At 48.3% G+C, this 144,179-nt stretch overlaps 1 protein-coding gene across 4 annotated transcripts; it reads left to right on the top strand.

The window, feature by feature from the left end:
* The first annotated feature begins 37,501 nt into the window (after positions 1-37,501).
* On the top strand, positions 37,502-113,292 carry SLC45A1 (solute carrier family 45 member 1). Of its 4 annotated transcripts, XM_088455742.1 has the most exons (10): positions 37,502-37,606; positions 82,805-82,874; positions 85,607-86,020; positions 89,674-89,766; positions 93,968-94,192; positions 96,667-97,400; positions 105,168-105,321; positions 107,547-107,723; positions 111,085-111,290; positions 112,899-113,292. In XM_088455742.1, exons 3-10 carry the CDS (start codon positions 85,627-85,629, stop codon positions 113,163-113,165), a joined length of 2,250 nt encoding a protein of 749 aa, XP_088311868.1. In that variant the 5' UTR covers positions 37,502-37,606; positions 82,805-82,874; positions 85,607-85,626; the 3' UTR covers positions 113,166-113,292. The 4 variants fall into 4 exon arrangements, with proteins under 4 accessions (XP_088311868.1, XP_088311870.1, XP_088311867.1 ...); XM_088455744.1 differs by lacking the exon at positions 82,805-82,874; XM_088455741.1 differs by lacking the exon at positions 37,502-37,606 and having other exon boundaries at positions 82,733-82,874.
* Positions 113,293-144,179: the final 30,887 nt, after the last annotated feature.

Genomic DNA, 144,179 nt, shown 5'->3' with positions numbered 1-144,179 from the left:
GTCTCCTCAGCCACCCTCCCTGCATCATCTCCCCCACTGTGTCTCCTCTGCCACCCTCCCTGCATCATCTCCCCTGCTGTGTTCCCCCTGCCACTCTCCCTGCATCATCTCCCCCGCTGTGTCTCCTTTGCCACCCTCCTTGCATCATCTCCTGCACTGTGTCTCCTCTGCCACCCTCCCTGCATCAACTCCTGCACTGTGTCTCCTCTGCCACCCTCCCTGCATCAACTCCTGCACTGTCTCCTCTGCCACCCTCCCTGCATCAACTCCCCCACTGTGTCTCCTCTGCCACCCTCCCTGCATCATCTCCCCCACTGTGTCTCCTCTGCCACCCTCCCTGCATCATCTCCCCTGCTGTGTTCCCCCTGCCACTCTCCCTGCATCATCTCCCCCGCTGTGTCTCCTCTGCCACCCTCCCTGCATCATCTCCTGCACTGTGTCTCCTCTGCCACCCTCCCTGCATCATCTCCTGCACTGTGTCTCCTCTTCCACCCTCCCTGCATCAACTCCTGCACTGTGTCTCCTCTGCCACCCTCCCTGCATCATCTCCCCCACTGTGTCTCCTCTGCCACCCTCCCTGCATCATCTCCCCTGCTGTGTTCCCCCTGCCACCCTCCCTGCATCATCTCCCCCGCTGTGTCTCCTCTGCCACCCTCCCTGCATCAACTCCTGCACTGTGTCTCCTCTGCCACCCTCCCTGCATCAACTCCTGCACTGTCTCCTCTGCCACCCTCCCTGCATCAACTCCTGCACTGTCTCCTCTGCCACCCTCCCTGCATCAACTCCTGCACTGTCTCCTCTGCCACCCTCCCTGCATTATCTCCCCCACTGTATCTCCTCTGCCACCCTCCCTGCATCATCTCCCCCAATGTGTCTCCTCTGCCACCCTCCCTGCATCAACTCCTGCACTGTCTCCTCTGCCACCCTCCCTGCATCAACTCCTGCACTGTCTCCTCTACCACCCTCCCTGCATCATCTCCCCCGCTGTGTCTCCCCTGCCACCCTCCCTGCATCATCTCCTGCACTGTGTCTCCTCTGCCACCCTCCCTGCATCATCTCCTGCACTGTGTCTCCTCTGCCACCCTCCCTGCATCATCTCCCCCGCTGTGTCTCCTCTCCCTCCCTGCATCATCTCCTCCACTGTGTCTCCTCTGCCACCCTCCCTGCATTATCTCCCCCACTGTGTCTCTTATTCCTCACTCCCTGCATTATCTCCCCCGCTGTGTCTCCTCTCCCTCCCTGCATCATTTCCCCCACTGTGTGTCTCTTATTCCTCACTCCCTGCATTATCTCCCCCGCTGTGTCTCCTCTCCCTCCATGCATCATTTCCCCCACTGTGTCTCTTTTCCCTTCCTCCTTGTGTCATCATTATCACGAAAAGTGCAAGAATCCCTTACTGAGCACGTGTGCACCTATGCCGTTCACAATTGCGTACGGTATTGCTAACACTTAAGAAGGGTTTTGCGATCCCTCGGTCTTTCAGTGTGGAGACTGGGAGGTGATGAAAAGTGATTACAAAAACCACTAACAATCGGAGATGTACCCAAACCATTGGGTTTTCGTTCATCTCTGAGTCAGGCCCAGATTTCCTTTGAACATTCCATGATCTTCGTGATGAAGCTATTGCTTTGAAGTACACTAAACAACTGCAAGTCTTCTCACAGAGAGCTATAATTAGACATCCGATAGCTTCAGCAGTTATTTAGCTGTATTTTAGTAATCAGTACTTCTCTGTCTTTACTTTTATTTGAGAAAACGTTTCTGAGTGGGATTTTTTTTCATTTGTCATTAGAGTATTTTGTGCACTTGTTGTAAGAATTCCCAAAATTTATTCATTTGATTCCATAACACAAGCAAAAGAAAAACATGCTGATATGTTTCACAGCCAATGTACGTACACAGAGCTACAGTAATAGTGTGTAGTGACCTCAGCTATTTCAAAAAGACACCAACTGAAGACAAACAGTTCTCTGCATGCACTCGGCCCTCAGCACCTCATCACCTGCCCGAGCTATTCCCTCTAGTCAGCTCAAACCCAAGATTCCTTAGAATAATCCACTTTATCCTGTAATAATAAGGCAGTGCCCTATAAACCTATATGGGAGCAGATGTCGCGTTGAACAGACGCCTGTTTGCAGAATGTATCTTGCGTATTTTCACACTGCGCATCCCCAGAACTGAGCGGATGCGAGTACAGGTAATGAGAGGCAGTACGCGTTTCACTGGTATTTATATGTGCGACTGGAGGCGTTCAACTGGGCTGTAATGGGGTGTTGTCACCAAGGCAAAGTTCAATGAGGTTGAGTTCACAGAACTGCGGCCTATGGACAAACGTAAATGCGCCTGTTTCAATGCGTATACAAGTAGTGTAAGCGCGCACTGATGACCATAGCACACATAGGGCACGCAATCCGCACGCAATGCTGATGGTCACGTAGTTCAGCAACTATTTGCAACTGCGCATGTGCAAACATTTCTAATACCCCTACGAGGCTGCGCTACACAGAGTCTATGCACAACGGTGCTGCTGCGAACGATTCATTCGTTATCGGATATGGGGCGTAAATGTGACGGGCGCTCCTGGGCGGTGACTGGGAGGTGGCTGCTAGTGCACGCACATATGGTCAGATCAGTAGGAGTATTAAGGGAGTGTGGCCGGAGTGTCAGTGCAGGCGGCTTTGTCCACGGACGCAGAGCTGCGAGCATAGGAGGTCATGGGCAGGCAGAGAGGCCGCACATGTCATGGGGCTGGCTGCAATTTTCCATGGTGCGAAAGATGGTGGCTTCTAAGGACGCACCAATCAGCATGGCAGCATGCATGGACCCTAAATGTGGGCGTCTCTGTCCTTTTGTACAGTTTGTAGTCTATTTGCATAAACTCGCAGACGGACGACCACCAAGAGGCTGCGTGCGCTTTTGCGTGTGACTCAAAATCAGGCCCCAAGCGTACGTATAGGGAGTTGGCGGCTGCCTATCTCTTCTTCCTCCCTCTCTGCATCATCTCCCCCACTGTGTCTCCTCTGCCACCCTCTCTGCATCATCTCCTGCACTGTGTCTCCTCTGCCACCCTCCCTGCATCAACTCCTGCACTGTGTCTCCTCTGCCACCCTCCTTGCATCATCTCCTGCACTGTGTCTACTCTGCCACCCTCCCTGCATCATCTCCTGCACTGTGTCTCCTCTGCCACCCTCCCTGCATCAACTCCGGCACTGTGTCTCCTCTGCCACCCTCCCTGCATCAACTCCTGCACTCTCTCCTCTGCCACCCTCCTTGCATCATCTCCTGCACTGTGTCTCCTCTGCCACCCTCCCTGCATCAACTCCTGCACTGTCTCCTCTGCCACCCTCCTTGCATCATCTCCTGCACTGTCTCCTCTGCCACCCTCCCTGCATCAACTCCTGCACTGTCTCCTCTGCCACCCTCCCTGCATCAACTCCTGCACTGTCTCCTCTGCCACCCTCCTTGCATCATCTCCCCCACTGTGTCTCCTCTGCCACCCTCCCTGCATCATCTCCCCCACTGTATCTCCTCTGCCACCCTCCCTGCATCATCTCCCCCACTGTGTCTCCTCTGCCACCCTCCCTGCATCATCTCCCCCGCTGTGTCTCCTGCCACCCTCCCTGCATCATCTCCCCCACTGTCTCTCCTCTGCCACCCCCCCTGCATCATCTCCCGCACTGTCTCCTCTGCCACCCTCCCTGCATCATCTCCTGCACTGTGTCTCCTCTGCCACCCTCCTTGCATCATCTCCCCCACTGTGTCTCCTCTGCCACCCTCCCTGCATCATCTCCCCCACTGTGTCTACTCTGCAACCCTCCCTGCATCATCTCCTGCACTGTGTCTCCTCTGCCACCCTCCCTGCATCAACTCCCGCACTGTGTCTCCTCTGCCACCCTCCTTGCATCATCTCCCCCACTGTGTCTCCTCTGCCACCCTCCCTGCATGAACTCCTGCACTGTGTCTCCTCTGCCACCCTCCTTGCATCATCTCCCCCTCTGTGTCTCCTCTGCCACCCTCCCTGCATCATCTCCTGCACTGTGTCTCCTCTGCCACCCTCCCTGCATCATCTCCTGCACTGTGTCTCCTCTGCCACCCTCCCTGCATCATCTCCTGCACTGTGTCTCCTCTGCCACCCTCCCTGCATCATCTCCTGCACTGTGTCTCCTCTGCCACCCTCCCTACATCATCTCCTGCACGGTGTCTCCTCTGCCACCCTCCCTGCATCATCTCCTGCACTGTGTCTCCTCTGCCACCCTCCTTGCATCATCTCCTGCACTGTGTCTCCTCTGCCACCCTCCCTGCATCAACTCCTGCACTGTGTCTCCTCTGCCACCCTCCCTGCATCATGTCCTGCAATGTGTCTACACTGCCACCCTCCTTGCATCATCTCCTGCACTGTGTCTCCTCTGCCACCCTCCCTGCATCAACTCCTGCACTGTCTCCTCTGCCACCCTCCTTGCATCATCTCCCCCACTGTGTCTCCTCTACCACCCTCCCTGCATCATCTCCCCCACTGTATCTCCTCTGCCACCCTTCCTGCATCATCTCCCCCGCTGTGTCTCCTGCCACCCTCCCTGCATCATCTCCCCCACTGTGTCTCCTCTGCCACCCTCCCTGCATCATCTCCCGCACTGTGTCTCCTCTGCCACCCTCCTTGCATCATCTCCCCCACTGTGTCTCCTCTGCCACCCTCCCTGCATCATCTCCTGCACTGTGTCTCCTCTGCCACCCTACCTGCATCAACTCCCCCACTGTGTCTCCTCTGCCACCCTCCCTGCATCATCTCCTGCACTGTCTCCTCTGCCACCCTCCTTGCATCATCTCCCCCACTGTGTCTCCTCTGCCACCCTCCCTGCATCAACTCCTGCACTGTGTCTCCTCTGCCACCCTCCTTGCTTCATCTCCCCCACTGTCTCCTCTGCCACCCTCCCTGCATCATCTCCTGCACTGTGTCTCCTCTGCCACCCTCCCTGCATCATCTCCTGCACTGTGTCTCCTCTGCCACCCTCCCTGCATCATCTCCTGCACTGTGTCTCCTCTGCCACCCTCCCTGCATCATCTCCTGCACTGTGTCTCCTCTGCCACCCTCCCTGCATCATCTCCTGCACTGTCTCCTCTGCCACCCTCCCTGCATCATCTCTTGCACTGTGTCTCCTCTGCCACCCTCCTTGCATCATCTCCCCCACTGTGTCTCCTCTGCCACTCTCCCTGCATCATCTCCCCCACTGTGTCTCCTCTGCCACTCTCCCTGCATCATCTCCCCCACTGTGTCTACTCTGCCACCCTCCCTGCATCATCTCCTGCACTGTGTCACCTCTGCCACCCTCCCTGCATCAACTCCCGCACTGTGTCTCCTCTGCCACCCTCCCTGCATCACCTCCCGCACTGTGTCTCCTCTGCCACCCTCCCTGCATCAATTCCCGCGCTGTCTCCTCTACCACCCTCCTTGCATCATCTCCCACACTGTGTCTCCTCTGCCACCCTCCCTGCATCATCTCCCCCGCTGTGTCTCCTCTGCCACCCTCCCTGCATCATCTCCTGCACTGTGTCTCCTCTGCCACCCTCCCTGCATCATCTCCCCCGCTGTGTCTCCTCTGCCACCCTCCCTGCATCATCTCCTGCACTGTGTCTCCTCTGCCACCCTCCCTGCATCTACTCCTGCACTGTGTCTCCTCTGCCACCCTCCTTACATCATCTCCCCCACTGTGTCTCCTCTGCCACCCTCCCTGCATCAACTCCCGCGCTGTCTCCTCTGCCACCCTCCTTGCATCATCTCCCCCACTGTGTCTCCTCTGCCACCCTCCCTGCATCATCTCCCCCACTGTGTCTACTCTGCCACCCTCCCTGCATCAACTCCTGCACTGTGTCTCCTCTGCCACCCTCCTTGCATCATCTCCCCCACTGTGTCTCCTCTGCCACCCTCCCTGCATCAACTCCCGCGCTGTCTCCTCTGCCACCCTCCTTGCATCATCTCCCCCACTGTGTCTCCTCTGCCACCCTCCCTGCATCATCTCCCCCACTGTGTCTACTCTGCCACCCTCCCTGCATCATCTCCTGCACTGTGTCTCCTCTGCCACCCTCCCTGCATCATCTCCTGCACTGTGTCTCCTCTGCCACCCTCCTTGCATCATCTCCTGCACTGTCTCCCCTGCCACCCTCCCTGCATCATCTCCTGCACTGTGTCTCCTCTCCCTCCCTGCATCATCTCCTGCACTGTGACTCCTCTCCCTCCCTGCATCAACTCCTGCACTGTCTCCTCTGCCACCCTCCTTGCATCATCTCCCCCACTGTGTCTCCTCTGCCACCCTCCCTGCATCATCTCCCCCACTGTATCTCCTCTGCCACCCTCCCTGCATCATCTCCCCCACTGTGTCTCCTCTGCCCCCCTCCCTGCATCATCTCCCCCGCTGTGTCTCCTGCCACCCTCCCTGCATCATCTCCCCCACTGTGTCTACTCTGCAACCCTCCCTGCATCATCTCCTGCACTGTGTCTCCTCTGCCACCCTCCCTGCATCAACTCCCGCACTGTGTCTCCTCTGCCACCCTCCTTGCATCATCTCCCCCACTGTGTCTCCTCTGCCACCCTCCCTGCATCAACTCCTGCACTGTGTCACCTCTGCCACCCTCCTTGCATCATCTCCCCCTCTGTGTCTCCTCTGCCACCCTCCCTGCATCATCTCCTGCACTGTGTCTCCTCTGCCACCCTCCCTGCATCATCTCCTTCACTGTGTCTCCTCTGCCACCCTCCCTGCATCATCTCCTGCACTGTGTCTCCTCTGCCACCCTCCCTGCATCATCTCCTGCACTGTGTCTCCTCTTCCACCCTCCCTGCATCAACTCCTGCACTGTGTCTCCTCTGCCACCCTCCCTGCATCATCTCCCCCACTGTGTCTCCTCTGCCACCCTCCCTGCATCATCTCCCCTGCTGTGTTCCCCCTGCCACCCTCCCTGCATCATCTCCCCCGCTGTGTCTCCTCTGCCACCCTCCCTGCATCAACTCCTGCACTGTGTCTCCTCTGCCACCCTCCCTGCATCAACTCCTGCACTGTCTCCTCTGCCACCCTCCCTGCATCAACTCCTGCACTGTCTCCTCTGCCACCCTCCCTGCATCAACTCCTGCACTGTCTCCTCTGCCACCCTCCCTGCATTATCTCCCCCACTGTATCTCCTCTGCCACCCTCCCTGCATCATCTCCCCCAATGTGTCTCCTCTGCCACCCTCCCTGCATCAACTCCTGCACTGTCTCCTCTGCCACCCTCCCTGCATCAACTCCTGCACTGTCTCCTCTACCACCCTCCCTGCATCATCTCCCCCGCTGTGTCTCCCCTGCCACCCTCCCTGCATCATCTCCTGCACTGTGTCTCCTCTGCCACCCTCCCTGCATCATCTCCTGCACTGTGTCTCCTCTGCCACCCTCCCTGCATCATCTCCCCCGCTGTGTCTCCTCTCCCTCCCTGCATCATCTCCTCCACTGTGTCTCCTCTGCCACCCTCCCTGCATTATCTCCCCCACTGTGTCTCTTATTCCTCACTCCCTGCATTATCTCCCCCGCTGTGTCTCCTCTCCCTCCCTGCATCATTTCCCCCACTGTGTGTCTCTTATTCCTCACTCCCTGCATTATCTCCCCCGCTGTGTCTCCTCTCCCTCCATGCATCATTTCCCCCACTGTGTCTCTTTTCCCTTCCTCCTTGTGTCATCATTATCACGAAAAGTGCAAGAATCCCTTACTGAGCACGTGTGCACCTATGCCGTTCACAATTGCGTACGGTATTGCTAACACTTAAGAAGGGTTTTGCGATCCCTCGGTCTTTCAGTGTGGAGACTGGGAGGTGATGAAAAGTGATTACAAAAACCACTAACAATCGGAGATGTACCCAAACCATTGGGTTTTCGTTCATCTCTGAGTCAGGCCCAGATTTCCTTTGAACATTCCATGATCTTCGTGATGAAGCTATTGCTTTGAAGTACACTAAACAACTGCAAGTCTTCTCACAGAGAGCTATAATTAGACATCCGATAGCTTCAGCAGTTATTTAGCTGTATTTTAGTAATCAGTACTTCTCTGTCTTTACTTTTATTTGAGAAAACGTTTCTGAGTGGGATTTTTTTTCATTTGTCATTAGAGTATTTTGTGCACTTGTTGTAAGAATTCCCAAAATTTATTCATTTGATTCCATAACACAAGCAAAAGAAAAACATGCTGATATGTTTCACAGCCAATGTACGTACACAGAGCTACAGTAATAGTGTGTAGTGACCTCAGCTATTTCAAAAAGACACCAACTGAAGACAAACAGTTCTCTGCATGCACTCGGCCCTCAGCACCTCATCACCTGCCCGAGCTATTCCCTCTAGTCAGCTCAAACCCAAGATTCCTTAGAATAATCCACTTTATCCTGTAATAATAAGGCAGTGCCCTATAAACCTATATGGGAGCAGATGTCGCGTTGAACAGACGCCTGTTTGCAGAATGTATCTTGCGTATTTTCACACTGCGCATCCCCAGAACTGAGCGGATGCGAGTACAGGTAATGAGAGGCAGTACGCGTTTCACTGGTATTTATATGTGCGACTGGAGGCGTTCAACTGGGCTGTAATGGGGTGTTGTCACCAAGGCAAAGTTCAATGAGGTTGAGTTCACAGAACTGCGGCCTATGGACAAACGTAAATGCGCCTGTTTCAATGCGTATACAAGTAGTGTAAGCGCGCACTGATGACCATAGCACACATAGGGCACGCAATCCGCACGCAATGCTGATGGTCACGTAGTTCAGCAACTATTTGCAACTGCGCATGTGCAAACATTTCTAATACCCCTACGAGGCTGCGCTACACAGAGTCTATGCACAACGGTGCTGCTGCGAACGATTCATTCGTTATCGGATATGGGGCGTAAATGTGACGGGCGCTCCTGGGCGGTGACTGGGAGGTGGCTGCTAGTGCACGCACATATGGTCAGATCAGTAGGAGTATTAAGGGAGTGTGGCCGGAGTGTCAGTGCAGGCGGCTTTGTCCACGGACGCAGAGCTGCGAGCATAGGAGGTCATGGGCAGGCAGAGAGGCCGCACATGTCATGGGGCTGGCTGCAATTTTCCATGGTGCGAAAGATGGTGGCTTCTAAGGACGCACCAATCAGCATGGCAGCATGCATGGACCCTAAATGTGGGCGTCTCTGTCCTTTTGTACAGTTTGTAGTCTATTTGCATAAACTCGCAGACGGACGACCACCAAGAGGCTGCGTGCGCTTTTGCGTGTGACTCAAAATCAGGCCCCAAGCGTACGTATAGGGAGTTGGCGGCTGCCTATCTCTTCTTCCTCCCTCTCTGCATCATCTCCCCCACTGTGTCTCCTCTGCCACCCTCTCTGCATCATCTCCTGCACTGTGTCTCCTCTGCCACCCTCCCTGCATCAACTCCTGCACTGTGTCTCCTCTGCCACCCTCCTTGCATCATCTCCTGCACTGTGTCTACTCTGCCACCCTCCCTGCATCATCTCCTGCACTGTGTCTCCTCTGCCACCCTCCCTGCATCAACTCCGGCACTGTGTCTCCTCTGCCACCCTCCCTGCATCAACTCCTGCACTCTCTCCTCTGCCACCCTCCTTGCATCATCTCCTGCACTGTGTCTCCTCTGCCACCCTCCCTGCATCAACTCCTGCACTGTCTCCTCTGCCACCCTCCTTGCATCATCTCCTGCACTGTCTCCTCTGCCACCCTCCCTGCATCAACTCCTGCACTGTCTCCTCTGCCACCCTCCCTGCATCAACTCCTGCACTGTCTCCTCTGCCACCCTCCTTGCATCATCTCCCCCACTGTGTCTCCTCTGCCACCCTCCCTGCATCATCTCCCCCACTGTATCTCCTCTGCCACCCTCCCTGCATCATCTCCCCCACTGTGTCTCCTCTGCCACCCTCCCTGCATCATCTCCCCCGCTGTGTCTCCTGCCACCCTCCCTGCATCATCTCCCCCACTGTGTCTCCTCTGCCACCCCCCCTGCATCATCTCCCGCACTGTCTCCTCTGCCACCCTCCCTGCATCATCTCCTGCACTGTGTCTCCTCTGCCACCCTCCTTGCATCATCTCCCCCACTGTGTCTCCTCTGCCACCCTCCCTGCATCATCTCCCCCACTGTGTCTACTCTGCAACCCTCCCTGCATCATCTCCTGCACTGTGTCTCCTCTGCCACCCTCCCTGCATCAACTCCCGCACTGTGTCTCCTCTGCCACCCTCCTTGCATCATCTCCCCCACTGTGTCTCCTCTGCCACCCTCCCTGCATGAACTCCTGCACTGTGTCTCCTCTGCCACCCTCCTTGCATCATCTCCCCCTCTGTGTCTCCTCTGCCACCCTCCCTGCATCATCTCCTGCACTGTGTCTCCTCTGCCACCCTCCCTGCATCATCTCCTGCACTGTGTCTCCTCTGCCACCCTCCCTGCATCATCTCCTGCACTGTGTCTCCTCTGCCACCCTCCCTGCATCATCTCCTGCACTGTGTCTCCTCTGCCACCCTCCCTACATCATCTCCTGCACGGTGTCTCCTCTGCCACCCTCCCTGCATCATCTCCTGCACTGTGTCTCCTCTGCCACCCTCCTTGCATCATCTCCTGCACTGTGTCTCCTCTGCCACCCTCCCTGCATCAACTCCTGCACTGTGTCTCCTCTGCCACCCTCCCTGCATCATGTCCTGCAATGTGTCTACACTGCCACCCTCCTTGCATCATCTCCTGCACTGTGTCTCCTCTGCCACCCTCCCTGCATCAACTCCTGCACTGTCTCCTCTGCCACCCTCCTTGCATCATCTCCCCCACTGTGTCTCCTCTACCACCCTCCCTGCATCATCTCCCCCACTGTATCTCCTCTGCCACCCTTCCTGCATCATCTCCCCCGCTGTGTCTCCTGCCACCCTCCCTGCATCATCTCCCCCACTGTGTCTCCTCTGCCACCCTCCCTGCATCATCTCCCGCACTGTGTCTCCTCTGCCACCCTCCTTGCATCATCTCCCCCACTGTGTCTCCTCTGCCACCCTCCCTGCATCATCTCCTGCACTGTGTCTCCTCTGCCACCCTACCTGCATCAACTCCCCCACTGTGTCTCCTCTGCCACCCTCCCTGCATCATCTCCTGCACTGTCTCCTCTGCCACCCTCCTTGCATCATCTCCCCCACTGTGTCTCCTCTGCCACCCTCCCTGCATCAACTCCTGCACTGTGTCTCCTCTGCCACCCTCCTTGCTTCATCTCCCCCACTGTCTCCTCTGCCACCCTCCCTGCATCATCTCCTGCACTGTGTCTCCTCTGCCACCCTCCCTGCATCATCTCCTGCACTGTGTCTCCTCTGCCACCCTCCCTGCATCATCTCCTGCACTGTGTCTCCTCTGCCACCCTCCCTGCATCATCTCCTGCACTGTGTCTCCTCTGCCACCCTCCCTGCATCATCTCCTGCACTGTCTCCTCTGCCACCCTCCCTGCATCATCTCTTGCACTGTGTCTCCTCTGCCACCCTCCTTGCATCATCTCCCCCACTGTGTCTCCTCTGCCACTCTCCCTGCATCATCTCCCCCACTGTGTCTCCTCTGCCACTCTCCCTGCATCATCTCCCCCACTGTGTCTACTCTGCCACCCTCCCTGCATCATCTCCTGCACTGTGTCACCTCTGCCACCCTCCCTGCATCAACTCCCGCACTGTGTCTCCTCTGCCACCCTCCCTGCATCACCTCCCGCACTGTGTCTCCTCTGCCACCCTCCCTGCATCAATTCCCGCGCTGTCTCCTCTACCACCCTCCTTGCATCATCTCCCACACTGTGTCTCCTCTGCCACCCTCCCTGCATCATCTCCCCCGCTGTGTCTCCTCTGCCACCCTCCCTGCATCATCTCCTGCACTGTGTCTCCTCTGCCACCCTCCCTGCATCATCTCCCCCGCTGTGTCTCCTCTGCCACCCTCCCTGCATCATCTCCTGCACTGTGTCTCCTCTGCCACCCTCCCTGCATCTACTCCTGCACTGTGTCTCCTCTGCCACCCTCCTTACATCATCTCCCCCACTGTGTCTCCTCTGCCACCCTCCCTGCATCAACTCCCGCGCTGTCTCCTCTGCCACCCTCCTTGCATCATCTCCCCCACTGTGTCTCCTCTGCCACCCTCCCTGCATCATCTCCCCCACTGTGTCTACTCTGCCACCCTCCCTGCATCAACTCCTGCACTGTGTCTCCTCTGCCACCCTCCTTGCATCATCTCCCCCACTGTGTCTCCTCTGCCACCCTCCCTGCATCAACTCCCGCGCTGTCTCCTCTGCCACCCTCCTTGCATCATCTCCCCCACTGTGTCTCCTCTGCCACCCTCCCTGCATCATCTCCCCCACTGTGTCTACTCTGCCACCCTCCCTGCATCATCTCCTGCACTGTGTCTCCTCTGCCACCCTCCCTGCATCATCTCCTGCACTGTGTCTCCTCTGCCACCCTCCTTGCATCATCTCCTGCACTGTCTCCCCTGCCACCCTCCCTGCATCATCTCCTGCACTGTGTCTCCTCTCCCTCCCTGCATCATCTCCTGCACTGTGACTCCTCTCCCTCCCTGCATCAACTCCTGCACTGTCTCCTCTGCCACCCTCCTTGCATCATCTCCCCCACTGTGTCTCCTCTGCCACCCTCCCTGCATCATCTCCCCCACTGTATCTCCTCTGCCACCCTCCCTGCATCATCTCCCCCACTGTGTCTCCTCTGCCCCCCTCCCTGCATCATCTCCCCCGCTGTGTCTCCTGCCACCCTCCCTGCATCATCTCCCCCACTGTGTCTACTCTGCAACCCTCCCTGCATCATCTCCTGCACTGTGTCTCCTCTGCCACCCTCCCTGCATCAACTCCCGCACTGTGTCTCCTCTGCCACCCTCCTTGCATCATCTCCCCCACTGTGTCTCCTCTGCCACCCTCCCTGCATCAACTCCTGCACTGTGTCACCTCTGCCACCCTCCTTGCATCATCTCCCCCTCTGTGTCTCCTCTGCCACCCTCCCTGCATCATCTCCTGCACTGTGTCTCCTCTGCCACCCTCCCTGCATCATCTCCTTCACTGTGTCTCCTCTGCCACCCTCCCTGCATCATCTCCTGCACTGTGTCTCCTCTGCCACCCTCCCTGCATCATCTCCTGCACTGTGTCTCCTCTGCCACCCTCCCTACATCATCTCCTGCACAGTGTCTCCTCTGCCACCCTCCCTGCATCATCTCCTGCACTGTGTCTCCTCTGCCACCCTCCTTGCATCATCTCCTGCACTGTGTCTCCTCTGCCACCCTCCCTGCATCAACTCCTGCACTGTGTCTCCTCTGCCACCCTCCCTGCATCATCTCCTGCAATGTGTCTACACTGCCACCCTCCTTGCATCATCTCCTGCACTGTGTCTCCTCTGCCACCCTCCCTGCATCAACTCCTGCACTGTGTCTCCTCTGCCACCCTCCCTACATCATCTCCTGCACGGTGTCTCCTCTGCCACCCTCCCTGCATCATCTCCTGCACTGTGTCTCCTCTGCCACCCTCCTTGCATCATCTCCTGCACTGTGTCTCCTCTGCCACCCTCCCTGCATCAACTCCTGCACTGTGTCTCCTCTGCCACCCTCCCTGCATCATCTCCCCCACTGTGTCTCCTCTACCACCCTCCCTGCATCATCTCCCCCACTGTATCTCCTCTGCCACCCTCCCTGCATCATCTCCCCCGCTGTGTCTCCTGCCACCCTCCCTGCATCATCTCCCCCACTGTGTCTCCTCTGCCACCCTCCCTGCATCATCTCCTGCACTGTCTCCTCTGCCACCCTCCCTGCATCATCTCCCGCACTGTGTCTCCTCTGCCACCCTCCTTGCATCATCTCCCCCACTGTGTCTCCTCTGCCACCCTCCCTGCATCATCTCCTGCACTGTGTCTCCTCTGCCGCCCTACCTGCATCAACTCCCCCACTGTGTCTCCTCTGCCACCCTCCCTGCATCATCTCCTGCACTGTCTCCTCTGCCACCCTCCTTGCATCATCTCCCCCACTGTGTCTCCTCTGCCACCCTCCCTGCATCAACTCCTGCACTGTGTCTCCTCTGCCACCCTCCTTGCATCATCTCCCCCACTGTCTCCTCTGCCACCCTCCCTGCATCATCTCCTGCACTGTGTCTCCTCTGCCACCCTCCCTGCATCATCTCCTGCACTGTGTCTCCTCTGCCACCCTCCCTGCATCATCTCCTGCACTGTGTCTCCTCTGCCACCCTCCCTGCATCATCTCCTGCACTGTGTCTCCTCTGCCACCCTCCCTGCATCATCTCCTGCACTGTCTCCTCTGCCACCCTCCCTGCATCATCTCTTGCACTGTGTCTCCTCTGCCACCCTCCTTGCATCATCTCCCCCACTGTGTCTCCTCTGCCACTCTCCCTGCATCATCTCCCCCACTGTGTCTCCTCTGCCACTCTCCCTGCATCATCTCCCCCACTGTGTCTACTCTGCCACCCTCCCTGCATCATCTCCTGCACTGTGTCTCCTCTGCCACCCTCCCTGCATCACCTCCCGCACTGTGTCTCCTCTGCCACCCTCCCTGCATCAACTCCCGCGCTGTCTCCTCTACCACCCTCCTTGCATCATCTCCCACACTGTGTCTCCTCTGCCACCCTCCCTGCATCATCTCCCCCGCTGTGTCTCCTCTGCCACCCTCCCTGCATCATCTCCTGCACTGTGTCTCCTCTGCCACCCTCCCTGCATCAACTCCTGCACTGTGTCTCCTCTGCCACCCTCCTTGCATCATCTCCCCCACTGTGTCTCCTCTGCCACCCTCCCTGCATCAACTCCCGCGCTGTCTCCTCTGCCACCCTCCTTGCATCATCTCCCCCACTGTGTCTCCTCTGCCACCCTCCCTGCATCATCTCCCCCACTGTGTCTACTCTGCCACCCTCCCTGCATCAACTCCTGCACTGTGTCTCCTCTGCCACCCTCCTTGCATCATCTCCCCCACTGTGTCTCCTCTGCCACCCTCCCTGCATCAACTCCCGCGCTGTCTCCTCTGCCACCCTCCTTGCATCATCTCCCCCACTGTGTCTCCTCTGCCACCCTCCCTGCATCATCTCCCCCACTGTGTCTACTCTGCCACCCTCCCTGCATCATCTCCTGCACTGTGTCTCCTCTGCCACCCTCCCTGCATCATCTCCTGCACTGTCTCCTCTGCCACCCTCCTTGCATCATCTCCTGCACTGTCTCCCCTGCCACCCTCCCTGCATCATCTCCTGCACTGTGTCTCCTCTCCCTCCCTGCATCATCTCCTGCACTGTGACTCCTCTCCCTCCCTGCATCAACTCCTGCACTGTCTCCTCTGCCACCCTCCCTGCATCATCTCCTGCACTTTGTCTCCTCTGCCACCCTCCCTGCATTATCTCCCCCGCTGTGTCTCCTCTCCCTCCCTGCATCATTTCCCCCACTGTGTCTCTTATTCCTCACTCCCTGCATTATCTCCCCCGCTGTGTCTCCTCTCCCTCCCTGCATCATTTCCCCCACTGTGTGTCTCTTATTCCTCACTCCCTGCATTATCTCCCCCGCTGTGTCTCCTCTCCCTCCATGCATCATTTCCCCCACTGTGTCTCTTTTCCCTTCCTCCTTGTGTCATCATTATCACGAAAAGTGCAAGAATCCCTTACTGAGCACGTGTGCACCTATGCCGTTCACAATTGTGTACGGTATTGCTAACACTTGAGAAGGGTTTTGCGATCCCTGGGTCTTTCAGTGTGGAGACTGGGAGGTTATGAAAAGTGATTACAAAAACCCCTAACAATCGGAGATGTACCCAAACCATTGGGTTTTCGTTCATCTCTGAGTCAGGCCCAGATTTCCTTTGAACATTCCATGATCTTCGTGATGAAGCTCTTGCTTTGAAGTACACTAAACAACTGCAAGTCTTCTCACAGAGAGCTAGAATTAGACATCCGATAGCTTCAGTATTTATTTAGCTGTATTTTAGTAATCAGTACTTCTCTATCTTTACTTTTATTTGAGAAAAAGTTTCTGAGTGGGATTTTTTTTCTTTTGTCATTAGAGTATTTTGTGCACTTGTGGTAAGAATTCCCAAAATGTATTCATTTGATTCCATAACACAAGCAAAAGAAAAACATGCTGATATGTTTCACAGCCAATGTACGTACACAGAGCTACAGTAATAGTGTGTAGTGACCTCAGCTATTTCAAAAAGACACCAACTGAAGACAAACAGTTCTCTGCATGCACTCGGCCCTCAGCACCTCATCACCTGCCCGAGCTATTCCCTCTAGTCAGCTCAAACCCAAGATTCCTTAGAATAATCCACTTTATCCTGTAATAATAAGGCAGTGCCCTATAAACCTATATGGGAGCAGATGTCGCGTTGAACAGACGCCTGTTAGCAGAATGTATCTTGTGTATTTTCACACTGCACATGCCCAGAACTGAGCGGATGCGAGTACAGGTAATGAGAGGCAGTACGCGTTTCACTGGTATTTATATGTGCGACTGGAGGCGTTCAACTGGGCTGTAATGGGGTGTTGTCACTATGGCAGAGTTCAATGAGGTTGAGTTCACAGAACTGCGGCCTATGGACAAACGTAAATGCGCCTGTTTCCATGCGTATACAAGTAGTGTAAGCGTGCACTGATGACCATAGCACACATAGGGCACGCAATCCGCACGCAATGCTGATGGTCACGTAGTTCAGCGACTATTTGCAACTGCGCATGTGCAAACATTTCTAATACCCCTACGAGGCTGCGCTACACAGAGTCTATGCACAAAGGTGCTGCTGCGAACGATTCATTCGGTATCGGATATGGGGCGTAAATGTGACGGGCGCTCCTGGGCGGTGACTGGGAGGTGGCTGCTAGTGCACGCACATATGGTCCGATCAGTAGGAGTATTATGGGAGCGTGGCAGGAGTGTCAGTGAAGGCGGCTTTGTCCACAGACGCAGAGCTGCGAGCATAGGAGGTCATGGGCAGGCAGAGAGGCCGCACATGTCATGGGGCTGGCTGCAATTTTCCATGGTGCGAAAGATGGTGGCTTCTAAGGACGCACCAATCAGCATGGCAGCATACATGTACGCTAAATGTGGGCGTCTCGGTTCTATTGTCCAGTTTGTAGTCCAATTGCATAAACTCGCAGACGGACGACCACCAATAGGCTGCGTGCGCTTTTGCGTCTGACTCAAAATCAGGCCCCAAGCGTACGTATAGGGAGTTAGCGGCTGTAACTCTGCCTATGGGCGTTGTGACAAGATCAGGGTAATTGTGCCATCTCCTGTGGTAAATGTTTGCACTTGTCATGCAGCAGCTATGGAGTAGGTACACCAGGCCTGGATGTTGACATAAGTATCTACCAGTGCTTTAGTCCTGGGTAATGGCAAGGGGGCGTGACCTAATGTTAGCGGCGTGACCACGCCCATCTTCCAAAAAAAACCAAAAAAACTATTATCTGTTGTGGCTTGTAGGACCGCTGTGCGCTCCACAGGGTGGCGCCGTTTTGCCCCTCAGCCATAGACAGATCCGGGGAGGGAGATCAGTGCGATCACTGGGGGTCATTCAGACCCACTCACGAGCGGCAGTCTGCTCGCAAGTGGGTCGATGGCCCCCACTGCGCATGCGCACGACGGAGGGGTCTCGCACCAAAGGGGGCGTGCTGTCGATGTTGATTGACAGCACGCCCCCTTTGGTGGGCGTTCCGGGGGCGTGCCTGCCAGACGGAGAATGCCTACCGTCTGAAGCCGGCCCCACTGACAACACTGGTGATGTCAGTGGGAGTGATTTTGGCTCTGATAGAGCCAAAATCACTCCTGGCCTTGCGGTTGAGAAACCCGACCACAGGGTTTCTCTCGCAAGTCCGATGGTCGCGATGGTCAAGACCATCGCGACCATCTTGTTGGACGCTCGTATATGTTGTGGGTGGTGACCCACAGCTATACGAGCGTCCAGGAGGACGCTCCATTTTAATGGAGGTGGGCCCTGATTCAGAGCGAGCGCTCTGGTCAGAGCGTCCGGCTCTGAATCAGGGCCACTGTCTCTCCTCTTATGTGGTGCAGGCAGAGGAGACTCCTGCTGCACCCAGCACCAGCAGCAGACCTCCCTGTACTCACTGCAGCCCAGCACACAAGAATGTGTGCTCGGCATTGCTGCCGCTGACAGGAAGGCGGAGGGTTTGCAGCAGACCATGACCCCTCCACCAAGTAAATCCTGACCTGTCCAGCTCTAACTAAACAAAATAATTCCCTGTATAAGGGGTATATTTACTGAAGTGCAGGTTTTTAGAAGTGGAGATGTTGCCCATAGCAACCAATCAGATTCTAGCTATTATCTTCTAGAAGGTGCTATATAAATGTTAAGTTGAATCTGATTGGTTGCTATGGGTAACAATATAGGGATCTATTTACTAAGTCTTGGATAGAGATAAAGTGATAGGAGCTGATTGGCTGGTACCTTATCTTCAAACTGCCATGTTACAGGCTGTGTTTGAAAAATGACAGGAGCTGGTTGGTTGGTACTTTATCTCTGTTCTCCATCCAAGGCTTAGTAAACAGACCCCTTAGAGTGGAAGGACCTAGCGTCCCTCTCACAAAAATCACAAGTCTTTTGCACAGCACTTACATTCAGTAATCACAGTGTCTCTCAGCAGGCCACTGACCTGTTCCCCAGGCAATGCAAGACTGAGACACCGGTTATCAGCCTCTCACAGCTGGTCTGGCAATCAAGGCTGCTAATCAGCTTCTGTCTACCAGAAAGGAGCTAAATAAATCTCCCCTTGGCAACCATTCCAGGTGTTCTGCCACAGAGTATATCATACTTGCCTACTCTCCTGGGAGGTTCCCGATTTTCCGGGTAACCCCCCGCACCCCCGGATTAGTAGGCAGATCTCCTGCATCCCGCCCACTTCCTAGTGAAGTGGCCAGGATGGGGAGAAATGAAATTTGCGGGTCCTTAGGGAGCGGGCGAGGCTAAGTGATGTGAATCGCCTCATTGGGGGGGTTTCCTGTAAAGGGAATGGGGCCTAATGCCAGCTATAGTCTGGCCCCGCCCCCTGAAGCAGAGAGAAAATGGTCCTCTTCGGCTGCTTCCAGAAAGGAGTGAAGGAAAGTCGGTAAGTATGGTGTATATACGCATTTATTTCTAAGCACATAAGGTCAATTTGCGTTTAACTCTGCCTCCAGCCCATAGTATGGAAAGCAACATATTTTCTTCCTTAGTAGACTGATGAATATTGGTGCCATTCATCTTATAATACAATCTGGATATCCCCCTTAAAGAATTACGTTACAGGTACTGTGCCTTATATTTCTCTTCTTAATCTCATTCTCGCCATTTGCTGGCGTATGGTCTTTCCTCTATTTAAATAAAAAATAAAATACAAAAAAAAAGGAAAACCGTCCTATGTAACAGGAGCTTACTGAGATTCTCATTAGAAACAGAGCTTGCCTAATGGTTCATGTGCCAGGGTTAGTACGGAAAGCCAATGCCCATGGGGGCCAAGGCATATGCTGAGATCTTTAATGTGGCCCCTGGGGAGAACTGTAACAGAGAATCCATAAATCTGTAGCTGCTCTGCTGGGTTCCATGTTTTCACATTTGTACCAAACTGCGAGTAAACTGTTGACATAGTTACAAAAAAATCTAATGTATAAAACAGAGTAAAGTATTACACAGGGGGAGCATGGAGACACAAAGTCCAAGCAGACTAAAGTGTAAGTTGTGAGAGCCGTAGTATAGGACATTCAAGGCCTGATTCAGAGGGGACGATATTCGCACGCAATGCCGATATTGGTGCAGCTGGCCGATGTTGGAAGTACTGCGAATGCTTCCGAATCACACAGGTCATCATTCAGCTTGGATCGCAGGTCTGCAAACGCACGCACCCGCACGTTGTGACAATACGCAATCGCAGCACTATACCAAGACGACCAGCAGCTTATAAAGGGGGTGGGCACTTCCCATTACATACATCCGCAAGTCAGCGAAAACATCGGTAACATCGGACCCATACGCAGAGTTGTGGTTGAGCTTGACATGACTCACAAACTGCGACGCTTCCTGTCGCCATGCAGAGCGCTGGCTGTAACGCTGTTCAAACGCACAGGCACGCCTGAGTTCCTTCGACCACACCCCCGAATGGCACTTGCTGTCAATCATTTCTCGGTACCACTGTGTATCCGCTGCATTCGCGATCGCAGCGTCTGGTTCGCGCACGGTCACCGCAGTGCATGCACAGAACACAAACATCGACCGGGTGCATGTGAACAGTGCATACGTCCCAGTGGTTATATTATTTGTGGGCATTCCTAGGGAGGTAATAGGGGAATGTTTAGGTAGACATGGGAGTGCCGGTGACAGCAACTCTGTCTAAAGACGCAATAGTGCCGACACAAGACACCATGTTCAGATGGAGAAGTCGCACCTGTTGGCGCAAGCTTTGATGGTTCAACCAGTGGTGTAGCAATGTTTTGCGTCAACACACCATGACTGATTAGCGCCGCTGCAAGCGGGGGTCTCAGTACCGAACAGAATCGATTGCCACATTAACAGAAAGACGCACACTCGGCTGCGGTAAAAGACGACGAACCCGTCTGCGTCCACCTCTGAATGAGGCCCACAGAGGCCACGTGTCCCTTTATGGATACAAACCATTACTAAGTCCCTAATGAAAGATAAAAAGGGACACAGATAAGGCGTGAGTTCCTGTGAGCCACCTCTGCCATCATTTGCGTTGTGTGACCTGCACGATGCCAACTGTCAGTGAACTTACTAACAATATAACATACGTTCAAATTTTGTCAGGACAAATATATTTATGGTACATTCCTCAATAGGCCTCGGTTCCAATTTATGGTTTCCTGCTTACCTTACAGCCCCCATCTCTCCCACTGTCCCCATACACTAGTATGTGGACCTAACATCATCAAGCTCCGAAAATATAACCTTTCACAGCCTGACTGCGGGAGCATTCGCCATCTTCAAATGAGTTTGCCCCAGCACCTCCCACTTTTTCCCCATTCGAAGTAGTCCTGGGTAGCGCCCCTGTCCGGCTCCTACCGTCAGTGCTTTGTGCGCCTGTGCGGAGCCCAGATCACGCATCCACACTAGCTCTGCCGAGACAGAACAAAAGGAGCAGTGAAGGGGATCGCAGAGATGGCTGATTTTCAGATCCGCTGTCTCCGCACTAACGCAATGTTAAATTGCTTCGGTGAATATGTATCTGCTGCTGCTACTCGCGGCTAGTTGGAGACTTCATTATCGGGGCTGCCCAGCCCCCAATAATTAAATGGTGAATTGGACTCCTCTGAGTGCATTAGAGTCACCTGAAAGCAAAGAGTAATTTTAAAAATGGCTAAATTGCAGGGAAAATGCAGAGAACAAGAAAAAATATATGCTAAAAATATTCAATCCAAAATCGACTTTGACGCGGAATAGACCCCAAAGGATCTGAAAATAAATTTTTAATTAATTTTATCTGTTATGTGGCCTAAGCCACACGTATGTTTACAGATTAATATCTCAATGACATCACTTCTGGGTAGGGATGGCCATCGACCATCGATGATTTGTAATAACTGATGGTCTGTGGCCGATGTCAAATGTTTTTCCCAACGATGGGGGAATACCAGATGGTTTCCATCCATTGATGGAAGAACATAACCAAATAGTTTTTTTTTGTTTTTTTCAAGGTGCCGGGATACGAAGAATAGCTCCATCCCCGACACCCACGAAGCCACGCCCCCCCGGTTTTGATTGGTCCACTGGCCAATCAGTCATAGAACAGGGATGACCATCGGGTGGTGAGGCAATCGCTGGTCATTCATTGCATAATTGGTTACCATACCGATGGACACTTTCTATTTTGCCATTGTTGGTAACCATACCAATGGCCATCCCTACTTCTGGCGTCAAGTTCTGGTCCTTTCTGTGCTCTGCTTCTTGCTATATTTAGGCGTGACCTTGGGCCTGATTCAGAGCCGCTCGTAAGCAGCCGCTTGTTCGTTATGACCGATGTTCGCTCATCTGCGCATGCGCACGGATTGTAATACGGATGCGCGAACCAGTCAGTGCGGCCGAAAATCGTTTGTTCGCTATATAGCGAATGCCTGCTACTTTGAGTGACAGGAGGAGGCGTATGTGGGTGGTCACAGGGGAAGGAGCATGAAAACGGGGAGTGGAATTAAGAACGCAGGCGTGCTTAAAGGTCAAAACGGGCGTTTTATGGGTGTGCATAATTAAAACAGCAGCGTCATTGACCACGTCACCTGGTTGTTTTATACTCAGAACTGCTCGCAATATAGTGGTAGGAAAAAACAACCACAAGAATAGCGAGCAGTTCATACGCTGATCGATGTACTCGATTAATCTAATAAATAGCGGACATGACGTAGGATGCGAGCGCAAGTTTTGTTCGCTCGTTCAGACTTAGAGGCGTGAACAGACCGCAAAGAGCGAACGGTTAATTTGAATAGCCACCCCTTTTTTTTGAATGAACGACCGCAAATAGCGAGCGGCTCTGAATGAGGTCCCTTGTTTCTTGAAACAAAACGGTTTCATGTTTGTTTAACTTAAATGACTTTGCTGCCATCTAGTGATCAAGATAAAGATTGCATGGAGAGACGTGAATTATGTGGCATAAAAAATATATTTTGCTTGCAAATATAATGCTGTACTATTTTACACATATAGGGACCTATTCATCAATACTTAATGTTCCGTTACACATGCTGAAATGCTAGTTTCTATGTATTCGTTATTAGAGTTCCGAGAGAACTGCCTAATATTCCTCAAACTTCGAAAACGTAAAGTTTTCGGAGTTTGCTTGCGAATTCAAAATGCCATCTTCAGGTGGCGATGATTCTCATAGCCCCACTCTTTCTTATGGGAATGAGGTCTGGGGTTGCGAAGAGGGATCCCAGCAGTGGGGGAGAGGTGCTTTGGGCCTGCGTTCACTTGAATAGGTTAAGCTACATAGCAGTCTGTGCACAGAGCACACAGTGACATTGGTGTGAGTGGTGGATGAATAGCATAGGCTACATAGCAGTCTATGCACAGGGCACACAGTGACATTGGTGTGAGTGGTGGATGAATAGCATAGGCTACATAGCAGTCTGTGCACAGGGCACACAGTGACATTGGTGTGAGTGGTGGGTGAATAGGACAGTCTACATAGCAGTCTGTGCACAGAGCACACAGTGACATTGGTGTGAGAGGTGGGTGAATAGGATAGGCTACATAGCAGTCTGTGCACAGGGCACACAGTGACATTGGTGTGAGTGGTGGGTGAATAGGACAGGTGACATAGCAGTCTGTGCACAGGGCACACAGTGACATTGGTGTGAGTGGTGGGTGAATAGGACAGTCTACATAGCAGTCTGTGCACAGAGCACACAGTGACATTGGTGTGAGAGGTGGGTGAATAGGATAGGCTACATAGCAGTCTGTGCGCACACAGTGACATTGGTGTGAGTGGTGGGTGAATAGGATAGGCTACATAGCAGTCTGTGCACAGGGCACACAGTGACATTGGTGTGAGTGGTGGGTGAATAGGATAAGCTACATAGCGGTCTGTGCACAGGGCACACAGTGACATTGGTGTGAGTGGTGGGTGAATAGGATAAGCTACATAGCGGTCTGTGCACAGGGCACACAGTGACATTGGTGTGAGTGGTGGGTGAATAGGATAAGCTACATAGCGGTCTGTGCACAGGGCACACAGTGACATTGGTGTGAGAGGTGGGTGAATAGGATAGGCTACATAGCGGTCTGTGCACAGGGCACACAGTGACATTGGTGTGAGTGGTGGGTGAATAGGACAGGCTACATAGCGGTCTGTGCACAGGGCACACAGTGACATTGGTGTGAGTGGTGGGTGAATAGGATAGGCTACATAGCAGTCTGTGCACAGGGCACACAGTGACATTGGTGTGAGTGGTGGGTGAATAGGACAGGCTACATAGCAGTCTATGCACAGGGCACACAGTGACATTGGTGTGAGTGGTGGATGAATAGCATAGGCTACATAGCAGTCTGTGCACAGGGCACACAGTGACATTGGTGTGAGTGGTGGGTGAATAGGACAGTCTACATAGCAGTCTGTGCACAGAGCACACAGTGACATTGGTGTGAGAGGTGGGTGAATAGGATAGGCTACATAGCAGTCTGTGCACAGGGCACACAGTGACATTGGTGTGAGTGGTGGGTGAATAGGACAGGCTACATAGCAGTCTGTGCACAGGGCACACAGTGACATTGGTGTGAGTGGTGGGTGAATAGGACAGGCTACATAGCAGTCTGTGCACAGGGCACACAGTGACATTGGTGTGAGTGGTGGGTGAATAGGACAAGCTACATAGCAGTCTGTGCACAGGGCACACAGTGACATTGGTGTGAGTGGTGGGTGAATAGGACAGGCTACATAGCAGTCTGTACACAGGGCACACAGTGACATTGGTGTGAGTGGTAGGTGAATAGGATAGGCTACATAACAGTCTGTGCACAGGGCACACAGTGACATTGGTGTGAGTGGTGGGTGAATAGGATAGGCTACATAGCGGTCTGTGCACAGGGCACACAGTGACATTGGTGTGAGTGGTGGGTGAATAGGACAGGCTACATAGCAGTCTGTACACAGGGCACACAGTGACATTAGTGTGAGAGGTGGGTGTAGGAGATGCTGCCACCAGTTTGTATAGCGCTGCTGCTCACGTGGGCCACTCCCGCAACAGGGCCCCTATGCAAAGCAATACAAAAAGAACACCTCAAATAAAAAAATGTTGGCAGAACCGATTTCAACGTGGAGGAAGCCACGGGCAACAGCTAATTTTTTAATAAAATGTTCACATGCTCTGTATGTGGACTTTCCTCTCTAGCATTCATCTCACTATTGATCTCACTATGTGAATGGCCTAATTCCTAGGAGGTGCAGCAGGAGACTTGAAGACGGGCTATAGATTTGTTTCCTGTGAGCACTCAGGAGTGATCTCAGGTACAGGGGGCATGGCCAAATCCAGGAAGGTGTGGTCACTCCCACTATAAAAAGAGTAAATTAAATACTATGCTCGCTGTTAAGGGGGCGCTTCATGGTCCCCCCCTCAGACACTGACCTCAAACCTCACTCTGGGGTCCCACCCGTGCAGCACATAAATGTGGGATGTACCACTGTGCAGATAGGACAGAGGGGTGGCTAGGTCACACTTGCACTGTACGATGCTGCGGGTGTCGGTCATCTGTGTGTGCCTGCTGGGGATGATGGCGCATGCCCGTGTAATTCTCAGCATGGTTAGGCAGGGTTGTATGCTGCGTCTCCCCCTCTCCAGATGGTACAGTTCGATTGCTGAGGATCTGGTGCGGTGCTGTGCTGTGCAGGCTGGCCCTGCGGGATATCTGCGCCCTGCCATCGGGGACATCAGGGCCCGGCAGCCAGGTGGTGGGTCACAGGTGCACTTCGATGTGCCGCGCACTGCAAAGAGGGACAATGTCCCCCTCAGCAACTGACCCGCACTGCTGCAGGGCCCCTCCAACAAGCTCATAAATAGAAACCCAGACCTCACCCTCTGTGTGGCTGACTGGAAATAATTTTATCACACAAAAATCTGGTTCTTAGGACCCGCTAGCTGCATGTTTTTCACTTATCCAAGAAAAAATATGCATATTAATTATAGACCTACTAACTCTAGAGCATCTATATATGGTATTAGCTATTTTACCGGTGATTCTGTGATTGGGTGCAGAGTGCATTACACATGGCCCCCTCCATACTTGCATCTGGTAATGCCATCTTTTCTACAATGTCTCCTGAAAGATGGCGCCAGTACAGGACCTAGCAAAGGTACCGTGCCTTTTCTGCGCATTCACCATCTTTCCGAGTACATAACTGGTAAAAGCACCACTGGAGAGATGTATGGGACACGTTCAGCATTGTGGTGGGTTCCCACTGCACATGTGTCCCTATCTCCCTTAAAATGCCCCTGCTCAGGGCTAGTGCTGCAGATCTAGTGTCGGGTGCATTAGACAATATTACCTTATGGTGACGAGATGCATCAAACTTTTATCAGTTACATATGTGTTGGTTTTTACATTGCGACAATGTTAGTAGTAAATCACATTAACCTATTTGTACACAATATAATAATGTACTAAAGTGTCATGTACATAAAAAGAATAATGTCTGGACAGTGTTATTAAGTGAAAGTCGCATTTACCATATAAACTACAATTAAATACCAACACAAATACAAAATAAAAATGCAAATGAGTTTAGTAGAAATCAGAAGAAGACATCAATCAAAGACAACAATACTATGGACTGTAGCTGAGAGACTAAGGGCCTGATTCAGAGCCGCTCGCTAGATGCGATCGCTCGCACGATGTGTATACAAATTGTGTAGGAAGTGCTATCGCACAGCAATGCTTTAGCCCGCCCAGTATTTCTTAGAGAGCAAATACATAGTAGATGCAGACACCCACCAGCCTGTTTTAAGATGCCCACTTGTGCACGTCATGTCCAGGAAGTGTATGCAACCAGTGGTACATCGGATGCTATCGCAGCGCTTGAGGTTGACCATACCCTGCCGCAAGCACTGCGAGCACATCAGTGTAAAAACAAGCCAGGTGACGTCTACTATGATGCTGTCTTATAATTATGCACACCTCTAAAACGCCATTGAGATGCTCAGGCACGCCTGCGTTTGCACCTCCACTCCCCCGTCTTTAATGCCCAACCCCTGTTACCACCTGCAAACGGCTTCCCCTGTCACTCACTCTGCTGGGCTGTCTATGCGCAGCGAGCGAATGCATTGTGAACTTTCACTAAGGTATGCGCACTCGCACTGCGATGCATGCGCACAATGCATAGACACTGCACACCATCGGCAGCAGCGAGAGTATGCGTCTTAGCGAGCGGGTCTGAATCAGGCCCTAAGTCACTGCAAAACAATCAAGAGCAAGTGGATTTTCTGCAGAAAGGTGAAAGCAGATGGGACCTTTCCAAAAAAAAACACAGTATTGATACTGAAGGAGCGCTAGTGTGAGCTGAGACTTCTAAAATGAAAGCAGCTGTATAGAGAGGTTAGTCAGACCTCTATAATAAACACACAAAAATACATAAATCACAGCGCTATTCTGACATTTTCACAATATGTAATTTAATAACATGTAAACATGTACCAATAAAATCAATGTAACCACAATTAAAAAAGCATCATCCAATCCACCATATAGAAATGTTACATGGGTGCTTATAGGTTGAATAAAGTTCCAAGAGTTTTTTCCTCAATTGTTTAGAATAAGTCCAGACAAGAATAATTACCAAGTCCAATGTCCAACTTGAATAAGGGGTCCCAATTAGCAGTGCTGGCAGGCCTCCGCAAAAGATCCGGTTATCAAAGGTCTTTGATAAAGCTGTGGTTCTAACACAGCGAAACGCGTCAGGTCTGGTTGTGTTTCCTCTCCACCGCCCTTTATGCCAAGGGAGTGCTATTTATATGGTTTATTGATCCACCATTGGAATTATACCAGCTCATCGCCATACCTGTGTCCAGGGGACCGGATCTTTTGCGGAGGCCTGCCAGCACTGCTAATTGGGACCCCTTATTCAAGTTGGACATTGGACTTGGTAATTATTCTTGTCTGGGCTTATTCTAAACAATTGAGGAAAAAACTCTTGGAACTTTATTCAACCTATAAGCACCCATGGAACATTTCTATATGGTGGATTGGATGATGCTTTTTTAATTGTGGTTACATTGATTTTATTGGTACATGTTTACATGTTATTAAATTACATATTGTGAAAATGTCAGAATAGCGCTGTGATTTATGTATTTTTGTGGGACCTTTACAAAGCTCGTCTTGTCTCCAGAAATTTGGTGTTGACTTTGGTTAAACTTATGCTGGGTACACACTAGACGATGTGTGTACCCAGTTACGGCAGATATATTGAGCGGTCTGTACACACTACACAATCTGGTGTACGACCACCCGATATGTTGTTCCCCTGCTGCATCCAGAAGCATGGTGTAGTTCGCCAGATCTTGAGATCTGACTGTACTGCAGGCAGATCTGAAGATACGATGAACGACACACGGGAGCACCCAATAGTGCATACACAGTACTACACACTAGATGATGTAGACGATTTGACTTTCCGACTCGCCCAAAAATGACAAATCATTCAATATATCGTCAAGTGTGTACCCAGCTTTACTCTCCTGTAGCAATACTGTACAATACTCTACATTTGGTCATTGCTATGTACAATATGCTGTTATACCAATTAGACATTGACTCAACTTTCTTGAATGGAGAATTAACAGAAGAGATATACATGGAACCTCCAGAGCATAACTGCAAGACATACTTGCCTACTATTGAAAAAGCATTTCAGGGAGATTGTGCAAGCAGCACCAATGAGCGCGGCTGTAAGGTGGGCGTGTCCTGCTACATCTGAAGGGCGTGCCATAAAAATCACTTTATTCATATGTAAATGAGCCCCAAAGCAGTTAGTAATAGTAGTCTTATTTTGATATATCCAGTCAGTCACAGGCATTAACTGCACTCTGAAAGGGCACTCACTGACAGCCATCCATTTATTGGCTGTCAGTGAGTGCTCTTTCAAAGTGCAGTTAATAATGCCTGTGACACTCAGCACCAAGCCCCCATCATGTACTGTATGTGTATATATATATATATATATATATATATATATGACACCGTTCTGTTTGACTTACATTTTAGTGAGGCCACCGTGTGGGGGGAGAAAAGGCCACCACACACCATTCACTGATGCCCGACACCTGCGCTGCTGTCCCAAACAGTGCAGCGCTGCTGTTACCAGGCTCCGTTCCCCCCGATGCTGCCGCGCCCTGCTGACTAGCATAGATACCCACAACCCCACAGTGGCCGTCATGACGTCATGAGGTCCCCTCAGCAGGCCCCACCCCCGACATTGAGGAATCGCACATGCGCAGTCCCATTGCTTCTGAAAAACGGGGGTTTAAGTAAAGTTTGCGGGGGAGCGGGAGGCTTCATTGAAAACCAGGAGCCTCCCGCTAAAATCGGGAGTGTAGGCATCTCTGCTGCAAGAACATGTTCCAAGACGGAGAAGTTTTTTTTTAAAGAAAGTATTGTATGGTCTAAAGCAGCGTGGTCGTTGTTGGTACATCAAACTAGACTCTGTACTACAAGAAATGGACTTTGTGCATTCAAGGATTGATTATTGTCTCTACCACAAATACATAGAAGAGAAACTCTTTGTTATTGACGGTATGTGGATGATTAGTTACTAGCAGGCCAAGAACAGCACACCACAGATGTTAAGCAGCTCAAGATAAAGGATCTAGGTCCTGCACACTACTTGCTAGCACTGAAAATCACCCAATATTTAGGGAATAGTGTAAAACAAAAAGAAAGACAGGAAAAATAAAAAGAAGAGCAGAAACAACACAGTAATGTAGACATCGACAGCATTTTAGACTGCAAAATCCGCATATTTACATCTGTCGGGTTTCAACTTCATTTGAAACCTGACAACGATGTCAGTCGGATTTTGCACTTCTAAACACCCTCGATTTTGAACTTTCAGTTGCAAATCATGGGCAAATAGAAGTTTAAACATCATGGCAAACCCGTCCAAAAAAGAAGCACTGCACAGATCACTAAGATCTGTGATTAAAAGTAATTAAATAGCTAAAAGTTGAAAAAGAAAAGTGCTGGGTCCCCCTTAAATCCATAACCAGTCCCGGAACTTTCAGTCTGGGCTGGTACAGAAAAATCAGCTAATAGTCAGGCCGCTCTTAGCCAATCAGCGGGCGCTGTCATAGAAAACGACTGCCGATTGGCTAAAGCGATCCTACTCTTGGTAATCATGGCTAAAGTGCAGGTCCTGTTCTTCACATGCACAGACCCGTATGTACACCATCGGGTTTAAGTACATATCTGAGTCTGGCCCTCAAGCAGGTCTATTGTCTGGTCCAGTGACGGCTCCAGGGGTGGGGCTGCAGCGCAGTCCAAAATTCATATAAGGGAGCCCCACCTCAGGAGCCTCAACTGGTCTGGTCAATTTTTAAGTCGATTGTTGGTCGATTTTTAGTTGATTTCTAAACCGACCATTAGTAAATCTCCAGTTTCTATTGTTGGTCCGATGTTCTAAACTGTTGTGGTCAATTTGACATTGATTTTGACTTTAGTAAGTCTCTGTTTTGCAAAATTGCTGGAAAGTTAACCAAAAATATACCTTTGGTAAATTTACCCCCTGGTTCCTTGGATCGCTGGGATTCCTGTAGCGCCTAGTACACTGTGGTGTCTACTGTTACTTGATGCCTCCCTGTGCTGCACTGTGTTAAACATATGTCTTGTGCCTCTCTGTGCTGTATAGTGCTAACATACACCTCCTGGAGGTTCGTGCCTCAGTGTTCTGCATCATTCTAAACTCCTGGTGCCTCGTGACTCCCTGTGCTGCATCATGCTTAACACACACATACCCTGCTACCTCATGCCTCAAAACACTATCATCCATCATATACATAACACTCGGGACAGTCTGTGCCTTACTGAGTGTTACCCACTAGATATCTATATCTACTGGTGCCTCATGCCTCATCACACTAACTTCTAGACCTTATGTGCCACCCGGTACTGCATTGTATCCCTCCTCGCTCCCAGTTCTCAAGCCATCTCTCTTCCCTGCTGGTTACGTCTGGTGCCCATCCAGAAAGCAAAGCCTAAACTTCCTAGCTGGGATCCCTGGCGAAGACCTGTGCCAGTTAGCGTTTGCTCCTCTTGGGCAACAGTGCTAAACCAGGCCTGACCGAATCGGATCTAAAACATCCCTGTGTGTTATGATTTAGACGTCATATACCGGGGCATACCTGTGACGTCATATGCAGGGGCATGCCAGTGACGTCGTATTCCGGAGCATGCATGTGACACGATATATCCTGGGGCATACCTGTGACGTCATATACCGGAGCATGCCTGTGACATCATATACCGGGGCATGCCTGTGACGTCATATACCGGGGCATGCCTGTGACGTTATATACCGGGGCATACCTGTGACATCATATGCCGGGGCATGCCTGTGACATCATATGCCGGGGCATACCTGTGACGTCATATGCAGGGGCATGCCAGTGACGTCGTATTCCGGAGCATGCCTGTGACACGATATATCCCGGGGCATACCTGTGACGTAATATACCGGAGCATGCCTGTGACATCATATACCGGGGCATGCCTGTGACGTCATATACCGGGGCATGCCTGTGACACGATATATCCCGGGGCATACCTGTGACGTCATATACCGGAGCATGCCTGTGACGTCATATACCGAAGCATGCCTGTGCCGTCATATTCCAGAGCATGCCTGTGACGTCATATTCCAGAGCATGCCTGTGACGTCATATTCCAGAGCATGCCTGTGACGTCATATTCCAGAGCATGCCTGTGACGTCATATGCCGGATCACCTCAGTCTGCCCGCTACTCTGCCCCATCCTACCCCCCACTCTCTAATGCTCTGTATGATTTCACAAACATGCAGAACCCCCATCTATTGATTCCTAATAGTCGCTATTTAGCGCTGCAAGCCGCTTAAGAAAGAATTGCTTTCCAGTCCAATCGTGTGGTTCCAAAGCACAAAAAGTTATTTATGTAGAGAAAAAGTAACACGATGAAAGATTTAACAATTAGAGTAAAAAGCAATCAATAATAGTACAAGCCGATACATACGCATGCGCACTGGTCCCAGTATACAGTCATCAATCCAGAAGTCTGTGATCATCAAAGAGGATGTCTGTACGCTGGAGTCGGGTCACAGCTTATATACCTTACAGAGTTCGACATTAACAAAGGAACTAGCTGACAGGTTTCCATTGGTTCTTGCTTCTGGATAATCTGGTCATTGGTTGATTTATACGGTGTCATCAGGGGTATATCTTAAGGGGGGTATCCATAAGGCGATTTTAACAAGCGATTGCGCGATAACGATGTTGTTATCGTGCAATCGCTTATAAATCGCGCATGCATCGGTCATGTTTTGATTGGAAGCGATGCGCGTGCCCGCTGGTCGCTTCCAACACCCAACATCGCCCGTACATGCTGGTCAACCTTACTATCTCGTCAGGTTCAGCATGTGCGGGGATGGAGGGATGTGCCGAGACTGAACGAGTGAACGTTCAGTCTAGGCACATCACTAGATATACAAACGAGAGCACGACTGGAATGTCGTAATTGTGCTCTCGTTTGTATATCTATTAGTGGATACCCGCCTTTAGTCCTCAAACGGTCACTTTGTGTAGTTTCCCGCCGAACAACTGGTTAATACTAGCTGCAACACTGCATACTGATAATAACATTCTATGCCATAACTCCCTATCATTCATAACTAGCGGACGCAAGATGCGACTCCTTTGCCGATAGGAACTGGAGTCTGCAAATAAACAGGGATTTAGTATGATACCAAACATGACATGTCCACTATGTCCTAAACCCTAGATCTCGTTTAAGTACATATTACATCATAATTATTAGTTAATACCTTTAATAACTCTGGTTAGTAACTATTGTGAATAGGAACCATTTTATACATACGCATTTGCATATGTGCGTCTGTGCATTGAATAGGAAATGTTCCCATGTATGTATGTGAATACGCATGTGAGCGTCTATGTGTACGCATGTGGATACACATATGAGCGTCTATGTGTACGCATATAAGTTTATGTGTGTGTGTTATGTGCGTCAGTGTATGTGTGTGGTGGATTCGCATTTCTGCACATCAGATTGCGCAGACGCAAAGTAGCGTCGTGGTTTACGCGACATCAGAATATAGACGACCAGATTGTCAGATAATAATTGTAAGCGATCATATTCAATTATTTGACTCACAGAGGACCTGATTCAGAGCTGGACGCTCTGAAAGAGCACTCGCTCTGAATCAGGGCTTTTTTTTTTCTTTTGTGCGGCCTCCTGGCCGCTCGCTTAGCTGTGGGTCACCACCCACAGCTATTGTGAGCGGCCAGGTGATGGTTGCAATGGTCTTGACCATCGGGGCTTGCGACGAGACCCTTGTGGTAGGGTCTCGTTCTCGCAAGCCCCAGTGAGCTTTCGGCTCTATTAGAGCCGGAAGCTCACCCACTGACATCACTCATGATGTCAGTGGGGCCGCCCCCAACGGCAGGCGTTCCTTCGGAACGCCTCCGTTTGGCCAGCCACCCCCACTGCCCGCCTCCAAAACGGGGCAAGCTGTCAATCAAAATCGACAGCTGCTCCGCTTTGGTGTGAGGCCCATAGCGACGGAGCACCCGTCGCTAGCCGGGTCTCGCGCATGCGCACTTCGGACCCGGCGTGCGCATGCGCAGTGAACAAACATCGACCCACTTGCGAGCGCATTGCGCTTGCGAGCGGGTCTGAATCAGGCCCAGAGTCCACAGTTGTGATCAGCAAATACTCAGTACTGTATTCCAACCAGTGCAATTGGGAATTCAACCCTAATGTGCATATTAAAACAACAGATAAATAGTATCCTTCCTTTTAGTACCAGGATGCAATGGCTTAGAGCAGTGGTCCCAGTATACAGTATAAGAGAGCAGAGGGCCCATGTGCAGACTCAGGGCCTGATTCAGAGCCGGACGCTCTGACCAGAGCGCTCGCTCTGAATCAGGGCCCTCCTACCTTAAAATGGAGCGGCCTCCTGGTGGCTCGTATAGCTGTGGGTGACCACCCACAGCTATAGCGAGCGGCCATGATGATGGTCGTGATGGTCAAGACCATCGCGACCATCGGGCTTGCGACGAGACCCTGCGGTAGGGTCTCGCTGCCGCAAGCCCTGGAGTGATTTTGGCTCTATCAGAGCCAAAATCACTCCCACTGACATCACTACTGATGTCAGTGGGGCCGGACTCAGACGGTAGGCGTTCCCATGGGAACGCCTCCGTCTGGCAGCCACGCCCCCGGCATGCTCACCAAAGGGGGTGTGCTGTCACTCACCATCGACAGCACGCCCCCTTTGGTGCGAGACCCGGACTTGGCTGTCGCTCTCCGGATCTCGCGCATGCGCACGACGGAGCTTCCTCCGTCGTGCGCATGCGCATTAGGGCACCATCGACCCGCTTGCAAGCGTCCTACGCTCGCGAGCGGGTCTGTATCAGGCCCTCAGTGCGGGCCCCCTCCTCTCTGGCAGTGCAATAGATTCTGGCTTGGTACCATAATCCTCTGCGCATGCGCAGGTCTCCGGGAAAATGGTGCCTGCGCCTTATTCTCAGGGACATCTCTACTGCGCATGCACAAGTCGCCCGGAAAATGGTCGCCACATGACGCTGCAGAGAAGCACTCCAGAGGCTGCGGAGAAGAAAGTATAGCAATGCAGGCTGTGCAGTGTGAGCTCTCTTAGGGGCCTGTGTGCAGTGGTGTAACCAGGGGGGTGCATGTGGGGCACCTTGGCCTGGGTGCCACGGCAGAGGAGGCGCCGGCAATGTCCAGCTCTGGGATCAAGTGTTGATCCCAGCGCTGGAAGTTCTGCAGTCCGGTGAGATGTGTTCTCAGCAGCAGGAGAGAATTTGGCACCAGCTGCGAGCTCGGCGCAGCTCGCGCACGGCGGTCATTTGAATTTGGCGTTGGTCACAAGCCAACCAAGGCTTGCGGACAGACAGCCAATAGAAAGCTGCTGCGGTGAGCCAATCGGACTCACCACATCATGGCTGGTTCCGCTCATGGCATCTGATGTCAGACGCCATTGGGCAGAGAAGTGAGTTCGGTGGTAGCAGGTGGAGGAGACAGACGTCGCGTGAAGAGCTCCGGCAGTCTTGGTAGAGGCCAGAAAACGCCAAGCTCAAAACAGGAGCTCCGGCGGTGGTGCCGCTGGCCTGGGTGGGCCAGCAGCAGAAGACTGTGGCTGAGGACAGGTAAACATTTAATTCCTACCTGGACCACCAGGTTGTCGGGTACCACACCGCCTAGTTACGCCACTGCCTGTGTACAGCACACAGCCTACACCCATTTCTAGATGTGCCATTGACTCAGAACCTGTTTAATCTATATAATAAGTGAGATAGCGTGTCTGTCTGTTTGTCCTTTATACACAGCCAGAGTTTTGGACCCAGCTCCACCAAATTTAGCATGGTGGTGTAGTTTGACCAGGATTAAGTTTTTGCCTACGTTTGAACTTCAGCAGGGCCAAACACTGTCACACAATCCCTAAAAATGGGGATACTCTAAAATTACACAGGTTCCTTGGGCTGGTTCAATTGGAAATTGGCAGTCTGCCAAAAACCTGTGTGAAAGCTTTAAAAGTATCCTTTTAATCTTAGTCTGAGCAAGTGTCAAACTTTATGACTCATGCAAGTATATATTAAATCCAAAAGGTCGACGTAATCAAAATGACAACATTGAAATGATCGACAAAAAAATGATCGACACATTTTTTTTATTATTATTTTTTTTCTAGCCCTAAACTTCACCCTAACCTTCCACCTTGGTGCCTATCCCTAACCCACCCTCCTGGTGCCTAACCCTATATGTTGGGATAAGTGCCTAAACCTAATTGTTCCTCGTAGTGCCTAACCTAGGGGGTAATTGCCTAACTCTAACCGTCCCTTCTACAGCCCAACCCGAACCCTCGAGTAAGTGCCTAACTCTAGCCCTAAAAAATAAAACCATGTTGACCATTTTTGTGTAAACCTTTCCAATGTCTACCTTTTGTACCTGTCGATCTTCATGCATGTCGACCTTGTGTCTGTTGACCTTTTGTTCCTGTTGACCTTTTGTACCTGTCTACCTACTGCCTGTCTACCAGTTGGTGTCTTCCTAGACACTGTCGACCTTTTTATTGTAGATCTATTGATTGGAACCCGTCATGGGCACATAGGCCGACTCTCATGCTCATTTGATACATGCGGACATAGGGCCTGATTCAGCTTAGGACGGAATTGCAAAGCTGCACGCAAGCAATTATGGTAATGCAGCAAGAGACATCACGCCTCCTGCACGCATTACTTATCCCAGCTGCGTTATACATCGCAGCATCGGATAATCTGCGTGAACATCTGCCGGCTAAGTGACCCATGGGGTCATGCAAGCCGGCCGCCCCCAATGAGAGGAGAGGCCAGGAAATCTCCGTCAGCTGACTGGAGATTCTGTGCGCCCCCCCCCAGAAATGGGAAACAGGACGTCGCCGCCCCCTCCCACCCAGAAATGGCAGCAGACTGTCAATCGCTGACAGTCTGCTGCCCAACTGCGTGCGATCACGCAGGACCAATACTGCACATGCGCAGTACGGATTGGGCGCTTGCGCAGATTATAGACGAGACCTCTTGTCTCTGACAGATCTTCTGCAGGAAAGGCCCGATACCAATGGTGATAGCTGTGGATGGAAAGACAGTGGGCAGTGCAGAAGGACAGATAATTGGCATAGAAGGGCGGATACTCGCTAAAGTAGTGTGCAGACTGCCGCTATTGAAGGGAAAAGCGGACGCGGATGGGTCCAACTCCGTATTAGGCTCTAGGCCAGGATTTTGTTCCCATTGACCAAATCCTAAGGATGTGACCAAATTTGAATCTTGCTGAAAACCTTCCTTCAACCAAACTCCTGGATCCCTAATGATTTTATATGAAAGTTCTAAGACCATAGTAATACTGAAAATAGACAATTACATATAAAAAAAATAATATTTCTAACTGTTCTCAATTTTAAAGAACATAAAATGTTATATTTATCCACCTGTACTAGATTGTGTGCATTGTCATTTCTCCAATATTGGACCTGATTCAGCAAGGAACGCAGTTTCTAATACGCACGCAATCGGCCAATGCGTATGCACCGCAGTGCACATGCACAAACCGGCCACTGCGATGGGGACTGCGCTCGCAGTGACTACGCAGACCCATCGCAGAGTAATTGACAGGAAGTGCCGTTTGTGGGGGGGGAGGGGGGCCAAATGCAGGCGTGCCAGTGTGTTCGGACGCCGTTGCAGGGGTGTGCATAAATTACCCACTGCGATGCCCTACGCAGCCTGATGCCTCATAGCATGTGATGAAGTTGCCAATTTCTGAGTAAGGTCAGAGCTTGCACAAGTGTGAGTGAGGCTGCGATGGTACTCGATTGTTACCGATGGTTTCACAGTCCTGATAAACATTATGGATCTGTGCTAAGTAAGTGAGCGACCTTATGTCGTGCTGCGGCGGCACAGCGATCGCAATGGATTAGCATACTATCGCAGATGAACTGCATGCGTAATGGCTATTGCAATCGCAGTTGTGTTCCGTAGTGAATCAGGCCCATTGTTATATATGCCACTGGTTATGGTGACTTGGATGTTATCTGCTTTGCATTAAACCTGCTCTATTTCCAGGCTGATTGCTGCACTGTCCTGCACCAGCCAGAAGTCCTCCCCCGTGCAAGGTGCGCAGAACAATAGGAGAGAGCAGGAGACAGGCATCCGACTGGAGAGAGGAGCAGCGGCTGATGTCAGAGCACACACACCTCCCCCCACCTCCACACAGCCAGAAGGAAAAGACTCCTTGGGTACAGGGAGGGAGGATGCAGCAGAGACAGCCCGGGGAACCCTGTCCCTCCTCATCCATGCTGCAATCCAGGCTCCGAAAAGAATGTCTTTAACATTACAGGTAACCACCAGCTGACAATATATGACAGCTGTCTGCCAGCCTTGGCATTTTATTATTTCTATATTTCATTTTCTACCCATGTATTCTGATATTTCCAGTCGCTGTCATTCCAGAATTTGGTGGGTGGGTTCCTTTTGTTCTACTTTGTTTTATATACATATATATATATATATATATATATATATATATATATATATATATATATATATATAATGGTTATTTTACTTGTGCTGCATTGCCGTAAAATAAAACAATGAAATAAATAACAATATGATCATTTCATTGGACAGTGAGAGAAGATCTGGGCAGAGACTCCAGCTGATACTATGCATGGTGAGACAGTGAGAGAGGATCTGGGTAGAGGTTCCAGCTAGTACTCTGCATGGTTACACTGTGATACATGTGTTCCCCTTATGTTGCACTACTAGAGCATCAGGGCTGCTGGCCAGCTCTGCCTGACACATATATCGGATTGTATCGTATACTTCACCAGGAAACCATTTAGAACCTTGTGCCTTTATGACAGTGTATCCATTTTATTATCAATGATTGATTTCGTCTTGTTCTGTTGTTGATATAAGATATTGTATCTATTGCCTGTGTACTTTCTCTGATTTATATTAAAAGGGGGGGGGGCGGGTGTAATTTTTATAGTTTATATTAATGCATATCCCAATATTACTTGTTTATTTTTTGTTCCGATTTTAATCTTAGAATGACTAATAATTAAGCCCCCCCCCCATTCAGCCTAGTACCAGTATTGTAAAGGGGGTCTTCTGGTATACACTCTATATTAAATGTGCTGCTTATATGTTTAGCAGATAGATTACTGCAGTATTTGTATTAGAGAAGATGAGCATTTTTTACACCGAAATTGAAGTACTGGCAAGGCCCCTAATCTATTCCCCGAATCCCCAAAGTGTATTCCCCACTTTAACTTACAAAATGGTTATTCACACACAGCTTACATTTCATTTTCAACGTTCACATGAAATATTTTCTGTAAGGAGCTGTTAGTTTTCCTAATAATTATCCCCGGCAGAGAAGCTAAGTCAGTGTACCCGTGAGGTAGCGCAGAGTCTGGCCTATCCTCATGGCTGTGTGCTGACTCAGCTTGTGGCCAACAGTCGTTCTATCTCCCATGTTAGTATTCCAGCTTTGATGCAATGTGTCCTATTCAGCTTCCATTTGTAGTAATTAGCGCATCCTGTCAGTAGGTTTCGCACAGGTACTGTATATAGAAATATACTTTGTCTTGTGTTAAAAAAAACAAAAGCACTTGAACACTTCAAAAATATAATAAACTAGCAAAAGTGACCCGGTTGTTGCCCGTGGCATAAAAGTTTGGATGTGGGTTTAGACATGTACATGAGAGTGGGAATGAGGTTAGGTAATTATAGATGTGTCCTCATGCATCTAGCCTCAATATGCCAGCCAGCGCGACTTGTATGGCAACCCGTGCAACTCTGCTAGCGTCGGACGTCTTTTTTGCGTCTAATTTTTGCCGCTGCATCATACTACTTTGTATGGTGATTGTCAGTCACACACACATATACAAGTGTCGCATATCAAATTAATCTGCAGTCTCCTGGTGCGTCCAAGTCACATCCAGACACTAATGATATGTTAGTGTCTGGATGAAGAGCAGTGTTTTGGGGTTAGGAGGGATGTATATGTGTGTAAGGGTGTAAATCCATCCAGTGTGTGAATACTTTATTCAGTGTGGTTAAATGATGTTCATAGTAAATATACTGAGCCCATTCTCACCTCCCAACATACACTGATTCTGTCCCCAGCTCCCATCTTGTATTGCTCCCGTATCCATCTCCCAACATGCACCTATACTATTCCCGGCTCTCATCATGCACTTATCTCATTCCCAGCTCTCAACATGCACTTATCCCATTCCCAGCTCTCAACATGCACTTATCCCATTCCCAGCTCTCATCATGCACTTATCTCATTCCCAGCTCTCAACATGCACTTATCCCATTCCCAGCTCTCATCATGCACTTATCTCATTCCCAGCTCTCAACATGCACTTATCCCATTCCCAGCTCTCAACATGCACTTATCCCATTCCCAGCTCTCATAATGCACTTATCCCATTCCCAGCTCTCATAATGCACTTTTCTCATTCCCAGCTCTCAACATGCACTTATCCCATTCCCAGCTCTCATAATGCACTTATCTCATTCCCAGCTCTCAACATGCACTTATCCCATTCCCAGCTCTCAACATGCACTTATCCCATTCCCAGCTCTCATAATGCACTTATCTCATTCCCAGCTCTCAACATGCACTTATCCCATTCCCAGCTCTCAACATGCACTTATCCCATTCCCAGCTCTCAACATGCACTTATCCCATTCCCAGCTCTCAACATGCACTTATCCCATTCCCAGCTCTCATCATGCACTTATCTCATTCCCAGCTCTCAACATGCACTTATCCCATTCCCAGCTCTCATCATGCACTTATCTCATTCCCAGCTCTCAACATGCACTTATCCCATTCCCAGCTCTCAACATGCACTTATCCCATTCCCAGCTCTCATAATGCACTTATCCCATTCCCAGCTCTCATAATGCACTTTTCTCATTCCCAGCTCTCAACATGCACTTATCCCATTCCCAGCTCTCATAATGCACTTATCTCATTCCCAGCTCTCAACATGCACTTATCCCATTCCCAGCTCTCAACATGCACTTATCCCATTCCCAGCTCTCATAATGCACTTATCTCATTCCCAGCTCTCAACATGCACTTATCCCATTCCCAGCTCTCAACATGCACTTATCCCATTCCCAGCTCTCAACATGCACTTATCCCATTCCCAGCTCTCAACATGCACTTATCCCATTCCCAGCTCTCAACATGCACTTATCCCATTCCCAGCTCTCAACATGCACTTACAGTATCTTATTCCCAGTTCCCAACATGCACTAAGCCTATTCCCAGTACCCAACATGCACTTATCCTATTCCCGACTCCCAACATGCACTAATCCTATTCCCAATTCCCAACATGCACTTATCCCATTCCCGGCTCCCAACATACACTGATCCGATTCCCAGCTCCCATTTTGTATTGCTCCCATATCCAGCTCCCAACATCCCCTTATCCCATGCCCAGCTCCCAACATGCACTTATCACATTCCCAGCTTTCATCATGCACTTATTCTATGCCCAGTTCCCAACAGCTCCCATTCCCAGCTCCCAACATGCAGTTATTCTATTCCCAGTTCGCAACAGCTCCCATTTCCAGCTCCCAACATGCACTTATTCTATTCCCAGTTCCAAACAGCTTCCATTACCAGCTCCCACCATGCCCTGATCCATTCCCAGCTCCCAATATGCACTTATCCCATTCCCAGCTCCCAACATGCACTTATCACATTCCCAGCTCCCAACATGCACTTACTGGATCCGATTCCCAACTCCCAACATGTACTTACAGTATCCGATTCCCAGCTCCCAACATGTACTTACAGTATCCGATTCCCAGCTTCCAACATGCATTTACAGTATCTTATTCCCAGCTCCCAACATGCACTTATAGTATCTGATTCCCAACTCCCAACATGCACTTACAGTATCCGATTCTCAGCTCCCAACATGTACTTACAGTATCTGATTCCCAGCTCCCAACATGTACTTACAGTATCCTATTCCCAGCTCCCAACATGTACTTACAGTATCTGATTCCCAACTCCCAACATGTACTTACAGTATCTTATTCCCAGCTCCCAACATGTACTTACAGTATCTTACAGTATCTTCTTCCCAACTCCCAACATGTACTTACAGTATCTGATTCCCAACTCCCAACATGCACTTACAATATCCGATTCCCAACTCCCAACATGTACTTACAGTATCTGATTCCCAGCTCCCAACATGCACTTACAGTATCTTACAGTATCTTCTTCCCAACTCCCAACATGTACTTACAGTATCTTACAGTATCTTCTTCCCAACTCCCAACATGTACTTACAGTATCTGATTCCCAGCTCCCAACATGCACTTACAGTATCCGATTCCCAACTCCCAACATGTACTTACAGTATCCGATTCCCAGCTCCCAACATGCACTTACTGTATCTTATTCCCAGCTTCCAACATACACAGGGCCTGATTCAGACCCGCTCATGTGTCGATGTTGCCCAAGTGCGCATGCGCATGACGGAGGCGGCTCCGTCGTGCGCATGCGCGAGACCCGAATAACGACAACAAAGCCGTCGTTATGGGTCTCGCACCAAAGGGGATGTGCTGTCAATGGTGATTGACAGCACGCCCCCTTTGGTGGGCGTGGCTGCCCAGACTGAGGCGTTCCCATGGGAACGCCTACCGGCTGGAGCCGGCCCCACTGACATCAATAGTGATAGAGCCAAAAGCACTCCAGGGCTTGCGGCAGACGAGACCCTACCACAAGGGTCTCGTCGCAAAGCCCGATGGTCGCGATGGTCTTGATCAACGCGACCATCATTTTGGCCGCTCGCTATAGCTGTGGGTGGTAAGAGGGACGGCCCTGATTCAGAGCGAGCGCTCTGTCAGAGCGTCCGGCTCTGAATCAGGGCCACAGTTCCAAATAGCTCCGATTACCAGCTCCCATTATGCACTGATCCGTTTCCCAGCTTCCATCATACACTTTTCCCATTTCAGGCTTTCAACCTGCACTTATCCTATTCCCAGCTCCCAACATGTACTTACATTATCCTATTCCCAGATCCCAACATGTGCTTATCCTATTCCCAGCTCCCAACATACACTGATCCTGTCCCCAGCTTCCATCTTGTATTGCTCCCGTATCCATCTCTCAACATGCACCTATGCTATTCCCAGCTCCAATGTGCACTGATCCGATTCCCAGCTCCCATCATGCACTTATCCCATTCCCAGCTCTCATCATGCACTTATCCCATTCACAGCTCCCAACATGCACTTTTTCTATTCCCAGTTCCCAACAGCTCCCATTACCAGCTTCCACCATGCACTGATCCGTTTCCCAGCTCCCATCATACACTTTTCCCATTCCCAGCTCCCAACATGCACTTTTCCCATTTCAAGCTTTCAGCATGCACTTATCCTATTCCCAGCTCCGAACGTGAACTGATCCGATTCCCACCTCCCATAATGCACTTTTCCCATTTCAAGCTTTCAGCGTCCACTTATCTTATTCCCAGCTCCCAACATGTACTTACAGTATCCTATTCCCAGCTCCCAACATGCACTTACAGTATCTTATTCCCAGCTCCCAACATGCACTGAGCCAATTTCCAGCTCCCAACATACGCTGATCCTGTCCCCAGATCCCATCTTTTATTGCTCCCATATCCATCTCTCAACATGCACCTATACTATTCCCGGCTCCCAACATGCACTTATCTCATTCCCAGCTCTCAACTTGCACTTATCCCATTCCCAGCTCCCAACATGCACTTACAGTATCCTATTCCCAGCTCCCAACATGCACTTATCCCATTCCCAGCTCCCAGCATGCACTTATCCAATTCCCAGCTCCCAACATTATCCCATTCCCAGCTCCCAAAATACACTGATCCGATTCCCAGCTCCCATTTTGTATTGCTCCCATATCAAGCTCCTAACATGCACTTATCTTATGCCCAGCTCTCAACATGCACTTATTCTTTTCCCAGTTCCCAACAGTAACCTATTACCAGCTCCCACCATGCACTTATCCTATTCCCAGCTCCCAACATGCACTAAGCCTATTCCCAGCTCCCAACATGCACTTACAGTATCCTATTCCCAGCTCCTAACATGCACTGAGCCAATTTCCAGCTCCCAACATACACTGATCCTGTCCCCAGTCCATCTTTTATTGCTCCCATATCCATCTCTCAGCATGCACCTATACTATTCCCGGCTCCCAACATGCACTTATCCCATTCCCAGCTCTCAACATGCACTTATCCCATTCCCAGCTCCCACCATGCACTTATCCTATTCCCAGCTTCCAACATGCACTTCCAGTATCTTATCCCCAGCTCCCAACATGCACTTCCAGTATCTTATCCCCAGCTCCCAACATGCACTTCCAGTATCTTATTCCCAGCTCCCAACATGCACTTATCCCATTCCCAGCTCCCAACATGCACTTCCAGTATCTTATCCCCAGCTCCCAACATGCACTTCCAGTATCTTATTCCCAGCTCCCAACATGCACTTCCAGTATCTTATTCCCAGCTCCCAACATGCACTTATCCCATTCCCAGATCCCAACATGCACTTATCCCATTCCCAGCTCCCAACATGCACTTCCAGTATCTTATCCCCAGCTCCCAACATGCACTTCCAGTATCTTATTCCCAGCTCCCAACATGCACTTCCAGTATCTTATTCCCAGCTCCCAACATGCACTTATCCCATTCCTAGCTCCCAACATGCACTTATCCCATTCCCAGCTCCCAAAATGCACTTGCAGTATCTTATTCCCAGCTCCCAACATGTACTTACAGTATCCTATTCCCAGCTCCCAATATGCACTTACAGTATCTGATTCCCAGCTCCCAACATGTACTTACAGTATCTTATTCCCAGCTCCCAACATACACTGATCCTGTCCCCAGATCCCATCTTGTATTGCTCCCGTATCCATCTCTTAACATGCACCTATACTATTCCCGGCTCCCAACATGCACTTATCCCATTCCCAGCTCTCAACATGCACTTATCTTATTCCCGGCTCCCAGCATACACTGATCTGATTCCCGGCTCCCATTTTGTATTGCTCCCATATCAAGCTCCCAACATGCACTTATCCCATGCCCAGCTCTCAATATGCACTTATTCTATTTCTAGTTACCAACAGTAACCTATTACCAGCTCCCACCATGCACTGATCCAATTCCCAGCTCATGCACTGATCCAATTCCCAGCTCATGCACTTTTCCCATTTCAAGCTTTCAGCATACACTTATCCCATTCCCAGCTCCCAACATGCACTTACAGTATCCTATTCCCAGCTCCCAACATGCACTTACAGTATCTTATTCCCAGCTCCCAACATGCACTGAGCCAATTTCCAGCTCCCAACATACACTGATCCTGTCCCCAGATCCCATCTTTTATTGCTCCCATATCCATCTCTCAACATGCACCTATACTATTCCCGGCTCCCAACATGCACTTATAGTATTCCCAGCTCCCAACATGCACTTACAGTATCCTATTCCCAGCTCCCAACATGCACTTATCCCATTCCCAGCTCCCAACATGCACTTATTCTATTCCCAATTCCCAACAGTAACCTATTACCAGCTCCCATCATGCACTGATCCAATTCCCAGCTCCCATCATGCCCTTTTCCCATTTCAAGCTTTTAGCGTGCACTTATCTTATTTCCAGCTCCCAACATGTACTTACAGTATCCTACTCCCAGTTCCCAACATACACTGATCCAGTCCCCAGCTCCCATCTTTTATTGCTCCCACATCCATCTCTCAACATGCACCTATACTATTCCCGGCTCCCAACATGCACTTATCCCATTCCCAGCTCTCAACATGCACTTGTCTTATTCCTGGCTCCCAGCATGCACTTATCCTATTCTCAGCTCCCAACATTATCCCATTCCCAGCTCCCAGCATACACTGATCCGATTCCCAGCTCCCATTTTGTATTGTTTCCATATCAAGCTCCCAACATGCACTTATCCCATGCCCAGCTCTCAACATACACTTATTCTATTCCCAGTTACCAACAGTAACCTATTACCAGCTCCCACCATGCACTGATCCAATTCCCAACTCATGCACTTTTCCCATTTCAAGCTTTCAGCATACACTTATCCTATTCCCAGCTCCCAACATGCACTTACAGTATGTTATTCCCAACTCCCAACATGCACTGAGCCAATTTCCAGCTCCCAACATACACTGATCCTGTCCCCAGATCCCATCTTTTATTGCTCCCATATCCATCTCTCAACATGCACCTATACTATTCCCGGCTCCCAACATGCACTTATCTCATTCCCAACTCTCAACATGCACTTATCCCATTCCCAGCCCCCTGCATGCACTTATCCTATTCCCTGCTCCCAGCATGCACTTATCCTATTCTCAGCTCCCAACATTATCCCATTCCCAGCTCCCAAAATACACTGATCCGATTCCCAGCTCCCATTTTGTATTGCTCCCATATCAAGCTCCCAACATGCACTTATCTTATGCCCAGCTCTCAACATGCATTTATTCTATTCCCAGTTCCCAACAGTAACCTATTAGCAGCTCCCACCATGCACTAAGCCTATTCCCAGCTCCCAACATGCATTTACAGTATCCTATTCCCAGCTCCCAACATGCACTGAGCCAATTTTCAGCTCCCAACATACACTGATCCTGTCCCCAGATCCCATCTTTTATTGCTCCCATATCCATATCTCAGCATGCACCTATACTATTCCCGGCTCCCAACATGCACTTATCTCATTCCCAACTCTCAACATGCACTTATCCTATTCCCAGCTCCCAACATGCACTAAGCCTATTCCCAGCTCTCAACATGCACTTATCCCATTCCCAGCTCCCAACATGCACTTCCAGTATCTTATTCCCAGCTCCCAACATGCACTTATCCCATTCCCAGCTCCCAACATGCACTTCCAGTATCTTATTCCCAGCTCCCAACATGTACTTACAGTATGCTATTCCCAGCTCCCAACATGCACTTCCAGTATCTTATTCCCAGCTCCCAACATGCACTTATCCCATTCCCAGCTCCCAACATGCACTTCCAGTATCTTATTCCCAGCTCCCAACATGTACTTACAGTATCTTATTCCCAGCTCCCAAAATGCACTGAGCCAGTTTCCAGCACCCAACATACACTGATCCTGTCCCCAGATCGCATCTTTCTACTTCAGGGTCCATAGGGGTCCACAGGGTGACCTTGGGGGTATAGCTGGATCCTGGATCCTCGGGCACCACGGAGTTAAAGCTTTTAGCTGCTCCCAGGATGCACTTGGGTCCAACCTCCCCTATACCCCGCCCCCGAGCCACAGGCACCTCAGTTTAAGATGGTGCCCGGCCGGAGTCGGGTCACCCTGCGGGGGGGGGGCTGCAGGAGCAGCCCCCTAAAGCTTTTTATTTAACTAGGTTAAATTTATTTTTACATTAGTTTTTTTCTCCAGAGCGGCAGCGCTGGGCTGTCTGTAAGACGCCCACGCTGCCGCTCCTTCTCCCTGCTGGCGCCGCGACGCCAGCACTGAACTGGGGATCGCGGCAGGGGAAGCCAGAGTCTGTACTAGCCGGACTCTGGCTTCCCCCGGGACTGCTGCCGGAAGACGCCGGGGAGATCAGGTAAGCCGCGCACCGCTGATTAGCGGCGGTGCGCGGGTAATGCCTTTCATATGCAGTCCCATGCCCCCGGTCTAGGGGACAGACCGGGGGCGCTAGCGGTGGCGGCGGGCCCCCCCTCCATCGGAGGCATACCCCGCCAGACCACTAGACCACCAGGGTAATTAAGCGGCAAGCGGGATGCCGCAACCTTGGGGGTTAAATATGCTAGCCAGGGGAGGAAGCCTTCCCTGTCAGCGGCTCCTCCCCTCAGCTCAGCGCGCCTTTCAGCTCGGAGTCTGGCGTCGCTGAGCTGCAGCTACTCGGGCCACTCCTCCTCTGAGGTCTCCAGCGGCCATTTTCTTACTGGCAGCGCAGATACTCTCAGGGAGCACGCGGACCGGTCCCCCTGTGTACCTCTCCCCCGACAAGGACAGTGTACACAGCGCTATAGCCCTCCCAGACACTGAATCTGGGAGGTTGATTGTAGTGGAAAGGTGCAGTGAGTATATCTTCCTGCATGGTATGTGACTTTTGCTAGTGCTGCCTGTCTGTGTCTTTTTTCTACTTACTGTCAGCCTGTACCTATCCCTTTCCTTCTCCTACAAGCCCTACAGGTGTGCGGGGGAAGGGTGTTTCTACTGACCTCACCTATATAGATCACGTATTTGTGAGGTCCGTCACATACAGTTGTGTGCTACACGGTGCCATATTGTGGGCTGTTGTTCAGCACACTGGTGAGTGCGCACGTTTTCTTCCTAAGTCATGTCTGAGGAGGAGATTGAGCACTCCGGGGCTCCAGCATTGTTCTCCTGCAGGCGCTGTTCTGCAGGAGTGGATAGGGAGGATTTGTCACAGGACGGCCTGTGCGGACGGTGCCAGGCGGTCCCTGGTACGTCTAAACCTCCCATTTCGCAGGAGCCACCATGGGCGATGTTTTCCCAGGTGCTGGTGTCCATCGCGGACCGTCTGTCGGTCCCGACTGCCGCCCCTACTAGGGCGTTGCCCCAGCCTGCCATCCCCCATTCCCCGGGTGTCCCACAATTATTGCAGACTCCCCCGGGGTCTCAGCCTGTTGGTCCCTATGCGGGGTTGCCAATGTATATTCAGTCCACCCCTGTGGCACAGCCGGCTGTGGTGCCGTTTCAGGCTCCTGTGACAGCTCCTCCACCCTGGGTGGATGCGCTTTCCCACACTGTCCAAGATTTGGCGGCAGCATCTTCGGCTTTTCAGTCGATGTTGCGCAGTGACGTGCCCTCCAGGGCGTCTAAACGCTCAGTCATGGCACAGGCTGCGCATCTTTCGGATTCTGAGGGGTTCTCGGATGATGGTGAGGTACAGGATGACTCAGCCTCAGATGCCTCAGTCCAGGAGGTAGACACTAAGTCTTCCATCAATGTGCGGGCTCTGGTTAAGGCGGTGCGGGCTATTCTTCTGATTGAGGATGAGGCACCCGCTCCCAAGTCAAGGTATCCTAGTTTTAAAAAAGCTAAGGTTACTTCTACAGCGTTCCCCTTGTCTGATCAGTTGACTGATCACATGGCGGTGGCCTGGCAGACGCCCAGTAAGCGTTTCCTGCCACAGAAACGCTTGGCGTCCAATTATCCATTCCCGGAAGCGCATTGTAAGAAATGGGAAACTCCGCCTGCAGTCGATTCCCATGTAACACGCCTCATCAGGAGTGCTACTTTGCCATTGCCGTCTATATCCTCGCTGAAGGATCCTACGGACAGGAAGGTGGAGACTTGTCTAAAGTCTATTTATTCTCTCTCAGGGGCTGTAGCCCGGCCGTCCATGGCCATCTCCTGGGTGGCCAAGGCCATTGAGGGGTGGGCCAACGCCTTGGAGGACACGTTTACGGATGAATCTCCGGACGTCCAGAGGGCGTTGTTAGGACAGATGAGAGATGCCGCCTCCTACATTGGAGAAGCATCTTTGGATGCTAGCCTGTTGACCTCTAGGGTTTCGGTGGCAGCAGTGTCTGCTCATAGATCCTTGTGGTTGCGGTCTTGGAGAGCAGACGCGGATTCAAAGAAAGGCTTGGAGGCCTTACCTTTTAATGGGGAATTACTATTTGGTCCGGACCTGGACAAAATAGTAGATACCCTGGCAAAATCCAAGTCAGCCTTCCTCCCTTCAGCTACTACACCTGCTAAGGTCCGGAGCTCGGCGTTTCGTTCCTTTCGGGTTCAGGGCAAGGCAAAGGGTCAGTCCTTCCCGAGGCAGTCCGCACCCAAGACCGCCTCAAAGCCAAAGAAGCAAGCCTGGAGTGCTAGGCGCCCTTCTTCCAAGCCAGAAGATAAGCCTTCTGCGTGATGGGATGGGCCTCCCTCTGGGGGACCCCAGAGTGGGAGGCCGACTTCTTCAATTCGCCCAGTGCTGGCACAATACCACCACGGATGCCTGGGTGCGAGAAGTGGTCTCCCAGGGGTACGCCCTGTCTTTTCGGCACAGGCCGCCTTGCCAGTTTTTTTGCACAAGTCCTTCTCAGGACAAAACCAAGGCCTTGCAGGTTCAGGAAGCCATAGAGGCCTTGCTGACGGCGGGGGTCATTATACCCGTACCACAGTCTCAACGTGGGATGGGGTATTACTCTACGCTGTTTCTGGTGCAGAAACCCAATGGCTCTCATCGCCCCATCCTCAATTTGAAGTCCCTGAACAGGTTTCTCAGGGTTCCCAAATTCAGGATGGAAACTTTGCGTTCCATCATACTGGCGATGGAACCGGGGGATTATATGGTCTCCCTGGATATCCAGGAAGCCTACCTCCATGTGCCTATAGCAACATCGCACCAATGGTTTCTGCGGTTTGCTATTCTCCACAACCACTACCAATTCAGGGCTCTACCCTTTGGTCTCTCCACGGCACCAAGGGTATTTACCAAGGTGATGGCGGTCATGGCGGCTCACCTTCGGAGCCAGGGGATACGGTTGCTACCGTATCTAGACGACCTCCTCTTGCTGGCAAGCTCCCCGGAGGTACTGATCCAGCATCTCCACCTGACGGTCGCTTGTCTACAGGCGCACGGCTGGTTGATCAACTGGAAGAAATCCTCCCTCATCCCATCACAACGGATGGTTCATTTGGGGGCCCTGCTGGACTCTCGTCAGCAACGGATTTTTCTGACTCCAGAGAAGGTCTCCTCCTTACAGCTGCGGATTCACAGTTGTCTGAGCAGTGGCAGAGTGTCGGTGCACTCAGCGATGAGAGTTTTGGGGTCCATGGTGTCGGCATTCGACATGGTGGAGTTTGCCCAGTTCCATTCCAGGTCCCTGCAGGGGCTGATTCTTTCAGAATGGAACGGATTGCCACACAGGATCCGCTCTCAGATGCTGGTGTTGTCCTCGGAGGTGCGTCTGTCCCTAGCCTGGTGGCTGCAGACAGCGCATCTCCTGGAGGGGCGCCCCTTTTGGATCCCGGAATGGGTTCTGCTCACGACAGATGCCAGTCTCCGGGGTTGGGGGGGGGGTGACAGGCTCCTTGTCACTTCAGGGTCATTGGTCGGCGGAGGAAGCGATTCTTCCCATCAACATCCTGGAACTGCGGGCAGTATACAGAGCCCTGCAGTCGTCCGGCACCGCTCTTCACGGAAGGGCCGTTCAGGTGCAGTCAGACAACGCCACCACGGTGGCGTACATCAATCACCAGGGAGGGACTCGCAGTCGAGCTGCGATGTCGGAGGTGTCCCGCGTCCTGGCTTGGGCGGAGCGCTATCTTCCAGCTCTCTCGGCAGTTTTCATCCCAGGAGTCCTCAATTGGGAGGCAGACTTCCTCAGCCATTACGATGTGCATCCCGGGGAATGGTCGCTTCATCCAGAGGTATTCCAACTACTCGTGGACAAGTGGGGGCTGCCAGAGCTGGACCTGATGGCGTCCCGTTACAATCACAAGCTGCCTGTGTACGGGTCAAGGACAAGGGACGCAGGCGCAAGTCTGATAGACGCGCTGTCGGTGAAATGGCTGTTTCAACTGGCTTACTTGTTCCCTCCGATATCTCTGCTGCCTCGGGTCCTGCGCAAGTTCAAACAGGACGGAGGCACACTGATCTTGGTGGCCCCAGCGTGGCCCAGAAGGCCGTGGTACTCCGATCTGCGGAGCCTGTCCATCGACGCTCCGTACCTCCTACCTCAACGGCGGGACCTGTTGTCTCAGGGGCCCTGTCTTCACCCGGATCTGGGTCGACTATCTTTGACGGCGTGGCTCTTGAGACAGCCGTCCTGAGGTCTCGGGGCTTTTCTAGCTCCGTTATTACCACCATGCTGAGGGCGCGCAAGCCTGCTTCCGCGAGGATCTATCACAGAGTGTGGCACACTTACTTTCAGTGGTGCGAGGCCAGAAACTATGATCCCCAGGTGTTCCGAGTTTCGCGTATTCTGGCTTTCCTTCAGTCCGGTTTGGACTTAGGATTACGTCTTTCTTCACTGAAGGTACACGTGTCTGGTCTGTCGGTGTGGTTCCAGCGCAGGATCGCTGCTATGCCGGACGTACACACCTTTTTCCAGGGTGTTTTGAGAATCCAGCCTCCCTTTGTGCCACCTGTGGCCCCGTGGGATTTGGCGGTGGTTCTTAGGGCCTTACAGGGTCCTCCTTTTGAGCCCTTGGAGTCAGTGGAGCTCAAGTGGCTAACTTTTAAAACTGTTTTCCTCTTGGCAATTGCTTCTGCCAGGAGGGTTTCAGATTTGGGGGCGCTTACTTGTCGTCCCCCTTTTCTGATTTTTCATCAGGACAGAGCGGTGCTTCGCACTCGTCCTGATTTCCTGCCTAAGGTGGTTTCCAGGTTCCACATTAATCAGGAAATTGTTGTACCAGCCTTTCAGTCACCTAATCTTTCGGCTGGGGAGACTTCCTTAGACGTTGTAAGGGCACTCCAGGTTTATGTGGACCGGACTAGTTCTGTGAGGAAGTCGGATTCTTTGTTTATCCTCTTTGGTTTTCACAAGAGGGGTTGGCCTGCCAACAAACAGACTCTAGCCCGTTGGCTTCGTTCTGTTATTATTGAGGCTTATATGCAGGAGGGTTTACCTGTTCCAGCCTCTGTTAAGGCTCATTCCACTCGGTCCGTGGGCCCATCTTGGGCTGCTAGCCGTGGCGCCTCTGCTGTTCAGCTCTGTAAGGCGGCCACCTGGTCTTCCATTCAGACCTTTTTGAGGTTCTATGCGTTTGACACCTTTGCCTCTCAGGATGCATCCTTTGGGCGCCGGGTTCTCCTATCAGCACAGGAGCGTCCCCGCCCTTAGTTGGACTGCTTTGGGACATCCCCAAGGTCACCCTGTGGACCCCTATGGACCCTGAAGTAGAAAACAAGAGATATGGTAAGAACTTACCTTTGTTATCTCTGTTTCTACGAAGTCCATAGGGTCCACAGGGCACCCGCCCTGACGCACCTGGCTTCATATGGGCTCTGTGACTGGTCACCGGTTTTCCGTCTCCCATTTCTGTGAGTATGGTTCTTGTGTGTTCCAGTCTTCCTTCTCTCTGTTTCGTCTCCTCCTCCGGCCTGGGCTGCTTACCAACTGAGGTGCCTGTGGCTCGGGGGCGGGGTATAGGGGAGGTTGGACCCAAGTGCATCCTGGGAGCAGCTAAAAGCTTTAACTCCGTGGTGCCTGAGGATCCAGGATCCAGCTATACCCCCAAGGTCACCCTGTGGACCCTATGGACTTCGTAGAAACAGAGATAACAAAGGTAAGTTCTTACCATATCTCTTGTTTTTATTGCTCCCATATCCATCTCTCAACATGCACCTATACTATTCCCGGCTCCCAACATGCACTTATCCTATTCCCGGCTCCCAGCATGCACTTTTCCCATTTCAAGCTCCCAACATGCACTTATCCCATTCCCAGCTCCCAACATGCACTTACAGTATCTTATTCCCAGATCCCAACATGCACTTACAGTATCCTATTCCCAGCTCCCAACATGTACTTACAGTATCTGATTCCCAGCTCCCAACATGCACTTACAATATCCGATTCCCAACTCCCAACATGTACTTACAGTATCTGATTCCCAGCTCCCAACATGCACTTACAGTATCTGATTCCCAGCTCCCAACATGCACTTACTGTATCTTACAGTATCTTCTTCCCAACTCCCAACATGTACTTACAGTATCTGATTCCCAGCTCCCAACATGTACTTACAGTATCTGATTCCCAGCTCCCAACATGCACTTACTGTATCCTATTCCCAGCTCCCAACATGTACTTACAGTATCTTATTCCCAGATCCCAACATGCACTTACAGTATCCTATTCCCAGCTCCCAACATGTACTTACAGTATCTTATTCCCAGCTCCCAACATGTACTTACAGTATCTTATTCCCAGCTCCCAACATGCACTTACAGTATCTTATTCCCAGCTCCCAACATGCACTTACAGTATCTTATTCCCAGCTCCCAACATGCACTTACAGTATCTTATTCCCAGCTCCCAACATGTACTTACAGTATCTTATTCCCAGCTCCCAACATGCACTTACAGTATCTTATTCCCAGCTCCCAACATGTACTTACAGTATCTTATTCCCAGCTCCCAACATGCACTTACAGTATCTTATTCCCAGCTCCCAACATGTACTTACAGTATCTTATTCCCAGCTCCCAACATGCACTTACAGTATCCTATTCCCAGCTCCCAACATGCACTTACAGTATCTTATTCCCAGCTCCCAACATGTACTTACAGTATCTTATTCCCAGCTCCCAACATGTACTTACAGTATCTTATTCCCAGCTCCCAACATGTACTTACAGTATCTTATTCCCAGCTCCCAACATGCACTTACAGTATCTTATTCCCAGCTCCCAACATGCACTTACAGTATCTGATTCCCAGCTCCCAACATGCACTTACAGTATCTGATTCCCAGCTCCCAACATGCACTTACAGTATCTTATTCCCAGCTCCCAACATGTACTTATAGTATCTTATTCCCAGCTCCCAACATGTACTTACAGTATCTTATTCCCAGCTCCCAACATGCACTTACAGTATCTTATTCCCAGCTCCCAACATGCACTTACAGTATCTGATTCCCAGCTCCCAACATGCACTTACAGTATCCTATTCCCAGCTCCCAACATGCACTTACAGTATCTTATTCCCAGCTCCCAACATGTACTTACAGTATCTTATTCCCAGCTCCCAACATGTACTTATAGTATCTTATTCCCAGCTCCCAACATGCACTTACAGTATCTTATTCCCAGCTCCCAACATGTACTTATAGTATCTTATTCCCAGCTCCCAACATGTACTTACAGTATCTTATTCCCAGCTCCCAACATGCACTTACAGTATCTTATTCCCAGCTCCCAACATGTACTTACAGTATCTTATTCCCAGCTCCCAACATGCACTTACAGTATCCTATTCCCAGCTCCCAACATGCACTTACAGTATCTTATTCCCAGCTCCCAACATGTACTTACAGTATCTTATTCCCAGCTCCCAACATGTACTTACAGTATCTTATTCCCAGCTCCCAACATGTACTTACAGTATCTTATTCCCAGCTCCCAACATGCACTTACAGTATCTTATTCCCAGCTCCCAACATGCACTTACAGTATCTGATTCCCAGCTCCCAACATGCACTTACAGTATCTGATTCCCAGCTCCCAACATGCACTTACAGTATCTTATTCCCAGCTCCCAACATGTACTTATAGTATCTTATTCCCAGCTCCCAACATGTACTTACAGTATCTTATTCCCAGCTCCCAACATGTACTTACAGTATCTGATTCCCAGCTCCCAACATGTACTTACAGTATCTTATTCCCAGCTCCCAACATGCACTTACAGTATCTGATTCCCAGCTCCCAACATGTACTTACAGTATCTTATTCCCAGCTCCCAACATGCACTTACAGTATCTTATTCCCAGCTCCCAACATGTACTTATAGTATCTGATTCCCAGCTCCCAACATGCACTTACAGTATCTTATTCCCAGCTCCCAACATGTACTTATAGTATCTTATTCCCAGCTCCCAACATGCACTTACAGTATCTGATTCCCAGCTCCCAACATGCACTTACAGTATCCTATTCCCAGCTCCCAACATGTACTTATAGTATCTTATTCCCAGCTCCCAACATGCACTTACAGTATCTGATTCCCAGCTCCCAACATGCACTTACAGTATCTGATTCCCAGCTCCCAACATACACTGATCCTGTCAGGAGATCCAATCTTGTATTGCTCCCATATCCATCTCTCAACATGCACCTATACTATTCCCGGCTCCCAACATGCACTTATCCTATTCCCAGCTCTCAACATGCACTTGTCTTATTCCTGGCTCCCAGCATGCACTTATCCTATTCTCAGCTCCCAACATTATCCCATTCCCAGCTCCCAGCATACACTGATCCGATTCCCAGCTCCCATTTTGTATTGCTCCCATATCAAGCTCCCAACATCCCCTTATCCCATGCCCAGCTCTCAATATGCACTTATTCTATTTCCAGTTCCCAACAGTAACTTATTACCAGCCTCCTCCATGCACTTATCCAATTCCCAGCTCCCATCATGCACTTTTCCCATTTCAAGCTTTCAACTTGCACTTATCCCATTCCCAGCTCCCAACATGAACTTACAGTGTCTTCTTCCCAGCTCCCATCTTGCACTGGTCACTTTCCCAGGTCCCATTCTGCAGTGATCCCATTCCCACCTCCCAACATGCACTTATACTATTTTCAGCTCCCCTATTGCATGGATCCCAATCCTAGCTCTCATCTTGCAGTGATCCAATTCCTAACTCCCATGTTGCACTGATTCCATTCCCAGCAGCCATTTTGCGCAGATCCCATTCCAATCTCCCAACTTGCACTGATCCCAGTCCCAGCTCTCAACTTCCACTGATCCCAAAGTGTAATGATTCTATTGCCAGCCAGAAGTGAGGGGACTGGAATTAGTATGATAATAAAAATAATAAACACCTTTTTTCTAAGCATGCTAAAAATGTCACCAGTTCGGTATAGGAGCTTTCATGCTAGAGACAATTTGACCCCATAACCTTCCTGTATTAGTGTGATAGGAGCCCGATAGCAGTGGATTCACTGGAGTTGGTGACAATGCGGTGAATAGACTCCCTGCTTGCGCCTGCGGGAATGGGCATGGTCTCAATGGGAGGGGGCATGGCCCCACGGCACATGCCCAGTTTCATCACTCTGGGGCTCCCGATTTTTGGGGTAACCTCCCCCACCCCCGGTAGAGTAAGCACTTCTCCTGCATTCCTGCCCACTTCCTTGTGAAGTGGACAGAATAGGGAGAATTTTCACGGAGATCGGGGTCCCCCGAGTAGGGGGCGGGGCTTAATGACGCATTTCTACAAAAATCCCATCATTTTGCCCCCGCCGCCTGTTTAAATATGGTCAATTTACAGCCCACCTGCTTCTCCTCCCCAGGCTTCTCTCTGGGAGGAAAAATTAAAAGTATTCAAGTATGCCCTGCGGCATCGGGATACGTCAGGCTGCCCCCAGAGACTTTCCCTGCACTGCCTGCTCATCCTCTGTGATCGGGAGCCGGGCGTTGCGCTGTGATGTTAGTGTGCAATGCCCGGGTCACTGAGGAGGAGCTAGCATTTTGGTGTCACGGCCACGGAGGGTGTCACCCAACGCGTTCCACACATCTCCATGGGCTGTAATCAATTAGCCGCGAAAAGGGCCGTTTGGAGAAAAGCTTTCTCCGATTTGCACTTTTCGCCTGTTTACAAAGTATCTCCATATTCAATTCCCCAGAGTTATCGCCTACGCGGAAACTCCATAGGCAAAAACAGGCAAAAAAGTTTCTCCAGCAAAGGCAGGAGAACAGAAGTGTAAAATCCATATTTTGGGGTACAGATGTGGGGACTTGGTTCAGAACCCTTTGGACTAATAGAGCTAAAAAAATAAAAATGTACTTAATTCACCTCCCAAAAAAGAGTGAAAGACGTAATTTTTGGGGCGAAAATTTTATAAAAGTGTTGGAATATGGGAAAAAAGTGGGGGGCCTTGTATTTTGGGAGGCTATAAGTTTGGGACAGGTGTTTTTGAGATTGCACGAGGCTGTAGCAGGTGTATTTTTGAGATTTTTTTAAATCTTAATTTTAGAGACATAAAAATATAAATACTAGTACCCATTTTCAGGTACCCCAAATTTAACCTCGGTACTTATTTTCTGAAGAAAAAAAAACATTGTTTTCTATCATTTATCCACACATATGCCAATATGTATATAACATCCCATTGCAGCAAAATACGATCACTAAATACTTTTATTAGAGCTACAACTACTCTTCTATATTGATTCCCGGGGTCACTGAAGCTTTTTATGGGGTACAGTATTACTAACAAATTTTGAATTACCAAAATAACTTAAATACCGGGCACTCCCTCAATAAAATGCAATACTAATCACATATAATTGTTAAGAAAAACGCTGCTCCCCAATAGGTACTACTGTAGTAACCCCAAATATTAACAAAAAAGACCCAAGATTAATGAAGTGAAAACCACTACATTAAGGGTGCTCGTTAGAGTAGATGAATCAGGACACAGGTATAAATCAAAAGTAATAATTTTATTCCACACTAAAAAGGATATCTAAACCCTCTTTAAAATGTGTGCACGTAAATTCATCCAATAAAAGAAAAAACTCCTCCCCTTAGATTGATACTTATAGACAGGAATCAATATACAGAATAAATCCTGCCCCAGTTAATAACAATTTATTAGTGGTTTATTCCAGGGGCGGATTGGGATGGAAAACCAGCCCAGGAAAATTCTGGAAGAAGCCCTTATGGGGGCGGCTCTGTTGAGGGGCTGGGTCTGTTGAGGAGGGCAGTACACCAGGGTTCACAAAATATGCGCTATAGCGTGTATTTACTCGCTACGGGCATTGAGAGACTCACTTTTTAAAACTCAGTGGGTCCTGCAGTACGCACTACAGCAGCCGGCCCAGCATCTTCCCAAACCAATCAGCTTCGGGCGGCAGCATCTCTTCATCCAATGAGGAAGACGCCCCGCCCGTCCCCAGCGCCCACTAGCTATCGGAAGACATGAGGGGCCTGGATTATACAGCACACAGCAGCCGCCACCATAAAAGGGGAGGACTGTGCATGAGGAGCCGACGCAGAGAGGCGGAAGCTGGAGCATGTGCTCCCCGGCACTGCGCAACCGATCCCAGTACAAGCGGAACCTCCGATCCTCCCCCAGTGTTGGCACTGGCAGCACCTGCACCCTGGACAAGAAGTGTAAGCGGTACCTCTGAACCCCCCCTCCCAGTCAATGTAGCAGCTGTACCTCTGCTCCAAGCATCAGGAGCAGGTGTCAGGGGAGCCATGTGTTGTGGAGCCCTTTTCCAGTCACCAGCGACTGCACTCTCCTGGCCGCTGCAGACCAAGGGCACTGTGTCCAGGACTCAGGTGAGAGGTGGCAGGGTGGCTGGGGCTGGGGGGGTGTAAAGTGACAGATGGAGCCTTTCTTCAGGCACCATCATCTGCACTCTCCGGCGGCAGACCGAGGGCTCTACACTGGGGCACTCTGCCCAGGACCCAGGTGGCAGAGTGCCCTTTGCTGTCTGGGTGAAAACTGGCTTAAAGTAGTGTGGGCAGGGGGCAGCTCATCTCCAGATCTATTACTCTCTCCCTGGGGACATGGAGGATGTGAAGTTCAGGAAGGTGTGTGAGTTAGGCCCTTTGTGTGGTAATTCAGGGGAAAACAAAAGGCATGTATGACCTTATCTGATCCCCCTCTTACATTATTCTTATTATATTTTAGTTCTGAGACGCTACAAGGGTCCTGTAAGGCCGTACAGGGGGATAAGATACAGACAGAATATAAATTCACATACACAATACAAGTGTGCAGTTAGCTTAATTATGTACAGAAGAGAAAGGGTAGAGGGCTCTACTCATATGAGATTACAATCTATAGGGATTATGTTGTCCATACATTGGCAGAACCGGTTGTTTTGCAAAGGAATTGAGCAGCCGGTTCTGTGCCGCGTTTGGCCACAAACACAGATTACCAAACTAGGCGGAATCAGTGGTTTAACTGTAATACGCTCATCGGCAGATTGGATTTATAGGCAGCCCTGATGGAGATGTTGTTCAGGATTGTTGATTATTTTGGGACCAATTTGGTCATCCAAACCTGTACGTGTGTGTGTATATTATATCTATATATATATATATAGTATGTGTGTGTGTTATAAATATATATTTATTTAGCACACACAGCAGCCGCCGGCCCAGTATCTTGGGTGGGACAGATAATGTGTGGGGGCCATACTGACAAAGGGAAAGCCAGAGTAGTGGCGAGTAAGACTGGTCTCCCTGTCTTAATTGCCCCATGGTGCTGGCAGTGTGTTGGGACCCTTTTGATGCAATGCCAGTGAAAGCCCATAACCCCATCTTTGAACCCCAGTACTACGCCACCTTCCTACCCCAGCACTGCCTGCCCCTAGCCTCCTCCTTGACCCCCAGCACTGTTGTAACTACTCTCTGCTCTTGCCACCTCCATACCCTCAGCACTGCCTGCCCTTACTTCCCTCTAGATCTACCCCAACTTCTCCCTGCCTTTACCCCCAGCTCTACTTCAACTGCTGCTTGCCCTTATCCCCCTCTACCCCATCTGCAGCCTGTCCCCAGCACTGTCCCAACTGCTGCCTGCCCTCACTCCCCATAATATGTGAAGGGACCCAGAATCAGTGGAGTAGGACCCCAATTTCTTAAAGTGAGGGGTCCCAGGGACCCACAATTTTTTTTGCTTAGCACGATCACTGGTATACTCCCTCCTTTTAGGGCCTGGAGGTGCTTTTGCAAGCTGCTGAGAGGAGCAGGGTCGGCAACAGAATTCTTGGTGAATGATACACAGTCCATCCCTCTGCACTATGTACAGGCCAGTCAGTTTGGAAGTCTTTTCTTACCTATATGGTGGTTTATCTGCCATGGGGAACCTCTGAAGAATTTGAGCCTCACTGAGCAGCATCTTCACCTGGTATTCACTATTCATGTAGATCACACTGTCAGGAAGATGCCTGTTTACGTAGAAATATAACCAATGCCATCACCATAACCAGATAATGTATAGTAACAGCAGTTTTTGTGCAGGACAAAATGTGAATTTCCCTGATCAAACAATTTCTGTGTCTCTCCAGGCCCTCGTATTACTCCAGACCCTCTTACATCTCTCCATCCTTATGCCCCCCTGTGGTTCTCCAGGCTCCCTGTGTCTCTTCATCTCCAGGGCTCCATGTCTCTCCATCTCCAGGACCCCTTGTCTGTCTCCAGGACCCCATATGTCTCTCCAGGCCTCTGTGTGTCTCTCCATCCCTAGGCCCACCTGTAGCTCTCAGCCTCATTCCCCCAGCTCCAGTGTATCTCAGCCTCATTCCCTCCAGCCCCAGTGTGTGTCAGCCTCATATCCCCCAGCACCAGTGTGTGTCAGCCTCATATCCCCCAGCCCCAGTGTGTATCAGCCTCATATGCTACATCCTTTACTCTCCCTGCAGCTCATCCTTTTGTACATATTGCTGCCTCAGTACTTTCCTCTTCTCTTACAAACACATATGAGCTTTTAACTTATCTAAACACATTGACAATAACATCCACAACCTCTCGCCATAACAAACATTCTGTCAAATCCCACAAATATATTTATATCTCGCTCCTGTTGCTTCTATTAGCTGGTGACATATCTCCAAATCCAGGCCCAACCCACATGCCACACCCACAACGAACTATAAATCCAGCTAACCTCATAAATATTGCATGCCTCCCTTCACCATCCAAGTCACTAAAATGTGCATTATGGAATGCACGCTCTGTCTGCAACAAACTAACATCCATCCATGACCTCTTTATTTCAACCAACCTCAACCTTCTGGCAATAACAGAAACATGGCTAACACAATCAGACACTGTCTCCCCTGCTGCACTTTCACATGGTAACCTACACTTCTCACACACCTCCAGGCCTGGCAATTGTAAAGGAGGTGGGGTAGGAATATTACTCTCCCAATCTTTCACATTCACAGTTCTCCCACAGGTACCTTCACTCACATTTACATCATTTGAAGTACATTCTATCAGGACTTTCACCCCTTTCTCTCTGCGAGTTGCTGTTATCTATCACCCGCCTGGGCCACCGCACCAATTTCTGGAACATTTTTCAGCCTGGCTCCCTCACTTCCTATCCTCAGACATCTCCACCATCATTATGGGTGATTTCAATATCCCCATTGACAGTCCACAATCTCCTCATGCCACCAAACTATTCTCTCTAACCTCCTCTCTTGGCCTCTCCCAATGGACTGACTCCTCTACTCATAAGGAGGACCACTGCCTTGATCTTGTATTTACCAGACTATGCTCAGTTTCTGATTTCACTAATGCTCTTTTCCCTCTCTCAGATCACAATCTTATCACCTGCACACTTTCCTCCATTACATCAACCTCAATGTCAGTGAAATCAACCAAACCTCCTAAAACCCGCAGAAATATTAATGTGATTAACTTTCAACAACTATCTACCTCTCTACAACAACAACTCTCACCAATTTCTGCACTCACTTCTCCTGAGACTGCTGCATCACAGCTAAACCAGATTTTAGTAAAAGCCCTCGATGAAGTAGCTCCAGCTACCCAACACACTCCGCGTAGACTCAGACGTCAACCGTGGCATTCTAACTTAACAAGGCATCTACAAAAACTCTCACGTAAAGTAGAACGTCAGTGGCGAAAGTCTCGCACTCCAAGTGACTTCCTCACATATAAGTCTATCTACAACTCTTATCGTACTGCTCTGGACACTGCCAAGCAAATATATTTCCAATCTCTAATCTCTGCTCAAGCCTCTAACCCCAAGCGACTTTTTAATACATTTAAACTGCTTCTTACCCCTCCCTCACCCAAGCCACCTGCTACTATCTGTGCACAAGATCTTGCTTCCTATTTCAAGGACAAGATTGATAATATCCGAAATGAAATGTTATTCTCTTCCTCAGCTAGTGACCTACTCAATTCCCTACCTGAACCCTCTGGCACATTCTCTTCATTTGACCCCACAAATGAAGATGAAGTATCTACACTCTTCTCATCCTCCTACTCTATTACCTCTCCTCTAGATCCTATACCCTCACAAATTAGTAAAGCTCTGTCTCCTGTGCTCATCCCAACCCTAACTAAAATCTGTAATCTCTCTCTTTCTACTGGCATCTTTCCATCACTGTTCAAGCATGCAGTGATTACTCCCATTCTGAAAAAACAAAATTCTGACCCTAACACTCTCTCTAATTACCGTCCTATCTCCCAGCTCCCATGCCCCTCCAAGCTACTGGAGAGACTTGTCTACACCCACCTCACACACTTTCTTAACACCCACAACTTATTGGACCCACTTCAGTCTGGCTTCCGTTCCCAGCACTCCACAGAGACAGCACTGACTAAGGTAGTAAATGATTTGGTCACTGCCAAGGCTAAAGGCCATTACTCACTTCTAATTCTTCTAGATCTCTCTGCTGCTTTTGACACTGTTGACCACTCTCTTCTCGTACAAACATTACAATCCCTAGGTCTTAAGGACACAGCCCTTTCTTGGTTCTCTTCCTACCTATCTGATCGCTCTTTTTCTGTTCGTTTTTCTGATTCTGCCTCCTCTTCGCTACCTCTATCAGTTGGAGTACCGCAAGGCTCTGTCTTAGGTCCTTTGCTATTCTCAATCTATACCACCTCTCTTGGCAAACTAATCCGCTCTTTTGGATTTCAGTACCATCTGTATGCGGATTCTACTCAAATCTACCTATCCTCTCCAGATTTATCACCATCTGTATTGGTCCGTGTCACTGAATGTATTTCTGCCATTTCATCTTGGATGTCATCTCGCTACCTGAAACTTAATATTTCTAAAACAGAATTAATTATATTTCCACCGGCCAATAACAGTTACCAATCTGATCTCTTTATCACTGTTGATAACTCAACAATCCACCCCACCCCACAAGCTCGCTGCCTTGGTGTCATCCTTGATTCTGAATTGTCCTTTGTTCCCCACATTCAATCTGTCTCAAAATCATGTTACATACATCTAAAAAACATATACAAAATTCGACCATATCTCACACAAGACACTGCAAAAACTCTAATCCATGCACTCATTATTTCCCGCATTGACTATTGCAATAGTCTCCTTACTGGTCTTCCCAAAAACAGGCTATCGCCATTACAATCCATTATGAATGCAGCTGCGAGGCTTATCTTCCTTGCCAAACGTTCATCGTCTGCTGCCCCGCTCTGTCAGTCCCTCCATTGGTTGCCAGTTTTCTACCGTATTCAATACAAAATACTGTTACTTACACATAAGGCCATTAACCGAATTACACCAACATAAATCTCTTCACTCATCTCAAAATATCTCCCAACCCGACCTCTCCGCTCAGCACAAGAACTGCGTCTCTCATCCCCACGCATTACTTGCTCCCATTTACGGTTACAGGACTTTCTTCGGGCTGCACCCACTCTATGGAATGCCTTACCACACACAATAAGACTTACCTCTACTCTTCAATCCTTCAAGCGTTCCCTGAAAACTCACCTCTTCAGACAAGCTTATCAGATTCCAGAACCGACCACATAACCTTCATAGCTTCCATGTCTTATCACATCCCCTCTCACAGTCCACACATAACCTCACATATTGTCTTTCTTTCACATACTCCTGACATTTTGCCGACATTCCTGTGTGACTGGATCATGCAGCCCACCAAGAAACTCTGCATTCTGGCCAGACCAAATTGCAATATATATAGCACCTATCCTTGTGTATCAATGCCTGTTTCCCTATAGATTGTAAGCTTGCAAGCAGGGCCCTCTTACCTCTATGTCTGTCTGTTATTACCCTGTTTTGTTCTATCAATGTTTCCAATTGTAAAGCGCAACGGAATATGCTGCGCTATATAAGAAACTGTTAATAAATAAATAAATATCCCCCAGCCCCAGTGTGTGTTTCAACTCCATTCACCAGCCCAGTGTGTGTCAGCCTTATATCCCCCAGCCCAGTGTGTCAGCCTCATTCCCCGCCAGCCACAGTGTGTTTCTCAGCCCCAATGCATGTAGCCTCATTCCCCCAGCCCCAGTGTATGTGTCTCAACCGTATTCCCCAGCCCTAGTGTGTGTCAGCCTCATTCCTCCCCAACTCCAGCGTGTGTCCCAGCCCCAGTGTGTCTCAGCCTCATCCTTCCAGCGTGTGTCCCAGCCTCATTCCTACCCAGCCCCAGCGTGTCAGCTTCATTCTCTCTCCAGCCCCAGCGTGTGACCCAGCCTGTGTCAGCCTCATTCCCCCCCCAGCATGTGTCCCAGCCCCAGGGTCAGCCTCTCCCCCCAGCCCCAGCGTGTATCATCCTCATTCTCCCCCAACCCCAGTGTGTGTCATCCTCATTCTCCCCACCCCAATCCCAGCATGTGTCCCAGCTCCAGTGTGTCATCCTCATTCCCCCCCCCCAGCCCCAGTGTGTCAGCCTCTCCCTCTCTCCCCCCCCCAGGCCAGCGTGTGTCCCAGCCCCAGCGTGTGTCCCAGCCCCAGCGTGCGTCATCCTCATTCCCCCCCCCCAGCCCCAGCATGTGTCCCAGCCCAGTGTGTAAGCCTCTTCCCCCCTCCAAGCCCGAGCATGTGTCCCAGCCCCAGGGTCAGCCTCTCCCCCCAGCCCCAGCGTGTATCATCTTCATTCTCCCCCAACCCCAGTGTGTGTCATCCTCATTCTCCCCACCCCAATCCCAGCATGTGTCCCAGCTCCAGTGTGTCATCCTCATTCCCCCCCCCAGCCCCAGTGTGTCAGCCTCTCCCTCTCTACCCTACCCAGGCCAGCGTGTGTCCCAGCTCCAGTGTGTCATCCTCATACCCCCCCCCAGCCCCAGTGTGTCAGCCTCTCCCTCTCCCCCCCCCAGCGTGTGTCCCAGCCCAAGCGTGCATCATCCTCATTCTCCCCACCAAGCCCCAGCATGTGTCCCAGCCCCAGGGTCAGCCTCTCCCCCCAGCCCCAGCGTGTATCATCTTCATTCTCCCCCAACCCCAGTGTGTGTCATCCTCATTCTCCCCACCCCAATCCCAGCATGTGTCCCAGCTCCAGTGTGTCATCCTCATTCCCCCCCCCAGCCCCAGTGTGTCAGCCTCTCCCTCTCTACCCTACCCAGGCCAGCGTGTGTCCCAGCTCCAGTGTGTCATCCTCATACCCCCCCCCAGCCCCAGTGTGTCAGCCTCTCCCTCTCCCCCCCCCAGCGTGTGTCCCAGCCCCAGCGTGCATCATCCTCATTCTCCCCACCAAGCCCCAGCATGTGTCCCAGCCCAGTGTGTAAGCCTCTTCCCCCCTCCAAGCCCCAGCATGTGTCCCAGCCCAGCGTGTCTGCCTCTTACCCCCACAGCCCCAGTGGCAGTGTGTATCTCAGCCTTGACACCCCCACCCCCCCACCGTACCGCCGCCGCCACTTACTTGGAGCTCCTCTGTTTGGCTGCCCAGCCGCTTCTTGCTTGTCTCGGCGTCATCGTGCAGCAGGATGCTGAAACTGTAGGTGGGGAGTCGGGCCGGGCCACAGAGGGGCAGGAGGCGGAGCCGTCAGTAGTGACTGACAGGCTCCGCAAAGGCTTGTGGGAGTAGCTGCTGCGTCTGGGCTTGCGCAGCGGCTCTCCCATCGGCTTTTTTTTTTTTCCAGCAGTATCGCAGCAGAAGACCAGAAGCTGCAGAGCGGCAGCAGGCATGGGTAAGTGCTGGGCGGCCGCCGGCCACTGCGGGGACCGGCCCAGCGGGAATTGGCCTGGTATCCCGGCGGCCCAATCCGCCCCTGGTTTATTCCATCCTATTTACACGAAAGTAAGCTTACTCCATATTGCAGCTTGATACACCTGTACATAATAAATAGCGTCCTGTAACAATTAAACAGTCTCTTCAATTTTAATTCCAATGAGTCCAATATGAATATACGGTATTAGTTTTATCTCATAGGACTTGCTGAAAGTTCACTATAGAGGCCGTTCCCTCTCACAGAGCGGATTTAGGGCCTGATTCAGAGCCGCTCGCAAAAAGCGAGCGCTCGCTCTGAATCAGGGTTGCCGCTCTTTTTTTTAAAGCGGCCTCCTAGCCGCTCGCATAGCTGTGGGTGACAACCCACAGCTTTTGCGAGCGGCCAGGTGATGGTCGCGACCATCGGGCTTGCGACAAGACCCTTGTGGTAGGGTCTCGTTCCCGCAAGCCCCAATGAGCTTTCGGCTCGAATAGAGCCGGAAGCTCACCACTGACATCACTCGTGATGTCAGTGGGGCCGCCCCCAAACGGCAGGTGTTCCTTCAGGAATGCCTCCGTTTTGCCAGCCACCCCCCTTGCCCGAACAAGTGATTTCTCGCTCGCTCCAGGGCTTGCGCACGCGCGCGCACTGCCTGGCCATCGACCCGCTTGCGAGCGGGTCTGAATCAGGCACTTAATCCAAACAGAATTCACCAATAACCAACTCTGGGGGAATGCGGATAACTGTGCAGAGATGAAAATATCACTTGTCCCCGCTATTAGCTGCCAGCATCGGGACATACTCACAGTAACCAGAAGTGATGCTCCAGGTCGGCATATATAGAAGTGACTGTTAGGTCTTAGCACAGGCTTGATTACTGCATAATACTCAGCTAAGTCCTCGCAGACAGGTGATAAGCTGTGGTTAGGATAATTGGTCCACGTAAATCCAGTATCTGAATAGAGGGTTAAGAATGATCCAAAGGGTCCCAATATTCTTATCCTTGACGCGTTTCTCCGTTTTAAGTATAATCACGGTTTTCTTTTATTGGATGTATTTATGTGCACACTTTTTAATGAGGGTTTAAATATCCTTTTTAGTGTGGAATAAAATTATTACTTTTGATTTATACCGGTGTCCTGATTCATCTACTCTAATGCGCACCCTTAATGGAGTGGTTTTCACTCCATTAATCTTGGTCTTTTATGGGGTACAGACTGATTTCCCCCCAAAAAGAGGTCCTTTTAGCTAGTTTCGCTTTGGAGAACATTTGCCTAATACATTTTTTATTACTATTATTTTTTAAAACTTTTTCGAATCACGGCACCCTGGAGTATCAGCATTCTTTTCACGACACCCCTGGGCCAAAAGTTTTCTTATTGAGAAATTCACCAAAAATTAAATGAAGTCAATTGTGCTTATATGTCACCCTTAGGTTCAGTTATGTGGCCACGGCACACAGTTTGGGAACCACTGCTACATAGTATTATACCAACCACAATATTAATTTTCTTCTTGTGAATTAAATCTAGGGGTATATTTACTAAAGTGAGAGTTTTTAGAAATGGAGATATTGTCTATAGCAACCAATCAGATTTTACTTAACATTTAACTAGCACCTTCTAGAACAGGGATGGGGAACCTCAGGCCCGGGGGCCATATAAGGCCCCCGGAATCATTTGGTCAGGCCCTCTCATCTGGCTAGCATGGTGCCTAGAATGGCACCCTGCAGCCAGAATCTATGCAGCAGTGCCGCCTGGAGCATCCTTATGACACTTCAGCTGCCCTTACAGCTCCTCGGAGCATCCTCAGGATTGCTCACATAGGAGCCCATACTATGGGACATATTCAATTGGGGGTATGAAAAGCAAATTTCTCACACCTGTAAGGTTTTTCCTGCAGGTGCAGATTTTTTCTTTTTTTGCGCGCCAGAGCAAGTGGGATTTTTTTCTAAAATCGTTAATTTTAGGAAGAATCAGCGGGACTTGCTCTGGCACCCTGGCGGGGGTTTCTGTAGCAACTGCGGAGGGGACCGGGGTCATACACACTTACAAACACTCACACACTGACATACTCACCCTGCTGCAGAAGAGTCGGCTTCCATGGTCGATGACGTGAGTCACGCTGAATCGCGTCATCATGACCCACCCTCTTTTTCACAATGCCGATAATTTCGGAATTGTGCAGCGGGGGCGGGGCCAAAATGACTTAATCGTGCCCCCCCAAGTATGTGCGCGTGCCACAAAAGTGGGCGTGGTCACATGCCACAAGGGGCGTGGACACTGGAAAATGGGGGCGTATCAACATGACACTGCAGCGTTTCTCATCACTCTGGAAACATTCCCTTACGCAATGTCCCCAGTATCAGTGCCCCTTATGCAGTGCCCCCTTTAGTAGTGCCCCCAGTAGTGCATCCTTATACAGTGCCCCCAGTAGTGCACCCTTATACAGTGCCCATTATGCAGTGCCCCCAGTAGTGCCCCTTATACAGTGCCCCCAGTAATGCCACTTATACAGTGCCACTAGTAGTGAACTCCCTATGCAGTGCCCCCAGTAGTGCCTCTTATACAGTGCCCCCAGTAGTGGTCCCCCCTATGCAGTGCCCCCAGTAGTGCCCCTTATACAGTCGGTGGCGCTGAGAGGAAGGGCGGGGTGGGTACTAATTACCCGGGGGCTGGCTGGTGGGGGCCGGGTCCGATGCCACTCCTCCTTCCTCTCTGTCAGCTGAGCAGCCCAACACACGCTGCTGTGTGCTGCGGTGCAAAGGGAGACTGCTAGCTTGGACATGCACTGGGCTGAGGGGGCTCACAGCGCCACCCTTCCCAGCAGCAAAAGGTGACTCCCAGTGACCTGTGCATGCGCTATAGACTCTGGGCACTATCAGTGCGGCGCTGCACTCAGTGCACTGCCGGCCGCCAGACTGAGAGAGGAAGGAGCCCATGACAGAGACTGCACACAGGCCCCCTCCTCTCTTAAAACGCCCCTCCCCCTCTCTGCTCTCATTCTAGCCTTCCAGGCCTCCCTTCTGCTCTCTTCTGTCTGAGCATGGAGCATTGGGTGTCCCCACACCAGAGACTCCGCAGTGGGCTCATCACTTGTAGTACTGCCACTTTTATTTCACTGTTATTTCTTTTGTCATACACAATACCAACTAATATGAGAGAGATTGTTGTCCATATGGCAGTGATTCGCAAACTCTGTCCTCAGGACCCCACACAGGTCACGTTTTCCAGGTCACCTAGCTGGGCACAGGTGTATTCATTACTCACTGACACATTTTATAGATCCACAGGTGGAGCTAATTATATCACTTGTGATTCTGTGAGGATACCTGCAGATCATGCACTGTTTGGGGTAGTGATGAGCGGTTCGGATTCTGAGGAATCCGAACCACTCCGAACAGGTGGAATCCGAGTCCATCCGAACGCAAGTTCGGGTGTTCCCGCCTGACTCGAATTCCACTTCGAGGCCGAATGTCACCCGGCCGGTGTCGGATTCTCGCGAGACCTCGAGAGAGCCGGGTGACGTTCGGCCTCTATAAAAGGCGCGGCACCAGGCTGTCGGCGCCATTTCGCATGACAGTATCAGACGGAACAGTCACGCTTAGTTAGTTAGTGATAGAGAGGGGAAAAGTGAGACTAGAGTTAGATTACAGTTAGAGAGAGTAGTAGTAGTGGAGATCCGATCGCAGGCGTGCTTAAAGGTCAAAATGGGCGTTTTATGGGTGTGCATAATTAAAACAGCAGCGTCATTGACCACGTCACTGGGTTATTTTATAGCCAGAACTGCTCGCAAGATTGTGGTAGCAAAAACCAACCCCAAGAATAGCGAGCAGTTCATACCCTGGTCGATGTACTAGATTAATCTAATAAATAGCGGACATGACGTAGGATGCGAGCGGCCAGGGGGCGTATTTATCCAAAAAACGACCGCAAGTTTTGTTCGCTCGTTCAGACCTAGAGGTGTGAACAGACCGCAAAGAGCGAACGGTTCATTTGAATAGCCACCCCTATTTTTTGGACGAGCGAGCGCTAATTGCGTCCGGCTCTGAATCAGGCCCTTAGCCAACTCTGTGTATTATACAAGCTCCGTGACTGGACTTAGGGCTTGATTCAGAGCCGGACGCAATTAGCGCTCGCTCGTCCAAAAAATAGGGGTGGCTATTCAAATGAACCGTTCGCTGTTTGCGGTCTGTTCACACCTCTAGGTCTGAACGAGCGAACAAAACTTGCGGTCGTTTTTTGGATAAATACGCCCCCTGGCCGCTCGCATCCTACGTCATGTCCGCTATTTATTAGATTAATCGAGTACATCGACCAGCGTATGAACTGCTCGCAATTCTTGGGGTTGGTTTTTGCTACCACAATCTTGCGAGCAGTTCTGGCTATAAAATAACCCAGTGACGTGGTCAATGACGCTGCTGTTTTAATTATGCACACCCATAAAACGCCCGTTTTGACCTTAAAGCACGCCTGCGTTCGGATCTCCACTCCCCCTTTTCAAGCACCTTTCCCTGTTACCACCCACATACGCCTCTTTCTGTCACTCAAAATAGCAGGCATTCGCTATTTAGCGAATAAACGATTTTCGCCCGCACTGACTGGTTCGCGCATGCGTATTACGATCCGTACGCATGCACAGTTGGGCAAACATCGCTCGGAACGAGCATACTGCCGCTTACGAGCGGCTCTGAATCAGGCCCTTAGCCCACTGTGTGTATTATACAGGCTCCGTGACTGGACTTAGCCCACTGTGTGTGTTATACAAGCTCTGTGACTGGACTTAGCCCACTGTGTGTATTTATATTATACAAGCTCTGTGACTGGACTTAGCCCACTGTGTGTATTATACAAGCTCCGTGACTGGGCTTAGCTCACTGTGTGTATAATACAAGCTCCGTGACTGGGCTTGGCCCACTGTGTGTATTATACAAGCTCCGTGACTGGACTTAGCCCACTGTGTGCATTTATATTATACAAGCTCTGTGACTGGACTTAGCCCACTGTGTGTATTATACAAGCTCCGTGACTGGGCTTAGCCCACTGTTTGTATTATACAAGCTCCGTGACTGGGCTTAGCCCACTGTGTGTATTATACAAGCTCCGTGACTGGACTTAGCCCACTGTGTGTATTATACAAGCTCCGTGACTGGGCTTAGCTCACTGTGTGTATTATACAAGCTCCGTGACTGGACTTAGCCCACTGTGTGTATTTATATTATACAAGCTCTGTGACTGGACTTAGCCCACTGTGTGTATTATACAAGCTCCGTGACTGGGCTTAGCCCACTGTGTGTATTATACAAGCTCCGTGACTGGGCTTAGCCCACTGTGTGTATTATACAAGTTCCGTGACTGGGCTTAGCCCACTGTGTATATTATACAAGCTCCGTGACTGGACTTAGCCCACTGTGTGTATTATACAAGCTCTGTGACTGGACTTAGCCCACTGTGTGTATTATACAAGCTCCGTGACTGGGCTTAGCCCACTGTGTGTATTATACAAGCTCCGTGACTGGGCTTAGCCCACTGTGTGTATTATACAAGCTCCGTGACTGGACTTAGCCCACTGTGTGTATTTATATTATACAAGCTCTCTGACTGGACTTAGCCCACTGTGTGTATAATACAAGCTCCGTGACTGGACTTAGCCAACTGAGTGTATTATACAAGCTCCGTGACATGGCTTAGCCCACTGTGTGTATAATACAAGCTCCGTGAAAGGGCATAATCCCAGTGAGTGCATACAAGCTCCGTGAAAGGGCATAAGCCCACTGAGTGTATTGTACAAGCTCCGTGACAGGGCATAAGCCCAGTGAGTGCATACAAGCTCCGTGAAAGGGCATAGCCCACTGTGTCTATTCTACAAGCTCCGTGACAGGGCATAAGCCCACTGAATGTATTATACAAGCTCCGTGACAGGGCATAAGCCCACTGAATGAATTATACAAGCTACGTGACAGGGCATAAGCCCACTGAATGTATTATACAAGCTCTGTGAAAGTACATAAGCCCACTGAATGTATTATACAAGCTCTGTGAAAGTACATAAGCCCACTGAGTGTATTATACAAGCTTCGTGAAAGTACATAAGCCCACTGAATGTATTATACAAGCTCCGTGAAAGTACATAAGCCCACTGAGTGTATTATGCAAGCTCTGTGAAAGGGCATAGCCCACTGTGTCTATTCTACAAGCTCCGTGACAGGGCATAAGCCCACTGAGTGTATTATACAAGCTCCGTGAAAGGGCTTAGCCCACTGTGTGTATAATACAAGCTCCGTGAAAAGGGCATTAGCCCAGTGAGTGCATACAAGCTCCGTCAAAGGGCATAGCCCACTGTGTCTATTCTACAAGCTCCGTGAAAGGGCATAAGCCACTGAGTGTATTATACAAGCTCCATGAAAGGGCATAAGCCCACTGAGTGCATACAAGCTCTGTGAAAGGGCATAGCCCACTGTGTCTACTATACAAGCACCGTGACAGGGCATAAGCCCACTGAGTGCATACAAGCTCTGTGAAAGGGCATAGCCCACTGTGTCTACTATACAAGCACCGTGACAGGGCATAAGCCCACTGAGTGCATACAAGCTCCTTGAAAGGGCATAAGCCCACTGTGTCTACTATACAAGCTCCGTGAAAGGGCATAGCCCACTGAGTGCATACAAGCTTCTTGAAAGGGCATAAGCCCACTGTGTCTACTATACAAGCTCCGTGACAGGGCATAGCCCAGTGAGTGCATACAAGCTCCGTGAAAGGGCATAGCCCACTGTGTCTATTCTACAAGCTCCTTGAAAGGGCATAGCCCACTGTGTCTACTATACAAGCTCCGTGAAAGGGCATAACCCAGTGAGTGCATACAAGCTCCGTGAAAGGGCATAGCCCACTGTGTCTATTCTACAAGCTCCTTGAAAGGGCATAGCCCACTGTGTCTATTATACAAGCTCCGTGAAAGGGCATAGCCCAATGAGTGCATACAAGCTCCGTGAAAGGGCAAAGCCCACTGTGTCTATTATACAAGCTCCGTGACAGGGCATAAGCCCACTGAGTGCATACAAGCTCCTTGAAAGGGCATATCCCACTGTGTCTACTACACAAGCTCCGTGAAAGGGCATAGCCCAGTGAGTACATACAAGCTCCGTGAAAGGGCAAAGCCCACTGTGTCTATTATACAAGCTCCGTGACAGGGCATAAGCCCACTGAGTGTATTATACAAGCTCTGTGAAAGGGCATAGCCCACTGTGTCTATTATACAATCTCTGTGAAAGGGCATAAGCCCACTGAGTGCATACAATCTCCGTGAAAGGGCATAGCCCACTGTGTCTATTCTACAAGCTCCTTGAAAGGGCATAGCCCACTGTGTCTATTATACAAGCTCCGTAACAGGGCATAAGCCCACTGAGTGCATACAAGCTCCTTGAAAGGGCATAGCGCACTGTGTCTATTATACAAGCTCCGTGAAAGGGCATAGCCCACTGAGTGCATACAAGCTCCGTGAAAGGGCATAGCCCACTGAGTGTATTATACAAGCTCCGTGACTGGACTTAGCCCACTGTATGTATTTATATTATACAAGCTCCGTGACTGGGCTTAGCTCACTGTGTGTATAATACAAGCTCCGTGACTGGACTTAGCCCACTGTGTGTATTTATATTATACAAGCTCCGTGACTGGACTTAGCCCACTGTGTGTATAATACAAGCTCCGTGAAAGGGCATAAGCCCAGTGAGTGCATACAAGCTCCGTGAAAGGGCATAGCCCACTGTGTCTATTCTACAAGCTCCGTGAAAGGGCATAAGCCCACTGAGTGCATACAAGCTTCTTGAAAGGGCATAGCCCACTGTGTCTATTATACAAGCTCAGTGAAAGGGCATAGCCCAATGAGTGCATACAAGCTCCGTGAAAGGGCATAGCCCACTGTGTCTATTATACAAGCTCCGTGACGGCATAAGCCCAGTGAGTGCATACAAGCTCCGCGAAAGGGCATAGTCCACTGTATCTATTATACAAGCTCCGTGAAAGGGCATAAGCCCACTGAGTGTATAATATAAGCTCCGTGAAAGGGCATAAGCCCACTGTGTCTACTATACAAGCTCCGTGACAGGGCATAAGCCCAGTGAGTGCATACAAGCTCCTTGAAAGGGCATATCCCACTGTGTCTACTACACAAGCTCCATGAAAGGGCATAGCCCAGTGAGTACATACAAGCTCCGTGAAAGGACAAAGCCCACTGTGTCTATTATACAAGCTCTGTGACAGGGCATAAGCCCACTGAGTGTATTATACAAGCTCCGTGAAAGGGCATAGCCCACTGTGTCTATTATACAAGCTCCGTGAAAGGGCATAAGCCCACTGAGTGCATGCAATCTCCGTGAAAGGGCATAGCCCACTGTGTCTATTATACAAGCTCCGTGAAAGGGCATAGCCCAATGAGTGCATACAAGCTCCGTGAAAGGGCAAAGCCCACTGTGTCTATTATACAAGCTCCGTAACAGGGCATAAGCCCACTGAGTGCATACAAGCTCCTTGAAAGGGCATAGCCCACTGTGTCTATTATACAAGCTCCGTGAAAGGGCATAGCCCACTGAGTGCATACAAGCTCCGTGAAAGGGCATAGCCCACTGAGTGTATTATACAAGCTCCGTGACTGGACTTAGCCCACTGTGTGTATTATACAAGCTCCGTGACTGGACTTAGCCCACTGTATGTATTTATATTATACAAGCTCCGTGACTGGGCTTAGCTCACTGTGTGTATAATACAAGCTCCGTGACTGGACTTAGCCCACTGTGTGTATTTATATTATACAAGCTCCGTGACTGGACTTAGCCCTCTGTGTGTATTTATATTATACAAGCTCCGTGACTGGGCTTAGCCCACTGTGTGTATAATACAAGCTCCGTGAAAGGGCATAAGCCCAGTGAGTGCATACAAGCTCCGTGAAAGGGCATAAGCCCACTGAGTGTATTATACAAGCTCCGTGAAAGGGCATAAGCCCACTGAGTGTATTATACAAGCTCCGTGACAGGGCATAAGCCCAGTGAGTGCATACAAGCTCCGTGAAAGGGCATAAGCCCACTGTGTCTTTTCTACAAGCTCCGTGAAAGGGCATAAGCCCACTGTGTCTACTATACAAGCTCCGTGACAGGGCATAAGCCCACTGAGTGCATACAAGCTCCTTGAAAGGGCATAGCCCACTGTGTCTATTATACAAGCTCCGTGACAGGGCATAAGCTCACTGAATGTATTATACAAGCTCCGTGACAGGGCATAAGCCCACTGAATGTATTATACAAGCTCCGTGACAGGGTATAAGCCCACTGAATGTATTATACAAGCTCCGTGAAAGTACATAAGCCCACTGAGTGTATTATGCAAGCTCTGTGAAAGGGCATAGCCCACTGTGTATTCTACAAGCTCCGTGACAGGGCATAAGCCCACTGAGTGTATTATACAAGCTCCGTGACAGAGCTTAGCCCACTGTGTGTATAATACAAGCTCCGTGAAAGGGCATAAGCCCAGTGAGTACATACAAGCTCCGTCAAAGGGCATAGCCCACTTTGTCTATTCTACAAGCTCTGTGAAAGGGCATAAGCCCACTGAGTGTATTATACAAGCTCCGTGAAAGGGCAAAGCCCACTGTGTCTATTATACAAGCTCCGTGAAAGGGCATAGACCAATGAGTGCATACAAGCTCCGTGAAAGGGCATAGCCCACTGTGTCTATTATACAAGCTCCCTGACAGGGCATACGCCCAGTGAGTGCATACAAGCTCTGTGAAAGGGCATAGCCCACTGTGTGTATTATACCAGCTCCGTGATAGTGCATAAGCCCACTGTGTCTACTATACAAGCTCCGTGACAGGCATAAGCCCACTGAGTGCATACAAGCTCCTTGAAAGGGCATAGCCCACTGTGTCTACTATACAAGCTCCGTGAAAGGGCATAGCCCAGTGAGTGCATACAAGCTCCGTGAAAGGGCATAGCCCACTGTGTCTATTCTACAAGCTCCTTGAAAGGGCATAGCCCACTGTGTCTATTATACAAGCTCCGTGAAAGGGCATAGCCCAATGAGTGCATACAAGCTCCGTGAAAGGGCAAAGCCCACTGTGTCTATTATACAAGCTCCGTGACAGGGCATAAGCCCACTGAGAGTATTATACAAGCTCCGTGAAAGGGCAGAAGCCCACTGAGTGTATTATACAAGCTCCGTGACAGGGCATAAGCCCACTGTGTCTATTATACAAGCTTTGTGAAAGGGCATAAGCCCACTGAGTGTATTATACAAGCTCTGTGAAAGGGCATAAGCCCACTGAGTGTATTATACAAGCTCCGTGAAAGGGCATAAGCCCACTGAGTGTATTATACAAGCTCCGTGACAGGGCATAAGCCCACTGTGTCTATTATACAAGCTTTGTGAAAGGGCATAAGCCCACTGAGTGTATTATACAAGCTCCGTGAAAGGGCAGAAGCCCACTGAGTGTATTATACAAGCTCCGTGACAGGGCATAGCCCACTGTGTGTATACAAGGTCCGTGACTCCAGTTCATAGTGATAAATTAATATGGATCATGAGAATGAACCGCGAGGAGAGCAGAAACAACAAGCAAATGCTAGCATTGCAGCAGCTGGAAGTCCATCACTTTCATCTAAAGTTGATGCTCAAGGGCGTAGAGGCTTTAAAAACTTAGGGAACCTGAAATAAGAAAATTTAGATTTCACAGGGGTAAAGACAAAAAAAAAACCTCTAAAGACTACTATTATTGCAGAAAAACAGAAAATTAGCAACATACCATTCACCACACGTAGCGGCAAGGAAAGACTCAGGCTTTGCCCTTTATTTCAGAGTGGTGGTTCTGCAACTGTCAGTGAGGCATCTTGTGCCTCTCATGACGATAAAAGACCTTTTCAATCAGACTATAAAAGTGTGAAAAAATGTACAACCAATAAGGCAGTAGATCAAACTGTGTTTTATGAAACACAAATGTCATAAATCCCTGAGGAGAGTCTAAGTGGGTCCAAGAGTGGCATTGCTATGTGTAAGCCTGACCTTTCAGAGAAGCCACCCTCCACAGTTTCTTTTCCATCTGTAGTTGTGGGGATGAGCAGTATTGCTGAGGACATAGAAATTGAGGATACAACCCTGGAATTGCAAGAGGATGAGGGGAATATATGTGCAGCTGACCTTGGCACTAATTAGGATGTTGAGGATGAGGATATTATTTGTATAAGTCAGGCAGTGGAAGCAGCTCTTGGCCAAGATAAGAAGGCCATTGCCATGCCTGGGCATAGAACCAACAAAACCACATCTTTTGTGTGGAATTACTTTTACCCAAACCCTGACAACGTTTGTCAAGCCATTTTGTAGCCTCTGTGGGACCACAGTTAGAAGAGGTAGGGACGTTAAGCATCTAGGAACCTCCACGCTATTACGTCATCTGCAGCGAGCTCATGACAGGTGTTTGATAACAGAAACTACTGCTAAAAAAATAACAACGAGCAGTCCAGCATTAGCTAGATGCCTTCTCTCTACTAAATCCCAGCACCTGCAATCTCCGCCAACAACACCTTCCTCCTCAATATCCTCAGGAATGATCAGTGGTAGTACAACATCCAATTTGTTAATGCTAAGTCACGGTGACTCCTCCACTTTCCAGGACACCTCAGCAGGCCCACCAAGAGCCGCGGCAGGCCCCGGTAATAGGGGGCGTGGCCTAATCACGGGCGGCGTGGCCACAACCCCTTGCCGAGGGGAAAAAAAAAGATTTGCACGTGCTGGGGAGAGGGGGCGCTCTGAGCCCCCTCAGCCTGGTGCAAAGCCAGGGGGGCGCGATCAGTGTGATCGCTCCCCCCACAGGCATAGGAGACTGCTGTGGCTGCTCCTCAGCAGCCACGAGCAGTCTCCAACTGCAGCTCAGCACACGCTGTGTGCTGGGCTGCTGTGAGGGGGGGGAGTGGCGCCGGACCCCCACAGGAAGCCCGGGCACGGGTAATCTGTACCCGCTCCCCCCCCTTTCGGCGCCCCTGCACCTCAGAAGAAACTGAATCTCTGAGCGCTAGGCCTGCTGCTGCTGCTGGTGGATCTTCTTCCCAGAAGTGGACCAAGAAGACTACTAGTAGTATACCCAAAAAATAATTGACTGTTAAAGAATCTCTTGCAAGGGGAAGCAAGTATGACAGCTCTCACCCTGTCGCACAGCGACTCACTGACGCCATGACAGCTATGCTAATATTAGATCTGCGTCCAATATCCGCAATTAATGCAGTGGGATTTACACAGTTAATTGAGGTCATGTGTCCCCGGTACCAAATTCCATCTCGGTTTCATTTTACCCGAAAAGCCTTTCCTCGGCTGTACCAGGACGTTAAACAGAACCTAATTATTGGCCTGCATAATGCTATTGTACCCACTGTCCACTTAACCACAGATATGTGGACAAGCAGTAGTGGACATACTAAAGATTACATGACTGTGACGGCCCACTGGGTGGGTGAATCGCCTTCAGCAGCAGTATCTAACAAACAACACCAGCTCATTCAGAGGCAGGCAACTCTGTGCATCACCGGATTCAATAAGAGGCATACCGCTGACAACCTCTTAGAAAAAAAGAGATGTCATAGAAACATGGCTTACCCCACTTGGACTCTCCTCAGGATTTGTGATTTCTGACAACGCTACACATATAGTGAAAGCATTACAGCTGGGTGAATTCCAACACATCCCCTGTTTTGCTCACACAATAAACTTAGTGGTGCAGGGTTTTTTAGAAAACGACAGGGGCGTGCAGGAGATGCTGTCTGTGGCCCGAAAAATTTTGGGACATTTTCGGCATTCAGCAACAGCATGCAGGAGATTGCAGCACCTGCAAGAGCAGTTTAATTTGCCCTGCCATCAACTGAAGCAAGAAGTGGTAACGAGGTGGAACTCAACCCTGTATATGCTTCAGCGGATGGAGGAGCAGCAAAAAGCCATCCATAGCTATACGACAAGCCATGACATTGGGAGAGGAGGGGGAATGTACCTCATACATGCCTACCCTCCCGGTTTTCGCGGGAGGCTCCCGATTTTTCGGGTAACCCCCCGCACCCCCGGAAGGGTAGGCATTTCTCCCGCATTCTGCTCACTTCCTAGTGAAGTGGGCAGAATTAGGAGAATACCCGCGGCAATCGCGGGTCTCCATGAAGGGGGCGGGGCTTAAGCTGTGATTCTGCATGAATCACAGCATTTGGCCCCGCCCCCTATGTAAATTGCGCCCAATCGCAGCAATTTTACCACGAGGGGGCGGGGCTTAATGACGCGAATCGTCAAGCCCCGCCCCCGTCGGCCCCCTGCTGCTTCTCTTACCCGGGCTTCTCTCGGGAAGAGAATATTAAAGGTAGGCAACCCTGATGTACCTTAGCCCAGCACAGTGGAAAGTACTTTCTGTCTTGTGCAAGGTGCTCAAACCATTTGAAGTTGCCACTTGTGAAGTGAGTGCTGACACTGCTAGCTTGAGTAAGGTGATTCCCCTGATTTAGCTTTTGGAAAAGCAGCTGGAGAAATTGAAGGATGAGATTAAACAAAGTGATTCCGCAAAGTATGCTGTGCTGATAGATCAAGTCCTTTGTTCGCTTCGCCAGGATCCACGGGTGGCCAAGATCTTGAAATCTGATCATTATATTTTAGCAACCATGCTTGATCCTAGGTTCAAGTCGTATGCTGTGTCTTTTTTTACAACTGACCCAGATCTTAAAAGAACCAAAGTGCTCCTGGTGAGCAAGTTGGCAGCTGAAGTGACACATGGCACTACGATGACGTCTCCTCCTTCGGTTTCTCCAGCAGCAGCCAGAAAAAAAATCACCTTTTCCAAACGACCCAGTGGTGATGCAGATAAGTCAAATCAACATTTTGACATCTGGTCAGTTCTAAAATATTTGCCCAACACCAGTGACACCTCTACCGTAACTCCATCTAATATGATTACCATCCAAAGAATGGTGGAGGATTATTTTCAGGACACTGTACAGGTAGACATGTCACAGAGTCCATTCGAATATTGGAAGAAAAAAAAGGCAATTTGGAGACCCTTGTATAAACTGGCTTTGCATTACTTAAGCTGCCCACCCTCCAGTGTGTACTCTGAGAAAGTTTTCAGTACAGCCGGGAACCTTGTGAGCGAACAACGAAGGAGGCTACTTCCACAAAATGTAGAAAAAATGATGTTCATTAAAATGAACTGGAAATTTCATGAGGAAAACCTTTCCCACCAATCACGTCACAGTCCAGATACTTCTGTAATGGTGGATTCCAGTGGGGATGAACTGATATTGTGTGAGGAATCGGATGATGTACACACTGATGAGGGTGAGGATGGCAATGATGGTGACATCATGCCACTGTAGATCTGTTGTCTTTAGTAGATTGGAAGATTTTTTTGTGGGGGCCCAAACGAACCAAGCACTTCAGCCACAAAGTGGCAGTATTTGTCGCTGAAATTCTTGGTTTGTTAAAGTGTGCATGTCCTTTTTAAGATCCAACATAAGGGTTGGTGGGAGGGCCCAAGGACAATTCTATCTTGCACTACCTTTCATTTCTGCCACTGCTGTGTGGCATAGTTTCATAGATGTGCTTTAAACTAGGGATGTGCAGGCTCGGATAGGTTCGAGTTTGCACGTTGAGTTCGGTTTTTTCCCTCCAAAAAAACGGAACTCAGAAAGAGGCAAAACGTCATCTTACATGGACGAACATCATCATTCCTGGACAAAAGTCCAGGAATGATGATGTTCGTCCATGTAAGATGACGTTTTGCCTCTTTCTGAGTTTCTTTCTGTGGAATCCGAACCGCTCCGATTATCGGAGATCCGAGTCCACACGAACGCTGTTCGGGTGTTCCCTGCCTGACTCGGATCAGACTTCGAGGCCGAACGGCAGCCTCTTGACGTCGGATCAGGTAGAGTTTTTTTTTTTCTTCATTGTGTGTAAGAGGGCACTACTAATGGGGGCATACTACTAGGGGCATACTACTAGGGGCACTGCTAATGGGGCATACTACTAGGGGCACTACTAATGGGGCATACTACTAGGGGCACTAATAGTGGAGGCATACTACTATCGACACAACTACTGGGGGCACTTCTACTGGGGGCATACTACTAGGGGTACTACTAATGGGTGCATACTACTACTGGGGGCAATGCATAGGGGGCACTACTACTGAGGGCACTGCATAGGGGTACCACTGCTGGGGGCATTGTGTAAGGGACACCACTGCTGGGGGCATTGTGTAAGGGATACTATTGCTGTGGGCATTGTAGAAGGGGCATTACTACTGTGGGTTTTGTGTATAAGGGTCACTAATGTGGACATTGTGTAAAAGGGGCACTGCTGTGGGCATTGTGAAAAAGGGGCACTACTGTGTGTCGTAACATAAATAAGAGACACTACTTTATGGTGTAATGTGAACCAGGGGCACTATGGGCCTGATTCAGACCCGGTCGCAAGCGCTGTGCGCTCGCAACCGGGTCGATGGTGGCCCACAGCGCATGACGAGACCGGCTCCGTCGTGCGCATGCGCGAGACCCGGCTAGTGACGGGCACTCCGTCACTCCGGGTCTCGCACCAAAGGGGGCGAGCTGTCGATGTTGAGTGACAGCTCGCCCCCTTTGGTGGGCGGGCCGGGGGGGTGGCTGCCCAAACAGAGGCGTTCCCATGAGAACGCCTGCCGTTTGGGGGCGGCCCCACTGACATCACGAGTGATGTCAGTGGAGAGATTCCGGCTCTGTTAGAGCCGAAATCTCTCTGGGGCTTGCGGCCACGAGACCCTACCACAAGGGTCTCGTCGCAAGCCCAGTGGTCGCAATGGTCTTGATCATCGCGACCATCATCATGGCCGCTCGCAATAGCTGTGGGTGGTTACCTACAGCTATGCGAGCGGCCGAGAAGCCTGGCCCTGATTCAGAGCGAGCGGCTCTGAATCAGGCCCTATGTGCGGTGTAATGTGAAAAAGATTGTGCACTGTGACTCCTAGGGCCATAGCCCACTGTGTAAACAAGTACTGTGACTCTGCTGGCCGTACCCCACCGGGTGGGTGGGAGGGCCCAAGGACAATTTCATCTTTCATTTCTGCCACTGCTGTGTGGCAATGTTTCATAGATGTGCTTTATACTGCGGTGTCTGTGCCGCTGCTCTGTCGCTTAGTAACCAGCCAGCTCAATGCAGCCTTTGGCCAATAATGGTGAAAACAATATTATAAGCTTTGAGGTGGTCTAAATTGACTGGAAATGACTAGAAATTAATGTTATGGAGGTTAATAACACTCTATGAAGAAAAAAAAGCACAATTTATGTGATTTTAGCTTTTTTTTGTCAATTCTTGTAAAAAATCCAAATCCAAAGCCAGTCATGGCAGGTTTGGCAAATCCAATCCAAAGCCAGGCGACGAATTAGAACCAAATCCAGCAAAAATGGTCCGACGCACATCCCTAGTTTGGGATCCTGGGGACCAAGTTTGAGAACCTGGGCCATATAGAATACTCACGTTTTTATTAATACATATCAGTTACTTGGGTTTTTATAATAAGTGTTTTGACTTGTTGAATTTCCATCTCTAGTGCCTTGATCTGCACGTCTCCCTGCAACTTTTGGTAAACACATTTATTGTTTTGTTCTGTGCTTTTCAGCCATGTATTTATCATACAGTGTTGTTTATTTCCATTGCCTCAGAACAGTGTTTCCAAAATCCAGTCCTCAGGAAACCGTAACAGTGCATGTTTTATGGATCTCCTCAGCAGGGGCGGACTGGGCCGGGGGGCAGGGTGCCATGTGCCCCCCTGGCCGGCACAATTTAAGTGATTCAGGGCCGCTCTGTGCTATTATATGTGTAAAGTGAAGGTTAGGACTAGACTATACAGCGGGTGGATACGTCAAAGAGGTCCTTTTGCCACATAGGATCTAGCATCAAGCGTAAAGGGAAGCTGCAGTGGCTAACCAAAAATGGCTGCCCCTACAGCAGGCTTCAAAAACATGGCCTCCGCCAACCAATAGAGAGCTAGGTTTTCTTTCCCAGGAACCCAAGGGGCTGGAGAGTCGGAAAAGGGGGCGGGGCTTGTCAATGGAGTTTATCAGGACTTCTGCTGCTCATGTCTTCCCCAGATTAACCATTGCTGCTGCTGCCTGTAAAGGGAGAGGAATGTTCATCCTGCTTGGTCCACACTGACAGCAGGTAAGATTCAACACTGGGCACACCATAGTACTGGGCAACACTGGCAGTGGGCACACCATAGTACTGGGCCGCACTGGCAGTGGGCACACAATAGTAATGTGCAGCACTGGGCACACCATCCTACTGGGCAGCACTGGGCACACCATAGTACTGGGCAGCACTGGGCACACCATAGTACTGGGCAGCACTGGGCACACCATAGTACTGGGCAGCACTGGGCACACCATAGTACTCGGCACATCATAGTACTCCGCAGCCCTGAGCACACCACCATACCCCGGCTTTGGTAGGCTGTGACTCCTAGTAGCAGTGTACTAAGTTACAGACATATCCCTGTGGACCATTATCTAGGCTACTTTCCCAAATGCCACAATCACAGTAACTTATGCTGGGTACACACTACGCCAACGGCCCAATTAAGCGACAAACCCACAGACCGAGCGGTCAATTTTGGTAAGCATCAACACTTACCAATGGGATTCTCAATCTGTCTGTCAGACATCACAACTGGGAATGCATTCAAATGTACCCGCCCAGTTGTGATGTCAGTGTCAGCGTTTCCTGACGGCCAGTGTATGAGTCGGTCGGTGGGTCGCCCATCCATAGCAGCAGATGTGCACAATGTATCTGCAAGATATAGTGCATCTGTCATGCTGCACAGCAGACACGATATATCTTGTGTGTACACTCGAGAAAACAAACTTAATATATAGTTTGTCGGTTGTACTATCAATATATTGCATAGTGTGTACCCAGCATTACTGTGATTCTGCCTTTGTGCACTGAGAGTAATCGGGGACGGGGCAGTATGTGATGATGTGAGGTGGACCTTGGAGGGGCTGTCTGGTACATATATTGCTTCCTATATTTGATACCGGTCACTAGAATAGTCTGTCAATCAGAGCTGGTAGGTGATGTATTTTACTATAAAGCTGCATACACACACAACGATTAGTAAATGAACGATTTTAGTAAACTATATTTTCAAGGGAAAAATTTACGAAAATCATTTACTAAAATCGTTCATTTACTAAATGTAATGAACGATTTTTGTTGAACTACAAACGATTTTTGCATATTCCCTTACTGAAAATCGTTGAGTTGGTCAGTCTGACTGAACTACAAACGTGAACGCGCATGAATGATAATCGTTCATCGTTTTCACTCAGAAAGTGAACGATTTTTTCAACGATTGCATAATAAACAGTATCGTTAACGATAATCGTTAAAAAAATCGTGTGTATGCACCTTGACTCTTAAGGCACACATCCACTAGACCAGAGGTTCCCAAAGTCTGCCGTTACAGTCCAGGTATTAATGTATTAAGGATATCCAGATGGTTAAATCAAATTGACTGAAGTACTAATTAAGTCACCTGTGCTCAAGCATGGATATCCTTAAAATGTGGACTGTAATGGCGGCTTTGGAAACCTCTGCACTAGGCGATTTATCTGAACGATAACGTTATCGTTCATAAATGGTTTTCAAATCGCTTGCAAAAATGTCTTAAACAACCAGTGATGCGCGCTAGACCTCTATCATCGGGCAATCATGCTGAACGACCTGACGATATCGATATCGTCAGGTAGAGCATGCTTGCAGATGATTGATGTGCCTACACTGAACGACTACTCTCTCAGTGTAGCCACATCACAAACTGACAAACGACTGCAAGATTACATGTCATAATCGTGCAGTCTTTTTCATATCTATAAGTGGATGTATGCCTTTAGACAGAATGATTTTTCATACATTTTATTACACATTTAAATCGCATCCCCACAACTATTTTGCAATTGCAGTGCGCTGGTCGAAAAGCCAGGGCCACCGGATTGCATTTGCCCCCCAGGCTAAAAGTTTCCAGCCAGCCCCTGCTCCTCAGTATCACAATAGAATAACTACAGGTGGATCTTTCAAAATGTGTCAGCCACAATGACTACACCTGTGCACTTACTAGGAGACCTGTAAAACATTCACTGTATGTGGTCCCTGAGGACTGGAGTCGGGTAACTGCCCCAGAATATGCAGACCCCCCAACATGACCCCTTCCATCAGGTACAAAAAGCTCTGTTCGTGTACATTCCTCTTAATTTATGATTGCCGTCACCTGTGTTGAAACACCTTCTCTTCAATTAACTAGTTCACAGGTTCTCAAACTCTGTCCTCAGGACCCGAAACAGTGCACGTTTTCCAGGTCTCCTCACAGAATCACAAGTGAAATAATTATCTCCACCTGTGCATCTTTTAAAATGTGTCAGTGAGTAATGAATACACCTGTGCTCCTGCTGAGTGACCTGGAAAACGTGAACTGTGTGGGGTCCCGAGGAGCAAGTTTGAGAACCACTGATCTACACGGGTGATGGCAATCATAAATTAAGAGGGAAGTCCAGAAGCAGAGCATTTTGTTCCTAATAGAAGGGGTTATTTTGGAGGGTGGTCTGGAATATGACACAGCTTTGGTATGTTCTGCTCACTGAATATAATTCATGCAAAGAGTAGTCCTGTGTCATTTCCCATAGCAACAAAGAGAACTCTGTCTGATGATATAAAGGCAAGGCAAAAATGCAGTGAACCTGGAAAGAAAAAAAACAATGTGTTTAGTAAAAGTTTTTTGAGGACAAGTACAAAACAATAAATAAAAATCATCTAAAAGGTGGGAAACTCCTCTAATTGTCTCCCAAATGTTGTCATAAATTCCCAAATGTTATTAGTAACTATGTTTTTCTTTACAGAAGTAAAGTGTCTGATCATCATGTCGTCCTCCGTAACATCGCAGCCAGCTGACACCGCGCTTCCAAACATGGTCTCTCAAGAATTCTGGAGGTCACAGGTGTGTGGCTACACTTCATCAGTAACGGGTCATATCAGCCATCGCGCCAACAATTTCAAAAGACATCCAAAGAGAAGAAAACTAATCCGCCCGTCACCTCCTCCGCCCCCAAACACCCCGTGTCCACTTGATCTGATTGATTTTGTGGACCTTCATCCTCAAAGATCTTTTATGGAACTCGTGTTTAATGGGTGCATATTGTTCGGAATAGAGTTCTGTTATGCAATGGAAACTGCTTACGTCACTCCGGTTCTACTTCAGATGGGTCTTCCAGATGAGTTCTATAGTATGGTGTGGTTTATCAGCCCCATCTTGGGTAATAATGATTTTTTACATTACATATTTTTTTATAGAATTCATGAAACATGCTTAAAGTGCACCTGTCATCTTTACACAGTGTGGAGGCAGCCATTTTGTGGCTTGCTACAAATCTTAGTGTACAGCCTATGAGTTTGCTAAGAACAATTGACATCTTTAAGGCACGAGGCACAAAGTGTGGTCACTGTAAGGCAATGGGGTGTCGCTTGCATTTCATCATTCTATGTGTTTTGTAGTTTTTTACTGAATCTATCAAGTCAGGGAAAAGCAGGAGAAGAGACAGAGCCATAGGCAGGGCCGTAACTAGGGTAGTGTGACCAGTGCCATGGCACAGGACACCGCAAGGCAGGAGGCGCTGTTTGGACCTCTCAAATTTCCTGTTTATTATGATTCTCACTTGTAGCTTCCTCTTGTTTTATCCCCAGCATCTCCTGGCCTCCCCTATCTCTTCCCTGGCCCTTCCCCATGAGGCCTTGGCGCCATCCACAGAAGGTGCACGGATATGTGGGGCCACTAAACATGGGACTTCCCAGACATTAATTTGCCCCTGGACAGATTTTCTGCTTATATTCATTTGGGGGAAAACAATATTCTCCTTCTCATCAGTGCATGCTTTGTGCCCCGAATTCTTGTATGCCCCATTGCAATTGCCTCATCTGTCTATCTTGTCTTGTGTCATTGAGGTTGATGCAGAAAAGCCCTCATTATCTGTGTGTACTTGTACCCGCCATTTAGTGGGTACATTAGACACCTCCTAATAGGTGTATATGTATGCACACACTTTGTTCTGCATTAATTGCATTCACGCCCATACTGAACTTTGCCTGTGTGAGATTGTCATTTCCTTCTCCCATTTTGCTTCCACAGTCATAAGGTTTGATATGTGCAAAATGAGGTGAGGCTGTATATGTGGATTTGCTCTCTAAACATATGTACAGCTATAAGGCATAGTACTCACTTTCCATCAGGCCCATTGTATACAACCCACATAATAGCTGGCTCCACAGTGTGTAGGTGACAAGGGCAGTTTAAAGAGGGATACCATAGGCACATGATGCCCACATAGTATAACATTATATAAGTAACTAATTAGACCAGATATTGAATATGAGACATAGGGCCTCATTTACTAACGAGTTTTTTCACCAAAAGAGTGATAAATGTGTCACTGTGTATGATAAATGGTGCTCCAGCCAATCAGCTCCCAACTGTTATAAAAATGACAGTACATATCCCAGCATGCTGTGCCACACTTTTAGCATGCCCTAATAGCAAAACTGTGGCACTGCATGCTGGGATGTGTAGTTCCACTGCTGCTGGAGGGCCCGAGTTTGACACCACTGATCTAGGACATTCCTGCAAGCATGACGTGAGGTACATTGGGCAAGTTACTGTCAAATGGATGTAGGAGAACTACAGAGGGTTCTGAGATGCCCAACATTATAGAGGAAATAAATGGATATTATAAAAATAAGTTAGAAAAAATAGAATTGTTTACTATGGGAAGAAAAGGTATGTTAGAGGTCAGCTAAATATATATATTTGAGACCAATACAACAATTTTTTATACTATGACCCATAGATAGGAAATGAAAGAAATTGTTTTCACCATCAGCATGGGAAAGGATCTTTATAGTAAGGGTGGTTAATCTGTGGAATTCCTGAGTACATGAGGTTGTGGCTGTAAATTCACTAACAGAATTGTGATAGGTGCCAGTGGTGTAAAGTCTGTTACACTCCGCCGTCGCTCCCGGCATTGGCAAGTGTGTACACATAGTAGATAACGTAACGTAACCAGGTCTTTGGTTTATTAACCAGTATACAGCAGGTGCAGAATAACACAGAGCTAACCAGTATACAGCAGGTGCAGAATAACACGGAGCTAACCAGTATACAGCAGGTGCAGAATAACACGGAGCTAACCAGTATACAGCAGGTGCAGAATAACACGGAGCTAACCAGTATACAGCAGGTGCAGAATAACACGGAGCTAACCAGTATACAGCAGGTGCAGAATAACACGGAGCTAACCAGTATACAGCAGGTGCAGAATAACACGGAGCTAACCAGTATACAGCAGGTGCAGAATAACACGGAGCTAACCAGTATACAGCAGGTGCAGAATAACACGGAGCTAACCAGTATACAGCAGGTGCAGAATAACACGGAGCTAACCAGTATACAGCAGGTGCAGAATAACACGGAGCTAACCAGTATACAGCAGGTGCAGAATAACACGGAGCTAACCAGTATACAGCAGGTGCAGAATAACACGGAGCTAACCAGTATACAGCAGGTGCAGAATAACACGGAGCTAACCAGTATACAGCAGGTGCAGAATAACACGGAGCTAACCAGTATACAGCAGGTGCAGAATAACACGGAGCTAACCAGTATACAGCAGGTGCAGAATAACACGGAGCTAACCAGTATACAGCAGGTGCAGAATAACACGGAGCTAACCAGTATACAGCAGGTGCAGAATAACACGGAGCTAACCAGTATACAGCAGGTGCAGAATAACACGGAGCTAACCAGTATACAGCAGGTGCAGGAGGCAATATCCCCGGGTGCAGGCAGGAGCGTATGTGGTTATGCTGGATGGTATAGTAGACCTACATGCACAATGATGGCAGAGTGATGTATAATACAGCTAGCAGTGGTGGCACAGTGCTATAGTGGGGTCTTTATCTCTAGCACTATGAGCGCTGCAGAGGAGTAGAACGCGCGTCGAGCCGCACATGTGCAGTAGCGCACTTGGCTAGGTTAGAGGTCTCGCCCCCCGGCAGTCCTGGGTCTTAGTGCCCACACAGTAAAGAAATAAGAAACCTTCTAAAAGCATTGAAGATCCGAGTGCTACTTCCTAAGACGCAATATCGGATTATCTGCAATACCATCAGCCATCTGGGTAACCCTGAGGTTACTCATATTGGCCCTCGCAGCTCCATCGGAAGATGCAGACCCTGGCCTCGTCACTCCCAGAAAATGGGGACAACACGTCCCCGCTTTACGGAATAGAGTCTGGCACCGCCCCCAACCCCAAAGGACAGACTGCGGCTCAGGGGGCACTCTTTGCGACGACGCAGGACCCGTTTTGAACGTTCAGTGAACCATTGGAGATGTACCCAGACCATCAGGGTTGCCTCCATCTCTGAATCAGGCACATTGTACTTAAAACATTTGAAACCAAACATATCTCACTCATAGTCCCAGATAGGGCTATTTCACACACGCCGGTTTCCACCGGCCGGCAAAAAATCTGGGCGTTTTTTTTTCATGTGGATATTTCCTTTTCACAAACAACAGTTTTGTGCCGTGTGTGTTGGTTTTGCCGTGTGTATGTTTTTGGGTTTTTTTTCCAATCTTTAACATTGAAACCGTGGATGGCAGCCGCCCTAGTCAGTGGATATTCCCGGCTGTAACATGGCGATCTGAAAGGCCCCTTTAAGTAACTAAAAATAGTACACGGCAAAAAAAGGCCTGTTTTTTTTTGCATTGACGGTTGTGTGTGAAATAGACCATACTGTGCATTGAGCTCAGCAAGAAGGAGGTTACAAATCGCATATTGTCTGCAATAAGGTGAATTTTCCTGCCTGTGTCTGTCATGTATAATATGTGGGCATGTTTGTTTGTTTTTTTCCCCTCATTAAGGTTTTCTGCTCCAGCCATTATTGGGGGCGTGGAGCGACACCTGCACATCCAGATTTGGAAGGAGGAGGCCGTTCATCCTTGTCCTTGCCATAGGTAGGTGCTCAAGTGGCTTGAAATATGCAGAATGGAGAAAAAGTGGGTATGAGATATGGAAACATGCACGGTTAGGGATGCACTGATACAGACCATCTACTGTATATAGAGTGGGTGCATGTATATCTCTTTGATGGGTGTTGCATGCAGCCAGTTCACAAAAGTCGCTGCCGTACCATGTTGTGGAGACTTGTGTACAAGGGGATGTAGTCAATATCCTGGCGGACAAGATACCGTCGCTGGCATCCTTCCACCGGGCAAAATGCAGGCGCCACTATATCTCTTACGATCTAGATACCGGTATCGGAATTCCGACAGCCGGCATCCCGATCGTAAGAGACCAGACCCAGGTAAGTATTAGCCACGGGGGGAGAGGTTAGGTTTATGCACCCCCTGGGGGGACTTAGGGTTAGGAACCCGCCAGGGAGGTTTAGGGAGGGGAGAGGGTGGGTTAGGGTTAGGTGCCACTGGGGGGGAGGTTAAGGTTAGGCACCCCCCCGGGAGGGTTAGGTTTAGGGTGCAGGAAGGGGGGTTAGGATTTAGACACCCCCGGGGGGACTTAAAGTTAGAGACCGACCCGGGAGTTTTAGGGTTGGGCACCGCCAAGGGAAGGTTAGGGGAGAGACAGGGGAGGATTAGGATACTTACCATCCGGCGTCGGGATCTCCTCATGTCGGGCTTCCACTGATGGGATTTGAACTGGCTGCTGCTGCCAGTATTTCATCCCATTCCTGTACAAGACAATAAACAGTTAAAAAGCAGAAACAAACATATTGTAATACGGAATTTTATTTATATCTTTATATATAACAATAATACAAGACAAAATATGTGTAAAACATGTAAGATTACCTTTATTATAGTTATTTTTATTAACCAAAGTCGTAGCATTTACCTGGGACAGATTTCAGATAACATTGCATGAAAAAAAAAAAAAAAAACGGGAATTCTGGGACAGCGTGATTATATAAATAGCCTGATAGACAAGAGTCCTGATACGCACATATAGACATATAGACAAGAGTCCTGATACGCCTTTATGTGCTGAACAGATAAGCTAACACCTGTATGACAGTCAATGCAGCATTATCTCTTCCCTGATAATTGTCTAGGTGAGTTACTATAAACATCCCAACAACACTGTGATCATATGATAATCAGCTGTATGGTAAGGGACAGATAGAAAACAAACTCAACATGTTACACTGTCAGTCTGGGTTATGTTGGTACCCCATCTTGCTGCCTTATGGACATGACCAGTCCATGGAGATTGTGTGACTAGCTCCTAACTAGTGCACCCTCCAATCATCCCCCTCCACCTCCCTTGTGCCCATTTATTCATAGTGTAGAGGGCGCACCAGGGATTTTTCGCAGTACGGGTGCACCAGTCCATCAGTGTGCTTTTAAAAATAAATATTTGTTTTCTACAGGTCTTTACAGTACCATGGAAAATATATACTTTTATTTTTTTTTTGATCATGTAGATTTTTATTAGAAAATTTTCTACATATTATAAACAGAACAAAATCAAAAACAGATAAACAAAAATATAAGTGTTGCCCATAAGAAAAGGAAAGTACAGTGGTACAATTAAATTCCAAAATAAACAATCACCTGAGATCACAAATATGACATATAAACAGCTCGCGCATGGAAGTAAAATAAAATAATCAAACAATAAGGAAGCAAACAAAACAAAGGACGGGGCAAAAACAAAAAAGGGAAAGAAAAGGGAGAATAGAAGAGGATAGATTACACGGAAGGATCCCCAATCGGTCTATGAAGGCCCAAGAAAGAAAGAGCCCATCTATCCCATAAATTTAGAAATTTAGAAAGGGCTTTATGACTAGTATAAACATACCTTTCATGATCAATGGTATCATTAACAAGTGCCCTCCATTTGTGTATATCAGAAGGATCTGGAGCACACCAAGAACGGGCAATAATTACTTTTGCTAAAGTGGATAAGCCTAAAACATAACGATAAATATTTGAATTAAACAATTCCTCAATATCCAATGTGAATAAACAAAGTTTTGCCTCTAAGGGAGGTAATGAGGGGAAAGTAAACTGCATATCAGACCATACTAAGTTCCAAAAATCGTTAACCCTAGGGCAATCCCATAACAAATACCAAAAATCACAACCAAGAGCATGACATTTGGGGCAATTAGTTGGAACATTAGTATCAATACATGCAATAGAAACGGGACCGGTAAGACCTGTGCAAAATAAAATAATGGATTTGTTGGAAACGAACACAAGGGAAAGTGTATCTTATAGAGTCCAACAACTGAGACCATTGTTCATTCTAAAGAGAACCCAAATCTAATTCCCATTTATTCCTAAGTGGGAGAAGGGCATCTGGCAAATTACGAGAGGTAAGATCACTATAAAGACAGAAGACTGTCTTACGAACAGGTAATTTGATAAGTGCAAGTTTAAGAAGCGAAGGTGATAATAAAACAGGGCCAGATCCAGACTGGGAGTGCAGGGCATGACAAAGTTGAAGGTATCTATAAAATGCCGTACGAGGAAGGCCAAACTCCATGCACAAATGATCAAAGGAGTGAAGCACCCCATTATGAAACAAATGGCCAAGGGTTTTGATACCATATGAAATCCAGAAGGACTCCGATCCCAGCACTCCCAGCTCAGAAAAACCACCATTATACCACAGGGGGACTTCTGGATCCACACCCTCATCCCCAAATAATCCCTGAGTAAAATGCCAAACCAGTCGAGCCTGTCGAAGTAAGGGGGAGATCTACCCGCCAATTTTACAGAGAACAACATTTGTAAAGGAGCTAAAGGGGAGCCTGTTTGCCCACTAAGAAATCCCGCCAAAGCTGTATCAGTACCAGCAGATAACCAGGGCACCAAGTGTGACAGCTGTAAAGCCATATAATAAATACGTAAATTAGAAAGGGCCAGCCCACCTTAGGAAAAGATATACATTTTATTATATTTTAATAATAGTAAAAAGCAAATTTGCCTGACTCTTTTTATTCAGGGGCATGTTAAGGAGAACTTTCTCTCTATTTACCCATTAATATGGATTTGGCACAAGCTGAAATGAAGACATGGGCTAAAAAATATGTCCAATAGAAAGGTATAGAAGATTGAGGTACAGATGTATGGATGTTAAAAACGTTATCTATCTAATCTCTCATATATTGCTAGTTACTTTCGATGTCATTCATGTCTATAAATGACGCTTCTGTCAGTGTCACTCATGTCTATCGATGTCACTCAAGACAATCAATCTTACCCATGTCTATCAATGCCTTTCATGACTATCAATCTTGCTCATGTCTATCGATGTCACTCATCCATCGATCTTGCTCATGTTTATCAATGTCATACATGACTATCAATGCCACTCACTTCTATTAATGTCAGTCATGTCTATCGATGTCATTCATGTCTATAAATGTTGCCTATTTCTATTGATGTCAATCATGTCTATCGATGCCACTCATATAAATCGATGTCACTCATGACCATTGATGTCTCTCAAAACTATCGATCTTTTCCATGTCTATGAATACCACTCATGACTATTGATCTTGCTCATGTCTATCAATGTCACTCATGTCTGTCAATGTCACTCGTCTATCGTTCTTGCTCATGTCCATGGATGTCACTCATGTCTATCAATCTTGCTCATGTATATCAGTCTCATGTTTAATCATCAATCTATCTGTTTCATGTCTTTCTATCATTATCATTCATGTCAGAATGCTACTGGGAGACAGGTATGCAAGGGAAGAACAGAGAGGAATGGGATCCTGAGTGGACATTTTGCTGGAGACCACTCAATGAAGGTCATCCCTTGTACATGTCTATGTATAAACATCTCTATGTTAGTAGAGTACACAGTCAATCAGTTCTGTGACGGGCTATTGTCAAATGCTCCTGGTGAGAAGTGTTTATGTTCTGGAGGCTTTCTAGAGATTTGAGTATTTAAGATGAAAACGTAAAACTGCTCATGGCTGTTGTGTTGTATTATTGACTGGTCATAGTTTCTGTTCAGAATCCAATTAGGGGATACATTTGGTTTCTTAGATCTGCCAGCATTTCTCACTGCCTCTTCCTCTGTAGGTATTCTATATGTGCAGTTATATTATTATACCCTGATGGTAATTTTGGTTTCCATGCCTTATCAGAAGATACTGTATTATGTTTCTTTTGCTCCTAGGCGCCTTATTTGGCCTTACCCTTCTGCTGAATGGAAGAGACATAGGGCTATCTGTGGCGGATACTGTTATTGATCATAAATGGGGCCTCATTCTTACCATCTGCGGAGTGGTCCTCATGGATTTCAGTGCAGACTCCGCAGATAATCCCAGCCACGCCTACATGATGGATGTGTGCACCCCTGAGGATCAAGACCGGGGACTTAACATTCATGCTCTGCTAGGAGGTAATTGCTAAATCCAGTATGGACATAAGAAATGGATGTAACTCGCAGGGGCAGATTTATGGTTTTTGGGCAGGTCTTCAAATCACCGGATGTATTAAGGGCAAAGCTGCTGGAAAATGCCAGAAAGACCCCTTTTATTTACTTTATTGATTAAAAAGCCCCCTTTAGTTTATTAAATAATTGTCCTCCCTTATTGATGATGATAATAAATAATTGTGCCCTTATTTATTTTTATAAGTACTTGTGTCCCCTTATTTTGGTGGCCGGTTACTTCTTATTTGTGTGATCCTGTCCAGGTGTGGCTGCCATAGTGTTGGAGAGACACAGGGGCCTATGTATCATAGCTTGGTGAGAGATAAAATTATGAGATATAAATCACCAACCAATCAGCTTCTAACTTACATTTTATTGGCTGTGTTTGAAAAATGACAGGAGCTGATTGGTTAATACTTTTTCTCTCACAATTTTATCTCTCATCAAGCTTTGATACATAGGCCCCACAGTGGACTAACAAAGCTATTCCAAAATTAATTTAAAAAAAATATAGTGACAAAAAATCTAATTAGAATGGATTAACTGGACATCACGCAACATATTTAAGCATACAGAGGTCCAACCATTTCCGCTGCCAAATGGTTGGGACTACAAGGCATCATGCCTGCCAGGTCAAATGGAAAAGATTGCAATGAGGCTGGTCAGCTGAAGTCTGCTGTATATAATACACTTATTGAATCTCGTCCATTAAGATGGCCCCACACAAAGGAGGCTAATCCAGTAGCTCCACCAGATGTGTTAACCACACACTTCCAAGCTGACTGAGCCTGACATCAGTCATCTGTTCTAGTCTCACAACCTCATTTACCCACATACCTGAATATATTTTGTTGACTTCAATTCCTGGCATAGGTCATTAACGGATCATAATATCTGTCCGATTGCCCAATACCAGGTGCAGTGTCACAGCATGTGTAGCCTGCATTAGTGCATGGTAAGTTGACATTTAATGTGGTTCAATGGCCATGCGATGTGTGGTTGGTTGTAGGACATGTTCAGGGGGCACTGTCATGTTTCATGTTTCTTCATAATGTAAAACATCAGAATTGTGTCTGACTGGTCTTAGTATGGAGATACCTGAAGAGTAAAGCTGGGTATGTACCTATACAGACAGCCTATATCGGGTGATATCAGGCCGGAGATTGTATAGGCGTGTTTGCAGTACCGACTCAGGAGCAATAGCCGATAAATGGCTAATAGCGCCCTGCAGCGGTCTGGATCGGGAGAGCCCATTTTATGGGCTGTTTAATATTTGTCGGCCTGACCGCCCCCCCATCTCATAGAAGCCTGTACACACTGAGCTATGTCTGCAGAGTGTGTGCGGGGCTCTGCGGCAGCTGGCAGGGGGTCAAGATGGGGACACAGCACTCGGCTGATCGGGAGCGTTTACCTGATCAGCAGAGTGATCGAATAGGCGTGCACCCAGCTTTAGTGTATTGCTTTATAGTCTATACCCATTCATTTTATATCTCGCTAGTCCCTCCTGGTGTGTGGAACACCTTCAGGGGTTTATTTATGCTGCTCTTTAATTGCTCGTTGGGGAAATAATTGATATCCATGTTTATAATTAATTGTTTTACAGTGTTAAGAAGGTCTTTGTCATTATTTCACTAAGCCTGAAATCAATTCATTAATTGAGCAGTAGTAGAGATCCATCCAACGCGACTTTGATGCTTGAAAGAAGGACCAAGGACCTCATTCAGAGTCTCTCGCTAGCGCTGTGCACTCGCAAGCGGCCCGATGGTTTGCGTACGATCACTCGCAGGCCGCTCGCTCGCCCAGCAAAGACAACCCAGTGAAATGAGTGACAGGAGAGGCCGTTTGTGGGTGATAACAGGAGCAGGACACTAATAACGGGGGAGTAGAGGGGCGAACGCAGGCGTGCCTGGGTGTTTCCACGCCGTTTTAGAGGCGTGCATAATTAACACGCAGCATCATAGTACACGTCACATGCCTGTTTTTTACACTGAAGTCCTCGCAGTGCTTGCTGTAGGGTAAGGCAACCACAAGCGCTGTGATCGCTTCCGATTGTCCACGATGTACCAATGTTTTAATACACTTCCTGGAGATGATGTGTGCTGGTGGGCGGCTCTGCCTGTGCGATTGGGCGTACGCTGACCGCCCGCTAAGACATGGTGGGCGTGCTTATGCCTTGGCGAGCGATCGCTTCCCGTGGCGTCACCTTGACAAATTTGCATACGCTGGGGGCGAGCGATCGCATCTAGCGAGAGACTCTGAGGTCCTAAGTCTTTGACAGCTACAGAACGGCTGCAGATCCAGGTCCAGATCAATAAAACAGAGGGGGAAATTAACTTTTTTGTATTTCAATATATAAAGTACTGGCTATACTAAAAAAATTGGATGTGGATGAAAATTATTTTTGAAAAAAAAATTTAACTAATGCAACTTTATTTCCCCAGGACTTGGCGGTGGCTTTGGCTATGTCGTTGGCGGCATAAACTGGAACAAGACGAGTTTTGGGAGAGCAATGGGAGGACAGTTACGGGTTATCTATATCTTCACATCCATTACCCTGTCCGTTACTACAATCCTAACCTTGATCAGCATTCCCGAGAGACCTCTCCAATCCTTTAACAAAAAGAAAGTGGTGATGAAAAGTCCTAGTCTACCGCTGCCCCCATCGCCGCCAGTTTTCTTTGAAGAACATGAAAATCAAAATGCACCTTCACAAACCTCAAACCACACGTATGCCACCTTCACCAGCCCGATCTCTCCTCTCAGTCCTCTCACACCAAAGTACGGCAGTTTGATCAGCCAAGACAATTCTTTAACAGGGATTAACGAGTTTGCTTCCTCTTTTGGAACTACCAATATTGACAGTGTGCTTATCGACTGCTTTACCGGAGGACACGAGGGTTTCTCCTCAACCTCTGGTAGTTTGCCCAGACAAGCAAGCAGTCTTCCCCGAGTTCCTGAAAGTTTGTACTGCAGTGGAAACAGAAGCCTGGATTCTGCAGACAACTTAACAAGTCCTGGCACCCAGAGGGGCAACTTCAGAGTTGGGTCACTCGACGCACCACAACCTAGATCATCGGGCATTTTGAAAAGACCGCAGTCGCTGGCTATTCCCGATATAGTCACAGGAATATGTCCTGACAGCAGCCGGAGACGAAATGTGACATTCAGTCAACAGGTAAAATCTTCAAAATCTCTAGTAACCGTTTCTTTACTTAAAGTTTACTTTTATAATAACTATAATTATCTGTGTATTATATATTCTGTAACATTTTGTTGTAACAGGAACATTTATGATAGTTAGTTAAGAAAAATAAATTATATTTGTACTAGGGGTGAGCGGGTTCGGATTTCTGAAATCCGAGCCCCCCCGATCCGAGTCCGATCCGAATCAGGCTCGACTTTTCCCGCCTGACTCGGATCTGAAATCGAGGCAAAACGTCATCATCCCGCCTTCCGAGTCTCGCGGGTTTTGGATCCTATATAAGGTACCCACGTCGGCGCCATTTTCTCACTCGGCTGTGGACAGTGAAGAGGGAGGGTGGGAGTTAGGGCTGTGTAGTGTAGTGTAGTGTAGTGCTGCTGTTGTCCACTACTTCAAAGTCCATAGGGGCTGGCTGTGTTGTGCTGTGCTGCTGTTGTTAATAGGGGCTGTGTCCACTACTTCAAAGTCCATAGGGGCTGGCTGGACTGTGTTGTGCAGTCAGTTCTCCATAGGGGCTGTGTCCACTCCAAAGTCCTGTGCAGTGTCCCAGTCCTAAAGGAGTGCTGCAGTGTTGTCCAGGGGGTGCTCTGTCCATCAGGGGTGCTCCCCCCAAGTGCTAAAAAAATAATATATTTTCTGTGTTTGTGAATTGTGTGCGCAGTAGCCGCACGTGCATCAACAAAGTAGTGCCAAGCGTGCGCCTGTGTCATAAGTAAAGGGCCGGCTGGCTTGACCGTTAAGGGTGCTGTAACCCCCGAAAGTACACTCCAGTCCAAACCAAAAAAAAAATTATTTTCTGTGTTTGTGAATTGTGTGCGCAGTAGCCGCACGTGCATCAACAAAGTAGTGCCAAGCGTGCGCCTGTGTCATAAGTAAAGGGCCAGCTGGCTTGACCGTTAAGGGTGCTGTAACCCCCGAAAGTACACTCCAGTCCAAATCAAAAAAAAAATTATTTTCTGTGTTTGTGAATTGTGTGCGCAGTAGCCGCACGTGCATCAACAAAGTAGTGCCAAGCGTGCGCCTGTGTCATAAGTAAAGGGCCGGCTGGCTTGACCGTTAAGGGTGCTGTAACCCCCGAAAGTACACTCCAGTCCAAACCAAAAAAAAAATTATTTTCTGTGTTTGTGAATTGTGTGCGCAGTAGCCGCACGTGCATCAACAAAGTAGTGCCAAGCGTGCGCCTGTGTCATAAGTAAAGGGCCAGCTGGCTTGACCGTTAAGGGTGCTGTAACCCCCGAAAGTACACTCCAGTCCAAACCAAGAAAAAAATTATTTTCTGTGTTTGTGAATTGTGTGCGCAGTAGCCGCACGTGCATCAACAAAGTAGTGCCAAGCGTGCGCCTGTGTCATAAGTAAAGGGCCGGCTGGCTTGACCGTTAAGGGTGCTGTAACCCCCGAAAGTACACTCCAGTCCAAACCAAAAAAAAAATTATTTTCTGTGTTTGTGAATTGTGTGCGCAGTAGCCGCACGTGCATCAACAAAGTAGTGCCAAGCGTGCGCCTGTGTCATAAGTAAAGGGCCGGCTGGCTTGACCGTTAAGGGTGCTGTAACCCCCGAAAGTACACTCCAGTCCAAACCAAAAAAAAAATTATTTTCTGTGTTTGTGAATTGTGTGCACTGTGGCTGCACGTGCATCAACAAAGGAGCAGCGCCAAGCGTGCGCCTGTGTCCCATAAGTAAAGAGCCGGCTGGCTCATTTCTTAAAGGGTGGTGTAACCCACAAAGTGCACTACTCTCCAGCAAAAATAAAATAATATTTTCTGTGTTTGTGTGCGCTTTAGCCGCACGTATATATATCAATATAACATAAATGGAGGACCAAACTTTCTCCGATAAAAATAAAATAGGGAAAGATCAAGAACCACTTCCTCCTAGTGCTGTTGCTGCTGCTGGGAGTTGTTCATCATCCCAGAGAGGAAGTAGGAACATCACTACTTTTACTAAACAATTGACCCTCCAACAGTCCCTAGCGATGAGGATGAAGTACGACAGCAGTCATCCTGAAGCAAAACGTATAACTGAGGCCTTGACTGCTATGTTGGTGTTAGACGTGCGTCCGGTATCCGACATTAGTGCAGTGGGATTTAGACAATTGATGGAGGTAGTGTGTCCTCGGTTCCAAATCCCGTCTAGATTCCACCTGCATCCTCAAAGCAGCAGCGACAAGCGTGCGTCTGTCTGTTAAAGGGTGGTGACACCCTCAAAGTGTGCTACACAAACAATTAAAATATTGTTCTTTTTTTTTGGGTCTTTGTGAAATGTGTGGGCTGTAGCCGCACCTGCATCCTTAAAGCAGCAGCGACAAGCATGCGTCTGTCTGTTAAAGGGTGGTGACACCCTCAAAGTGTGCTACACAAACAATTAAAATATTGTTCTTTTTTTTTTGGTCTTTGTGAAATGTGTGGGCTGTAGCCGCACCTGCATCCTTAAAGCAGCAGCGACAAGCGTGCGTCTGTCTGTTAAAGGGTGGTGACACCCTCAAAGTGTTCTACACAAACAATTAAAATATTGTTCTTTTTTTTTCGGTCTTTGTGAAATGTGTGGGCTGTAGCCGCACCTGCATCCTTAAAGCAGCAGCGACAAGCGTGTGTCTGTCTGTTAAAGGGTGGTGACACCCTCAAAGTGTTCTACACAAACTATTAAAATATTGTTCTTTTTTTTTCGGTCTTTGTGAAATGTGTGGGCTGTAGCCGCACCTGCATCCTTAAAGCAGCAGCGACAAGCGTGCGTCTGTCTGTTAAAGGGTGGTGTAACTCTCAAAGTGCTCCAAAAAATAAAAAACTATTTTTTTAATGTGTTTGTGACTTGTGTGCGATGTAGCCGCACCTGCATCCTTAAAGCAGCAGCGACAAGCGTGCGTCTGTCTGTTAAAGGGTGGTGACACCCTCAAAGTGTGCTACACAAACAATAAAAATATTCTTCTTTTTTCTGTCTATGTGAATTGTGTGGGGTGTAGCCGCACCTGCATCCTTAAAGCAGCAGCGACAAGCGTGCGTCTGTCTGTTAAAGGGTGGTGACACCCTCAAAGTGTTCTACACAAACAATTAAAATATTGTTCTTTTTTTTTCGGTCTTTGTGAATTGTGTGGGCTGTAGCCGCACCTGCATCCTTAAAGCAGCAGCGACAAGCGTGCGTCTGTCTGTTAAAGGGTGGTGACACCTCAAAGTGTTCTACACAAACAATTAAAATATTCTTCTTTTTTCTGTCTTTGTGAATTGTGTGGGCTGTAGCCGCACTTGCATCCTCAAAGCAGCAGCGACAAGCGTGCGTCTGTCAAAGGGTGGTGTAACCCTCAAAGTGTGCTCCACAAACAATAAAAATATTCTTTTTTTTTTCTGTCTTTGTGAATTGTGTGGGCTGTAGCCGCACTTGAATCCTCAAAGCAGCAGCGACAAGCGTGCGTCTGTCTGTTAAAGGATTACATCGGTGACAGCATCCAAGTAGGCATGTCAGACAGTCCGTACCTGTACTGGCAGGAAAAAGAAGCAATTTGGAGGTCCCTGTACAAACTGGCTCTATTTTACCTGAGTTGCCCCCCCTCCAGTGTGTACTCCGAAAGAGTGTTTAGTGCAGCCGGGAACCTTGTCAGCGAAAGGCGTAGGAGGTTGCTTCCACAAAATGTGGAGAAGATGATGTTCATAAAATGAATTATCAACTCTTCCAGGGAGACCAGCCTCCAGAACGTACAGAGGGACCTGTGGTTCCAGCAGGGACGAATTAATACTCTGTGAGGATGAGGATGTACACACTGAAGAGGGTGAGGAATCGGTGGATGAGGAGGATGAGGATGACATCTTGCCTCCGTAGAGCCAGTTTGTGCAGGGACAGATAAATTGCCAGCTTGTTTTGTGGGGGCCCAAACGAACCAATCATTTCAGCCACAGTTGTGTGGCAGACCCTGGCGCTGAAATGATTGGTTTGTTAAAGTGTGCATGTCCTGTTTATACAACATAAGGGTGGGTGGGAGGGCCCAAGGACAATTCCATCTTGCACCTCTTTTTTTTCTTTGCATTATGTACAGTTTGGGGCCTAGTTTTTCAATGCCATCCTGTCTGCCACTGCAGTTTCACGCCTAGATGGGTCACGTGTTTGTGCCGCCCACTTGTGTCGCTTAGCATAGTCATCCAGCTACCTCGGTGCAACCTTTTGGACATAAAAACACTATTGTGAGGTGTGAGGTATTCAGAATAGACTGGAAATGAGTGGAAATTAAGGTTATTGAGGTTAATAATAGCATAGGAGCAGAAAAACCTACAAATTCTGTGATTTTAGCTGTTTTTATGCTTTTTTTCAAAAAAATACAGATCCAAAACACAAAACCCAGAACCCAAAACACGCAAGGGTGGTTTTGGCAAAACCAATCCAGATCCAAAACACGAAGAAAGATCCAGATCCAAAACCAAAACACAAAACACGAAAAGTGGCCGGTGCACACCCCTAATTTGTACATATTTTATGATATGTGTATATAGATATTATATAAATAAACACATGCATAGTCATCCTGTATTCAAATGATCATACATGCTGCAATTTTGGGGCATGATTTGGGCAGAAGGTCGTACTACAAGCCATCTTTAGTTCTTCAGTGGAGCTGTATGTATATAGGGCCTGATTCAGCAAGGAACGCACGCTAGCAGGCGCACGCACCCGTCCGATGAGAGAATATACGAATCAATGCATACGCACGGAGACCGCAGCACAAGATGCTGACACCCTGCCCCAAATTAAGCCGCCCATCTCCCTTCACTCACAGCCTGATCAATATGCAAGATAGCGTAAACATCGGTAACATCGAGAACCATCAGATTCATACGCACAATAGTGGTTGACCTGCCGCAGGATTTTGGCTGCTTCCTGTGTACAGCTTACAGTATGGCTGCGTATGCCGCCGCACTGCCTTAATTATGCACGCCCCTATAACGGCGTTATAACGCCTGAGTTCGCCTGACCATCCCCCATCACCACCCACAAACGGCACTTCCTGTCAATCAATATTGGAAGGGTCTCCGTGCACACTACGCGTAGTCTGCGTACCATAACCCGATCGCACTGGCTAGTTCACACACGCGTAATGCGATGCATACGTCTGCGCAGTGCGGATTAATCGACCGATTGCGTGCATTCTCTCCTTGCTGACTCAGGCCCATAGTTCTGTTAAAGTGTATAGACCAGCTGAATCCTCCAGCACAGGTGATCGGGGAGTATTGAGGTACACCACCTATATGCTGTATGTGCTGCCTCTTTATATTAAGAAGGGACTGGGCAGACATCGCGTTATTTAATGCATGGATTAGGCTGGTTTCCTGCTTTGGGATTATAGTAGGGTAAACTGTTCCCTTCATTGTATTATTCACAAAACCTGTGGAAGAATTTGGCTGTTACCCCAACTGAAATAACTATTCACAACTGCATGGGTCACCTATGGCGCACGCACCTGTCACTAGACTGACCGGAAAGTTTATGTATTTATTTTAATGCAAATAATGGAAGATGACTTAAAAAAAAATAATAAAAAAAAAAAATATATATATATATATATATATATATAGTTCCCCGAAATATTCTGCAATGTCCAAAGTCAAAACGCAGGCACAGAGATGTCCCGTCTTATGGGGGTGTCACTGGTGTCGGGGAAAGTGATTGCGTACACAGAATCTCAACGGCTCATATAGGAAGCCATACTCAGATGGAGGGACCGCACCTGCATTAAGACTGGTGCAAAGTGCGACCCATGGTGGCACCAAGCGGTATTACTGCGTTTATGGATGCTGACTGGGGGCATCTCAGCCCCTGCACATTCAGACACAGGGATGTACACAAGGGAAGGACTTTGTAGTGGTATTTGCATAAAGCTGCAGATGAGCGAGCGCCAATAGACTCTGCTGCATGTGCCTCTGCGTCCTCCTCTGAACCAGCCCCTCTGTGCCACGATTTAAAATCTGGAGTCCACAAGCATAAGGCTACCAACCTGAGCAACCTTCAGCAAAACTGCAAGGAAGGGCAGCCCCAAATAACCCACAGACAGCGAGCAAACCTGACAGAAACTTACCCCAACAGACTTAGAGCTGTCATTGGAGCAAAATGTGGTCCTAACAAGCACTAGTCTGCATGGGTTGTATACTTATGCAAGCAGCATTTTTCTTTTCTTTTTTAAATCTATAGACAGATAATTATGACTGTGAAAATTGAATTACAGAGCCTACAATAAAAAAAATACTGTCTGGAGCAATCTGTGTAAGTGTCATTTGTAATACAGGCAAATCTGTCGACTTTTTGGGGTTGAATACTTTTGCAATCCCATTATTTTGTTAAATGTGGGTTTTACCGTGCCAGACAAGTGCTGGGGAATTATTATTTTATCTCTGTGACATGTAAACATTGTGGCCACTGAAGAGTTGAATGTAAGGCGGCCTGCGTGGAACTAAGGGGCTGATTCAGTAGCATGCAATGCTGAACGCAGATTCAAGATTATCGGGAATTTGCGCATACGCAGGACTCATTCTCCGAGTGTGCAGAATGGGTCCTATGTAATCACACACAACCTCTTCGATGTCTCTGCCTGGTTGACAGGCAGAGGCATTTAAGGGGCGGTGCGGGGATGGCTGGCGTTCCTGGAAACGGGGGGCCTGTCTGCCTCGTTTTCCGGGAGTGGAAAGGCCAGGGACTGCGTTGACGGATGCAATTTCCTGGCCTCACAAGCCGGCCAGCCTGAGTAAGCTGAGGCTCGCCCAACTGGCCGACTTCCACCATTGCGACCATTGACCACCGATGGTGATCTCAGCCTGTGACCTCGGTCGCAGTGCTGGGATCGCAAATGCAGCAGGGGGTGCCATACATTGTACATTGTGTCATACACCTCCTGCTGCATTTGCATATTAGCAAGGACGGAATTGCAAAGCTGCCTGCGTGCAGACATCCTACCTATAGCCTGCGTGCAGACATCCTACCTATAGCCTGCGTGCAGACATCCTATCTTATAGCCTGCGTGTAGACATCCTATCTTATAGCCTGCGTGCAGACATCCTATCTTATAGCCTGCGTGCAGACATCCTATCTTATAGCCTGCGTGCAGACATCCTATCTTATAGCCTGCGTGCAGACATCCTATCTATAGCCTGCGTGTAGACATCCTATCTATAGCCTGTGTTCAGCTTTGCAGTTCCGTCCCATGCTGAATCACCCCCTAAATGCGGTTATACTTCCAGGTTCAGAGTACTCAACCATCTCTATTTATATGATTGGTTTCTTAGTCCCCATTATTATCAGTGTGCAGTTGCATTAGCCCTGGTGCCATTGATGCATCTGAAAACAAGTGTTATTAAGTGAAACTCTTCATATCCTGCAAACCCTTCAACATGTCCTCACTGAACTTAGCATATGTGCTAATGCACTGTTATCAACCTGTTGTGCCCCTTCATCCACCAGTGGAATATCAATTAAGTTACAAACAACTGTGCATCACCCAGACCGGCATCCGCTCGGCTCCGGAGCGCGCGCAGCGTGAAAACACACAAGATATGGCCACAAAGCCAACTTGCATTCAACTCTGCCATTGCCTGCATTGTGCCGTAGATCTGGTGAAAGGTAATTTTACACAGCATCCGGCTGAGTCTTTGTTTTATGTTGATAACTTTGAGGTCCGATAGTGGTTATTGTGCATGACTTAATGTTACGTGGTTTGATTTCTAGGTGTTTCTCACTGTATTGTGTGCTGATGTGGAGTTCTTATGGTGCAGGTGGCTAATATATTGCTGAATGGCGTAAAATACGAAAGTGAACTTAATGGATCGATGGAGCTATCCCAGCGACCACTTTCAATGAAACTTCTGTGTTCATCCATCTGCCATATCCCCAAGGCGCTACGCAACCTGTGCATCAACCACTTCCTAGGTAATGTCTATGACCATGAGTGTCCAGAGAGAGGGGTTTTGAAAAGGATGTTGGGAAGGAATTTAGGGCCTGATTCAGACCCGCTCGCCATGCTGTGTTCGCACGCAGCCTGCCGATGTTTGCAATATGCGTATGTATCTCAGTGAGCGTGCGCAAACTAGTCCATGAGATCGGGAAGCGTTCGCTCCCTGAGCATAGATAGCTCGCTAGAATGAGTGACAGGAGAAGCCGTTTGTGGGTGGTGACACTGGATGGGCGATGGAAACGGGGGAGTGGTGGTGCGAACGCAGGCGTGTCTGAGCGTCTTAACGTCATTGCAGAGGCGTGCATAATTAAGACGCAGCGTCATAGTGCACGTCACATGGTTGTTTTACACACTGAAGCGCTCGCATTGCTTGCGGTAGGGTATGGTCAACCTCAAGCGCTGCGTTCGCTTCCGATGGTACTCGATGTAACCGATGGTTGCATAAACATCCCGGAGATGACGTGCATAAGTGGGCGTCTAAAGACAGGCTGGTGGGCGTCTGCATACACACCGCAATCGCACGCCAAGACATAGTGGGCGTGCTAATGCCTTGCCGTGCGATCGCATATTTGCATACTTTCGCTGGGTGTGCACACATCTAGCGAGCGGGTCTGAATCGAGCCCTTTGTGCATTGACTTTTATGATATAACAGTGCGATGCCGCACACCGGCTATTAGCCTGTCAGTTTGGTTTGACCCTTTCATTGTTTTCATCAAAAATAAAGAGACATTTAAGGCTGTTTAAGGGGTCGTCCAGTTATGAAAAAGTCCTAATCTTTACGTAATGCCCCCCATGTATTATCTTTCCACCCCTCTTCCCAATTCACTTTAATTCCACGTAGGAGCAGGGAACTTCAACAAGGGTGACTAATATACTCTTAGCAATTCAGTAGGACAGGAGTTATACAGAGTTATACATGATGCGATCGGTCACCTTCCCTGTCTAATGAGTTGACGTATTCACTACACACCTTCAGTACGTAAGGGTCTGAAGTATCTGACTAGGCTTGTCTGTCACAATCAAAGCTCCCTGTTCCTCCATATACCAGTAGCTACAATGGTATGCAGTCAGGAAGCCGGCGGACCTAATCCCGACAGCCGGCTTCCCGACTGTCATATCCCGACAAGGGTCTAAAGATCGAAGGGACGCCGGGCGCCGAGCGCGGATAGCCGTGGGGGGGATGGTTAGGTTTAGGGTTCCCGGGGGGGACAGGGTTAGGCACCCCCCCGGGAGGTTAGGTTTAGGCTAGGGGAAGGGGGGTTAGCGTTAGGCACCCCCGGGGGGGACTTAGGGTTAGGCACCCCTCTGGGGTACTTAGGTTTAGGCGGCGGGGAAGGGGGGGTTAGGTTTAGGCACTTAGAAGAGGGATTAGAGTTAGGCACTGGGGGGGAAGGTTAGGGTTAGGCACCCCTAAGGGAGGGTCAGGGTTAGGGGGTAGAAATAGGTTAGTATATACTCACTTTTGACGATCGGGATTTCCTCCTCTACCGGGATACCGCTGTCGGGATTCCAACCTCCGGGCATGGGTCCGGCGGGAAATCATACCGATTCCGCTACAATCAGGTAGCAAAGAGAAAGTGTGGGAGTACTACAGTTATAGGGTGGATTATGTAAAGAGGTGGAGGTCCATATTAAATCATATATGTTTATCTTTATGATGGAATATCACTATAGAGCCGTATCCTCCATAGTGGGATACTGCAATCCATTATATTATGGTTTAGCTTCTTGTGGACACTGGGATCTTAAAATAATCTTAATATTTGCTTGAGGTGGCATAGCGTGGGCTAGTGGTGCCTTCTTGCTCTCGTTTTGTGACCCATTTGTCTTTAGTTGTTATCTGTACTGGGTCTGACAGGTATGTATGTGGGTGAGGTTTTATCCAGCAGTACTTGGATCCTGTATGATGTGATTGGACCATACTCCTTATTTACTATGGTCTTTATTTGCATTGCCCACAATGGTATAATGTGCTGCTGTGTGACCGACTGCCATAGAGTCACTTACTTTTATGCTGTGATTGGTCAAGACTTTTCCATCACATGACGCTGTGTGTATGTTCTGCTGTCACTGCACTGATCTATATTCCGATATATGTACAGATTGTGTATGTAGGACATAGGTGTCGACAGTTCAATTATAAACAGTGATATAAAATAATATATGAGAAACCTTTTCGTGCTTTTTCTCTGTCTGTAGGATGGCTGTCATTTGAAGGAATGCTGCTATTTTATACTGACTTCATGGGCGAAGTGATTTTTCAAGGGGATCCAAAGGCCCCTCACAATTCCGAGGAATATCATAAGTACAACGCAGGAGTTACGATGGGATGCTGGGGGATGTGTATATATGCTTTCAGTGCTGCTTTCTACTCAGGTATCTAATCCATCATGAATTGAACTGTTGCATTTATTGGGGCTGATAGTGAGTGTATATTCGGAGTTGTATGGATTTGACCGACCCTGTCTTCCCATGAAAGTGATCGGCGCCAGGGGAGGAGCTTTAACCCTAAGGTTAGGAGTGTGCCACCAGGAACGCTGGAACCTCAACCTGTAAAGTCCCAGGTTTTGTACAGATATAAGAATGGGCAGCTCCTGCGCTCCTCCAACCTTAAACTCCGTATGTAAGAAGGAGGTACCAGAAAAAGAGAAGAAAGTAAATCGTGTACATTGTGTTTTATTAACGTGCGTAAAACGGGATGTAGTGAATATACCGGCGGACGGGATGCCGGCCTTCGATATACCGATGTCGGAATCCCGCCGCCCGGCAGAATGCCAACACTGCTATCCCGGAGGGGATCAGGATACCGGCATCAGCATCCCGACCGCCGGAATCCTGAACGAAGGATCCAAGGTAAGTATGCGCGTTAGCCCGGGGAAGGGGGGGGTTAGGTTTAGGAACCCCCAGGGGAAAATTAAGGTTAGCCCCCACCCGGGGAGGGTTAGGCTGCGGGGAGGTGGTGTTAGGATTAGGCTGCGGGGAGTGGGGGTTAGGGTTAGGCACCATCCCCAGTAGAGTTAGGTTTAGGGTGCTGGAAGGGGAGGTTAGAGTTAGGCACCACTAAGGGAGGTTTGGGGGGGGGGGGTTTTGAGGTTACTTACCGCTGCTGTCAGGCTTCCTTCCCAACCAACGTCAAACATTAGCTGTTTAGTATGCTCACCATTTCAAGTATTTATCCGCGCCTTCAGTAATTAAAAAAAAATAATCGGGACACCCCCAAAAATAATGTTTCATTTTGGGGTGTAAAAAAAAAATAGGGAACACAGGGCCTGATTCAGAGCCGGACGCTATTTGCGCTCGCTCGTTCAGAAAAAAGGGGTGGCTATTCAAATGAACCGTTCGCTCTTTGCGGTCTGTTCACGCCTCTAGGTCTGAACGAGCGTACAAAACTTGCGGTCGTTTTTTGGGAAACTACGCCCCCTAGCCACTCGCATCCTATGTCATGTCCGCTATTTATTAGATTAATCGAGTACATCGACCAGCGTATGAACTGCTCGCTATTCTTGTGGTTGGTTTTTCCTACCGCAATCTTGCGAGCAGTTCTGACTATAAAATAACCCAGTGACGTGGTCAATGACGCTGCTGTATTAATTATGCACACCCATAAAACGCCCGTTTTGACCTTTAAGCACGCCTGCGTTCTGATCTCCACTTCCCGTTTTCATGCACCTTCCCCTGTTACCACCCACATACGCCTCCTCCTATCACTCAAAATAGCAGGCATTCGCTATTTAGCGAACAAACGGTTTTCGGCCGCACTGACTGGTTCGCACATGCGTATTACGATCTGTACGCATGCGCAGTTGTGCAAACATCGCTCGGAACAAACGAGCAGCCGCTTATGAGCGGCTCTGAATCAGGCCCACAGTTCTAAAATAGCTAATTTGATTCCAGAGAGGTTCCCTTAAATGCAGCAGGTGTTTTCTTCATTGCTGGAGTAGCGGCAGGTGCATTTTTGCAGAATTTTTAAATATCATTATAGGAGTTAAAAATATGCTTACCCCCATTTTCATGTACCCCAAATTTGATAGGAATAGTAATTTAAAAAAAAATAAAAAATCTAAGTGCTATTCTTCACCACTTCTTCATCACTGCAAATATGCACCTGCCGCGGCTATTAGAAGCCCCGACTTCCTTCAGCAGGTAAAAATGGGAATATCCATAGTGATCCCCAATGTCTAGACATCTATAGGGGGGGTCCCTGGAATATTTCCCGAAAATTCCCATTTTTGGACGATACCTTTCCACTGGCTCCCGTTTTCGTTGATTTGTAATTGAATATGGGGATAAAGCGGGCACGCGCCCGATACTTTATCCCCGGAAAACCTCCGATGTGGAGTGAAAAGTCCAGCACGGACTTTTCGCTCCAAATTGAATACCACCCATAGTGTTTATTGTTGACAAGAGTAGACCCACCGCAGTGAAACCTTGTTGGTCCGTAATTTAGCTTTTTATTTATTTATTAACAGTTTCTTATATAGCGCAGCATATTCCATTGCGCTTTACAATTATAAGCATTAATAGAACAAAACTGGGTAATAACAGACAGATATATAGGTAGGAAGGCCCTGCTCGCAAGCTTACAATCTATAGGGCAATAGGCATTGATACACAAGGATAGGTGCTATATATTGTATTTTGGTCCAGCCAGAATGCACAGTTTCTTGGTTGGCTGCATGATCCAGTCACACAGGAATGTCGACCAAATGTCATGAGGATGTGTGAGATTGTGTGTGGACTGTAAAAGGGGATGTAATTAGATATGGAAGCTATGAAGGTTATGTGGGAGGTTCTGGAATCTGATAAGCTTGCCTGAAGAGGTGAGTTTTCAGGGAACGCTTGAAGGATTGGAGACTAGAGGAAAGTCTTATTGTGCGAGGTAGTTCATTCCATAGAGTGGGTGCAGCGAGAAGAAAGTCCTGTAACCGTGAATGGGATCAAGTTATGCATGGGGATGACAGACGCAGATCTTGTGCTGAGCGGAGAGGTCGGGTTGGGAGATATTTTGAGATGAGTGAAGAGATGTATGTTGGTGTGGTTTGGTTAATAGCCTTATGTGTAAGTGGAAGTATTTTGTTCTGAATACGGTAGAAAACCGGCAAGCAATGGAGGGACTGACAGAACGGGGCAGCAGAAGAAGAACGTTTCGCAAGGTAGATAAGCCTTGCAGCTGCATTAATAATGGATTGTAATGGCGATAGCCTGTTTTTGAGAAGACCAGTAAGGAGGCTTTTGCAATAGTCAATGCGGGAAATAATAAGTGCATGGATTAGAGTTTTTGCAGTGTCTTGTGTGAGATATGGTCGAATTTTGAATATGTTTTTTAAATGTATGTAACATGAGTTTGAGACAGATTGAATGTGGGGAACAAAGGACAGTTCAGAGTAAAGGATGACACCAAGGCAGCGAGCTTGTGGGGCGGGGTGGATGGTCGAGTTATCGTGTGCAGCTGCGTACAATGAGGTTAGCAATTCCTGAGTACGGTCTGACCTTGTGCTAGTGTGCGTGGGGCTGCGATGGTACTGATGGTTCCATAGCCCTGCTAAACATTACAGATGTGTGTAAGGTAAGGTGGGCGTCCTTATGTAGTGCTGCGACGGCATAGCGATCACAATGGATTAGCATATCATCGCAGTCTGACTGCGTGCGTAATCGCAGTTGCGATCCGTAATGAATCAGGCCCTATTTTACTTTGAATAAAATATTAAGGTTGCTCTATCTCTAACTTTCATTTCAGCCATACTGGAAAAGCTGGAAGAATACTTCAGCATCCGCACACTGTACTTTATAGCGTATCTGGCATTTGGACTGGGCACTGGTTTAGCGACATTGTCCAGCAATATATATATAATCCTGTCCCTCTGTGTCACACATGGAATCCTGTTCTCTACACTCTGCATCCTGCCATATTCGCTTCTCTGTGACTACTACCAGAATAAAAAAGTAAGTCGTGTTTATTTATATCGGACATGTTCCGCTATCTTGGGGCTGTGACGTGAGGCCTTTGAGCATATCAGTGGCTTTCAGTCCAGTGTGATATAAATATACCCAAGGTTCCCAAACGCGGTCCTGAAGACTCCCCAACAGTTCACGTTTTAGAGATATCCATGGTTGAGCAAAATCAAATTGACTGAGGTATTAATCAAGTCACCTGTGGTCAAAATGGATATCCTTAAAACCTGGACTATTAGGCTGCCTTGAGGACCGAATTTGGGAACCTCTGGTATAACCTGTTTACGCTGGTTGCCAACTAGTACTGTGTTGACATAAAATAATTTAACTGGGAGCCCTACGTGAAAAGTCTATAGAATAGATGCTATGAGATGCACATGTGTTTAACACGTGGGTCATGTGGTATACCCACAAAGGTCATGAGCTGGGAACTTTCAAATATTCATTTCAATAACCAATTAATTACAATGGTTCCAGCGTGTGTGCTACTTGCAAAAACATCATTGAAATGAATGGACCATTGAAATAAATGGGAGAAACACCATTACTATTATAAAATATCCCTCAGAGTGTGACTGTAGAACCAGCACTGTACCAAAAAAAACACAGAAAAATGTACATGAAACAACAGCATCTTTGTGAAATCAACCTTTATATAAATAAAATCCCCAAACCCTTTTCTTTAATTTCTCAATGTACTCCAACCAAGGACAGGAATTTCAATAGCTAATTGATTGCACATCAATGGAGATTAGTTAGTAATTTGTGGTAAAGACAATTACAATTTCTACGCAGTTCCATCCACGTCAATAGCCCACTCATTTCAGTGGAGCTTCTACCTGTATTGTAGAAACCCATTCAACAAAATGGGTCATGAGAATGAGTATTAGAAGACAGCACCATAATGGTGCACAATACACCCATAAAAATCAATGGACCTTTTTTAACGTGTGTATTTGTGCTTAAATACAGTAAATGATCTTTACAGTACAGTGTTCAAATAATAGAAAGCAGAATAAAATACTGGTGTGCAAAATCTTAACACATATAGGGGGGTATTTATCAAAGCTTGGAGAGAGATACAATTGAGAGATATAAAGTACCAACCAAACAGCTCCTAGCTGTAATTTTTTCATACGCAGCCTGTAAAATGTAAGTTAGAAGCTGATTGGTTAGTACTTTATCTCTCACAATTTTATCTCTCTCCAAGCTTTTATAAATACCCCCCATAGTGAAATTTTGTTGCTCTGTGTGTGTGTGTCCCCAAGAATCGTTCTGCCATTGATCAATTTTCTAAAACATGGTGCTCGATGTACCAATGTTTTAATACACTTCCTGGAGATGACGTGTTGCTGGTGGGCGGCTCTGCCTGTGCGATTGGGCGTACGCTCAGACAAAGTGTTCGCTCAGTAAGACATGGTGGGCGTGCTTATGCCTTGGCGAGCGATCGTTTCCCGTGGCGTCACTTTGACAAATTTGCATACGCATCCAGCGAGCATACGCAGATAGCCAACGGGTCTGAATCAGGCCCATTGAACATAACAATGCTATAAAATGTATCAGTATCTTTGTTTTCAATGTTATTTTTTCCCCCTTCAGTTCGTAGGTTCCAGTTCGGATGGAACGAAACGCGGTATGGGGGTAGACATCTCGCTGCTGAGCTGCCAGTATTTTCTCGCACAGATTCTTGTATCGATTGTGATGGGACCTTTGACGTCGATGGTCGGCAGTGCCAACGGAGTAATGTACTTTTCCAGCCTCATGGCGTTTGTCGGCTGTTTCTATTCCTCCTTATTTGTCATCTATGACCTTCCACCAAGTGGAGATCTAGAGGATGAGCAGCAGCCACTTCTGCTCCACATCTGATGAACATTTTACAACTGTGACTTTTGTTTTAACTGGAAACCCCTTTGCGGGATGTTGAGCTGCTTTTGGGTGATTTTGCCCCAATGTCCTACTAAGACCATAACAAATTATGAATCGGTGATAAAATAGTGCGAAATAAAGCATTATCAATGTCACAACATCTACATGTGTGTATATTTATATGCTGTACCTGTAGGACGTCACCGATGGAAATTGATAAGTCAGTAGAGATAATTACTAACAGTCTGGTCTAGAAAGTTAAGAAATGCCGACAGTCACAATGTCGACACATAAAATTAGGGTTCTGTTGTGGTTGGGGTTTGGGTTAGGCTACTATATGAATGTCGACATCCTGACTGTCTGCATTCCTAATGTCAAAATATTGAATTGGGTTGATATTTTGTTGTGAAGGTCGACATGGTAAATGTCAATATCCTAAATGTCGGCATTCTTACAACGTCGAAATAATGGTGACGACATAACAAATAACAATATTCTGAATGTTGACATACCGAATCCCAGTTGATATGTATCAAGTGAGTTAGGAATATATGTTATCTAGGCTCTCGCGCTCTGGGCCTGATTCAGACCCGGTCGCAAGCGCTGAGCGCTCGCAACCGGGTCGATGGTGGCCCACAGCGCACGACGGAGCCGGCTCAGTCGTGCGCATGCGCGAGACCCGGCTGTCGACGGGCACTCCGTTGCTCCAGGTCTCGCACCAAAGGGGGCGAGCTGTCGATGTTGAGTGAGAGGTGACATCACACTGACACAGGGAACAGGCAGGCCTTCCCAGACAGTAAGGTGACATCACACTGACACAGGGAACAGGCAGGCCTTCCCAGACAGTAAGGTGACATCACACTGACACAGGGAACAGGCAGGCCTTCCCAGACAGTAAGGTGACATCACACTGACACAGGGAACAGGCAGGCCTTCCCAGACAGTAAAGTGACATCGCACTGACACAGGGAGCAGGCAGGCCTTCCCAGACAGTAAAGTGACATCGCACTGACACAGGGAACAGGCAGGCCTTCCCAGACAGTAAGTTGACATCACACTGACACAGGGAGCAGGCAGGCTTTCCCAGACAGTAAGTTGACATCACACTGACACAGGGAGCAGGCAGGCTTTCCCAGACAGTAAGGTGACATCACACTGACACAGGGAACAGGCAGGCCTTCCCAGACAGTAAGGTGACATCGCACTGACACAGGGAGCAGGCAGGCCTTCCCAGACAGTAAGGTGACATCACACTGACACAGGGAGCAAGCAGGCTGTCCCAGACAGTAAGGTGACATCACACTGCCACAGGGAGCAGGCAGGCCTTCCCAGACAGTAAGGTGACATCACACTGACACAGGGAGCAGGCAGACCTTCCCAGACAGTAAGGTGACATCACACTGACACAAGGAGCAGGCAGGCCTTACCAGACAGTAAGGTGACATCACACTGACACAGGGCAGGCAGGCCATCCCAGACAGTAAGGTGACATCACACTGACACAGGGAGCAGGCAGGCTTTCCCAGACAGTAAGATGACATCGCACTGACACAGCGAGCAGGCATGCCTTCCCAGACAGTAAGGTGACATCACAGTGACACAGCGAGCAGGCAGGCCTTCCCAGACAGTAAGGTGACATCACACTGACACAGACAGTAAGGTGACATCACTTTACCATTCAGGTAAAAGGGTGATGTCGGAAGTTCTAATGACATCTGCAACCCTCCTTTAATAAGCTGTTTTTGCTCCAATTAGTATTTTAATTTTTGGCATAGTATAAGATAACTAGCCCTGCACAGACTGATGACATATGTCATCTGTTTAAGCATGTTATACCGGAGCAAAGATAAGTATTAACTATCTGTGTGATCTAAGGGCCTGATTCAGACCCGGTCGCAAGCGCTGAGCGCTCGGAACCGTGTCGATGGTGGCCCAGAGCGCATGCGCACGACGGAGCCGGCTCCGTCGTGCGCATGCGCGAGACCCGGATAGCGACGGGCAATCCGTCGCTCCGGGTCTCGCACCAAAGGGGGCGTGCTGTCGATATTGAGTGCCCGGGGGGTGGCTGCCCAGACGGAGGCGTTCCCATGGGAACGCCTACCGTTCGGGGGCGGCCCCACTGACATCACAAGTGATGTCAGTGGGAGAGCTTTCGGCTCTGTTTGAGCCGAAAGCTTTCTGGGGCTTGCGGCCATGAGACCCTACCACAAGGGTAGGGTCTCCTGGCCGCTCACATTAGCTGTGGGTGGTAAACCACAGCAATGCGAGCGGCCAGGAGGCCGCTCCATAAAAAAAATAAAAGACGCCCTGATTCAGAGCGAGCGCTCTGTCAGAGCGTCCGGCTCTGAATAAGGGCCTAAGTGTTTCCTTCCTTTTTATATGTTGAGGAAGGGCTCAGGCCTATTCTGTGCACTGATCGTGTCTACAGCTTTCTTGATATAAACTGTGGAATGTACATAACACAGCCCAACAGATATAGCAGGTAATATATATATATAGATATGTTATGTTCTAAACAGTGACAGTGGTGGAACTACAAAGGGTGAAGCTGCTAAAGGGCTGGAGGTGTCAGTAATGCATTGCATAGTCCCTGCAGCAGTTCCTGGAGGGGAGGGGCATGTGATTGCTGAGGGGAGGAGACTGGGTGATTTGCATAATTAGACAACCCCCTTCCATTACATAAATCCACAAATTGTGGGATCAACAAGAGAGGTTTGGACTAAAGGTGGGTTGACATTAGACGATATGTCGCCCGATCCGACATATTGGCCAACATATTGTCCACATCGGCAAATGTGTTCCCACTATATCGGACCATGCGCGCTCCCACAGGTCGTCCTTCGAGGTCGTTCCATCGGCCTGCATGTAGTGCCGACTGAACGACCCAGCTGCTGACGCCAGGCAGGAGAACGGAGCCGGTGCCCGACATATCAGGTGGTCGGGCACAAGATCGTGTAATGGGTACCGGCCGCCCGATATGTCAGTACCCAGCTTAAGATGATGCGATTTTCTGAGAGTGGTTTAATTGCGCCCCCCATCCTGCCAATTGCACTAGGAAGTGAGCATTATGAGGGAGGGTGGCATACTCTCCCCGGAGTCCGTAGGGAGTCCCCAGACGGTCCAGGAGAGGAGGCTTGTCGGTCCTGAGCAGTGATAAATCCCTTTCTAGAATTGTTGTTTAAAATTACCAGTGTCATTATAGGGGGAGACTTAACAAATCTTGGAGAGAAAGAAAATGGAAAAGTAGCTTCTGTCATGTTTGTAGCATGGCATGTAACATGACAGAGCTGATTGGCAGGTATGGATAACTTCACTTTATCTCTCTCCGAGATTTGATAAATCTCCCCCATAAACTCATATATTGTATGGTAATGGTTGCTCAGGTGGGACTGCATTTTCTCTTATTCTCATATTGATAAATGGAGCTATGCTTGTTGCATTATTTGTACTGTGAGCACAGTAAACTACATAATTTAATTTACAGGATATTATAGGACACATTGTTGTTCAGTTGCCTATGTAATAAGTATAACCAATAATGAATACTGTTTTTAGCAGAAATCAGGTGTAGAACTACAGTGCTACAATATTACTTATTATTTATGTAAATGTCCTACATCTATTAAGTCACAGACGGCGCCGCACATGCACTGAACCACAAGGTGGCGCAATTTAACTAAGAGTGATCAGTTTAGCTACCACAAGAGACAAACTGGATTTTGATTATGGAAATAAAAAAGGTGGTTTCGCCCATACAAAGCAATCAGATTTTAGCTTTCGTTCTCTAAACCAGTGGTTCTCAAACTCTGTCCTCAGAACCCCACACAGGTCATGTTTTCCAGGTCACCCAGCAGGTGCACAGGTGTACTCATTACTCACTGACACATTTTAACTTTATTATTTCACTTGTGAGTTTTTGAGGGGACCTGGAAAACATGCACTGTTTGGAGTCCTGAGGACCGAGTTTGAGAACCTGTGTTCTAAACTATACGTTGACTGGTGCCAGAGAAACGGGAAATTTCATAATCAATGTGGAATAAAAGTGAATACTCTACAGAACAAATAACGGAATCGGTATGAAATACCGATGGACAGGATGCCAGCTGTCAGTACACTGACAGCGGCATCCCAATAGTTAAGATCCAGACAGGGGAACGGTAAGTAATGTTCCCCTGTCCTATTTACCCCCTAACCCTAATCCTCCTTTCCTGTACCCTAATACTAACACTCCCTACCCCGCACCCTAAGTGCCTAAACCTAACCCTCCCCCCTTAGTGCCTAACCCTCCCCCTAACCCTCCCCCCTTAGTGCCTAACCCTAAACCCCCCACCCGGTGGTGCCTGAACCTAACCCCCCCTGCCCAGAGCCTAACCTTAACCTCCCCCCTGCCCAGAGCCTAACGCTAACTCCCCCCAGGGCGCCTAAACCTAAGTCGTCCCCCTCTGCGGCTGATACTCACCTTTCCGCAGCGTCCTTACAATCGAGAGATGCCATCTGTTGGGATCCCGACATTGGCATCCCGAGTCATGTCAGGATTTCGGCGCTGGTGTTGTCTAGGAGTTCGGGATTCCGATGCCGGGGTTCTGGCAGACGGCATCCCGCTTGTCGGGATCCTCACCGCTTCCCCAAATAACAATCTGAATATAATGAGAACTGATACACTAATATCCACTTTGAGGACAATGAGATCTGCTCAGCAAGACGCTGCTTTCCTGCTGTGCATCTGATTTTGGGCCTGATTCTGAGTAGGCTTACCATACTATCCCTCATTCTGAGTAGGCTTACCATACTATCCCTCATTCTGAGTAGGCTTACCATACTATCTCTGATTCTGAGTAGGCTTACCATACTATCTCTGATTCTGAGTAGGCTTACCATACTAACCCTGATTCTGAGTAGGCTTACCAAACTATCTCTGATTCTGAGTAGGCTTACCATACTAACCCTGATTCTGAGTAGGCTTACCAAACTATCCCTGATTCTGGGTAGGCTTACCATACTATCTCTGATTCTGAGTAGGCTTACCATACTATCCCTGATTCTGAGTAGGTTTACCATACTATCTCTGATTCTGAGTAGGTTTACCATACTATCCCTCATTCTGAGTAGGTTTACCATACTATCCCTGATTCTGAGTAGGCTTACCATACTATCTCTGATTCTGAGTAGGCGTACCATACTATCTCTGATTCTGAGTAGGCCTACCATACTATCCCTGATTCTGAGTAGGCTTACCATACTATCCCTGATTCTGAGTAGGCTTACCATACTATCTCTGATTCTGAGTAGGCTTACCATACTATCCCTGATTCTGAGTAGGCTTACCATACTATCTCTGATTCTGAGTAGGCTTACCATACTATTCCTCATTCTGAGTAGGTTTACCATACTATCCCTGATTCTGAGTAGGCTTACCATACTATCTCTGATTCTGAGTAGGCTTACAATACTGAGTAGGCTTACCATAATATCTCTGATTTTGTGTAGGCTTACCATACTATCCCTGAATTTGAGTAGGCTTACCATACTATCCCTCATTGTGAGTAGGCTTACCATACTATCCCTGATTCTGAGTAGGCTTACCATACTATCTCTGATTCTGAGTAGGCTTACCATACTATCCCTGATTCTGAGGAGGCTTACCATACTATCCCTGATTCTGAGTAGGCTTACCATACTATCCCGGATTCTGAGTAGGCTTACCATACTATCTCTGATTCTGAGTAGACCTACCATACTATTCCTGATTCTGAGTAGGCCTACCATACGATCCCTGATTCTGAGTAGGCTTACCATACTATCCCTGATTCTGAGTAGGTTTACCATACTATCCCTGATTCTGAGTAGGTTTACCATACTATCCCTGATTCTGAGTAGGCTTACCATACTATCTCTGATTCTGAGTAGGCTTACCATACTATCTCTGATTCTGAGTAGGCTTACCATACTATCCCTGATTCTGAGTAGGCCTACCATACTATCCCTGATTCTGAGTAGGCTTACCATACTATCCCTGATTCTGAGTAGGCTTACCATACTATCCCTGATTCTCAGTAGGCTTACCATACTATCTCTGATTCTGAGTTGGCTTACCATACTATCCCTGATTCTGAGTAGGCCTACCATACTATCCCTGATTCTGAGTAGGCTTACCATACTAGCCCTCATTCTGAGTAGGCTTACTATACTATCTCTGATTCTGAGTAGGCTTACTATACTATCTCTGATTCTGAGTAGGCTTACCATACTATCTCTGATTCTGAGTAGGCCTACCATACTATTCCTGATTCTGAGTAGGCCTACCATACTATCCCTGATTCTGAGTAGGGTTACCATAACCATACTATCCCTGATTCTGAGTAGGCTTACCATACAATACCTGATTCTGAGTAGGCTTACCATACTATCCCTGATTCTGAGTAGGTTTACCATACTATCTCTGATTCTGAGTAGGCTTACCATACTAGCCCTTTAAACTGGGACACTCATGAGTTACACAGGTTCTGTGGCTGTCTGACTTCAAGCCTGGAATTCACCTGATTTTATTCAGCCACAGTGTTTTTCATGAGTGTCCTGGTTTAAAGGGATTCTGATTCACAAGGATCGCAGTTGTTAATACGCACACAATCAGTCCATTGTTGCGTTCTGCGGATCCGTATGCATCGCAGTGCGTGTGCGCGAACTAGCCATTGTGATCAGGACTACGATCGCAGTGACCACGCAGACCCCTCGCAGAGTGATTGATAGGAATGGCCATTTGGGGGTGGTGACAGGGGGGTGGTTGGCCAAATGCAGGCGTGCGAGTGCTTTTAGACGCCGTTGCATGGGCATGCATAAATTATCCACTGTGATGCCCTACGCAGCCTGAGGCCTGATAGCGTGCGTGGAAGTTAGCAATTCCTGAGTAAGGTCAGAGCTTGTGTAAGTGTGCGTGAGGCTACGATGGTACTCGATTGTACCGATGGTTTTGCAGTCCTGCTAAACATTACGGATGTGTGTAAGGTAAAGTGATCGTCCTTATGTAGTGCAGCGGTGGCATAGCGATCGCAATGGATTAGCATACTATCGCAGTTAAACTGCGTGTGCGTAATGGCTATTGCATTCGCAGTTGCGTTCCGTAGTGAATCAGGCCCTCTGAGGGGTATATTTGCTAAACTGCAGGTTTATAGAAATGGAGATGTTGTTCATAGTAACCAATCAGATTCTACTTAACATTTATCTAGCAGCTTTTAGAAGATAACTAGAATCTGATTGGTTGCTATGGGCAACATCTCCACTTCTATAAACCCGTACTTTAGTAAATATACCCCTGAGTTGGAGGCAGTGCTAATATTCAGCTCCGTAATAGGGCTTCACAGCGTGGCACTGCCCAGGGTGTCCTCTGGACTTGACTTGCCAAAGTCTCTTTGCAGCTACGCAAATACCTATTTTCGGTTCTTTCTAAACAGATATACGTATAGTAACCATCTAAACAAGCTAAATGCATTACACGTAATAGCTGAAACTAGATCCCACTGCTTTCAGCTGACAGCACAAAAAACAAACAAAAAAAAAACAATTACATTTGACAATAATACAATAATAACAAAAGTGGAGTCTTATGCTGCCCATCCACTAGAGGACAGGCAAAAAACTGCATGATTACGACATTGTAATCATGCAGTCATCTGTCAGCCTGTGATGAGCCTACACTGAACGAGCAGTCATACAGTGCAGGGTCATAAATCATCTGCAAACATGCTGGACCTGATGTTATCGTCAGGTTGTCCAGCATGTTTGCCCGATGATAGATGTCTAAACGACCAGCGGGAGCGCACATCGCTGGTCGTTTTAGACATTTTTGCAAACGATTGAACGATAATGATGTATCGTTATCGTTCAATCGCTCAATTTAATCTTCAAGCGGATGGGCACTTTAGATGAATATGTTAGTAAATACATGTATGAACTATCCATCATTTTTATGGTGCTTCTACTAACTGGACTGTCCTAACACTAATCAGTAACTGTACCAACAGTGAGTCACAGATACATGTAGTATATTTAATTGCGGGTGAAACTTACTGCAAGGCACCCACTCCTCTAGACAGGTAATACAACCCATGGGGGGCCCAAACATGCCAGGAGGCAGCTGGAGATCTCCCATGGGTGTCTTCACATTCAGCACGACAAAGGGGAATACAGGCAAATTGCTGCATCTATTTATAATTGGGAGAGGGGAGGGTTCTCACCCCCAGAGCAAACTGCTGCCAGCCACCAAACATAAAGGACCCAATGTAAATGTAAAATCACTGCTATAGCACAAAGTCCTTGTGGCCCATGGGCCTTATTCTGAGCCGGATGCCAAGTGACTGTTTTCATGTGACGTTGCAAAAGCCAAATGTACTACCTTATACTAATGTGAGATCCCGCACAGCTAATGCCAGAACCATGTGGATCCAGGTGGAAAGCCGTCCCATCCCGCTGATTTACTTCAGCCGCGCCAATCATCATCATTAGTTTGGGCACTTTCCCCGTAGCCATGCTAGGTGCAAAAGACACGTAAGAAGCAGGCTACTCCTGGCCGTGCGTGCAACTCGCACAGAGCTTTACCTGCACACCCATGGCGCTCCTATGAGACCTATCTCTTGCATGTTACCGCCCATTTCAGCCCATTTCTCGCAAACTAAGATCCGGCAGAGATCCCTCCAACTCAGAATCCATCGTAGATATGCAATAATGCGTAAACTCGCTTCTGTGCATGCGCAGTATGGTAAAAGTAACTATTTGCGTCTGTTACTGATGAAATGTTCAGCTGAGAATCAGCACCTGTATGTGCAAATGCATGTGTAAGCCATCCAGTGTGCCGGTAGATCATATCTGTTTGCATTTGTAGGGAGGCCCCTCCCCCTTATTTGTACCTTTTGCCAGTTATAGTTTGATTGAGCAACTTTGCTTTTTACTCTTGTACAATATAAAACATATAAAAGAAAAATACCTGTTAGAAATTAGTATTTGAAAAGTTTCCAGGCTAAAGATACCTGGGATATGATTTTGAATATAGGAAACCGTTTTTGTTGTACAGTGCACTCCAGACTTCTGTCAGTACGACTACGGAAAAGCACAGCTGGTAACAGAGAGTAATAACCTGCAATAAGGCAGACAAATAGAATATTATTCATATTAGCTTCTGGAAAGTCTTGCACATTTGTAGGGCAATCTTCAGGGAGAGAGGAGGTATTAGAAAAAGAGAAAACCCAGGCGCTAAGGGTCTATTCATCAACACTAAAATAACGTTTTTAAGGACATTTTCCTTAAATAACGTTATTTTGGTATTCATGAACAGACTTAGCACAGGAGATATCACAGATATCTCCTTGCTAAGTTCCCCTGCGTTCATTTCCACACTCCCCATACATTAGTACATTAGTATGGGGATGTGGAAATTGTGGTATTCATCAAATTCCGAAAATTATGAATTTTCGGAATTTGATGCAGTTACTATTCGCCACTGTGAGGTGGCGAATAGCAGAATCGACTTACCTGTATCCGCGTGTGCAGGTCCCCCGACGAGTCCCTCCGGCGCTCTGCTCCGTCCTCAGGCTCCGGAGGCTGGTCGGACATGTGTGCTCCCCAGCAGAGCACAAGAAAGTTTAGAAAAAGAAAAAAAAATTATTTTTTTTTCTAATCTTTCATGTGGTCTGCTGGGAAACCACATGACAGACCAGCAGGACGGAGCCGTAGGCTGCTGCGTGGACAGTCGGGAGGGGGGGGAGTGAGCGAAGGGGGGGGGGGGATTGGGGGTCGGGGGGGGTACACTACCTTAACGCATCTGTAGGCAGTGCTGCGCATGCGCTGGTTTTACAGATGTAACAGCGCATTCGCAGCACTGTTTCCAGATGCGATAAGGTAGTGTAGGCAGGGAAAAGTATCTATTTCCCGAAAAGCTGTCATCGCAAAAATGACAGCTTTTCGGAATAGATACTTATGGAGAGGTGGAATGATGAATTCCACCTATAATTAGCTAGAACTCCATGCAGGTTCTAAACCTAATTATCTCCATCGAATTTTTAGGTTTAATGAATAGGCCCCTTTGTGAGTTCATTACCACACCCTGGTTCAGTAAAGCTGAATGGGATAGTCAGTCCCACGAGAAAAAGAAGCGACAATATATATAACATCAGCTTGTGAATCGGGGTGGATACAATTGACATATACAATAGATATTCTGATTTGTATAAAAAAAATAAGTTATTTGCTAAAAGATAAAATAAAGTTGCATGTAATCATTGACAATTAGTATTAAAAAACATATATAGCACACAATGGGTCTCAATCAGAGCACTTTTTTTCTTTTTTAGCCGGTCTCCTGGCCGCTCGCTAAGCTGTGGGTGACCACCCACAGCTTTTGCGAGCGGCCAGGTGATGATCGCGACCATCGGGCTTGCGACAAGACCCTTGTGGCAGGGTCTCATCTGCCGCAAGCCCCAGTGAGCTTTCTGCTCTAATCGAGCTGGTAGCTCACTACTGACATCACTGGTGATGTCAGTAGGGTCGCCCACAAACGGCAGGTGTTCCTTCAGGAACGCCTCCGTTTGTCCAGCCACCCTCCCTCCCCGCCTACAAAGCGGGGCGAGCTGTCGATCAACATCGACAGCCGTCCCGTTTGTAGCGAGCCCCGGAGCGAGTGAATTTCTCATTCGCTCCAGGGCTCGCACACGCGCGGCGTGCGCAATGCCCCACCATCGACCCACTTGCGAGTGGGTCTGAATCAGGCCCAATGTGTATAGTTTAGCACTTTTAAATCTTATTCCTTCTGCTATAGCATGATGACCGGCACATCTAATTTCCAGCAAAACACACAGTCTAGTGAATTTAGGACATGATTCAGACCCACTCGCTAGATGCGATTGCTCGCACCCAGGGTATGCAAATTCGGCTAAGTGACGGCATGGCAGGCGCTCGCTCAGAAAGGCATAAGCACGCCCACTTTGTTTTCACGAGCGATCACTTGTGTCTACAGACGCCCTTTAGCTTATGTAGAGGCACCCACTAGCGCACGTCATCTCCAGGAAGTGTATTAAAACATTGGTACATCGAGGACAATCGGAAGCAATCGCAGCGCTTCTGGTTGCATTACACTGCCGCAAGCACTGCGAGGACTTCAGTGTAAAAAAACAGGCACGTGACGTGTACTATGACGCTGGCTGATAAATATGCACGCCTTAGAAACGGCGTTGAGACACTCAGACACGCCTGCGTTCGCACCTCCACACCCCCATTATTAGTGTCCTGTCCCTGTTACCACCCACAAACGGCCTCTCCTGTCACTCATTACACTGGGCTGTCTTTGCTGGGCGAGCGAGTAGATTCTGATCGCTCTGAGTAGTTCGCGCACGCGCAGAACGAAGCGAACGCATGCGCAGTCGCTTACCATTGACCGCTTGCGAGCGGCTCTGAATGAGCTCCTTAATGTGTCTAGTATTGGAAGTTCAATTTATACTTGCCACCGAATATAACAGCTCTGTAAGAATATTTTCCTTGATGATTAAAGGCTTCCGAATGTTGTTATTAGATCTAGGGAGCCGACAATGGGAGTATATGGCCAGGTACACGGGGGTCGCGATGTGATAGCTCTACCCACAGTGTAGCGGCTTCTTCTGAAGGCAACAGAATACACACAAATCCAAGCGGTAGGCTCCCTTGTTACTTTGGATCTTTTAGTTCCACGATGGTTGCGCTCAAATAGTGGGCAATGAGGATGGATATCCAGCAGCACGAAATTGACAGTGTGACGGTTCTACCCGTCAGGAGGGGAGCCTCGTACTTTCTTTTGTGGTTTAGCCCAACGATTGATGTTCACTTAGTCAGGGACTGTATCCAAATGGAGCAAAAAATAAATTATTTTAGTTGAAGCTGTGTTCGTTAGAGTCAGTTGGTACAGCAGGTGTCCGGTCAAATGAGGAGTAGTGTAAAGAGAGTTCACCTACGCGTTTCAACGCCTTCCTGGCGTCTTTGTCAAGGTAACTGTGTATAGCGGGCCTGGCTAATCAGGGGTGAGAAGGGCCTGTTGCTCCCATGGTTTATATTATCACTGGCCTCCGCTCTGCTAGAAGGAAGACCAATCAGTGCTGTCATTAGCATCCAGTTAACAACAAACTAGAACTGTCTTTACTTTATAGTGTCAGACAGTAAAAGCTTCCTGTCTGACACTATCAAAGCTGCACCCTGCAGCTTCTCCTGAGAGCAAGCCACAACAGTCTGACTTCTATTCACACATTTAGCAACCAGATTAAAGGTCTTCTATTTACAAACTTCCAGATTGAAGATCTGCTATTCACTTACCACAAGATTGGCAGTCTACTATTCACTAGCCACCGGATTGGAGTTCTACTATTCCACAGGTTCTCAAACTTGGTCCTCAGGACCCCAAACAGTGCATGATTTCCAGGTCTCCTCACAGAATCACAAGTGAAATAATTATCACCAACTCTGGCTCTTTTAAAATGTGTCAGTGAGTATTGAAAACACCTGTTCACCTGCCAGGAGGGAATCGGTATGTAATACCGACAGTCGGGATGCCTCCCGTCAAAATACAGACAGCGGCATCCCGATGATCGGTATCCCGACAGGGGTTGGGTAAGTATACTAACCCTCCCCCTAACCCTCCCTTCTTGAAGCCTAACCCTCCCCATTAGTGAACCTAAGTCTCCCCCCTTCGTGCCTAAAACTAACCCTCTCCCCTTAGTGCCTAATTCCCCCCCCCCCCCCAGTGGTACCTAACCCTAACCACCCCCCCCCCCAAAACCTAACCCCGCTATGCTGCCTAAACCTGTACCTGGAGGTACCCCAACAGGAATTGATCGCTGTGACTTATAAGGTAAGCTACTATTTCTTGTTTGCTTTGTGTGTGATATGTGTATTTTTGTATATTAATACAGAATATTACAAAATATACCACACTATGGAAGCAAATTATTCTGCTCCGATAAGGTTGTAGCCATCTGGTTGGTGAATTCCTGGGCGAAGAAACATAAGCTGAAGGTCATGTCTGACGTGGAACCCTTTTGACTGCGATCTAAGGATTGTTTCCTTATATGCTTAACATACAAGTATATCTATGGTACGCGCATATGAATATATATACATTTAATTCATGGTATTTTTAATTACTACACTATCAGGCGCTTGTCCTTCTTCCTCCCTATGTTCCTTATATATATATATATATATATATATATATATATATATATATATAGTCAATTATGAGATCTGCACTCACACACAAATATTGATCCAACCACTGGGATGCTCCTCAGTGTTCACTCACACCAGGGGCTCCACGCTTGAATATTGATAGGGAAAGAGTGCACTCACCAGAAGTTTGTAGAAAAACCAAAAAGCGATTTATTTAATGTTCCTACGATATCCATAAAGTAGTACAGGTTGAGTCACCCATATCCAAAATGCTTGGGACCAGGGGTATTTTGCATAACGAAATATTCCGCATTTTGGAATAATTACATACCATAATGAAATATCTTGGGAATAGGACCCAAATATACACACAGAATGCATTTATGTGTTATATACACCTCATACACACAGCCTGCAGGTCATTTTATACAATATTTTCAATAATTTTGTGGCTCAAGCAAAGTTTGTGTATAGTAATAAAATTCATTTATGTTTCATATACACCTTATACACAGCCTGCAGGTAATTTTATACAATATTTTTAATAATGTGTGCCTTAGACAAAGTTTGTGTACATTGAACAACCAAAATCAAAGGTTTCATTATCTCAGTCATGCCAAAATAATTCTGTGTTTCGGAATATTCCGTATTTCGGAATGTTTGGATATGAGAGACTCAACCTGTAATACGACGTTTCAGGCTGCTAGAGACCTTCTTCAGGTATAGACAATAAACCAACCAACAAAAAGACCAGACACTTTGAGACAAGACAGCACTCCTGAACAAAATTCTTTAAAGATGTGGTGCCTGGTTCGTACAAAATAAATATGTGCACTCACGTTTCTTGGTAGATGTATTGTGAAGGTCACATATGAAAAATACACTGGGCTGGCTGCTGCAGCTGACTATTGCATGCTGTATGATTCATATGTGACCTTCACAATAAATCTACTACACGTGAGTACTGGCTCTTTGTTGCTTTTTTGTTCCAATAAAAAAGTGAGTGCATATAAAGAATGTGTGTGTCTATATATATATATTAACCACATAATCACACTTCAATAGAAACATAGAATTTGACGGCAGTTGAGTACCACAAGGCCCATTTAGACTGCCCTTTTTTACCTTTTGGTAACCTCAACCCTATGGGGCATGTCCATTTCATGGACAAGCATCATCTTCCATGGACTTTTGTCAAGGAATGATGATGTTTGTCCATGAAAGATGACGTTTTGCCTCTTTCTGAGACACGATTTTTGGAGGGAAAATATCTAGCACATTTAGTTTTGCTTTGATCGACCATTGCTTTAGTTTACCTTTGGAAGACATGTGTTAGTGCTAAGCATAGGGTTGTAGTGAGTGTGACATTGCTACAGTGAGACAAGTGTGCACAAGAGTAGGGTCCATGAGCTGTCCATGTTTTATGTGTATCCGTTTCCTATTGAAGCACAATGTATGGAGTCACCAGTGTAGTTCTCCGTGGCTGTAGGAACATGAAATTAAATATGGGATGTAGTTTATATCCCAGCTGTCGGGATGCCGGTGCTCAAAATGCCGGCACCGGAATCCCCACACCGGTCAGTATCCCGGCGCCAGCATCCCGACAGTAAGTATTGTGTATCCTAGTCGGGATGCTGGCATCAGGATTCTAAGCCCCAGGACCCTGAGCGCTGGCACCCCGTACCCAATATGTAGTTTATGCCAAATCTCATCGAGGTAAGGGGTCTTAGGAATGATGGCGTCTGCCTTTAAAGCACTTCTCATGTGTTAATAGGTAAAATACATTCAAATTAGAACTAGCTATGAATTATATCACACATTTGCATTCTAAAATCATAGCACCAAGACTAATTAGATTTTATTCATTTCCATTGTGCTAGCACATAGAACCGGAGACATGGACTGTAATGACCGGAGACATGGACTGTAATGACCGGAGACATGGACTGTAATGACTGGAGACATGGACTGTAATGACCGGAAACATGGACTGTAATGACCGGAGACATGGACTGTAATGACCGGAGACATGGACTGTAATGACTGGAGACATGGACTGTAATGACTGGAGACGTGGACTGTAATGACCGGAGACATGGACTGTAATGACTGGAGACATGGACTGTAATGACCGGAGACATGGACTGTAATGACCGGAGACATGGACTGTAATGACCGGAGACATAGACTGTAATGACCGGAGACATGGACTGTAATGACTAGAGACATGGACTGTAATGACCGGAGACATGGACTGTAATGACAGGAGACATGGACTGTATTGGGGACACAAGCAGATCACAATAAGAAGAAAAGGTGTCTATGCACATTTCCTGTAACCAAACACGATGGATGGGTGATATAGAAGAGTGATGGCACCTAGAACATTAGTACAGACCATTATTTTATTCCAGTACATCTCTTTATTTATGTGATGTTGACGACATCCTCACACCATTTATTACACTGGGTGCCATCTGTTCTCTATCTTGCCACATTTTAAGTGAGACTGTTGAACATCCTTCCACACCCTAGCATCTTATAGCCCTGATCTATGGGCACAATATCGCGCCTTTAATATCTTTCATTTACGTTGTACGGACGGACTGAGCCAAAGCCTACATGGGGCCCTAGGCAGGATACTGATTTGGGTCCCCTTCTTAGTCATCCAAGTGCCAGTAAGTACCACAAAAAAAACAAGTCACAATAACACAATGCGGGTAATTTAGTCCAAATTGACCCAAAATAGTGTCTAAGCTGGCTCTCAACATTTGTAGCCACCTGGATTTGGTCGGCCAGGTTAGCTGTCTCAGATTTAATGGTCCATTAATGACATGTTGGATCCATGTAATAAAATTTGCGTGTCTGTCTGGATTTGATCTAATCAAACTACAAATCTAATTGTGTAATGGCTGTGTAAGTGTTTGGTCAGTCATCATCTCACCAGAATACACACGGTTCTTCTGAGCCGTTCCTTAGACTCAAATAATGATCAACAAGATGGTCAAAGCAATAATGTTATACTATATTCAGAGCTTAGGTCAGAAGTGTAGAACCTATGGTTGGAAGTGGAACTACAAATAGGGTTCCCGAGTCTGATGTTGCAGTCTCCTGTCAGATATGCAATGTGACTTATGGTTATGTGCCTCTTTTGGGAACTCAGCTATAAAATGATTGAGCATCACTGAAATAAGCAAATCACTTATCAATTTTCTCCAACGTACTTTCCTAGTGCTGGAAGGAATTGAGTATTCTTGATTAGCAAGTTGGGAACAAGACTCCTTAGTACGGAATGGGTATGATATACACTCCTTAGTACGGAATGGGTATGATTCCCGTCAGCGGCAGCCCGACAGGAGCAGAGTGTGAAGCAGCAGAAGCCCGACAGCGCTGGAAATCCCGATCGTGGCTACGTAAGTATCTGCTAATCTAACCCCCCTAACCCTAACCCTCCTTAGGGGTGCCTAACCCTAACTTCCCCCCCAAGTGCCTAACCCTAATCCCCCCCTCTAAGTGCCTAACCCTAACCACCCCCTTCCCCGCTGCCTAACCCTAAGTCCCCCCCGGGGGTGCCTAACCATAACCCTCCCTCCCCATAGCCTAACCCTAACCCTCCCGGGGGGGTGCCTAATCCTAAATCCCCCCCGGGAACCCTAAACCTAACCCTCCCCCCCGCGGCTGTCCGCTTGCGGTGCCCGGCATCACTACGATCGTGATGCCGGGCGCCGGTCTCCCGGCGTCGGGGAAATGCGGGCGTCTACATCTAGACGCCCGGCATTTCACACATGCTGGGATAAGACAGCCGGGAAGCCGGCTGCCGGTATTTAGGCAGTCGGCTTCCCGATTGCTTCCCCTTAGTACATGGGGTTGTTTACTTAGAGCTGTCCTACCTAATACTTCAGCAGGCATATGTCATGCACATTCTCAATGCAGTCTGTTGGGTGGAGTTATTAAAGCATGATATTAAGCTTTTAACTCTTGCATTCCCAGTACATTTTCTGTACGGAAAGTTATTGCTCCTGTCCGGTCAATACCTGGCAATATGAATTCCCCCACCATTCCTTTGTACTGTACTGACAACTCCTTATAGCACCGAAGGTCAGGTGACAGTGGAAGTCCAGCCAGGTACATACTATTACTATTACCCCTAATTTGTGCATGCCTAACTTAAGAGGTAGGAGTTCCAACCAGTGGTTGCTCCAGCGCAGTCCAAAATTCAAATAGGGGAGTCCAGGCCCTCTGTTTGGCAGCGTGTGAAATGGCAATTGGTGTGACTCCCCTATTTGAATTTTGGACAGCGCTGCAGCCCCATCTCTAGAGCCGCCACTGATTCCAATGGTAGACAAACCCCTTTAAATGATCACTCATTTCACAAAATAATGCAGTCTCTTCACTAAGGGTTGTAAGGTATTGCAGAGCTGCAGGGAATCAGCTGTGCAATACTGTATAACTCATCGCAGATCTGAGTCTTGCGTCCTAAGACGCAGCATTGGATCATCTGTGGGACCATCGGCAATTTGAATAACCCTGATGATCCCTTGCAGCTCCGTAGCTAAGGCCAGGCAGTCTGCATGGGGAGACACAGACCCTTGGCCTCAGCACTCCCATAAAACGGGGTTCGACACAAACCCATTTTCCAGAAACGGACGCCGGCACCACCCTGCCCCCAAGCGGCTGCAGCCTGCGGAGTCGCCCCACCACTGTGGTGTACACAAACCATCGGGTTTATGTACACCTCTCAATTGGGCCCTTAACACCCCCCCAAAAAAACTGGGATAAATTATATGCTTTTGTGGAACTAATGCTGAAAAGATTGTCTGTGATTACTAATTTATCTTTGACATTTACTTTAACAAACAAAAAGAACTGAGGGCCTGATTCAGTAGCGTACGATTACGCACGCAGTCGATAGATTGTTTGTCATTGCGCATCCGTACAAGCCACACTGCGCATGCACAACCAATGCACTGCAGACGCACAAAGGAATCCATCGCCGCTGCATGCTGCTGCTGACGGGAAGCGTCTCCCCTCTGTTCCCTGGTGGCACTCATAAGTGCTTCTTCAAATGTTATTCTTACTTATCAGTGCCACCGGGGAAGAGAGGGGAGACGCTTCCCGTCAGCAGTAACGTGCACCAGCGGGGAGAACACACAAGCGGGGAGGACGCAGCTGGAGGGAGACACGGAAGGCGGAGCCAGAGGGGAGACACGGAGGACGGAGGAATGGAGGAGGACCTGCTCATGCTGAAAGCATGTAAGTATTGTCCCTTTCCTACACAAGCTGTCATGTAGAAGGCAGCTTGTGTACACTATCGGGGGCTGTACGCCATCTGAGAATGGCATACAATAACACCATCAAATTCAGAAAATACATAATTTTCGGAATTTGATGAATAGGTTAATATCTACATCCCCAAACTAAAGTATGGGGAGTGTGGAAATGAACGCAGACAGACTTAACCAGGAGATATCAGTGATGTCTCCTGCGGTGTGTTAATGAATACCCAGGAAAAAACGGTAATCAAGGAAAAATGTCCTTAAAACCGTTAGTTTGGTGTTGATGAACACAAAATAAATCTAATCCCCTGCTTAGTCCTAAGGTTCAGCCATGCCCAGAGTGGCTGTAAATAGGCAGTGGCTATATGCAATGTGTATTTGCTGCTGCTGGCCTTTCACTAACATTTAACAATTCACTACATGTTAATTTGCATTACCATCATACGGCCTGGCTCCTCTGATCATACATTCATGGAAAAAGTTAATTTCTATGGAAAGTGTTAAGGAACTCTCAGCCAGCCCACTCAGCCATGGACCAGAAGCAACAATTCCAGCACCCACAGCACAACACACAGGTCATTGTTACAGCCAGGCAGGAAAACAGATGTAGGAGGCATGCCTGGCCAATTAGCATAATGCGTACAACATGTACAAGCCACTATGAGGAACTATAAAGTGGGTAAGCATTGCCCTCTGCATGTGTTTCCAGACAAGGACACTCAATCTCCAAACTCATAAAGAATAAAATATGCTAAACACAATAATAAAGTATATAAAATATAGCTGGAGACAAAACTATTAAAATACTTACAGAAAGCAAAAGTGGGAGCCAATAACTGGGAGCAGCAACACAAGAGTGGAAAAATATTAAAAGATGGATGTATTAAATAATTATAGTCCTAAAAGGGTATTTGTTAAACATCTTATAGACATTCAGGGGGCGTTTCAATTGCTTTGTGGGCGGCGATAGTTAATGGGCGCCCAGTATTGCCTTCAATTGTTTTGATGCTCATTAATTATCACGGTCATCGCGCCCTATTAGACTGGATTTAGTCGTGTAAAATGGAACCTGTCCAATGTCCTGGTTAGGACTTTAGACCGGTTTATCGCACATTTTTTAAATGCCAGCACCAGCACCTATCGCGCACGAACGGAGCAACAATTAAATTGCTATGTCGGGCGACCATAACACATAGCAGTCATAAAATCAATTGAATCGCCCCTTAAAGGAGAACTGAAGTCAATAACCCTTTTCTCAAACTCATGACTGCCCAAGTAGCAGAATGCCAAGGGTCACATGCCGAGACCCTCACAACATAAGGGACACTGGGCCTGATTCAGAGCCGCTCGTAAGCGGCCGCTCGTTCGCTCCGAGCGATGTTTGCCCAACTGCGCATGCGTACCGATCGTAATACGTATGCGCGAACCAGTCAGTGCGGTCGAAATTCATGTGCTCGCAAAATAGCGAATGCCTGCTAATTTGAGTGACAGAATGAGGCGTTTGTGGGTGGTAACAGGGGAAGGTGCTTGAAAACGGGGAGTGGAGATCCGAATGCAGGCGTGCCAAAAGGTCAAAACGGGCGTTTTAAGGGTGTGCATAATTAACAAAGCAGCGTCATCGACCACGTCACTTGGTTGTTTCTTAGCCTGAACAGTTCGCATGATTGCGGTAGGAAAATCCAACCACAAGCACTGCGAGCAGTTCAGATGCCTTTCGATGTACTCGATTAATCAAATAAATAGCGGAGATGACGTAGGATGCGAGCGGCCAGGGGGAGTCTTTACAAAATATCGAGCGCATATTTCGTTCGCTCGCTCAGACATAGAGGCGTCAACAGACCGCAAAGAGTGAGCGCTCAATTTAAATAGCCAGCCCCTTTTTCTGAACGACCGTTCGCAAATAGCGTCCGGCTCTGAATCAGGCCCGTGTCACTGAACCTGTCCTGGCTCTCACTGTCTCACTAGCCTACTCTCCTTCCCCTCTGGCGGTCCCGAGACAAATGACACCAAATCACCTTGGGAGGGACTTATATCGGATACAAAACATGCAAGATCCGACGCCGGGAAGATGACATTGCGCCTGGTTTTGGAATCCAAAAATGGCGCGGAGATCTGAGCAGCGGTTCAGATCTCCTAGGTTAAGGTAAGTTCGGCTTCCAGGAAACCGGACCAGCTCATCTCTAGTTCTAAGACCTTGCAAGTGAGCGTCTCAGTTGTTTGAAAATGGAAGACAGCATTAGCATAAAGACGCAGACACCACTGCAGCAAACCATGCAGCCATCTGTGCCCACCTCAGACCCAATGTGGCTACCTGGGTCACGTTTCACTCTTGAGGTTGTGGTTCCTTGCACATTTCATGCATGTTACCTCAGAAAACCCCTAGTTTAGGGGTTGCCAATTATCTCAACTGGGGGCCAGTAAAGAAGGTTTAGTAACCTGTTGAGGGCTGCACACAATACATTTTTTATTTATAATAGAATAAAACCTAAATTATATTTAGTGTATTTTCTACACAGATATACATCAAGTGTCTGATTCTGAGGTGCAGCAGCAGCATTTGTATATTATCTCCACCACAGCATGCCAACAGACGCAGGCACAGCGGCGATAATATGCTAATGCTGCCTTCTGCCTTCACCTCATGTACACATGAATGTGCGAGCACCGAGACAGCCATTTCAGCATTGCTGCGCAGTGCAAAACCAGCGCTGATTCATGACACTCTACCATCGGCGCACAACCGCATGCACCATCGGTACTTGCACCTGCCCTGACAAGTGCACTGTCTCTGTATGAACATGGCATCCGGGGCTCGCTGCAAGACGGGGCGGCTGTTGATGTTGATCTATAGCTCGCCCCATTTTGTAGGCAGGTCGGGGGGGTGGCTGCACAAACAGTGGCGTTCCCTTAGGAATGCCTGCCGTTTGTGGGCGGTCCTACTGACATCAAATGTGATGTCAGTAGTGAACTTCCTGCTCTATTAGAGCAGGAAGCTCACTGGGGCTTGCGATGGACGAGACCCTACCACAAGGACCACGCCAGGCCACCCGCTAAAGCTGTGGGTGGTCACCCACAGCTTAGCGAGCGGCCTGGAGGCTGGGGTTAAAAAACCATCCCGCCCTGATTCAGAGCGAGCGCTCGCAAATAGCGAGCTCTGAATCAGGGCCTTAGTACAAAACTTGGTTGTACACCTAGGGCCTGTCTCAGAGTTGGATGCTACTGCCTCCGCTCTAGCATCTGTTGCCGGAGCTGGGGGAGCAATAATACGCGAATGCTAGCTTCAGCCTGCCCCTTGTGTATTAACATGCACCTGAATGAGCAAGCCCGTGCTTGCTGCAACACCGTCAGTGGTTCTCGACACGCCACTATCACGTGCACCATCGTCACCAGCTCTGTCCTCCAAATTCATTCTGCATCTCCCTGCGCTAACCATCGAGACACATGCCCATGCACGACTCAGATGCATGCGCAACATTTGACAACTGCGTGCGGCATCGACGCCGCATCCACCACTGAATCAGCCCCATAGACTCACTCAGGACTGTAACAATGAAATGATCTGCGGACGATGCAGCGTCTTTGTACGCAGATGCCGCAACATTTTACGCAGATGATTGGATTTGCATGGGCGTCTCAATACATCTCCCGGTGGCCGCAACATTTGCATATGTTCGCAATGCAGCTGCGCATATAGACGCCGCAGCAGTGGCATTAGCATACAACCCTGAATCAGGCCCATTGTACGATCAAGCAACATGAGGATGGTGAGTTAGGGCCTGATTCAGACCCGCTCGCTCCCAGCGTATGCAAATTCAGCTAAGTGACGTCAAGGCAGGCGCTCGCACGGCAAGGCATAAGCACGCCCACTATGTCTGGGCGAGCGATCACTTTGTGCTTACAGACGACCACCAGCCCGTCTGTAGCCGCCCACTAGCGTATGTCATCTCCAGGAAGTATATACAACCATCGGTACATCGGGTTCCATCGGAACTGACTGCAGCGCTTGTGGTTGACTGTACCCTACCGCAAGCACTGCGACCACTTCAGTGTAAAAATCAACCAGGTGACGTGCACTATGACGCTGCCTGTTAATTATGCACGCCCCAGAAACGGCGTTGAAACACACTGGCACGCCTGCGTCCGCAACTCCACTCCCCCGTTACTACTGGCCTGCCCGTTACCACCCTCAAATGGCCTCTCCTGTCAATCACTCCACTGGGCTGTCTTCGCAGGGCAAGCGAGCACATTCCTATAGCTCGTACTACTTTGCACACGCGCACTGCGAACTACACGCATGCGAACATTAGCGAACATCGTCTACAACGAGCGGCCGCTTGCTAGCGAGCAGGTCTGAATCAGGTCCTTAGTTATAAAGTGTGACATTGGGCCTGATTCAGTGGTGCACGCTGTCGCAGATCATGCGCAGCTGCGATCTCTCACTGATTCTCAAGTTAGAAAAAGTATGCAAATGGGAGTTTAAGCATTCTCCTTCACAAGCCCTGCGACACCTACTTTGTATATGTGTGCGTGGGTGGATCCAATCTGGCGCAGTCTCCCTTATAACTTTCTTAATATATGGGCACTGTGGCTGCAATTCTGTGAAGGAGATCGCAGCCGCATGCTGAAACACGCCCAGGGCACCCCCTTTTTGCAGCTACTTTAGGTCACCTCCCAGGGTCCACCCTGAACCGCTCATGGATTGCAGAAGCAGTCTCAGGTTCAGGTATTAGCGATGTCGTATGCAAATACTGGGCCTGATTCAGAGCCAGACGCTATTTGCGCTCGCTCATTCAGAAAAAAAGGGCTGGCTATTTAAATTGAGCGCTCACTCTTTGCGGTCTGTTGACGCCTCTATGTCTGAGCGAGCGAACGAAACATGCGCTCGCTATTTTGTAAAGACGCCCCCTGGCCGCTCGCATCCTACGTCATCTCCACTATTTATTAGATTAATCGAGTACATCGAAAGGCGTATGAACTGCTTGCAGTGCTTGTGGTAGGATTTTCCTACCACAATCATGCGAACAGTTCAGGCTAAGAAACAACCAAGTGACGTGGTCAATGACGCTGCTTTGTTAATTATGCACACCTTTAAAACGCTGCACGCCTGCGTTCGGATCTCCACTCCCCGTTTTCAAGCACCTTCCCGTTACCACCCACAAACGCCTCATCCTGTCACTCAAATTAGCAGGCACTCGCTATTTTGCGAGCGCTCGAGTTCCGACCGCAATGACTGGTTGGCGCATGCGCATTACAACCCATACGCATGCGCAATTGTGCGAACATCACTCGGAGCGAACGAGCGGCCGCTTATGAGCGGCTCTGAATCAAGCCCACTATGCAAAGCAGCAGCATATACATACTGTGCATCCCAACTACATGGCAATTAGGACAATTCAGACCTGAACGCGGATAGAGCCCTGGAATAAGGACTGTCCTGCTGAAACTGGGTTGCTTGGCAGGTATGGATGGATTGTAAATGCTGTATTTTGCAAAGCAGATTAAACTGGCCCGGGGAGATTTCAGCTCATGTTTTGATAAATGTTTAAACCAGTGGTCAGGGAACAGAGGTAAATTACCCCACATGGGGTAAAAATGAAATTCCTGGGGTTAATGGACGGACAGCCGGGCATGCATATGAATCATTCTATAATATAGAATGATTCATATCCATGCCCGGCTGTGCCGCAGGGAGGCTCTAAGCCGGACGCCAGCTGAGATGTTATTACCAGCGGGCGCCCGGCTCCTTCCCTGCAGCGCCGCGTTAGCCAGAGGCTGGAGTTCTTTTCTGAACTCCAGCTTCCACCTCTCTCCATGCACACTATGGGAGAGATGTCATGATGTCTCTCCCATAGTTCCGAGGAGCAGCCGGGCGGACAGGACGGCGGGGGATGCAGGAACGGGGATTAAGGGTTTTTTTTGTACAAGCGGCACTACAGGGGCATTATATGGGGGCACTACTACAGGGGCATAACTATGGGGGCACTACTACAAGGGCATTATATGGGGGCACTACTACAGGGGCATAACTATGGGGGCACTACTACAGGGGGATTATATGAGGGCACTACTACAGGGGCATTATATGGGGGCACTACTACAGGGGCATAACTATGGGGGGACTACTACAGGGGCATAACTACGGGGGGACTACTACAGGGGCATTATATGGGGGCACTACTACAGGGGCATAACTATGGGGGGACTACTACAGGGGCATTATATGAGGGCACTACTACAGGGGCATTATATGGGAGCACTACTACAGGGGCATTATATGGGGCACTACTACAGGGGCACTACTACAGGGGCATTATATGGGGGCACTACTACATGATTTCCTTCCTTTCAAATCAAGGGGGTAACGTCGGCGTATCTATATATATTTTGGGGTAAAAGGTAAAAAAGCTCCCTGACCCCTGGTTTATACCTACAATTCATTTTAATAGACTGCAGTATTCACTATTATTTGCTGCACGAATACAGGGAGCCCTAAACCTAACCCTCCCCCCCTGTGGCTGTCAGCTCGCAGCGCCCGGCATCAATACAATCGTGATGCCGCGCGCCGGTCTCCCGGTGTCGGGGAAATGCATTTCACCCTTGCCGGGATAAGACAGTCGGGAAGCCGGCTGCCGGTATTTAGGCAGTCGGCTTCCCGATTGCTTCCCATTCAGATGTGTCCTCATACACTATTGCCATAGTCGTCCCAAACAGCCCTTCTTGGCGAGCCACGTCCTGCGCGTCTCTGCTTGCGCCGGGCATCTTTTTTGCCCGAAGGTGCATCTTATTCGCAATGTGATACAACAAAATCGCTCCTCGAGACTGCACTAATGTGTGCTAGTCTGAATCTGCATATCTAGTGCTACAATGCAGTAGCTGCGGCTTTTCTTCAAGCCAAGTTTTGTTGTACAGATGCAGACTCAATCCACAGCACTATAAAGAGAATGTTTGCCCAGAGGTTGCGGCCTCTGGTATGACATCGCATCAAAGTGGTTTTCTTTAACACTGAAAGTTCTGGATCAGTCTGAACCAGTGGCCACAATTTGGTTGAAGTTTTTTAATAATATGAAGGATATTGTTAAATGAATAAACCCACGGTATTCTATTTATTGAATTATCCTTAGGTTTAGTTTTTAGAGTCTAGCTTTTAGGAATCGCTACTTTTTCCTTTTTTTATGCACTTTCTAAAATTTCCCTGTGTCACAGTGAGCCGGACTCCAGCTTCCACTTACCGGGTCCGGCAGCACTGGAATCTGCGGCGGGCAGCGGCGGGGAGTCCCCGGCGCCCGCTGCCATGACGTCTCCTCTGGGTCCCCTGCATGCCAGCTGGAACTGCAGGCGGCCGCGACTCTCCTAGGAGCGCGCGCGCCATCCTGCAAAGTATTTAAAGGCACAGGCGCGTCAAACGTGAAGTCACGTTTGACGCGAGATTTGAACTTCCTCTATAAGAGGAAATCTCTGGCACCAGACAGGTGCCAGAGTATAGGCTCCATTCCATACTCCAGCGTTCATTGTACTTACCTGTTATCCTGCTCTTGACCTTGGCTTGTTCGTGTCTCTGATTTCATCTGACCCCTTGTACTGCTCATGATATCTGGTTCTGACCTTGGCTGCTTACTGTGACCCGTTTACATCTGCTCCCTGGTACCATCTTGTCTGTTTGGTTCTGACCTGGCCTGTCGACTACGTTTTTTCTTCTGCACCTGATCCTGTGTCCACCAGTACCTGTATAGGGGAACCTAACCTGAGGGCCGCGACCTGTGTGTCTAACGCAGCCAAGCCCATACCTTCTTGCGAGGGTCCCTGGTGAATGCCGCCGGCACATTAGACTCTGCGCCTCAGGTATAGGTCTAGCCAGTTCCCTAAATACGGGCCGTATCCACATTCCATCCGAGAGTTGTGACAGAATACTCTTGCCGACAACATGGATGCTACTGGTAATCCGTCACCACGAGACCTGCTCGAGAACTTACTTGCTAGAGTCGAGAAGCAAGAACAAGACCAGGCTCAGATTATGCAGTGTTTGCAGACACTGATGCAGCAAGTCGGTGTCGCTCAAGCACCCCCGGTACAACCAGGTCCATCTACTACGGCACCAGCCACAGGGGCTTCAGCACCAATATGGATTCCGAATCCAACAAAGTATGATGGGGAACCGACAGGCTGTTGTGGATTCCTGAACCAGTGCTCGATCCAGTTTGAAGTCCAGGCAGCAAGTTTCTCTTCAGACAGAACTAAAGTGGCTTATATAATCTCACTATTGTCAGGTCAAGCACTGGCTTGGGCCTCTCCATTGTGGGAAAGGAATGAGCTGCTTGTCAACAACATTTCCCGAGTTTCTGAGAGCCTTTCAGAAGGTCTTTGATGAACCTAGGCGAGTATCCTCCGCAGGGTCGGCCATCTTGCAACTGAAACAGGGGAACCAATCTGCGGGACAGTATGCCGTACAGTTCCGAACCTTTGCTTCAGAATTGGGGTGGAACAATGAAGCCTTGGTTGCCGCATTTATGCAGGGACTGTCGGATCAAATTAAAGATGTCCTTGCATCCAGGGAATTGCCAACGTCCTTGGACGACTTGATCTCCTTGTGTATCCGAGTAGACCTTCGCCTCAGAGAGAGAGCACGAGAAAAGGAACAGTCTCGTTGCTTCACTTTTAAGCTGGCTCCACGATTGATGGCACCTATTGAGTCACCAGAGGAACCCATGCAGATTGGAAAATCTCGTCTTCCTGCCGCAGAAAGAGAAAGGAGGTTCAAGAATAAACTTTGTACTGTGGCGAATCAGGCCACCTCCTCTCTGGCTGTCCAAAGCGTCCGGGAAACGAGAAGGCCTAAATGATCAAGGGGTGGTCAGTTTAGGTGTGTTGAAATACACCACAAAAAATCAAGTTACTTCCCAGTTTTCCATCGATGTAACCCTGGTTGTGGCAGATTCATGTGAAGAAGTCAAAGCCGTCTTAGCTTCGGGTGCCGATGGCAATTTCATCACAGCTAAAAAGGTCCAAGAGTTAGGTATTGCTAGCATGCAGCTGCAAAAACCCCTTGGAATCATTGGCGTGGATGGAAATAAACTTCCCATGGCTACCATTCATTCACAGACAGAAATCATCATGCAAATAGGGGCTCTTCATCGGGAATCAATAACATTCTATATCCTCCCATCAGCCGAATGTCCTGTTATCCTGGGTCTTCCTTGGCTTCGCAAGCATGCCCCTGTACTGGAGAGAGCCTTAAATCTTGTCATGGGGTCCTCAATGCCGACGGTCTTGTTTGTTGTCTGTCAAACCACCTTATTACAACATTCGGACCTCCCTTGTATCGTCGGAAGATCAGCTTCCGGCTCCATGCCAGGCCTTTCATAGATGGGTTCAGCAAAAAGGCCGCAGAGACGCTTCCTGCCCATCGGGAGTGGGATTGCGCTATAGATTTATTGCCTGGAAAGGTCCTGGAAAGAATTTTTCCTCTCTCACTTCCCGAATCCCAGGCAGTTACTGAATACATTACAGAGAACCTGGAACGTGGATTTATCAGAGAGTCTAAATTTCCTGCTGGAGCGGGTCTCTTCTTTGATAAAGAAAAGGATGGGGGTTTAAGACCATGCATCGATTACCGGGGCCTGAATGCAATTACCATCAAGGATTGGTTCTTGCTACTCCTGATTTCAGAACTCTTTGATCGAATTAAGGTGGCAAAGATTTTCAATAAGCTAGATCTTCACGGGACCTACAATTTAATCAGAGTCTGATCTGGAGATGAGTGGAAAACGGCCTTTAACACTCGAGATGGCCACTACGATTACCTAGTTATGCCTTTCGGATTAAGCAACGCTCCAGCTGTATTTCAAAAATACATGAATCATATTTTCCGGGATCTTTTGTATAAATTCGTAGTGGTGTATTTGGACGATATCCTAATATTCTCTGAAGATATAGCAAGTCATCATCAACATGTTTGTGAGGTGCTCTCTCGTCTCCGAGCTAATCAGCTTTTCTGCAAACTTGAGAAATACTCTATTGAACAAAATTAACTGACATTTCTGGGGTACATGTTCTCGGGTTCCTGCCTTCGAATGGACCCAGAGAAGCTTGCAGCTATTGTCAACTGGTCCTGCCCAGTTGGATTGAAAGCAATACAACGCTTCCTGGGTTTTTGCAACTTCATCAGGAACTACTCTTCCATCACTGCTCTTACCAGGAAGGGTCAGGACACTCGTGAGTGGTCAATGGAGGCAGAGGAAGCCTTTGTCCATTTAAAACAGCATTTAATATCAGCACCCATCCTGAGACAACCTGATTGTGACCAACCATTTTTTCTGGAGTTGGACGCTTCCACGGTTGGGGTTGGGGCAGTCCTGTCACAGAGAGACAAAGGAAATAAGTGGTACTCCTGTTGGTTCTTCTCCCGAAAGTTCTCTACATCAGAGAGGAATTATGCTGTTGGTGACAAAGAACTACTTGCCATCAAATTGGCTCTACAAGAATGGCGATACTTGCTAGAAGGAGCTAAATTCCCCATAACAGTCTACACCGATCATAAGAATTTGATGTACCTTAGGACAGCTCACTGTTTAAATTATCACCAGTCCAGATGGTCGTTGTTCTTCGATCGATATAATCTAGCGATTACTTACCGGCCGGGTAATAAAGAACATCAAGGCCGATGCCCTGTCTCGAGCATTTAGTTCTGCTGAGATGGTAGAAGTAAAGGAAGATAAGGCCATCCTAAACCCTGCCTATTTCTTAGCAGCCACCAAGAGGGTCAAGATTCCACTGGGGAAAACATTCATAGCCTCAGAACTTCAGGCTAAACTACTTCAATGGGCGCATTCATCACTGCATCCAGTGTTACCCGAGTTACCAGGCCTTCAGCCAGTATCACTCACAGCCATACGTGGTATAGTGAATCGATTCTTTAAGGTCCGTAAGATGGTAAAGAGGAATTTGTGTAGAACTTCTTCAAGGTACAAGCTGTTTGCAGATAGGAGGAGTCCGGTGCTGGCTCCTGGTGATAGTCTGGCTGTCAAACAACCATCTGAGATTAAGGGTTCCGACGATGAATTCGCTCCCAGATTCATTGGTCCTTTTCAGAACTTACAGGTGATCAACCCAGTGGCATATCATTTGAAACTTCCAAACACTCTAAGAATACCCAATGTGTTTCACATTTCTCTTCTCAAACAATTGGTGCTCAATCGTTTCTCAACTCATTGCAGCCCTCCTCCTGCGATTCCGGTAGACCATCAAGAGGACTATGAAGTGAAACAGATTCTGAACTCTAGGGTTTCTAGAGGAGCTGTTCAGTTTCTAGTAGATTGTAGGGGCTATGGTCCTGAGGAACGTTGCTGGGTCAAGGCCTCTGACATTCATGCGCCTCAGCTTCTTCAGAAATTCCACCGGAAGTTTCCCAACAAACCATTTGTGGGGTGTTCGGTACCCACCCCTAGAAGGGGGGGTTATGTCACAGTGCGCCGGACCCCGGCTTCCACTTACCGGGTCCGGCAGCACTGGAATCTGCGGAGGGCAGCGGGTGGGGATTCCCCGGCGCCCGCTGCCATGACGTTTCCTCCGGGTCCCCCGCATGCCGGCTGGAGCTGCAGGCAGCCGCGGATCTCCTAGGAGCATGCGCACCGTCGTGCAAAGTATTTAAAGGCACAGGCGCGTCAAACGTGAAGTCATGTTTGACACGAGATTTGAACTTCCTCTATAAGAGGAAGTCTCTGGCACCAGACAGGTGCCAGAGTATAGGCTCCATTCCATACTCCAGCGTTCATTGTACTTACCTGTTATCCTGCTCTTGACCTTGGCTTGTTCGTGACTCCGATTTCGTCTGACCCCTTGTACTGCTCCTGATATCTGGTTCTGACCTCGGCTGCTTCCTGTGACCCATTTACATTTGCTCCCTGGTACCGTCTTGTCTGTTTTTTGGTTCTGACCCAGCCTGTCGACTACGTTTATTCTTCTATACCTGATCCTGTGTCCACCAATACCTGTATAGGGGAACCTAACCTGAGGGCCGCGACCCGTGTGTCAGACATAGCCAAGCAAATACCTTCTTGCGAGGGTCCCTGGTGAATGCCGCCGGCACATTAGACTCCGCGCCTCTGGTATAGGTGTAGCCAATTCCCTAAATTTCCCTAAAACTTCTCCACATTCCATCCGAGAGTTGTGACACCCTGGAATAATCCCGCTGGACCAATTTTTCAAACATTAGGTGAAGTTGTAACAAAAATTCAATTGGATCACTAGTGATTCTTTGAACTCTCTACTTGCGAACAGTAATTATTCCAGTCAGCAGATTTTAAGAATATAAACATAGAGGCATTTGCGTTTGATGGAGCCACATGCGACCCAATCACACACCCTGCCAATTGTAGATAATAGCCCCCATCAAACCTAAAGTAGTTCCTTTGGTCAATACCAAAAAGTCCATGAACAGTCCCACTTCAGGACTGTGGTAATAAGAATTATCTGTAATCAAGGCTTAGGTGGCCAAAAGTCCATCTCCGTGTGGAATGCATGTATACAGATTGAAATAGAGGTTTTGTATGCTGTGCTCAACCTGTGT

Source organism: Taudactylus pleione, unplaced genomic scaffold (genome assembly GCF_031769625.1).
Source record: "Taudactylus pleione unplaced genomic scaffold, aTauple2 ptg000671l, whole genome shotgun sequence".
Classification (NCBI taxonomy): Eukaryota; Metazoa; Chordata; class Amphibia; order Anura; family Myobatrachidae; genus Taudactylus; species Taudactylus pleione.
This window is presented reverse-complemented; position numbering and strand designations above follow the sequence as displayed.

Bases quoted from the DNA above. Each gene is read 5' to 3' on its own strand.
- SLC45A1 (XM_088455744.1), top strand. From the start codon at position 85,627: ATGTCGTCCTCCGTAACATCGCAGCCAGCTGACACCGCGCTTCCAAAC. The intron at 105,322-107,546 runs GTAATGTCTATG...CTCTGTCTGTAG, and splicing joins GTGCATCAACCACTTCCTAG to GATGGCTGTCATTTGAAGGA. The intron at 111,291-112,898 runs GTAAGTCGTGTT...TTCCCCCTTCAG, and splicing joins ACTACTACCAGAATAAAAAA to TTCGTAGGTTCCAGTTCGGA.